Raw genomic sequence first — 132,825 nt, 5'->3', positions numbered from 1 at the left:
GTTATTTCTAGAGATCTACCTTGAAAACCTTTAAATGCCTATTATTTGAGGGGAAAGTAAGTGCGCAGGCTATATCTTTCCATTGCAACTGTAAGACTTAAGTGCCATGCAGAACCACTTCCTATAAGAACCTCTGCCTCGGCCAATTTATGCTGAAATGCAATCTTGAAGCAGAAGACTAAAAACTTGAGAGAATTTTCAATTATCCTGCTTTTGTTGCGGATGTCTAAGAAGTAGAGGCTCCTTTCTCCCCTGAGCTGGAAATGTTTTATTGTAATAGAAAAATGCTGGTTGAGCAGAAGAGTTAAATTTTCTATACTGTCTAAACTTTTTGAACAAAAAAAAAAAAAAATCTCACTGACTTTCCTGCCAGATCTGATTAGGGAGGCAAATTAACATAATCTAAACTTAAAAGCCCTTCAGTTCTTGTGTCAAAAAAACAAAATAGACTGATCGAGACCCTTTGTTTCATTACACATACATTTCCACTATTTGATGCAATGTGGAAAATTAGTCAAAGATTTTTTTCCTGAGTAATAGAAAATAAGCCCTCTTTAGGCGGAAGAAAACTGCCCCCCAACACCCCCCTTCCCCCCATAAAATTGAAAGTTATTTTTGAATTGACAAGTGTTCTACTGCCGCCGATCACCGTAGTCCAACCATCATATGGTCCCATTCGTCATCCTTCACCTCTGGCCAGTTGTTGATGTCCTCCCACCAGCAACATCTGGGATGTTGCTAGTGAACTTTGCCAGTTCTTGGTTGACCTGCATGTGTCGCCAGCACCCTTTCTCATTATTGAAAACCTTATCCGGTAGTCAGCTAACACTTCAGCTGTTGTTGGTTGACCCCCATCTGTCACTAGCCACCCTGTTTGCTGGGAGTTGTAAACAATTTTCATTGGACGTCATACTGTTGTGGAATTGGAATTTTCAGTTTGTGCTATAGACAAGAAAATTACATGAAAACAAAACATTTTCCTGATTTTTCGTTTGTCAAATCTCCATGGATGTTAGGATTGTATATAGGATTGGAAAATAGTTTTTAGGATTCAAAATTTTACTGAGTTCAAATCCAAAAGTTTTAATGAGACCTTTAAAAGTAAAAATAAAGGATAAGAACCATATATGTGCGTGTATCTGCAAAAAGTGAAATACACATGTTTGAGGAAAACTTAGAGGACTTGTAATAAAAATAGAAGTTAAGCAACTTCCATAGAATGAGTGAGATGAAAGAAATGAAGGATTTTAAAGGGCTATAATTAAATAGAAGTAGGAATTTTCTTAGTTCAGTGTCCTGCAGGAGTCAAAAGGAATCTATTGATGGGAGTAGGTATAAACGTCTGGTAGAGGATTAGGTTTGTAGGATACTAAAATCTGGTAGGGGGTTATTTTTATGTTGTATCCTTGCTTTTTTATTTATTTAATTTTTTTTATTGACATGGTGTATCCTTGGTTAAATATAAAAAAAATTTGCAACTCCTCTGTGTTATCCTCCACCAAATAAGAAATTTTAAATCCATCAAGTTACGAGTCTTTCTTAATGATTCTTCCAAGATTCACTCCTGTCCCCCAATCTTAACCAAAGGTAAGCCAACAAACTGGCTTTAGCCTAATCAATTGCCTGAGAATTCACTTTATGATTCTTGTGTTTTGGTCTTGTAGGAGATTGTTTATTATGATTGATCTGTAGTTCAAGGGCTTTGTCATTTTAGTCTTCTGTAAGCATTTACTTCACTGTAATGATTCTTTTATGTTGCAAATTTATGTCTGGATACAATTCAACTGAACCCTTGATGAGTAAAGCTTTTGGTCTGATGCCAAGGCCTAATATTGATATCATCGATTCAAGTTGCTTAAAAGCTCGTTGTTGGAGATTATGTTGGAATGATCAATAAAGCTTTTGGTATGATATGAGTTAGGCTGTTCATTGTTGAAACTCTTGATCGAATACAATTTATTTAGTATTAACATTCACCAAAATCTTTTTCACAAATTGCTGCAGTTCTTCTACAATGTAGAAATTTTATCCTGAGCAGTCATAAATGAGTTTTATCTTCTATAATTCATTTTCAAACGTTGTTAAAATAAATATTGATGATACCTCAGTTAATTCTTTATTCCTTGGGTTCCTTATTGCTTATGTAGATACTGCTAATATCCGGATTTCTGCAGATAATTCGTAGGGCGAATGAACTTGGGGAGGATCCATTAAGTTTAAGTAACCGTTATTGCCAAGAATATATTGTTGACATGTCTGATCTCCAGTGCCTTCTTCCCACCCATCAGCCACGTGTTTCGGATCACATGGAACAGATAAAGGATATGATAACTCAGGTATTTTTTCTTTCCTGCTATGGTGCTGCCTTATCTGAGAAATGTTGGGAAATGCTACTTAAAACAAAATGTTGAGAAATGCTGATCTCTCTCAGACACAGACACGCACACAAACTTTTGATCTCTTTCTCAAAATTTATGGTGTTTTTGAAGGGAAATAAATGACAGATGTTTTGAGAACCGTGAGAGGACTTTGAAGAAGATTAAGTCCTTTTTTTTTTTTTTCCTTCAAAATTTTATATCTTCGGACAACTGCTTAAATTTCTCCTTTAACTATTATTTATAGTGATTTTCTTGTTTTTTACTCCTTCTAGTTAGGGGCTTCCTCTAGTATACTGTGTACTTGGGGCGTCTTTACGCATTTAATGATATTTGCCGGTTACTTAAAATAAAAAAAATGCACACACACGCCCAAACTCATACCAAACACTGATGTAGAACCAGCAATAATCACAAAAATCACACTGAGAAAGTAGGAAAAAGAGAGGAGAAAGAAGCTGAAAAAAGTGGGGAGAGAAAGAAGCTAAAAGGGGAGAAAGAAGAAGAAGCTAAGGGGAGAGAAAGAGAGAAATAACGAGAATCAATTCCACATACTTTTTATTTCATCAAAGTATACCTCCATTGGAGTATATAACACACTTAAATAGACTATGACAAAACCCTAATCTTATTGACTTTGGGCAAAGCCTATTTATTGAATTACAAAAACACTTTTGACTCTTGAAAATAAAATAAAACATAAAACTAAATACTAATAATCCAATTATCTAATATGATCTAAATAAAACTGCAAGGACCAATATTTCTAGAAAATAAAAAATAAAAATAGAATTGATCTCTAAAATTAAATAAGACTAAATTAAAGTAAAATACGTGTCTCGTCCCTTGCATTATTGTCCACTGGTTAGAGAAAACTTGGCCTTGAGTTTTGAAATGTTGAAAATATATGCTCAGAAAATTTTGGGACCAAGCCCAACCGTGCAAGCCTTGAAAAAGGGTCCAATCAACATTTTTTCTATTCAAATGACGAAGCTTGGAGAAACATTGACAAATAATGCATTGTTGCCCCTATCTCCACTCACTTAAGAATCTAGTGGCATTCGTGTAAACAAAGGCTAAAGCAAGTTGCTAAAGGGGCAGGGAGGCAAACGAGGGTGTGGGTCTCTTGGCAATGTGAACTTGACAACTGTAGTGCAAGCTCTCCAGCACTCTAAGGAATTTGAAGTTCGTGCAAAGGGCAGCAGCTACTGATGTGGGGTTGAGCTGCGGGTCCCAATGACTGACGGCAGAACAGTAACACGAAGGGGATGGGGTTCCTGGTAGAGTTGATGGTGCTATAGAGATTGGCGGAGGTATCCAAGATGGTGCGGCGGCGGGTGGGCTGAACCTTGCATGGGTGGCAGTGACTAGTGGACAGGTAGCCTAGATTAGTTATGGCGTGGGTTTGTCGGGACTTTAGCTTGGGGTTTTGGTGAATGGCGATGGTGATGGGTTCTTGACTTTGTGATGGGGATTTTCTGAGTTTTTCTTTTCTTTGTTTGGATTGGTGGTGGATCGGCTTTGTGTGGTGGTTATCAGTTGGGTGTTTAGGGTGGCAAGAATAATGGGATGCTAATGTGGGTTGTTTGAGACCAACGGCAAGTGCTGGTTTTTTTTTGTTGTGTTGGGTTTCGGTGGTGCTAGGGTTTGAGAGCAGGGGAACGACAAAACTTTTCTTGCATTAATGGCAGCAACACAGGACCAAAGTTTGCTCTAATCCTAACTGATGTAGAACCAACAATAATCACAAAAATCACATGATGAAAGTTGGGAAAAGAGAGGAGAAAGAACCTAGAAAAGGGGCAGAAAGAAAGAATAAGCTAAGGGGGAGAGAGAGAAATAATGAGAATCAATTCAACATATTTTTTTATTTTCTCAAAGTCTGCCTCTATCGAAGTACAAAACACATGTAAATAGTCTAACGATGAAACCCTAATCTAATTGACTTTGGGCAAGCCTATTTATTGAGTTACAAAAACACCCTTGACTCTTGAAAATGAAATAAAACATAAAGCTAAATACCAATAACCAGTTTAACTAATAGGACCTAAATAAAATTACATGGACCAATATTACCAGGAAAAAAGAATTGATATCTAAAATTAAATTAGACTAAGTTAAAGTAAAATTTGTGTCTTGTCCCTTGCATCAATCAATATTCACACGAACAGAGACAGAGAGACCAAAATTTTTGGAAAATGGAGCTGTTGTGTTGAATATGCAGCACAAAGTGGTTTTTTGGGGGAGTCTAGTATAACAGGAATTATATTTTTGTTATTTTTCCTTTTCTGGATTCTCCTTTTCTTTTTCTTTTTTTATTTTTTTGCACGTAAGACATTTGGTGTTGGTCAAAATGAACGATATGTCCATGGTTATGTGTCATGCAGTTTATGTATATGATGCTATCAGATAATTTCTTTTTTTTCCAATGGGATATGTGAATTTCTATAATATAGGAAACTTATTTCACTATGTTGAATTGCAGCACAAAGTGGTTTTTTGGGGGAGTCTAGTATAACAGGAATTATATTTTTGTTATTTTTCCCTTTCTGGATTCTCTTTTTCTTTTTCTTTTTTCTTTTTTTATTTTTTGCACGTAAGACATTTGGTGTTGGTCAAAATGAACTATATGTCCATGGTTATGTGTCGTGCTGTTTATGTATATGATGCTTTCAGATAATTTCTTTTTTTTCCGATGGGATATGTGAATTTCTATAATATAGGAAGCTTATGTCACTATGTTTGGTTACACTTTTCAAAAAGTGTTTGCACTGTACAAGCGCTGAAAACACTTTTCAGACATAGATATCCAAATAATTTTCCAGATGTGGCTCCCATAGATAATAATTTTCAGTTTTCGTTTTCAAAAACACTTTTCAAAGCACAAATACTTTTTAAGGATACAAAGCACTTAACACTTTTAGAAAACTTCCCCCTCCTTGATATGAGAATGTTTTGAGAACACATGCTCAGTTTTTAAAAACAAATGAAAACTGAGGAACTTTTTGCTTTGACTTCAAAAAGTTGGAAACTGCCTTTTGCTTTGGTATAGTGGCTATTTAAACTTTTTAATTTTAATTCTTTTAATAAAAGGCTGGCATATTTTGTAGATTATCAATAATGACTGTGCATACACGGTGGATGGAGATGTCTTCTTTGCTGTTGATAAATTCCCAAACTACGGCCAGTTATCTGGGCAGAAACTAGAAAACAACAGGGCTGGTGAACGAGTTGCTGTTGACTCAAGAAAGCGTAATCCTGCTGACTTTGCATTGTGGAAGGTGTAGAAACCTTTGCAAATTACATTATATCTATAGTTTTGTCGATGTCATTCAATATCTGATATTCTCTAAAATAATCACAGGCTGCAAAGCCTGGTGAGCCAAGTTGGGAGAGCCCGTGGGGTCCTGGAAGACCAGGGTGGCACATAGAATGCAGTGCGATGAGTGCACATTATCTATCTTTCAAATTTGATATTCATGGTGGTGGAATTGATTTGATCTTTCCACATCATGAAAATGAGATTGCCCAGAGCTGTGCCGCTTGCCAAGAGAGCCGTGTGAGTTACTGGATGCATAATGGGCATGTCACTAATAATAATGAGAAAATGTCCAAGTCGTTGGGTAATTTTTTTACAATCCGTGAGGTAAAGTGGGTTTAAACATTTGTTTAACGCTTCTAAGAACGTTTTATGTTTGCAATCTTGTTTGTGTTTAAAATAATCTTTTATATTCTTGTAGATTACTCAACGGTATCATCCTCTGGCTTTGAGACATTTCTTGATAAGTGCACACTATCGATCTCCTCTCAATTACACAGTCTTACAGCTGGAAAGTTCATCAGATGCTGTTTATTACATATATCAGGTTTGAAGCTTATTTTAAATTTCAATAATTTTTATTGGGAAGTCTGCCACCTCGATCCCTAGCAAATCAATGGGCATACGCGCCTATCAGGGTTGGATTGTCTTCAATTGATTGATTTATCCATTCAGGGTTGCTCCCGTGTGCACATGCATGTGAATGGGCACGTGTGTTATTTGCAACTGTGGTGGTCAGGTGGATAGAATAGTAGTAGTGTCCATCCAGCTAGAGATACTCCTACTGCATGATGAATTTCTAGAATCATTCTGCTCAGATGCTTTTAATAATTCTTATTTTTCCTTTTCTTCTCTCTTTTTTTGGGCTGGGGTAAATTTGACTGTCTGGTCAAATTTGACAGGAATGATGACCAAGCAGTCAAACCCTGGTTTTTTCGGCCAATATAGTTTGTTCATTTTGTAAAGAGGTTAAGACTATGGCATTAAAAGACAACTGAGAAGAATGTAGAACCAAAATAGTTTCTGGTTAATGAGAAGCATAGAACTAAATACTAATCTATTTGCAATGTGATTGTATTGGTTAGAATTTTATGGTAGCGTTATGTGAATTGAATCTGATGCCTCTTTTTCATAAGTTGATATGCTGCAAGAATATCTCATTTTCTTTGAGTTTACTGACACAATTTGCGGAGAAACTGTAAGACACAACACACATACACGTGAATCGGTCCCATTTTCTGTTTATTCACAAAATCATGATCCGCTATCTTGTGATTGTTAGACTTTGCAAGATTGTGAAGATGCTTTATCCCCATCTCAAGAAGGAAGCCTGGGGCCAGAACAAAAAGGCAAAACAGCTCGGGTCACGGCCGCTGCCCAAGAGTGCATCAGTAGGCTACGTAGCGACTTCCAGAGTAAAATGTCAGATGACCTGAACACTGCACAGATATTGACTGTCGCTTTTCAAGAAGCCTTAAAGTTCATAAACAGTTCTTTGAACACACTCAAGGTACATATTTAGAAACAGTTCTAACAGGTCTATAATGCACTCTCTCTCTCTTTCTGCCTTTCTTTCTGTTTGTTTGCTTGTGTGAAATCCACAGACGATTTTTTTTAATATGTTCCAGAAAAAGCAACAGAAGCAACAACAATTATCGGTGGTTCAGTCTCTTATTGAAGTAGAGAAAGAAGTTAAAGAAGTTCTGAATATTCTGGGATTGCTATCCTCTTCCACTTACTTGGAGGTGATTTAATTTCTGGCCTTTGTTAAACAAATTTAAAGATGCAGTCTTTTGGATGTAATATATTTATTTAGAAGTTACTTTCCATTGCATAGGTTTTGCAGCAATTGAAAGACAAGGCTTTGAAGAGAGCAGGGTTGGTGGAAAATGATGTGTTGCATCTGATTGAAGAAAGAACATTAGCAAGGAAAAAGAAGGATTTCCCAAAGAGTGATCAGATCAGGGCTGATTTAACTGTGAAGGGCATTGCACTAATGGATGTGGGCAAGGACACTATTTGGAGGCCATGTATCCCAGTTGAGCTAGAGCAGCCAGCAGCACCAGTTGAACTAGAGCAGCCAGCACCACCAGTTGAACAGGTCCAACAGGAACATAACACCCTGCCAGTCGAACAGAAAACAGCTAGTACCACTGATTGAACAAGAAAAAAAGCGAGATGCTTTTAAACATTAAACAGAAGACATCACCAATTGAACAAGAACAATAGGGAAAACCTGTCGGGCATGATGGTGGAAAGCCTTGTTCCTGCCCCGACCGTCAGCATGACTGATGACTGATACAGTTTTAATTATATACCGGGATGTTTGTAACTTTTTTATTCTATTTATTGACGATTAATGTTGTAAAATTCGGGGACTTTAAAATCCCCTGAGGCTGTGACCTAGCGCCACGGGTCATAAATATAAAGCAATGTGCCCTTATTCTAGCTCTATTGATGCATAAACAGCTGTTGAGGGTCTTGAGTTTTTGGACTACATACTTTTTACAGGTGTTTGAAGTTGATGAATTTTCCCTGTTCCATATAGTTCTTTGGGTCTGTTCTTGGGATGAATTTGCGTCATATTGTAATAATATAGCTTTACTGCCCAAGCTGTCAAGGCGCATGCAAGCCCAGTGGCTGTCTTTGTCAGTTATATACTGGAAATTGACCTCACGAGTTCCAAGTGCGCCCTGTTGTATTTGCCGGAGTAAAATCTGGGGTGTACTTTAACTAGGAAAATCATTGATAGATGCAATGGACTGGTTGGAGCTAGTGTTGACATACTTAAGTGCTCCCTTGTACTGTCACTGGTGTGCCAATACGTGTATACTTATTGGATTTGAGTCGACTTGAGGCATTGATATAAAACTAAATATATTTATTCTAATTTGATTTATTTAATTAAACTGAGTAGACTTTTTAACCTAATTTAATTTGGTATTGAGTTCGTGGGGTGTGTAAAAAATTGTCAACCTTAAAAATTATTTGTCGGATTCAGATCTTGTATCAGTCAAGGTATGGATATAAAGCTATGTAACATGTTAATTTCTCATCAAAGTTACATGTCAATCTTACTTGTACCGATATTATACTTCTGTTTATGAAGAATTGTCGATGGAGCATCATAGTTAGTCTAATAAACGAGAAAGGCCGAGGAGGTTGGGTTGGGTCTAGATGGGCAAGGAGTTTCTCTAAAGCCCTAAACCCATAAAGCAAGCAATTGTCAGGCTAGAGACAACTTTGGTGCTTTACTGACCAAGCTATTATTGTGCCTTTGAACAGAGTGGGTGTGTCCAATGCATCAGGTAAATGTGAACAGCCTTTTTCAACACTAAAGTCCAATTTTTTTATGACTTACACACGTGGTGAGTAGAAACCTACTTGGATTCCATGAATTCCCATATCAATGTAGCATTCACATGAACTCCATGAAAAGCTCAGAAAAAAAAAAACAAAACTCCATGAAAGAGTACTATGTTCCTTCACATCTTTGATGCATAAGTGATTGGTTAAAGTACCTAGGCCAATCAGTCCCAGAATAAATGCCAACCAATATCGTACCAATGATGCCTATAAAATAATAGTAGGAGGGCATGGGATTATCAAAAGTATTCAGGATTCAGGACCATCAAAACACATATAGTTCTACTTGTCTCCTTTGTTAAAGTTGTGCCTATGAAATAGGGATAAAGCACAAAGAGGCCCACAGGGTAAAACAAATGCTCTCGTGGGGACTTCCCACTTTTACTCAAAAGGAGCTTGCTTGGAGGTTATCCATTTAAAAGGGTCACAGCTAGTTGCCACACAGTGTCTCTGAAGGGTCTCAAGTGATGGAAACTTGGCACAATAAAGCTCATGTGGTAGTTTCGTACAATATTGGCGGTTGTGTGTTTGTTAATATGTCTGGACTTTGTGTTCTGTTCATCTTGTTTGCCAGACCAAAATTTTGGGCCTCTCTTTTAGAGATAAGGTTAGTACCAATCTCAAGTACAGGTTAATATAGAGGTAAGTTTTTGTTGCAACTACTTCAATGTTCATTCAATTTTCTCATAATCAAGGTCGGAGAAAAGTCACTCATTGTTATGTGTCTCGTAACATGTGAGAAATACTTGTCTTTCGTTTCACTGCACTGAATAAATTATATGGTCGAGAGTAAAACTGATTAAAGAAACTTTTTCTGACCTAGTTTTTAATTAATAAGAAGAAATAAGATATTTTGCTTTGTTTATAAGCGAAGATTTTGTAACATAAAGTTGTCTCAACCAGTCGCGGAGAAATTTATACAATCTCTTTAATAATAATGATAAGATTGTTGGATCTTGACACTCAACTACTCAAGATAACCACGAATTATGCCAACCAAAATGTTATTAATTTTGCTTGAAATGAGAATGGCAATCATCCAATAGCCAGGTTTGCTCAAACCAAATGGACTTAATTGAGGCTCTTACAAGTCAAACAAGCCTGCTTGAGCACCAATCCGAGCCCGACACGTATACATCCCCACGCTGCAATAAAAGAAAATTTTGTTTTTAAGCATTTTGGTTGACAAGGCACGCTACCTTGACTTCCAATATTCACGCGTTATTTTAGCCTTTGGATCCCTTTGATAGCTCTTGCCTCTTGGATTCATTAGGGTTTCCCAAAGTCCAGTCAAAAAATCAAAGCCTTACATATTAGAGATTGACGAATGGAAGTAGGAATTGGGAAGGAAACATCAAAGAAATTGCCATAACACATGCATATATACCTTAATATGCGTAAAAGTCGTATCATCTACTTTAGAATATTTTAAACATATCATCATATTGAAAATGCAAGTTTTGTTTACTTTGATCCTAAGGAGTTGTGAGTGTGACAATGGAAAGTGAGAGACTCAGTCCTTTGGGACCCATTTTTGCTCCTAGAAGCCGAGCTCTCTTTTCAGGAATTAAAGTGTTAGTATAGAAATAGCAAACAGGAAATTAAATGCTCCGCGTTATTGGGTCGTTTTCCTTACGAAGTAGGGTTATTACATTAAATACTTCTCCAAGATATAATCTTAACACGATTGCACTTTACGGGTGGGATCCGATGAAGCCACTCGGTGCACCCGTATTGACATGGGATCCTATGAAATCCCCATTGCATGTAGGGACCATAGCAAGTGAGTGAAGCTTGGCGCGCGATAGCAGAGGAAAACAAAGCCTAGGATGGCATAAGAACAAAAGCAGAAGCATGCCTGTGTGGGTACTTTCCCAACTCCTACAAAAGGCATTGGGACATGGAGAAATGTCCTGGTTGATGTCCAGGTTGAGTCTATTATAAAAAAAAAAAAGACATGAAAGAGCCTAAGATGTGATGTTGAAAGCACTTCCACTTTTTGGTACTCTTATAACCCTAATTAAAGGCTTACTTAGATCATATATGTATTCCACAGCCTGTTTGCAAGGTAAAAGAATTCACTAACCTATGAAACTAGCTAGGCCACAAGATAAACAGAATTAAATTCATGTTTGCACGTCGAATTCGAATAAAAGATTAATTTTGAATGGTCTAAATATAAGAATCTATATATATAATTTTGTGTAGGTCCACCCCCGATGCTAAAGACAACTGATTATTTTGTGCAAATTTTGTGAAACCGATGCTCGAACTATGCTCACAAATTTATTAGCAAACAAATATGCCACTCTCTTCTTTCAAAGCTCTTTATACGTTTCATTTAAAACATTTCCAAATCACAAAGTATATATATATACTAATTTTGAAATTTCTTTAACAATCACTTAATCCAAAATTTTAAATTAATGAATTTAGACTCAATTATATTACAGTATATAAGTAGTACTAATTATCTTATTATATATATCTTTCCAACATGAGACTTAATTATTATATTTTTTTTCATAACATACTTACATTAATGAATATTAATCTATAATTTGCAATTAACTTCAGAGAAACATAGAGAATATGATACGTCGTGAATGGGAATGGATAACATTTACTTTAATCACCACACAGATCGACAATAGAATTAGTTCATTTGGTTTTACTAGATTCCTAGTTTTGCTCTTTTTAGCTTTGTCCCTTTAACATACAAAGCATCAAATGTTTGCAATGGCAAGATTCCCTCGCATATATATATATACATGACATGTTATATACATATACATGCACATACGTACCCACAAACTCCCAGAGATTTGCAGCGACAGGGAAACATAGCAAATTGGATTATTGTTCAAGAAAGTGACTGCCACAAAAAAATAAAAATTAAGTGACTGCCACAACCAATAATTATATGGCGTTTTAGGCTAGCTTCCAAAAAATTTAGGAGAAATTTTATAAAATCTTTCTGAAGTTCACGCGTTTTGAAATTACTTTCAAAAGTTCAAAACCCCTCAATTTAGGATATCAAACTTTCAATTTTTTTACAATATTTCCATATGTTAGGATTTTCTGTTAACTCTTGTCAAACTTTCCAAAATACCCCATTTTTAAAAAATAAAAAATAAAGAAAATTGCAAAGATTCAGGTGTAATATTTTTGAAAATTTCGTTAAATCCTGACCAACGCCTAAATCTTTGTAATTTTTTATAATAAAAAAAGGTATTTCGAGAATTTTGATAGGATTTACAGGAAAATCTTAACGGATTGGTGATATTACAAAAAAATTGGAAGTTCGATTCACTAAATTGAGAGTTTTTGAACTTTGAGAGACTAATTGCAAAAGTGATAAAAGTTTAGGGCCATGGTTAAGTGAAGCTTTCCAATTACACCACTTGCATCTATCTAAATTCCAATACTAAATACTAGTAGTCCTCTATGTGGTTTCAGTAAGTTCAAACTATTCCTTTCAACACAAAATGTATCACTAATTGCAATTTCAAGATTTGGTTATCTTTAAATAGAAACAATTTGTAGGGTAAGGATCGGGACCCGTTGCTATTCTTTATTCAAATTGCAGCTTGTCTGATTGCAATTGTGAAAGATTCTCGATAGAATTCATTTGCTAAAGTAAGTGTTCGGATAGTCTGAAACTTGCTCGATCGAGCATGCAAGCTTTATTGAAAGCATGTCTCAATTATAACTAATGTATGTTTCTACATACACAACATGATGTATAATAGTATAATACAAGTATATATATATACACGAGTTAAAATTCCTAGAGAAGTTGATGATGCGTGTCCCACGTTAGATGTAACACCCATAAAGCCGGTTGTTTAAAAGAGTTACGGAACTCGACCACCAACCAAAACACAAGGAATTTATAAAAAGTAATAAGTATGAACATGAAAAAGGCAATGGCAGATCCAAAACTTTATGACAAACCATTTACACTGGAAGCATGTTAGCTTTGAAAGGACAAGAAAATAGGTACAACTTATAAAAGAAAGCAACTCTTTTCCAAAAAACAAGAACTACAGCGTAATATTGCGACATGATGATGACTCAAACGGTGTTCAACAATTTCACCTTCTATATATCTGACATATATATATATATATATATATATATATATATATATATATATATGTACATGCACTTAGAGTTTGTCGTTTAATGTAACATGATGTCATAATCTTGTCGGTCGGTGGTGAAAAATATTCTGAGCATAATTTTACTGCTGTAAATAGTATCCACATCAGTAAACAGTTTGGGTGCCTTACAATCAATAATTTTGCTTCAGTTGTAACATCAACTATATCCCTTTCATCGATCGCAAAGTCGTAGAGTGCAAAATGGTGGGCAAAGCCTATGTAGTTTAATTAGAGGGGAGACTTTATTAGTTTTCTTTTAAAGTAATTTTCTAACAGGCAATTGCAAATCCCATGGCAAACCTTTTGCTTCTTAAGGCCAAGCTGATGTAGCCAATGGGAAGAGATAGAAAAGAAAAAGCAAAAGAAAGATTATATATGTTTGATCACGCGAAGTACTACAAGACTAAGACGACTAAAATTTGATTGGATTTGGGGCACTAAGTAAATCAAAGTATGGGCTAGGGTTTGATTGGATCATGGTGACTAAGAAATGAAAAGATAGTTGAACCCTCACTTTGGCTTTATATATGTATTTTTACATGTAGATATGATTAAGGGTGATTCCGACTAGAAACCAAGTTTGAGATATATATATATACATATTGTATGGAGATTTGATTGGTTTTGGGAAGTGGATGTCCATATCAGTCAATAAAATTGATGGGTCCAACCTAGTCCTGCCCACAGCTACTATTGTTATTTAAGGAAAAGTGGTGGGAAGGAGTTTGATTTTTCTCACTTCTGCCTTACCAACCACCAAGAGTTACACCTTTCTAATGTACTCATATGTCAAATTAAAGCCCTAAAGAAGAAAAACTTTTTCAAGTGCACAAGATTTCAAATCTATGATTATGCCTCCACACCCTTCTTTTGATCTCTCCCTAAAGCAAACCATATTCACCAAATCTTCAATAAATTATTAAGAAGATAAAACAAAAATTACAAGAAGTTGAGTATTCATATATATCCTCCTTAATTTTTCCTTGATTTTTCCCTCTTAGATAAAACCACATGTTATAATTGTGTTAGGCCCGAATGAGATCTTTGTTAAAATGTTAATTAAATGATCAAATCTTTCTATTCAGGTTCTAGTGGAGATGCATGGCTGAGAATATGCTGCTTCGGTTGATTAGGCGGATCATAACCCTCATGATCTTCCTTCAGATATTTTTTGCCAATTTAATCTTTTAGACTGAATAAGTGGTGATTTAACATGATATCAAAAGAACTGAGCATGCCATGATTTCGCCGAAGAAAGAGGCAATGCTTCAACCACTTATGGTTTCCATGATCACATAATTAAGTTGGTGTGCTTAAAGCACCGACCTTGTGTTATATTAGACTTGTAAACTCAACTTTGCACCGAAAGAAGGAACCATTTTTTTGGAGTACCACCACCACCACCACCTGCCCTTTTGACCCTTTTGATCTCTTCTTGTATAAAATTCGATGGGGGGAATAATTCTATAAATATGCATTTTGGGTGCTTGCTTGGCATGCATTATGTCTTGTTTTCATGCTCACACGTAAGCTTTGTTTCACCCACAAGACTCCCCTTTTAGTTGCTTCTTTAAGAACCACATTTCTAAGAAGCCATTGCTCTCCCTCAACAAAATCTCTCTCAAATGATTCGTGTTTGGACAGCAACCAACCCATTAAACAACAAGATTTTTAACCTCTTAATTATAGGAGACAATGAAAGATTTAGGTGTTTGACTCAACACTAGGGTTGTGTCAGCTCATCCAATCAAACTGCTGATTTCAAACTGTTGGGCAAGACTGCTCTGCATGTGATCGGCCCCACTTCCATCACCTCCAAGTCAATACGCTACGGGTGAAAAGAAGGCACCAACAAACTATCAAGGGGTTAGTTGGAGTTATTGGAGACTAGAAACCCTTTGCAATGATATCTCACCTTCCTACAATGGAAAAGAGAATATTTATTATTTCATCTGCAAATGTTGTTTCTTTTCTTTCTCTTTTCAATCCTAAGCAAATCATCATATGAAGAGAATAAGGCTCCGTTGGTAAATACTTTTTTACTTTTCCATATAACTTTTTTACTTTTTTTTTTTTTTTTTATGCTAAACATTCGTACTTTTTTCTATATCAATTCACTCAGCTACAGTATATAGGGACAAGGACTTTACCAAACAAAGCCTGAAGAAGGCTTCCGGTCCATTTGGTTTCATAGTGCGATTTCACCAAACGTCTAACTATAATTTGAAAACGTATATTTTTTTTTTTCCTTCGTTTTTTTTTAAAACACTCTCAAACAAGATACTTTTGAAATTGTAAATACGAAACGGACTCTTAAAAAGAAAAATAAAAAAAAAATAAAAATTATTCCTTAGTAAATGGTTAAAGTTTAATTTATTCCAAAAAAACAAAAAAAAAAAACTATCTTGAAGTTGAAGAAGCCAAACCAAAGGGTCAAGTCGCGCGCGGATGTCACGGCCAACTAGCTATTGGTACTCTGATAACATTTTGTCAAATTCATCATTAACAATTTTTATTATTTATTTATTTATTTATTATCATATTGGATCCATTTCACATTCGTTTGTAATGATAATTGAGAATCAATAATCAGTGCATTCAAATCTTCTTGGATCGTGTCTCTAAGGGGTACCTCAATCGACTGTGTACCATACCTCATAAAGCGAATGTCATTAATTCGAATCGTCCTCTCTCTTTAAAAAACAAAAAAGAAAAAAAAGAATCTTCTTCAATCGTAATTGTTTTCATTATCGAGATTAAGGAAGAAAAGCAAAAAGGAATTTACATAAATCACATCATCAGGGGGAGCTAAAATTTACATATTTTTAGGTACCCACAGACAGGTAGAATATTAATGACTTTGTAGCTAGGAGCCTAGAGTGGGCGCAGAAATATATTAGTCATGGTGAAAGGACATTTGGATAACTTTTGGGGTGGTGCAAACAATTTTCTTAACGTCACAAACAAGAAGTTAACATATATGGATTTAACAAAATTATAATATACATATATAAATACGTTGCATGAAAAATTAATATATAATAAGATTTAACGTGTGTCACGTCAACATTATAAGACATATGTTATAGAAATATATTTCGCCAATCATGACTTATGGTGAAAAGAATATTATTAAGATTTTCAGATTATTTGAACGTTTAAGACGGGAATTATATCTTATTTACATAATTTAAAAATCAATCATATTTTGATTAAAAAAAATTTCCATGCTTATCATCCAACTTGTTAATTTCCTAATCGCTTATGAAAAATGATTCCCTAACCATATACCACCCGTTCCGGCCAATTTCATCCGTGCATCGTCGTGTTATAATTAATAGTAATTTAGGCCAAGAAAAAAAGAAAACAACAAAGGCCAAAGGGTACTTCTCATCAAATTGAAATGGAATCTTCATCGCCGAAAGTGTTCGGAACCATGTAAAGATTCTAACAAAGAAAGGTTTTATTTTTCAATGCTGAAAAATATTTTAATATTTAATTCCAATTCAACAGCTTAAATTCACAAGAAAATGTTATGTTCTTTGGTGGAATTGGTCTCTTGACTAAGACCTTTTCGTGTGACCAACTTTAATTTAATTTTTGTTTGATTATGTCATAGCAATAATTCATTGGCATGAATTTTTAGTAATATTGGAGAAGAGCCAAACCCCGTATTTCCGACTAGTCGGGAAGGAGATCGAGTGCAATGAACCGTTCATAATTCCATATATATATATATATATATATATATATAAAGACATTTTGTGGAGATATCTACGTTGTTTTAGCAACAAATCTATATATTGTCGCAAAAGTTCCTTTTTGACATGTCGTGAGATATTATAAATTTAATTTGGAGGTAATTAAATGGGATTCTGTAGTTTTAAGTTCCATTATATGTTTCCCAAAAAAACGTACAAATTCTACAAAATGATCACGTCCATGCATATTATTCTTCTAACATTCACAAAGCCAATAGAAAAATTTCTGGTAATCCATGAAGAAATGAAATGGTAATTCATGTAACGAGGTTTAGTAGTTTCAAAATGTATGGTTTGTAATTAATGGAAATACGATTATAAAAAACGTTATAATTTTTTTTGGAAAAATCGTGATTTAGCCTTGCATTTTTTTAAAATTCACACCTTCCCTTATATTCCGAAAACAAAAATTTTTCTACATTTTTTTTTTTTTTAAAAAAAAAAAAACACTTTCAAATGAAAGACTTTTTGTTATATTTTTTTAAACACGTTTGACTTGCGAAATTGCAGGCGAAACACACTCTTATTAGGTAAAGAAATGCTTTTAATATGTGGCTTAAACTTCCAGTTTTCGACGAGTAATATAAGACTGATAACCTCAACAAATATAAATTAGTTTGTTGATCTCCACAAATTTCCTAAATCTAAGAAACCAATTAGGGGGGGGGAGTAATAAGATTTCACATCTACTTTAGTTTTGGAGTGATCCAAAAGGAAGGTAAGATTTCACATGTAAAAATGTCCTTTCTTTTTTCCTTCTTTAATTTCCATGCGTCTCTCTCTTTTCTTTTCTTTTTACTTTATTTTATTTTTTCAGAGCAACCAAACAGAGCATTAGGTTGCAACAAATGTGGGAGACATTTGGATATCTCCAACTCCAAGGCTAAAACTCTGAGCTCTCACTTTCTAATGCGCATGATATTTTTTTAATAAAATAAATTAAAAAAATGAAAAAGAAAAAAGGTTAATGAGCGATATTGTGGTATCCAAATCACTTCCTTTAAGAAAAAATAAATAAATGTGGGAATGTACAAGATCCAACTTGGGATGAGAAACATGAGCTATTCTGAATTCTCAGCTAAGTGAGCCGAGTCCCAAACCCAACCCATTGGTGCTTAAGCTTAATTAAGTCTTAAGTCTCTTAACCATCCAAGCAAAGCCAAGCCGAACGAACTCATGGCGCAGCCGGCGCAAGGCTAAGATGCAAGTCCAAGCCGAATGCATCGTCGAAATTGGGCCCGCTATCCCCTTTGGAGAACCGACTCAACGACGGCCCATCACCACTCCTTCCATGGGCCCGGCTCTGTACTACCTGCGAGCCCATCGTCAATGCCGACGAATCCCCTACAGAGCCAGCACACGATAACATCGCTGCACCTCTCCCGCCCGTTCCAGGACTAGAACCGGTACCACTGCTCGTAGAAAACACACTCCCATGCGACACGTGGAACGGGGGCGCGGCGCGTGGCACGTAGAAATAAGAAGGGTGACCCGTCGGCGACCCAGCCGGGACCACCACTGTGCCAGCCGGAGCCAGGAGGTGCGGCGGAGGCGCAAAAGCCGATATGATTGGGTTGCGAACGTACGCGACGGCGGCGTTTCTGGTGGCTTGGAGCTGGGCCCGCTTGAGCTGTTGTCGCTCTTTCTTGTGAGCGTTTTGGTGTCCACCGAGGGCTTGCGAGTTTGCGAACTCTCGGCAGCAGTACTGGCACTCGTATTTCCGGTCACCGGAGGGCGGGAAAGAGCCCGAGTCCGGTGACCCAGATGGCGTCTTGGCCGAATCTACTGGTTCTTCATCTTCTTGGACGTTGAAGCCAAAGAGCTTTAAGCGTGTGGTGGTAGTATTATTGCTTGGTTTAGTATTTTGGTAGTCTAGCTCTGCCATGTGTGTGTTTGTAGCTAGAGAGAGAGAGAGAGAGAAAGAGAGAAAGAGAGAGATGGGGCAATGACTGAAATGAGGATGTATAGGAGTGTTGCATGTGTGGGGGTATATATACAGGGTAAAAAGGGTTTGATAATGTGTACTGAGTAAAGAAAGAGAGAGAGAGAGAGAGAGAGATGGTTGCGGACATCCCAAGGAGAAGAAAGTGTGTAATTTTGGGAACACGACCCGAGAACAATCCGGGACCCCAATGAATAGTCTACTTGTCTCGCCGATTCGTTCTTTCCATTTTCTCTTTTTGTTATATAGTTAAATTGCCAGATTACCCTCTGCTTCATTTAAAATAATCCCCCATTTCCTCGTTTTTCTTTTTTTTTTTTGTTTTTGTTTAAAAAAAAATTGATTCACATCCCATTTGATGCTCATAATTATACATCGGTAAACGTATTGTTTAATGAAGTGGTGATGGAGATGGATGGAATGTGATGCGAGTATGGTACGGGTCGAAGTATAAATGATTGGGTTTGTCTACTGTTCAAGTCAAACTCCCCAGCTTCTTCCTCGTCTCTGCTTCTCACTTGGTTCAAAATTTACTCAACAGTTTGGCGGCAACATAAATTCATATCATCGATCTGTTGAATTAGTTCATCCCTCTAATGCCACCTTTACGTATCATCCAATCCTAAACCCTACCATTTTTCCTGCACTTGACTAGACTCTCTAGCTAGTCTGTAGAGAGAGAGAGGTTCATTGAAGCTTTCTTTCGGTTCCGTGTCCACTAAGTTCGGGAACTTAATGCAATTAGGTCAGAAAACAATGGCTCTCATGGACCACTTGCTTTTTTTTTTTTTGGCTTTTCTTTTTTTCTTTACCCTCTTTTTGGATGAATAAGTCAGTTGCTTCACTCGCTGATTTTGTAAGTTTTGGTAAGATGGTCGATCAGTCCAAGCATATATATATATAGATTTTGTTGGATCAAATAAAAAAATTGCAGCTTAGAGAATCTGCACTACTCAAACTCGGTTTATTTTCGCTGAAAAAACACGCAGCAGGAAACGCACCCTTTATAATATTTGCTCTTGCCAGGCTTCTCTACAACATTGATTCAGAATCAATCCTTCCTTATATTAATTAGAGACACTTTCAAAGGTGGGATGCTTTTATAATCTCAAATTGGTAACCCCACACACCTTCCGTTTATTAAATGACCCGACAGTAAAAATTAATTTTTAACTAGGTAAAACTTGTAAAAGAGAGAATCAAGAACTAATTTCACATTTGATTTTCCATTTTTTCTCCTCTCTCTCTCTCTACATTCTTATATACACACACTCAGAGAAAGTCAAAACATCCATGCATGCAGCACTAATCGGAGGATCTGGGGTCCTAAAAAAAGACACAGGAAAATTTGAGATCTAATACCGTCGGTCCCAATAATCACATCTGGATGGCCCACGTGTCACAATCTCATTTACCTTGCATATCTATTATTAGATACGCATGTTTCACATTCCAACCCTTTCTCTCTCACTTTCTTTGCAGTATGATGGCAGTTTTGTGAATAAAGTCAACAAGGGAAGCTCTCGGCCATAAAAGACATAGAGTTAGCTTGTTTGAAAGGGTATCATGTGAATGAGAAAAGGTATGATATGAATGGATGAATGAATGAATGTTCAGGTGTGTTTACAACTTAGAGTTTTGGACCCCACCATTACGTGTTCATAATGATGAATTATTGTTTAGGATGTTTGCGTGATTGACGTTGAAATCTATTTCTATATTGGTTTTCTTTCTTTGTGAGAGATCTCTCCGAATCTTACTAACTACAAGAGAGAGAGAGAGAGAGAGAGAGAGAGAGAGAGAGAGAGAGAGAGCTTTGGCTTTGTAATCTCCCACTTAAAGAGCATAATAATATGGATTGTTGTTATTTCAAAAGCTCCTTCCAAAGTCTTCATCACAACTCCAAACATGACCCACCTTGTCTCCTCTTTCTCATGTGTGTTCTATTCAAAACCCTCTCACTTAGTCAAATTTTCCCATATAAGAAAAATCCCATCATCTGGATCAACCTTGGAGATAGCTCAAACCTTTTATATATTCTTTTCGACCGTTGGATTGGATAATCAATCATGAATACCACGATGAACGTACAGGTGCTGTTTCTTATATATAAATAAATTGACAAGGGTAATTAGTCAGATCATGTCAAGCTAGCTTGTTGATCATGGCGGCCAGCGGTTGATATCAGTTTCTAGATTCTGCAATATTTCTAATTTTAACAGAAATTATTCATGTCAATTTGTTGAAGTAGGTAAGAAATCAGATGGTTGTGATGACCCATTCACGTATAATTAACGTGGGACCCGAATTTGAAGCCCCTAACATGGGATTATTGGTGGCATGAAATTATAATGCACATAGATTTAGGATCTCTCCATTAATTATAAGTATTGGAAAACGTTTTACTAAAAACCCTAACCACCTTTTCGCTTTATGTTCCGGATCCAATGATTTCGCTCTTTGGCTCTTTCTTCACTCCTGGGAAGGATAGAAAAAACCAGGGTTGCATGGGGCCACTCTCCCGCCACTATGGGGCTCAAGGAGTTGGTCTCAGCCCGGGGAATTTTTTTTTTTTTTTTTTTAAAAAAAAAAAACCCAATTGCACTGAAGTGACCTCACATATATATATATATAAATGTGTGTAGTCATATTCATAAAGGTTAAAGAGTAGCTATATATATAGATTGTTGGGACCAGAGGTAGTTCTATCTCTTGGCTTCATATCATACATATGAATTGTCTTACATCTCAAGATTTCACTAATAAAGATTCATTTGAGATGTCGGTATTTGAATTTATAACCTATTTTTTCATATATATATATATATAGAGGACCAAATTAAAACTAATATAAAAGCAATTAAGAACATGAGGTACCAAAGTAGAGTTTAGGGTTTTTAACTATTAATGCTTAGTTGGAGGAGTTAAAAACCCTTGAATATTTAACCCTAAGGGGTTTGCCAAGTGCATGGTAATTAAAGGGCGCATATATTGAGTTTAAGGTTTGAATTCTTTGTTGACGAGAGCGCCTTGCACGGATCTGGAGTGGGTATATAGTCCCTACCTTAAAAGGGATTCCGATCATTGATTTTTTTTTTTAAAAAAAAAACCCTGATTTGGAAGCTGATAATTCTTACAGTTATGCCTAACTAGATTAGGCCAAACACAGTGTATATATATACATAATCAAGTTGATAGATAGATGGTATACAGACAGAAGAGTGGGAAGGGTTGAGCAATGCCTGATGAGGAGGCAGGAGTTGTTTGAGAGTGGATGGACACATTAGATATAGAGCACAGGGTTTTCTCCCCACTGATGTAGGATAACGCATGTGATTGGTCCGTTCCTATTTGAACAAATTAAACTCTGGTAGGACCCGCGCACATTGGGGCACGTGGGGGCCACATGTGCCAGTTTTGAGGCAAAAAAGGGCCCGGATGAACACCTATCTCTCACTGTCACTTGGAAGAATTGAATTGAAGTAGCTAGCTAGGGTGGTGAGAGTTGAGAGCATTGTCCAATCACGCTTTCCCAATCTTGTCTGATTAAATAAACAACTGTCTTCTTAATTGACAAAATATATAATTAATTAATTAATTAATATTTGCTTCTCGTAAGCTCTCTAGCTTGTAAGGTGTAATGGTTTGGTTTCCACCATGAAATATAAAAACACTTTTGAGGGGGGAGCTGGGGCTGGCTGCCTCATCATGCTTTCCTTTGGTGTTGATTGAGGTGATGCGGATATTATCGTTTTAAGATCGCCCGAATCGTGATTATGGCCCACCAAGTTGTGCTAATCAAGGAAATTGAACCAATGAAACAAAATAAATTATATTTAAGTAGGGATTATTTGAGACATGATCCTATCAGATTACAACTCCATTAACTTTCTAAGCACCTTTGTTTCTTTTTGCAACCATTACTTTGGAAGGATCCAAAAAGGATAAAAAGATAACCCCCCATTGTGACTTCATTTTCAAATTGAAAATCCCTTTTATGGATATGTTCAAAGCTTTAATAAACAATCCCTAAATTGTGCCTCTGACTCAATTAGCCCCTCCATGTATTCCAAGTGCCATTACCTAATTCTTTTTAAATAATTAAAAAAGGTGGAGGTTGGGTGGAGTTAGCTTTAAGTCATGTGTAAGTGACTCCCTCTCTCCCTCTCTCCCTCTCTAAATATATATATATTAATTAATTAATTAATTATATCACCCAATAATAATCCAACATAGAGCTAAGTACCTTAGATCACAGTCTAGAATGTGTGCATATAAACAAAGCAATATATAGCTAAGAAGTCCATGAGGGTAGCTTTTGAAAGTTTAAAAAATATACAGAAATGGGTGAATGTGAGTTTGGAGAGGGGACTGGCTGGTCAATCAATGAGACAAACTAAATGTGCTTGGCTTTGCTAATAAAGTGAGAGACACTGGGATGGTTACATAAACACCCACATTGCCACATTACATCTCATCCAAACCCATAAATAGTTGGGGAACACCTGCACATGACATGACAAAAACATATTCAATACATATAAAATCCTTTCTTTCTTTTTTTGTATGCTACTACACTTAATTACAGTGGGGTTCCCACTGCGACAAAGTCTAGTGCCACATAGCTAATACCCACTATATTGATTTCCTTTCTAAATTTCCTTAATTCTTATACATTTTTTTTTCTTTAATTAGTTCTTCGTGTAACTTACATATTTTCTTTATTCATTTTATTCAAAGTCTTCTAGTAAGGAAAAAGGTATCATTTTTGCTCTCAAGAACAAAATGAAAACCAAATAGCACCCAAAAAAAAAATACACCTACCAATTGGGTTGGGAAGGGGGTTGCCTGCAAAGTCAGCTTCCACATGTAGAAACAGTGACATAGTAGACCCAAACCCATAGGAACTGAGGAATCTACCTTAATGAAATATATATAAAAAGAAACAATATTTATATGCATGTGGGACTTGGTCTTATAAGGAAACCTAATCTTCATGATGTGCTTATTTTAACAAAGAACCTTAGATAAACAAATCCCAGAATTCTGGAAGAAGTTGTCCCTTGGAAAAGTCCAAGTAGATGCAAATATGGTCTCAACCATAATAAAAAAAAAAACACAGCAGGTTTAGATTCAACACAGGTCAAGACAAGGTAATCTGATTTAAAATGTAGTTCAAGTAAGCTGTGTGTGTCCCTCAAGCTATCCCTTATGTTTTCTAATAGTTTGCTGGAGGTGGCTAAATAAGTCCCCCAACAGATAACCTAAGACTGTTTTCCTGTCTATTAGAAGAACCCATTATTAATGTAACTTTAATCTATTCCTTTGTACCATTTATAAGCAACAATATTGTCTTCTATCAATGTTTAAGCAATTGGGAGATAAAGGCAACCAAACTAACCCACCAAGGAAGACCTTATGTTGGTCTACCATACACAACTGGTGCATGCATTTATGGTAATTAAAATCTGGCCCCTTGAAATGTAGAATATGCAAAGTCAATAGATATAAACTAGGACCTAGGCCCTAGTGAACCCTGCAATGCATTACAAAATGAGTCTGGCTTGTCTCCAAAAATTACCAGAAATTTTTATGTACAAATTCAAACGATACTAGAGATTGTTTTCAGTGGAAAAAATAATTGAAATTCTCTCCCAATATTGCAATCTCTACCGTTTATTTTTGTTCTAAGAGATTTTTAGTAAAATTTTCACAGAATTTTTTTTTTAAAAAAAATGCTAGTAACAATATAAGTAATTGGATATTATGAAGGAGGTTAATAAAAAATCCCACATGAACATGCAAACCATGTTAATTTCTTCTATTAAAAAACCATGTTAACAGTGCTCCTTTTGGAGTGACCAAGTACATATTGAAAAAAGAGTACTCTTGACCCTTGGATTCTGTCAAATTCTTCATCAACCTCCTAGCATAAGGACCCACTTCAAATGGTGGGACCCAAATTTCATTCTTATTTTCAATTTCTTAATTGAAATCACATTGCAATTACTATTATTATATTGAGAAATTAATTATATAATACCTAATTCAAATCACATTGGAATTATTATTATTATATTGAGGGAGAAACTAATTATACGAGGCATTGTATAATATTTTACACTTCAACATGATTGAGGTAGTTGAAGATCGAGTCAGTGATCATTATAATTTAAATTCTTAGATAAAGACAAATTGTTTAGTACATATGCCAAAAATCGATTGGGATTACATGGAGTTCCATGTGCATGAATTCCACTTGCCCTGAAGAAAGGAAATTGAGATCCCTCCTGATGGAAAATTGTTTTCCCTGATTTTGAAAGGAAATAATTTAGTTGAGAACCAGAAAATCATATTGCAAAGTCCTTATTTAGTTTTTATATATATATATATATAATTTTATAGGTAAAATAAATATACAAGCAGAAACAGAAAATCAAGGGTGAATAAAAGAAAATGCCAGTAGCAAAGTCAAAAATCCTCTACAACAGACCTAAAACAAAGAGAGAGCAACAATAGGGTAGGCATAGTTGACATAAAATTCGAGTCCTTTTTACCATCTCTCTTTATTTTATTTCCAGCTCCTTAATACAATATTTTTAGCATTAAAAATACACATATTCCTCAAGCTTCCTTAATGTAAACAACTTAGACAATCATACAAAGAAGTGACAACACATTTATAGGTACACATTATCATCAGCAGAAGCTGCTTAAAATAAGTGAATCCGTTTTTACAACAAAAAAAACAAGGGAATGAATCTATCATTTCAGTTTTAAAACTAATATGTGTATCCCTTAATGGAATCATGGGTACAAAGACATTAATTCACATACCTTTAAAATTGCACATGTTTTTACAACCAAATTTTAAACCTGGAAAATAAATAACCACGGCGGAAGCTAGAAGAGAGAAAAAATGAACATGGGATACAATTCAAGCAGTAACCTAAAGGTCCAAACATTTGAATGCAACGAATGGATTTTCAAACACTTGAAATAATACAAAATAACCCAAGCACCTTCTCAACCATGCTTTTTATCAGATCCTTTGAGGTTAAGATTGAACCATTTCTTTTTGGCTGATTTATCCTTGCCATCTGAGCTTCCATCTTCCACAGGGCTCTCAGCCTTTGAATCTTCACCATCGATTTTGCTACTACTGCCATTACTTAAACTACTGCCACTCCCACTACTATTGCCTACTCTGGCTACAGTGAATGAAGAATGAATATTGTCACGCTGTTTCAGTAGCTCATCCACCTGAGTTGTGAAAGTTGAGGTCAAGTGAACAAGCAAGAGAAACTTAATATGATTGGTTTGAATAACAATGGTACCAAAGGTAATTAACAGGAAAGATGTGAGGGCCAAAATGTAGATATAAGACGATGACTCAGTTTATTCAATTATTTAGAAAGTAACATTAAACTTGAAACATGCAAAGAAATAAAAGTTTGATATGCATCGGAATGTTCCAACAGTTTTTATAGAAAAGAAGAATGGCATACTAAATGGCCTGCCTCATTAACCTCCAGAAAGATAAAGAAGGGCTGTGTGTGTGTGTGTGTGGTGCAGTCACCATACCAGTTGGGAAAGAAACCAAGGAAGAAGAAGAAGAAGAAGAAGAATGGCATACTAAATGGCCTGACTCATTAACCTCGAGAAAGATAAAGAAGGTCTTATTAGCTTCCTAACATACTGAAGCTTGCATGTGTGTGTGTGTGTGTGTGTGGTGCAGTCACCATACCAGTTGGGAAAGAAACCAGGGATGATAGTTTAAATCAAAATGAAGTTATGAAGATAATCAACACATAAAACTTACAGACTGCTTTTCCTGACTGTATCTGTTCGTCACCTCTTGAAAGCGTGCTAATGCCTATAAAATATTACAAGAAAATTGTAAGAATAAACTGCATCACCATGTGCCTTACAAACCATAACTATAAGGCAAAATCTCTACCCTTCTGTATTCTGTCTCAAACTGGCGTAGCTCATTCCTCTTTCTCAAAATCTGAGCCTCGATCTCTTTCAGCTTCTCTGTAGTGTCCTCATATGACTTCACACAAAGCGCCTCAATCGTATAGGTAGCAGTCTTAAAAAAATTGTCTCCTGAACAAATCTCAGTGAATGTCAGTATAACAAATTAGACCAACAAATTCTGTTGGAAAAATAGAACACAAAGAAAAAGGATGAAGGAACAAAACTGATAGTTCACACCATATACAGCGAATATATGAGTTCCAGCTTTTAGTTCTGAGACCTCACAAGGCTGAAGACCTTCCAACCTTTTAAAGAAACCAGCTTCAGGGTCCTTAGCCATTGCTAGCTGCACCAGCAGACAATCAATCATCAATTCTTCAGCAATGGAAAGATGGAAACTTCTTATTCACATCCTAACCCTGCCCAATATGATGATGAGGAGGAGGATGATAAAGAGAGCTTGCATACCGCATTCACAGTTGAATCCATTCTGTAAACTTGAAAATGTAAGAAATACATCCCTGCAGATGTCACCCTACCCGCCTTCTCGCTATCTTCCTGGGAAGTAAAGCATTGCATTAGTCTCGAAAGAACAAAAGCTGAAACTAAAAAAATACTTGAACACAAACCTGGGGAGTTTAATGAAATAAATCATCAAAATAGCTCAATATTCAGTAGATTTTCAAGCTTGGGGAGCATAAGTACAATAATTAAATAAAAATCAACTTGAAAGCCTGAAAGCATGTAATGGGAAAATCTTTCACTAGAAAATTTTCAAATGCAGAAAAAATCAAAATGCAATTTAAGGAAGTGTTGTTCTTCACAAAAAGGAAAAAAAAAAAAAAAAAAAAAAAAGGCTTCCCATACTTGAAAATCTATTTTATGGGGTGCAGTTTTTCGATGAAATGGACTGAGAACAAAGCACATGCCCTAGGAGACTCTAGAATTAAGAGGCATTGGGAACAGTCAAGCTACATGTGCATGCATTTGTCTGTGTCATCAGCACCCTACTAACTATACACATGCAGAATAATAATATGATCTCATAGACTACTCTCTAGCATGTTGTATGATTGGGGAAAGGCTTACTTAGATAAATTCCCTTGCTCATTTTACTCAAATATGTGACAGATTGGGGGTAAACTTGTTTAAATCCCTTAATGGGAGATCAATTTTCTTTATGATCAACCTCGAATGTTTATAAAAATATATCTTTAAATTTATAAATTCTATATTAACTCCCAAACCAGTTTGATATTAATTACCATATATGAGAGATCACAATTTTTTACATTAAGTCATTAATGTATAATTGCCTTCTAGCTTCTCTTCCAGAAAATCAACAACGAAAATCTCATCCAACATTTAAAAGCAAAAGTAGGTGTGCAAGTGTGAGAGTAAGATTGAAACCAAGGAGGCTGCAGAGAGAAGCTTTTGGATGAAATGACTTAAAGATTTAGGTCACTAGTGAAGGACAACATTGCCAGAGGAAGAACAAGAACAGAAACACAGTAAACCTCAGTACTCCGGAGCGAGGCATGCTAAGCTTATTTAAAAGTGTTCTGGATCTGTAGAAACGATCTCTCTAACTACCTAACCAATGAGCAATTCACTGATATTCCTTAGGTCTTTACCAAGTGTGCTGCTCCCCCTTGTGTGGGGTCCTTAGAGGAGTAACGTGGATATGGATGGTCTTAAACTCGAAGCATTTTTTGCGAGTTAACTGATATTACTTAGAGAGAGAGAGAGAGAGAGCAACTTCAAATTCTTGATTTCTATTTGAACCCAAAATTAGAATGTGAGAACTTTAATCAACACGATTATATGTATGTTTCTTCAAAATTCACTTTCAATACCAACCCTCAACTTATTCCATTGCAGTCCACCATCCATCTAGCTAAAAAAGCAGCATGGTTACCTGCCTATAAAACCAAGAATCCTTGGCTTATATACTGATCTCCAAAAACTCAGCCCTCAGTCTCTCAAACACCACCTCAGTTACAGTTTTGTAAAGACAACCCACCAAGTCAATATATCTATACTCCTTAAGGTGAATGAAAACTTTAACTATTTTCTTCATAAAGGCTATAAAGAAGAAAGTCAGATCTTGGAGACTTAATAAATTCCCATGTAACCAAAAAGCCCTGACATCACTTTTTCCTGACTTGTTTCACTTGACTTCTCTGAAGTCAGAAATTTAATATGTACCTTAAAAACCAAAAAACATATTAATGTCAGATTCTATGCCTAAGTACCAAAAACACAAGCACTCTGTAAGCGTATAAGATATGACATCCTAATCCACCAGAATTCACAGATATACCAAAAGTTAGATTCTGTTTGATATTTTGACACACACAAAGGAAGAAGTGGAATGAGGAGCAAAAGAGAAACCAAAAAAGGGGAGTAGAGATCATGTATTTTGTCGAAAGCATTTACTTTTCTGCATTTAGTATAATCTGTAACATGAGTTAAATGCAAGCATATGCCTGTCAAAAACACCTTAAGGCATTTAAAATAATATCAGTGAACTCAAGTTCCTGGAAACTCGGAAGTGTTGGAAGTGCCACAACCAAACATGTAACATCAAGTGAGTACTGAGAATGTCTCTATACTATAAACTAACGGATTAAACTAGTGTGTCAGCAAATGTTGCCATAGCAGCAGAAATCAAAACACTACAACAACAAAAGAAAATTTGTAAGCATTCCTTCTTCCACAATTTTCCAAACAAATAACGCATATAAGTCATAATATACAAAGTGAATGGAACAAGTAATGGGATTAATAATAGAAAACTGGAGTGAAAAAACACCAGATGAGAATGTATGGTACCTGTAATGCCAAACCATAACCAGCATTCGCATCTTGTTCAAAATAGAGTAACTGAAAATAAAGATCTACTGTTACAATTTGAAAGATAATGCACACACACACTACAAGGACAGGTGGGGGCCGGAAGGGAAAGAGAGAGAGAGAGAGAAAAAGATGCCCCACATTCATCCAAAGATCAACACAAAATCTTATTGATAAATTATTTCATACCTTGAATTTGCTTTGTGCATTTGAGGTAACTCTTACTACAATCCCTGCCTCGGCTTGTTGCTCATTGATCGTTACGCCAAAGAAGTGGGCGCATTGCTTGTCTACCTGCAATAGCATGCTAATCAGCAAAAGAACAACACCTGAAAGTATGGCTCCATCATGGCACAAACCAAGTAAGCACCTTTCCACTAACTGATGTTCCAAGCGGAAGTGGTCTGACTGTAACAGTTCCATTTAGAGCTTCTTCAAGAACATTAGCGGAAATTGTAGTTTTGATAGGGACACCCAGCTTGCTATAGACAAATTTAATGACAGGTTATGAAATCTCAAAGACCCCCTCAGCTCCTAATCTACCAAGTAAATATTACCTGAATAAAGCCGCAAACATTGTATTGACAGTACCAAGATTAGATAAGTCAATTTCCATGTCCATGCCATCAGCATCAAGAGCCTGAAAATTTTATTATAAAATTCCAGAATAATTAAAATGTGCTCAAATGTCAAAAAGGGATTTTAGTGGGAAAAAGACACAAGGAATCAAAGAACAAATTTCAAGAACAGAGCCCCCTGTTCATATGCATCATTAGACACATACGTGTCTATAAACATATATATTGTGCAATCATATAGTCAAATGAGAAAGATATTCATACTTACTGAACCCTAATAAAATGTTGGCAACATACATGCGCTGAAATACTCGAAGAAGATGGATAAAATTGAAGACATTACTTATGTCAGCAAAGGTGATAATCCAACATACAAAGAAGCATCTTAGTGATCAGCAGCGTTTTGAAATTTGTCATTTTCCAACAAAAAAGCATACAAGTGATCAGCAGCATTTCAACTTCTTCCTAAAGAACTCAAACAGTACATAAACACATTTATAATTTAAAATTTGTTCATGAAGGTTGAAAACCCTGCGTTTGTGTCAAAATACGACACCCATGTTGTATCCACAAATAATAGTCCTTTTCAAATAATTCTTTTTGGGTCTGGCTATTTGCTATGGATACCCACAAAACCTTCAAGACCATAATTCATAAGACAATAGCTGTAATCATTCCAGATTAGTGTGAGTGATATTCTAACCAACTCTTCTCTTTCGTGATCAATGGTTGAATATCAATTATTAAAGACATTCTCACTACTTGGCCACTGTCACTTTGCACGCTTCAAAGCACGCATTGACAATGTTCAATCTGTATTCATAACTTTACCTTGGTAGCTTTACAATACTATGTTATAAATGATTGTTTCCTTCAAACTAAGTACATCATTACCATCCATTTAGCAAACAGAAAGTTTGAATGATATAAGGAGTCATCAAAGGGAATGAAATTTATAATTATTCCTGAATTTATTATAATTAAAGTTACTCCTTCCTGCCAACATTGTCACACACACACAAGCACAGACACCACAAAACGTCGCAGAAAAAAGTATAGAATAAAGGGAGAAAAGCACCTCAAACCCAGCACTGTCATATTGCCTTTTCTTCTCCGGGTCGGATAAGATGCTATAAGAATACGCAACTTCCTTGAAAAGTTCAGAAGCCTCAGGATTGGTGGCATTCTTGTCAGGATGATACCTGCCCAATATTGGGATTCACATTCACATCGTATGGATAAGTATTATCAATATCAGTGAACGATTGAAGCAATACACCACATTTACATCAGAGAAAAGCATTGAAAAAGATTCCTGTTAATATATTTATAATTAGGGTTTTTTAATATATTCAAGAACAAAATAAGAAGGGAGCATTTGCTCTTGGCATGAAATTGTCAATAACTCCATTGCATATCTCAAGCATTTTCAAACTATGAATCCCTCATCTTGACTGAAAACTTTTTTTTTTTTTTAATGAATAAAATATCAACAGCTAGCAGCAAAACTGATGGTGTATAATTAGTTTTAGGATTCTATAAAAATGCTGCAATTTCAAAATTTTAACTAAGACTCTCATTGATGACATAGCATACAAGATTACATATAAAACGAAAATGCAGTTCAATCCCAAAGGATAACTAGTTGTTCCTAATAGTTTAGAGACAAGAAGCTACTTATCAAAAAAAAAAAAACAGTTCAGATACAAGAAGCTAGAATGGTCAAACAATGAAATTCCATCTCAAACCCATGCCACCACAACCAACCTTCAAGAATCACATAGACCACTTCTAATCAACTCCAGGTTCCTGAAACTAATGTCTAGGTAAAAATTGCATTCATAAAACCACCCACAACACTACAACAGTACATTAGATGACATCTGCCACGAACCTCCCAAAACCCATTTCATAATTCACATTACTAATCGTGTTGTTCAGAATAATAACCTCATTGAGCTAGAAATTAGGCTTGTAACCAATGTAATAACGCATATGTCCCAGTCATAAGGTCCTAAACAATACCGTGCTGGGCCAACCAGAATCTACGACACCCATCAGCAAGAAATTTAAGTAAAAGCAACAAAAATTAACTTAACAGAAAGGATTTTTGTTTTAAAAAAAAGTACAATTTATAAAAAGTTGTGGAAGAAGCGAAGTTTACTTGAGAGCGAGCTTCCGATACGCCGTTTTGATTTCCTGATCGGTGGAATCCCTCGAAACGGACAGTACCTCATAGGGGTCTCGCCGAAGAGCTGGGGCCGAAGGTCCTTCCATCTTCGAACCCATGCCCACTCCCTCACTCATTCACTCTCTCTTTCTCACTCGGTTTAATCTGAAAATTCTATCTTGTCGATCTCAGTTGCTCCAATCATGGAATATCTAACACCAAAACCACAAAAAATTACGAATTTACAACCGGGCAAAAGAAGTCATTATCTAAACAAGATACACGCAATTCAAAGCACTATTGGATCGCTATATTTCTCGGGATTTTGAAAGTGACAGGAATTGGTAGTATCCAATAGCAAGTAACAACGATCTAATCGGAGCAATGAGTAATTACAGAGAAAAGAAATAAGAGAGCTCTAGGGTTTAGGAATTTACAGAAATATTTAAATGGAGGTGATGTGAAACGCTTCTTCTTTTTCCCTTTCTTCTATTTTTCCTTTTTTTTTTTTTTTCCTTTTTCTCTGCTCTCTCTCTGCCTTCTTCGTAAGTCGTCTTCACTGTTTTCCTTTTCGGTTCAAAACCCTCAGTGACAGTACGTAATTTCAGCTAACTGAATTTAGTCTAAAAACAATATTGCCGTCCTGACTTCTATTTCTTTTTTTACCTTCTTTCCTCTCTTCTTCTTTTTTTTTTTTTTTTTTTTTTTTTTTTTCAAATGTAGCTTCCCTCATTTTTAGGAGTGAAATTTAAAACCATCTAATCGCTATAACCATTAACCGTTAACCGCCTAATCACTTTGAAAGTGGCTAGTAAAAACCGCTAACTGCACAGACAATTGCGGTTAGTAGTTAGTAAGTTTTAGAAATCCGCTAACCGTTTTTTTTTAAATATAATATATATTTATATTATATATACATATATTTCATATAATAAATAACAATAAGTTGTGAGTTTATGAACTTTTTTTGGTTGATTGAAATGGGGCTCAAGCTTCAAGTTCAACCATGTTAGTTTTTTTTGTTACTTGTGAGTTTATGAACTTGTTTGTGTTATATTTTATTTCTCTGTGTGAGTTTATGAACTTGCTTGTGAGTTTATGAACTTGTTTGAATTTATGTATAAGACTACAAGTGAAGTGATGATTTTGTTGTAATTTTATTAGTATATTATATGATGTGTAGATTTGTAGAAGGTGACCAACAAGATTTTGATATATAGCAATTTTTAATGCTAAAATGGCCATGAAAATGGGAAAAAAAACCGTTTAAAATGAGCAAAAAAAATGTTTAAAGTGAGCCAAAAATCAGTCCAAAACTGGCCCAAAATCCATCTAAAAAAAAAAGCCCAAAAAAAGGCCAAAAAAATATGTTAGAAAAAAGCGGTTATTCCAAAGCGGTTAACCGCTATCCGAGCGATTAACTGCCTAGGTGGTTGGCGGAGGCGGTTAGTAAAAATTACTAACCGCATAGGTGGTTGCAGTTAGCGGTTTTAGCCACTAACCGCTAACCGCAATCGCTATTTCACCCCTACTCATTTTTCCAAGAGTAAAGGTTTTGAATCATGTTCTTCTTTTAGATAAAAATAAAAAATAATAAAAAATAAAGAAGAAGAGTGTAAATGATTGGGTGTACATGAGAGTGTTGGTGAGTGTACATGAGTGGCGCATCCACAAGGCGGAGTTGGTGGAAGAGCGAGAGGACATGGAGGACCATCGGGACAAATGGAGAGGCGGAGAGGGATGACTAGGAAGAGGTCTCATTGCACGAGGGAAAAGACGATGTAACTAAAGTTTGGGATGATGTTACCACAAAAAAAAAAAAAAGTTTGAGACGGTTGAACTGCTTTCTTTTGCTATTAGAGTGGTTCGGTCATTCCCCAAGTTGGTCATGTATTAGTAGTAACAACATAACAATGACAATGGATAAGGGTTGGCGGCTAGGAAGAGAGATTCAGTTTAACTTGATTTTTTATAACATAACATATTTAGAGTCATTTATTTAAAATAAATTGCTCATATTAGAGCGATTGCACCACGTGCAATATCCTAAATATTGCAATGTATTTCAATCAAATATAATGAAACGTAGAAGTGATCGATTATTGGGCTCAATAAATTTCAAGCCGAAGCCATTGGACTAAATTGTGTGTTAGTACGTTGATTGTTATGCGTGTTTTCCTTGTTGAACATGGATTGCACTTAGGGCAAGACATAATGTTATGCATATCCATTATAATTGGCCGGATCCCTCATTTTGATGATTTTGACCAGTTTTATATAGCTTGGTGGCATTTCATCCAAATTTCCTCCAAAGGTTGTTGGAAAGTTGCACTCTGCCAAAAGATGAGTTGTCATGTTTTCTTTTCTTCAAATATGCAGCATGTGCCATGACGGGATACTATGCAATATTATCTTCAAATCGTCAATCAAATTATCATACCTGCTCTAAGATTGGTCCCTTCTGTAACACATACAATTGCTAAAGCATTACCCTCCAAGATAATGTTTTAACACATACAATTGCTAAAGCATTACCCTCCAAGATAATGTTTTGTAGTACCAAATCTCCACCAAATTCCACACCCTTCTATACCGCAAAAGCATCCACAACAGTTAGATCAATTATGTTATAGTGACCAAATTTTAACACTAGTTTATTTATAAATTTACTATTAACTAATTCTCCAGTAAACTATTATAGTTAGATTGATGTTTTAAATTAATTGTTGATCAATAATAATACATTTTAATATTTTTAATCTTGTCCGCAAACCAAAGTCCTAACTTCGCCACTGCATCCAAGTAACATCATGCACTTAAAGTCTTTATAGTGAATTAAGTTGCCTTCACAAGTCTCCCAAATATTTTCGCACCATCTTCCTTGATTGATAACATGTCAAAAATTTGGTTGTTAGGACGATATATCCTGTGAACGTGAAGGAGGTCGACTCAATAAACCGTTTACCAACGATTTTGCAAAGAAAGCATTATGGAATGTTGCAAATCGGGCAATCCTAGCTGTTTTATGGCCATGATGAAGCAGTAATTCTCCGAATTATTTTACTTTTAAAGACAACATCCTTAAAGTAATGCCTCTATACATATTAATAATATACAAGCATTTTTTTTATTTCCAAAAAATAAAAAAAATAAATAAAGTCATATTTTATTATGAAAACTTAGCATAACATGTCACGTTTTCATTTTCAAAAACGTTCCCTTAGTTTTCAGATAATAGTTCGAACTCTCCATGAGATTATCACCCCACTCATATCACATTGACAAATACTGGCAGTCCAATCTATCCAATACAACCGGAACTGCATTTTCTCTCATCAATATTCTGTGGCCAAAAAGATATCTTAATGCTCCAGAAATTCGTACATTACTAAGGTTGACAAAGAAAACTCACAGGGCTTGGAAATTAGCAAGAGATTTAAGCAATAGCAGGAGACTTTCTCTTGATAAATTTCCTCCTCAAGGCAATATATTTGAAAAATCCACAAGGAACAAAAATGCACCAACCTTGTAATGTTGGGGGTAGAAAAGGATGATCACTGGTTTTTGGGGTATAACACTAGAAATTTCACTATTTTTATGGCATGTTACTTTACAAAGCCATGTATAACTGGTGCTGCCGCGAAAGGTATTTAAAACAACCAAATAAGACCAAGGAAAAGCCAGATGCCCTCACATATTTGATGTTGAACAATAGGAACTAGAATTAACCTTAATTACTCTAGTATTATAGGATCCACAAAACCCACATTTATGGTACAGCCAGTGGAAGGGTGCATTCCCCTTCTTATCACAGTCATTGCACAGTATATCCTGAAATACCAAACTTAGTCACTTTAATATTCAACAAATAATGAGCTTGATAAGAATTTGAAGATAAAATGACGTTTAGGTGTTTTACCTGACAGCGGTCCCTGTATTCTTCTGGGAGTTCCTCAGAAGCCAATAGAGCATCAAGCATGCCGAAGTAAACCTGATGAGCGAGGCAAAGCAAAAATTTAAACATACGCATGGGCGCGCACTAATGTAAATTGGAAGGAAATAACCAACTATATCTTCTTCTTTTTTCTTTTTTTTTTGATGATCTTCCAACTGTAAATGATATCGTCATGGACAGATAGACCACTTACCAGGAGAAAAAAGAAGGGAATTCCTTGCTCTAATAGTAAAGTAGAAATGAAAGTAGATGGTCCTAGGTGTCTTAAAAGAAAGCATATTTTAAAGCATTCAAATTAAACATTTTAGTGGCCTGTAAACTCGCTCCCTTTTTGTTGGCCCACACTAAACCTTCAGTTTTGGACTCACTAACATACTCGCATTGAACTCAGACAGATGGGCGCCGACCTGAACTAATGTTCATGGACACCTAGGGGAAGATGATCGTACTCATAACAGATGGGCAATGGCCGACTTTCAAGCCGGCAGATGATTGCACTGCACGACACCATCTAGCTTGATCTATGAGAGTTGTTTGAGGCAGTGACTTGAAGACCAGAGCGAAAAGTTGGGGATATCGTCTACAGGGGAGAAGACATTGGCAATGATTGGGGGAGGGGGCCAGGCTCACAAAAAATGGTTTATGTTTTGAAATAACGTAAACCATTTTTTTGAAAATGTTATGCTTTATGGTTAACCAAAAAAACATTTTCAGTTGACAGAGTCTTCTTGTTCCAGACAAACACCTAAAAATGCTAAAAGCGTTATACAAAAACCATTTTATGTCGAAATTAAACAGAACCTGTGTATGTATAAGTTTTCAATTATTAGCCTAATGCCGTGTTAAACCTAGGATAATGAAAAGAAAACACAAAGATATACAACCTACTACTTCTAACCATGTACAAATATCGATTGTAATTGCTAACCAATCAGCTTCACTCTTTTAAGTCTATTAGATCTATATCATCTATAGATTAGCTTATCAAGTTGAACTCCAAGGGGTAACACAATCGGTCAGGGACCACACCTCATAAAGCAGAGGTTATTAGTTCAAAATTTCCTCATCTCCTTGGGGCCAATTAAGGGGAGATTAGCTTATCAAGTCCATATGCATCCATTATAAGCTTTTGTTCATTATAGTGAGGTCCATTTAGGAGGCATTTGAAATCCAGATGGAAGCTAGCTAATAAGCAAAATCACACAATTAAGAGACATAAAATTGTAAAATAACAATAATATAGAGATTTTTATTTAAATTATATATATATATATATATATATATATATATATATATATGAAAACTTCTCTCCTGTATGTCAGCAAGAACAAATTATTCTAATCCAAGTGTTACAAAAATTTTAAAATAAAAAAGACGGCAATATATGAAAACTTCTCTCCTGTATGTCAGCAAGAACAAATTATTCTAATCCAAGTGTTACAAAAATTTTAAAATAAAAAAGACGGCAAGTTGAATAAACTTATTTCAATGTGGTTCCCAAAGGCCTCATCAATGGATCTTCATAATAGTGTAACAATGGCTGAAGTAGTGTTAAAAAATAGTTCACTTACCGCCATATCTCCCAAAGATTTGCTGCAAATTGGGCAAACATAGTGACTGCAAGTGTATGCCTGAGATCATGAATGAGGAAGTGGAATATAACATCAAGCGCCGACAAAAATCAATCTCCTTGTATATATATTTTTTTAGATTGATAATAATTGGAACAGAAATTCAGTACAGAAACCAAAGCAAGAAGGGAATAAAATATAGACCTGGAAGCAAGCTGAATGCATAAAATGGCCACATGGAAGAGCCCGGACAGTCGCACTTGATGTGAACAAAAAATCACAGCATATGGGACAGTTTATTTCCAGACTTTTCTCGCAGCACTTGTGATCCACTAAGGTTATCCCAAGGCAATAATTGCATGTCATACAATGAAAGAAATCAATGCCAAGTCCCTTCCCAACACGGCATAAATTGCAGAAAGGACAATGATAAACTGTCCTGAAATAACAATATAGAGGAAAAATAAGAAATCCACTTCAGCAAACCTCAACCACAAAAGGAACTAAACCTAAGTTTTAAAGTGAACAGACCATTCAGCATATTCATATGGCTTAAATAGCAAGAAATGATATGGACACGTACAGTACCAGTCTACCACCATAAAACCAAAAATTGTCAAGGGGGGGAGGATAATGAGTAACACGTATCTCTTAACTTATTTTTGGATAATTATATTGTCCAAGGCACCCACCATAAAATTGACTTCACATGCTGCATTTCTACACAACTTACCAAAAAGAAAAGCTCAAATCTGTGACCAATCAAAATTCTAGATACCTAAACAGATAAACAAGTAATGCACTGTAAATGTGTAGCATATGATCTTTAACTCAAAGCTTGCATTTCTGGACCCAAAAAAAAAAAAAATCAAAGCCTTCAGTTCCACTCCAACAAATCTATTATGCTGTCAAATATAAATCTTGTAATTTTGCACTCTAAACTCTGAAAAAAAAAACACTAATGTCATCAATAAATGATTGGGGAGGAAAAAGTTATAACAAAAGTATGTACCTTTCATCATCGAAAAATTTGCAAATACTGCAATAGTACTTTGCCATTGATAGTCCACCACAGGAAGGAGTTGAGCAAACTGGCCCAACAGGCTGAATTTTCAAGCAGCGCATGCACATCATTTCAGCTGTAGCCTTCCTGTAAATAAAATGATATGAAAAGAAACTATACATAGAAGTCCAGTGACAATCAAGCAAACTATGCAAAGCGCAAACTTACCTATCCATTGAATGGTCACTGACTTTATCATGGCAGAACCTGCATGTAAATAACTTGCCACAGCAAGCAGCACGGAGTTTGCAGTTTCTTTTGTAGTGCTCACACCCAAATACCTGTTTCTCTGAATCATGAAATGACGGAGAACATTCAAGTAAATCTTCACAATTTGAACTTTCACCAACTGTCGCCTGAAGTTGCTTCTGCTGAGACGCTATCCACCGACTAACACAACCATTTATATATCAGTATATATGTACAAAATCATATTAATCCAAATGGTTGGACTAAGTTTCATAAAAGGGCCACAACATAAACTGACCTGGTCATAAGGTTTTGAATAAGATATGCTTTTCTTCTCGGATCAAGAGTTGAATCTCGAGAAACTCTTCTTATTTCAGATTCAAGCTCATTTTGATTCATCCTAAAGATATCTTTCCATCCAGGCTTGAAAGTTTGATCACTGTGATCCAAGCTTTCGTAGGCATCAGTACCTAATATTGTAAATTTGTAACATATTAGAAATAAATCTTAACAATGTGAATCTTCAACATACCTGAATTTTATAAAAGCCAATTTAGATATAAAAGAGAACCATAAACATAAATTGAAAAGAATGTATGCAAAGGCAGCAATAACAAAAACAAAAACACTGAACGAACCTAGTGAAATGCTACTCCCTGATGTTGTTGTATTTGGAAATGCAGCATAAGTTCCTTCCCACCATTCATTAAGCCACTCACTGAACATTGTATTTTTAGTTGCATGCTTCCACGTGTCCATCATTTTGTTTTGTTCCTCTTGAGTAAGAGCAGAAGTAACCCATGGCAACATTGATTGAAGGACCTCTGCACCTGTAGTACCAATTATTCTACCAACAATTTTGTCCTGTTCTTCCACAGAAAAATGTCTGTCAAACAATGGCCACAATTCATGTTCTTCCCGGAAAACATGTTGATCCAATGTAACTCTAATGGATTTGCACATGCCTTGAAGCTTAGTGGACAGCTCATCATACTTTCTCTTTGTATCATTATGGTCAGAAGGATCAAAGTAACTTCCAGTTAAATGATCAGCTAAATTTTTACTGTTCAAGCGCTCATGCAGTTGTGTAAGCTCAGAAAGTGAAGAAGAAATATCCTCAAATAGTTTCTCTTCCTGCTTGTGGTCCAAAGTATAAGAGTGGCTCACATTATGAAGAGTCTCTTTAGATTCTAATGCTGGAAACACTATATCATCCTCTGCATTACTATGAGCTCTATACAAACCCCATAACAAACGAAATCTGCCAGTAAATTGCCTAAGAAAGGTCTCGTTACAATCATTAAGTTTTCCGGATTCAACATCCAAATATTCCAAATCTTTGCGAATGGCTTTATGAAATTTAAATATGTTATCAATAGGCCTTGTTGCAGATCCAGTGTCAGCAAAGGCTATATCTATTTCCCAGTTAAAAAGACTTGAGTTGAGGGAAGGAGCAGAAGGACTAAAAGATAGGGAACGTAGAGATTTTGCTGCTGATAAAGAGCTTACTCCTAGATTATTGTCATTCACTCCTAAACAAGGGACACAGCATGACTGATTACTGAAAGATAATTTAACAGAATTTACAGTTCCTGTAGAGTGACGAGCATCACTATCTTCCCGTGGTATTGCACTTCCATGTTTGACTGGCCTTCTATGGTCATCTGCTTGACTGAATGGAGATTTTTCCTCAGCAGCACACGGTAAGGCACATGCACATAGTGGTTGGCTAACCTGATCTTCTGTTCCAGTCAGCACCCTTGCAGCACAACAACCAATTGCATTTGAAGACAAGCAAACATTCCTTGAACGACCTTTACAGGCCCAGCCAGCAAAAAGTGTGACCAGTGCAGAATCTGAATCAGGAGCTGCATCAGATAACTCCACAAGTTAGGAACAGATAGCAAGCATACCACACACATTGCAAACTATTAATATAAAGTAACAAGAACTGATATTGAACCTGCCATATACATATTCTGAAGAAAAGACCTTGCTTCTTCATCGCTAACTGATCCTACCAACCATGGTAAGATGCATTCAATCAATTTCAAGGGCATCACACATAAGCTTTGATACAGAAGTTCTCGCTGTCTTTTGGGGCTAAAATGCTTTCTAGCAAGTGGAAGAACCTGCACATGCAAAGTACTTGTTAAATGGCTTTTAAGGACAGCTAGGATGCTATCATGTCTTTCAAGTTCTAAATGCTGATAAAAAAAAAAGTGTTCACCAAATTGTAGGCGGAATGTAACATAAAAATGCAGAATACGGTTTAACTGAATGTCCCCTTTCCACAGGCTCAGCTCATTGTCATTCTTGCAAAAGTACTCACCTGAACTTCCTCATCACGGAAGTGCTTCTGTATAGTGTCCATTATTTGATCAGCCTGAAAGCACAACTTCGTACAAAATTCAGCTGAAGTAGAGTTGGCCTCAGCACTTTGAATGCTTTCTATCAGGCACCTAAGCTTGTCAAATTGAATTTCTTCTTCTGCATGCTCCTGAGCAAAAGAGAGTTCTGCATCTACAGCAGGGAATATTACTTTGTCCTCAGCAATGCTGCAGACAGAGAGACATGATGAGAAGTTCATTTCACGAAATGTAGGCAGTCATAAGATATCCAACAAAAAAGTGTATGTAAAGCTACACACCCCTCTTTCAGTACTAGTTACTATCGGTTTCTTGGTCCAAGGTTAGAAGAAAACAAAAGTTTAAAAATAAATCCAAAGAACTCATGAAGGCAGACTAAAAGTAAAAAACCCATCAAATTCAAAAATTCTTAAAAAACGAAACCATGCACTTCTAGTGAACTTTACAGCTTGAAGGCTGCCATACTTCATGAATAGAACTTCTAAGTATAACAACGGGTTCAGGATTCAAAGGTAGTATCGTCCTTGTCCACAAGACAAATCATTTTAAGTATGCCATAATTGAAGAATTACATTCAAAGACTTCATATTTGCCAGTAAAGGAAATCAAAATCGGAAATACAGCTGAAAGCCACACCTGTGAAAGATGCAGACTTCTGCAATGAATTGCAGCCTCTTGTTGAATGCAAGCAAATCAGAAAAATCTCCAGAAAGTTGTATCTTTCTAGCTGCCTCAGCTATATCGTTCAACTCTCTTTTTATAGCCTTATGCCAAAGTAATATTTCATCTATAGGGCAAGACAGAATGGATTTGGTATGATCAAAATTTAGCTCCATGTGCTTCCTTTTACCGGTTTTGGAAGATTCACATGCACAGTATGCCTGGTCAGTCTGAGTAGTAGAGGCGCTAGACCCGGAATCTTGACATCTAACCTTCAGATTATCTTTGCCAGCCTTGCGCATTTCAGACACACTCTCCCCTTCAAGCCAGGCAAATACAACCTTCATTCCAGACAAGATAAAGTTAGTCTACTTTTCTCACGAAAAACATCCAAAATGATATGCCAACCAAAGGAGCACTCGCCTGCTGAAGAAGCTTCTCTTCTGGTATTATCTTGCACAAACACTTGCGCATATCCTGACGTTCATCAGATGATATAGAGGAAGAAAGCCACGGAAGAAATTCTGCCATCATATTGACAGGAATACTGCAAAGAAACTGCCATACCAAAGTGGCCTGCTCTTTAAATGAAAATTTCTCAATAAGCAAGGGAAAGACCTGCCATTTAAAAAAAGAAAAGAAAAAGTGAGGTTGAAACTTACTTCTAACTCAGCATACTAAGCTCTATATGCTAACTGGCAAAGTATGAAGGGTAGTCTAAGAACAAACACAGTTGCACGTATTCTACAATAAAGAGCAACTCATATATCCTAAATACAATTGATTAATATGCAGAGACCTCACCATCAACTGTCAACTCCCTCTAGAAGAATATATATTTTTCACATGCACAGAAGTTTGAAGGAGTTCAACAACCACTAGTTTTAGATATTCTACAACTTATCCGGCATTTGGTCAGGAATGAAGCAGGAAGGAGAGGGAAGGGAGGATTTTTACTGCCAGTGGTTTGGATGTAAGTGGAACGAGATAAGGAAAAGGGAAGGGGTCCCTTCCCTACCCCGCCAAATCCTTCCACGAAAAACTTTTTTTTTTTTTTTTTGATAGGTAATCAAAGAAGTATTATAAAAAAGCATAGACGCCCCTAAGCATACATGAAGTATACAAAAAGGACACCAAAACAGAAAGGGGAAAAAAAAAATCCATAAAAACCCAAAGACAGAACCCAAAGCCCCACAACAGGAACCCAAAACCCCTGGGCTACATTAAGACACATCAACAGCCCTCTTGCCTTTGCCCTGGTTAGAACCAACTCTCCTAGCATCAAAGTTGATCGAGCATTCTAAATTCTTAAGCTAGATGCAAACTGAATGGAAAAAATGGCAGTCAAAAAAAGAGTAATGCTCTTTTTCGAGGACTCGTCTAGGAGCATTGAGGACCTTATCCACCTCTCCTTGTACACCCTTTTCACTTGGATTGCAGGCTGGCTAGCGCCCTAGTGATCAGCTTCCCTGATTTTCTTTTTATGTTCTCTTCTTCTTTTTCTTCTTCTTAGTCGCTCTCTTGTATACTCCTTGTGTACTAGGGTTGCGCCCCTCTGCGCTTTTAATTTATACACCTTTACTTATCAAAAAAAGAAAAAGAGTAATCAGCTACATATTTTTTATTCCACTCAGGACACAATTTTTGCTTTCTCTTCTCGCCTTTCTTCTATGATCAACTAAACACATGAAGGCAAAGGTAGTTAGCCATCCTCCGCTCCCCCTTCATTCCATCCTACCATGTTCTTGCATCTAAAAGAGTGTTAATTCTGTGTCTTAGCATGCAAGTGGTCACACACACTCAACCTTGGACAAGAAACCTTAAGGGAAAAGTATACATTAGATTAATAGCTTATGGTTAGGTTCATAATCATTCAAATTTTGCAAGATAAACATTGTGGCTGGTGTCTGCCCTTGGAAAACCACCAATCCCTGATATTCAACTGTTCAGGACATTCTTCAGAAAATATATACCGCTTTTACCTTTTCCTTATGACAAGAAAACAGAACCAGAGAGAGAGAGAGAGAGAGCAGCTAAAACAAGTAAAGAAGCCTCCCTCTTGATAAATTTGGTTACATATTAGAGGACCCCCCATCAGGCCCCTTCATATATTGTGTCTGTACACTTGCTAGTTCACAAACATTATATAGCCAGGATGCATAACTTTTTTCTCCAATCAAATATATAAATTTTTTTACTTATCAAAATATATATATATATATATATATATATATATATAAGTAATCGCAAATTCATTAAAAAGCGCAAAGACGGAACCCAAGTACACAAGGAGTATACAGAAGAGAAGCCCAAATAGTAGCGGAGAAGAGATCTAAGAAAGCATGAAAGTTCGAAATACTACAATCAGAGGCAGCAACCCACAACCCAAAGAAAGAGTGTCTTAAAGAATCGAGCCTTTAATTCCCCTAAGGTCCTCTCATAGGGCCTAGACAATGCCTAACCCCAAATTTCATATTCTTGAAGGCCCATTGAAATTTCTTAAAAAAATAAATATTATTTTTCTACATGGCCAAAAGGAGGGAAGGGTCCTCCGAGGAAACCTGGACAACTGAAGCATCTTCCTGAAAAATGACTTGATCATAGCTTCCCTGAACCGACCACTGAGTACTAGAACAATAGATGTGTGCTTAAGCAAAAGCAATGACCAAGGAGAATCCTAAATATATCAAGACATCCTGAGGGACACATATAGCCCATTTTGAACCAAAATAAATATGATTGCTGTTTTGCAAAGCACTTGAGAGAGAGAGAGAGAGAGAGAGAGGAATGCAGTACACATGATTGATTATAAATATTTAAATTTATAGTTCAATATTCATCCAATCCAATGATTATATACTAGACTATGATGAAAATAAGTAAAGTTATCATCATATAAAAGCAACAAATAAATACCTGTTCCTCTTCCTTGAACATATGCTGGCTAATTGATGTCAGAAGGACTCCAGTACAAGAGGCTAACTCTCTTCTATAGCTTTCTCCATTTTGCATATTTGACTTTAGCAGCTCAAACAACTGATCAAAAATAACACTTTCTGCCTCATGTTCTAGGGAGTAAGTTCTAGCAACATTCTTCACACGTATATCTAGAGCTGGAAAGATGACCTACAATTTAGAAAGTACACATGTAGTAATAATCATAAATGACACAAGACAGATGAAAAGGACATCAATGAAAAAGTGAACCAAGAGCTTTGCATTACAACCATGACAAAAAAGTGAGGGCATGCCTCTACAACCATACAACTAAACAGGTAATCCAATTGCAAAGCCTTAAACAATGTGAACAAATAATTGATTGAAGTGACTACAATTCTAAAATTTTGTAATTCCACGCCAAACTGCCAGGACAAAGTGTGGAAAAATTCAACTACAGATGTTTATGGAGAGAATAGTGGCAAAGAATTACATAACAGACTAAAATAAATTAAGACCAGAAACAGCGGGGCCAATATAGAATTCCAATACTTGGGTTTGGTATCCACCTACTTGAACTGGCCCTCAAAACGTTTAATATAATTGGTAGAAATATAATATTTACTGGAAGAGAAAAAAATTAAGAGTCCTGTGAACCCAGGTGAGAAGAGACAGGGTGAAGATATTGGGAGAAGAAAAAAGGGGTTAAATACAGAAATAGGTGGGACCCAATGGAGTCTACCATATATATAGCAACATCAGATAGCTCTAACAAGCATATACCGAGCAAAAACAATTAGGAAATCTACAATTAGGAAATCTACGTATGGCAGCACCACCATTGTTATAAGAAAATGATTATTTATTGTTATAAGAAATTATATAAAATGTTGAAAAGGCAACCTGTTTATTCACTTGTTCTAGCAATGTCATCATAAAGGGCAATAATGGACCAACAAACTTCGGTAGACATGTTCACAATTAGAAATGAGTGGCATTTGATAGTCCCAAGCCACATATTCAAGCAATTCCTGATAGTAACATACTTTTAAATCCAGTGGAATTTGAAGCACATAGCTCTATACCAGTACCTACTCTTGAAGCCATCCAGTGAGTTAGAAGTGAGGAATTGCACATTTTTTATTCCAATACAACAAGCGAGTCAAATTGTCATGTGATTATTATGTGACTAAACGAGAGAAATATGACCCAAAATATTTTCTTACTTCCTTAAGTCTAGAATACAAAAGCAATTCCTCCTCACTAAAAAGCTCACTGAGCAAACTCATTACACTGACAACTTCTGTATAGCAAATCTTAATTAATATTAAACAAAGTCAAACCATTTTGACATTATTACAAAAGTGGCAAGGCAAAATTTTCTAATCCAAAAGATTGCATATTGAGACGGACAGGCAACAATTAGGTATTAATTACTGAAACCCTGTTTGAAAATCTTAACTTATGTTCCAAATAATATGGCAATGTAAGGGCCTAACAAACCGCAAATTTGAGCCATGTGGCATTTGGTCTCCACCTCACTAGACTGCCTTTAGAGGCAAGTACATACCAAGGCAAGACATTATACGGTTAGGTCACACAATAACTTGCAATTTGAAGCAACCAAATATAAACCCAAGTCTGTAATCAAAATATCACTAGGTCAATATATCAGGCTTCCACATAAAAACAAGCATGAAGTCTAATGTTTCTGCAAGACTGAACCAACAATGTCCTGTTGCCAAAGTAGTTTGCAATTTTTAAAAGTATTTCAAGTTATCATATAATAATGTATTTATCGTATTATTATCTAACATCCTTTCACTTTGTCAAGAGGAAGCTATACATCTCCAAATTTAATTCAACATGTCCACGAATACACATGAGCAACATTTGATACTTGCAACCCGTTTACAAGCAGCTCGCATCACAAGTAAACCAAGTAAAAAATCAGAAGAAAAATTGAACTAGCAACATCATCAATCAAAGCCTTCAGTTCGAATAATAATCATATGAAAATTTTACAACTAAAAAAGAAGGAAAAGAATTGAAGAACATAGCCATAATACTCATCAAATCCGTACATTATCAGATAAAGTACGCACGGAGACAGCCAAAAATGAAAATCAAATCGAATAATGTTAGCATCAAAATTGAACAACCGTATGATACTAAAAACCAGCAAAAACAAATTAAACAAACACTGAGGAGAATTGTATAGTGAAAGAGTTCCAAATCTGAAATAATAATCAGACACACGCGCACTCACGCACGCGCACACACCTCGTCCTCCGCATTGCAGTGGTGCTTGTAAATAGCTCGGAGAAAGTGGTAGCGCTCCAACAAGGGTTTGATATCTCCAGCGCCGGTGGCGAAAGCCATGGCGTCACGGTGGAGCCCCTCGAGCTCCGAGCGGATGGCCTTGTGGAAGAACAAGAAGATTAGTATCGGGGGCTTGAGAGTCGGATTGTTCTTCACGCAGGCCTTCGACGGTGAGGGGTCGATGGCGTTCACTGGGCCCGCCATTACGGCCACGCCCCCACCTCCGTCTCGGTGCTGGAGACCCGGAAATGGCGTCGCCATTTCGGTTTTACTTCGGATTTCGGAATCAGGGCTTCGAAAACCTAGCAGTTCTCTCCGATTTCGCTTGGTTTTTCGTCTCTTTTTCTCTCTATTGCAATGCTCTCTCTCTCTCTCTCTTTTTCTCCCTCTTTTGTTCTTTGTTGTGTGCTCTTCAACGAGAACGGTGAGACGACAAAAAGGCGTGGGAGGTTTGAGGGTAGAGAAAGAGAGAACTTATCATTGTTGGCCCACGTGGCGGCAGTTGGCCACGCTGTACCACCTATAAAAAAAAACACAAAGACGCACTTGTTTTAATCGGTTTTTTCTTTTTCTTTTTTCTTTTTTTATAGCTAAGCACTTCTTCAATGGTTGATTTCATGATTTGTTCCCTTTATTATTCCGATGATCATTTGGCCCACTGATTCTAAGAGCATCTCCACTAATAGTGACTACTTTAACTATTTAAAATACACTTTTTTTAATTTTAATTACTAATTCTTCATTTAAACTCTAACAAATTATCTATTTAAACGTTTTATTTTTTAAAAATATTATTTTTCAATATATTTTTTATTGTGAAAGTTGAAGGAGAGAGAAGGTAAATTTTTTTTTTTTTAAAATGCTTAAATGTGCGAGCAAATTGGATAAAACTACTTTATTTTAAAGTGTCTGTTTAAGAAGTAAAATGACTCATAATAGCTATATTGAGTCATACAAAGGATTTGTTAGAAATGTTCTAATCAATCTTGAGTTTAACCATATCTCGTAACTTTTTTTTTTCCCTTCTATTTTTAGAGCTGTGATTTGGTATGCATTTGATTATAACATATTTGTGTATGTAAAAAGAATAACTAAAAGTTATAAGCGTTTAAGGTTTGACTAAAAGTTGAATGGAGTCATGATGAATGAATTGAGTGTGAATTAATAAATATTTGTGACATATTTGATTATAACATATTTGTGAATGAATTAATAAATAAATTTATCAGTAAGATACAGAGTGTGAATTGAATCATATACTTGGAAAAAGCTTGATAAATCTTCAAGAAGGATCTAACTTAACTTGTTTATTAGAATAAACATTCTTTGTTCCCCGTAAAAGATATTATTATTCGTTAATTGATTTTATTAAATTGACATATGTTTAAAGTTATGTATATAATTTTTATATGCGTTTTTAATAAAACATTCAATTCTCATATATATATATATATATATATTAAAATGTTCTTTAAACACGTATAAATTTAATATACGTAATGAATTTTTTAAAAAAAATCTCTATCCAATGAACCTGAGTCGAACTTTTGACGTAATTCAGAACACATGACATGTGCCAACGACGACACGTGACGACACAGGGCGAGACGTGCTAGGTGTGATCGAAGGAACGTTGAAGCAGTCGCAAAAGCGTGACACGTGTGCATGGAACGTGAGCATCATCCTCCAACACGAACGTTTTGGGAGCTTCTAGATTGTCGCTTGTCCACGTAAGCGTACACCCAATTCGGAGAGATTCAGGGTGATGAGATGCACTTGCAGTCGGACAAAAATGAAAGCGACAACGTTAGGTGGCCCTTTTGGTCATTTCATTTGTTGTCGAGCACAAAAGTCATTGATTAGGATTCTGATTCTTGATCCATATAAAATAATAATTGAAGAACAAAGTGGGATTAAGACAAAATTGTCATAATTAAGTATGACATCAATTTGGTCAATCTTTCTAAATGGGTTGGTGGATATACCATAATTCATTTTTTCAGTCTACATTTATCTTTGTCACTTTGAGACGCACACAATTGGCTTGGAAAATAAGTGGAAAAGTTAAAAATAAAAAATAAAAAAAATAAAAATTACATAATGTGATTTATTTGATTTACAATTAGCTTTTTATAGTATCAAAATAAACTCATAGATGCTTAAGGTATGCCAATAGATTTCGAAGTGTGATACTTACTTAAATAGAACAAGTGTCACAATTTTATTGGTTATAACATTTAACGTTATCAGAATCTATTAAATTAGTTGATGAAATTTGGTTATAAGAATTAAATTATTTTTTTGCATATTTCATAAAAGGCTTTTGAGTTCATTTTGATACTATAGGAGTTAATTGCAAATCAAGTAAACCACAAATGATTGATTTTGCATTTGTTCAAAGTTAAAAAAAAAAAAAAAAAAAAAAAAAAAAACACTAAATTAATTTGCTAAAAATTACTTCACTGTATAGCAGACATAGACCCAAACTTTAAGTAACTATTTTTCAAATTATGAAAATAATTTTAAAATATCAACATAAAAAAATTACTTAAGAGTTTTTTTTTTTTTTTGGGAAAATACTCTAAAAATAATAACACATTGAATTTGGCCTCAAAAGGTAACTCAATTGGTTGAGACCACGCTTAATGAAGCGGAGGTCACTAGTTCGAATCCTCATCCATTTTTTATAAGGATATATAAAAAAATAATAATAATAAATAACACATTGGATTTCGTAAAAGAATTAATAATACTGACATATATACACCAGACAAAACATATAATTAAAGTGATTAAACAAACTCCAACGCCCCAATTTAGACCAAAAAAAAAAAAAAATTCCCGCACCCTATTATTCTTTCATTTCTTAATTGATTTGTGTACGTGGTCATTATATAATATTGCTGACATTGTTCTTGAGGTACCATGATTCTGGGCTGAATTGCAGGAGATGGTCAATCTCACAAAAATGGAACTCGTGAAAGGATAATGCTCTTGATTTATAATTATTTTTGTAATATTATTATATTTTCTTTTAATTTTAAAGATTCCCGAAGTCTTTTGAATTTATTTTCAATTATACTATTATAGTATGAAAGAAGAAAAAAAAAAAAAGAACAGAAATCAATCAGTGGCCTTTAAAGAGGAAAAAGGGTACGAAAAGAAAGGGGACATAAAGAGAGCACTAGATTAAGTTGACAAATTCTATCATTTCAAAGCTGGAAGGGCCTGAAGGCTGAAACGGACGTGCACCCGTGGCAATCTTTGGGTGGCATGCGAGATGCCCGTGCCAGCACAATTATTGTGGTCACTCTCCTTCGCCCTTGGAGAAAAAGTAGAAAGAAAGATCACCCAGGGCTGCATTTACTGCCGACGCCTACGCCCGCATGGGACCATGCCTCATTGAATCGTGATCTTGACGGGTTGTTCCAATGGCTGGTCGCTTAATTATCACCACATATGCAGCGTCACTAATTATGGAATTCACGAGCGGAGAATGACGCGTAGAAACATTAAGAATAGCTGACACAGTCACGCTTCTCGTATGGTTTTTATTGGGTCGTCAGATACGTTGTCGTTCCACGCATGCAGCCACGTACCTTAGTGAAGTATACGTAAGTACAAAACGCCTGATACCTCGGCAAGGTTTTAATTTTGTTTTATTTTATTTATCAGTGTATGTGTTGTCACGTCGACACAGTTTTTAACTTCAGAAAATAATTTTTAATTTCATATATCCTATATTTTGGAATATAAGTCAAACCAAAAAGTTATTTTAAATGAGAAGATAAATATTTTTAGATTATAAGATCGTTTATATTTTTAATTTTAAAATAATTATTTATTATTTACAAATGTTGACAACATCCTTCCATAATTCCATTTAACACCACCTTACGTTGAGACTGGACACGTAGGGACGAGGGAAGGGTGTACGTAATAATTAAGTAACAAAATATTTCGTAGAACCGAAAATAATCGTAGATCCAAATATTTCGGAATAGGTCAACACTTCATGTTGAGCAAAACAAATCAAATACTCATCCAAATATAATCTGTAATTATTTCAATAATACACTTTGTTCACACAATTCGCCCGCCACTTATTCGGATCACACCGGAAAATCACACAAGACTCACCAAGGAATTCATGAAAAATTCTCTTCTATTTCTTATTTTTTTCTCCTTTTTTGGGTTACAGTTGTTCTCTCTCTCTCTCTCCCATTTACAAATTTTTCCTACATATACCTCTCTTTCTTGCGATATGCGCTAGGATAGCACCGAAGCACGACACGTGTTATCTGGGGATCAAAGGTTGGGGGAACAAGTAAGGTCCACCTAACTCCCGTACGGTCACAATGACCCTTTTGAGTACGGTGGGGTTTCGACTGGACACGAATGTGATGGAATTCGCTTGCCATGACAGTTCCTTTATTTTGATTAGACATTTATTTTCTCTTTTATCGAGGCCAATTGAACCTCGCTTGACGACCCCGTCTTACAACGATGGTGTTGGACTTGGGTCTTAGGTGAGGACCTCAAGCCTCGCCCAAGCGGTGATCGCATGATATGTGAACCCGAACCTTGATGTGGGCCCCGAATGTCAATATTCCACTGTTCAAGGCGGGTATGAGCGTGTGTCGCAATGGACCGTCTAGCCTCGCGTATTTGGACTGTTGGGCCTATCTGCGTTGCGGACAGGACTTTCGGGCTGCGGGTTGCGAATGATTTGGGCTTTTTGTGGTTCGAGCTGTTTCTGGTTTGGCGATTCTTCTGGTGGGCCGGACCTTGGTCTAACACAATTTAATCATATTTATTTCAATTGATTTGTTGTCTTAAAACTGTCAATTAAACCCAACATTTATGAATTTTTCATGCAAAGTTAGGACAATGGGGGATTTTCTAATAGAGGGATGCGGTGGTTTTTCTTGTGTTATGATGTTTTCTTATCCTAAGTGGATATTTAAAAAAAAAAAAAAAAAAAAAAAAATCTTAACTCATTGGTCTCTTATATTTTTTTTAGAAAAAATATTTACGTGGGATAAAAAAAAACACGAGGAGAATATATACTATGAGAAACCATAGCATCGCAAATGAAAAAGTATGTTTGTGGAGTAACTACAACCATGTGAAAGGAATCTTACTATGGTTGTGCCATTTTGCTCTAAACATATTAATTAAAGTACAATAATTTTCAGGGATCAACTACAACCGATTCGTTACAATGAAAAAAACTCTTAACAAATCAGAAAAAAAAAATGATATATATATATATTTTGTTAGGTACAAGTATTATAAAACAAAAAACAAAAAAAAAACACAAACACAAACACACAGAAAACTGTATTGCAGTATTGTGTGGTGGATGAGTCATCAGTCAATCATGATAACACATTTTCACATCATCATCTGTTATTTGCTCATCTCATAGTGGTTGAGAGACAAGGTGGCCGAAATGAAAAAGATGATGGTAAATCAATCGATCGACAAAGGTCCTATCACGGGGCCTTGTTGGAGTAATGTTTGTTCTTGTTCTTTTTTTTGTTTGGTTTGGCTTGGTTGGGTAATGTTTGTCTTATTTATTTTTCTCCACAATGCATAAATTAGGCGGCTGTTTTGGGGTTTGTTTTGTTGAGACGCGTGATAGGTAGGAGTAAGCACTTAGAATTCAAAATAAAGCTTAATTATTTAATAATTAATTAGTATGTACATTGGAGTTCAAATTTATTGGTAAAAAAAAAAATAATAATAATAATAAAATATGACCACACTACTGTCCATAGGCTATGATCTATGATTTATTTTTTGAAAAATAAAATAAGACAACTATAGTATTTTATAGGCTTCATTTATGTGGTGACGGGTTCATATATGGATAAGCTACTTATAGAAATATTACTATCCTTTTTTTTTTTTTTTGATACGGATTCGCATAATTAGGGATCTTTGTTTTTATCCGTGCTCCCTCCTATTTGGATAGAGATATATGAAAAGAGCTTTCTTGCTCGAGCAAGAGGCCTACTTGAGAGAGAGGCCCTTTGCACAGGTAGGGAAGCTCCTCTCTCACTCCCCTGTTATTATTCAGTGCTCCATATATTTTTTGAACAAATAATAATAAGAGACCCGAATTCCTTGTCTTTATATCATTGCTATTGGTTTTGTGGAACCAATGGACCAAAAACACACCCACGATTAGAAACCCAAACAAACAAACAAACAAAGATTGATAAGCATGAGAGTTCTCCCAAGAGATCCTTCAATGGGAGAGGTTCGAGTTGTTTTACTTGCTATCAACATATGTCGCGGTAGAAGTTCTTAACAATGTTATTTTAGTCAGAGTCACATGCAAGTGGCTGTGTTCGCCTTCTTCAATTAGGACTTATCTTTCGAGTGTCAATTAGAGCCTTTCATCTCTGAAGTTCACTTACTTTTAAACTTATCCAAATTTGACCTACCTCTAAAGTTTAATTACCACAATGTAAATTGAATTTGCACGTAACCTAATTAGATAGTCCACCTCCACTAACATTAATGGATTCTCATTTCCTCTATGTCCCATCATTGCTCTCCTCACAAGTGAGATCAATCCCCTTTAGATAGCCTTGCCCGTTATCCTTGTTTTTTTGTCGTGTTTATCATTTGCCCATAAAAAACTAAAAAGAAAGAGAAAAAAAAAAAATCAGATATGCTCCAATAGGAGGCCACGTTTCTTCAAGTGGGTGTGTGCGTAAGACCAAATTGAATAAACTGGCCGGTGGAGTGTGTAAAGCTTATGGCAGCCAGACATTTCGGAATTATAATAAATATGATACCAATAATGGATGATCCACCAGAGTTGCCACTAACTCTGCCCAAATTAGGTCCTCTAATTTTTTATTAATCATCCTTTGGGCTAGCTAACCACCGTTTTCTAACCTTAGTCCTTTTTGGCCTATGAATAAGTTATCTGGGTCTCCAAATTGATAAGTTACTGAGCCTATATTGTGTGCAGATCGAAGATCTAACCTGGGACTGCCTTTATTTTAAGACATGGATTAAGAAAAAACAAAATCTGTAGAAAAATCCAAGCAACTTATGAAAACAATCCACTGGCATCCACATGTAGCTTTGGTGATGATTAGTGGCAGTTGCTTCTAATCATATGTTATATATAATATATATGAGCATCCAAATTCCTTTTTGCTGCTCCCCTGATCTCCCCAGAAAAGCCTGCTCCAGTAGCGTTCAATTATAAAGATACGGTCAACTGCGCGCAGCACCATTAAGAGGAGCACGATTCACCATCAACATTGATTATTTACATTAATACCCTATAAAATACGACAAGACATAAAAAAAGAAGACAAAAATGCTAGACTGATCAGTCATGTTTCCATTTTTCTTTTCCATCATACTCATCTGGCAGAATACTTAACGCATTAGCTATAATACTGCACGAGTCATTGTTTACGGTCAGGATTACAGAGCATCTAGCCCATTTGCTCCTAGATTGAGCTTTATAAAGTCGTTGCGTGTTAGAACAAGCAAAGAATAGAGCTGCGCGAAAGCCATGGATTGTGCTAACGAACAGGCAAGGAATTGAGCTAGTGCGAACGCGCACCTTTTTTTGTTTGTTTTTGCAGCCGTTTTCTACACACAAAGAAATAGCACAGAGCCTTGGCCCGACCTATAGGTCCACTAACGTAAAGCGAGGAGTTGAGCCTGAACTAGCGCACCGAAATCACTTTCGTTGAGAGGATGAATTATATTTAACCTTTGGCTTGCATACTCCTTTATTTTTTATTTTTTACTTGAAATGGCGATGTTATATTTCATAGTCTATAATAAATTTCACAGATCTAATGATGTATATTGTCACATGATAAATATATTATTAAAATAATACTATAAGTTTTTCTTGTGTCACTCTAAGAATAATGTGGCTCTTAAAATCATCATTGAGCTTGTGATTAATCATTATTTAATTTTGATTAAATGGTAATTATAAGAACCACGTCATTCTTGGAATGACACAAAATGAACTTTTAGATTTACGCTATATTACTATGCCTTTTAAAAATGTTTAAAATGATGTGACACAAGGTAGAAGGGTACGTGGAAATGTGGAATGCTTACTATATTTCCAGCATATTACCATTGTTGCTTGTTTTGTGGCCGGGCAAAAGGAAAATTGTGACATAAACGACGCGTGCCCAGTCCGGTATGGGCGTGCAACTTTAGAGCACTGAAAGGGCAGTGACTTTTGGCAATGGAGGCCTAATGGGGGGGTACCCCGAATTGGTTTAAGCAACTTTTTATGGATACATGTATGTGGCATGCATCAACGGTCACTTTTCCTCTAGCACGTTTTCCTCGCTACATTTTCATTGATTCGGAAAAAAAGTTTCTTCTGGATAGGCATGACCAATGTTTCCTACTCGATAATGTTTCTTTAAATTCAATTTATTAAATTGTTCTGTTTAAATGCATATACATATAAAAGTTATGTATATTAAACACATGTCAATTTAATATACTCGGGAGCGGAGAATTGTGTCCTAACCAATTTTTTGTTGTCTCGTTGGTGCAAAGAGTCATACCAGTATATCACCACTCTCTATCCGTATGGAGCCCAGCCCAAAGCGACTCCAAACAAGGTGAAAGTTATATGCGAAAGACACCCATGGTGAAGCCCAGTCTTTGTTTTGCCTGTGAGGATAATGGGCCTGTTCTAGAAGATAGAAATTACATTTTGAGTTTCATAAGAGTCCAATTACTGTTTTAGACAGGCCACTGAGTATAATGGGCCTGCCTACTCTATTTTTTTTTTTTTTTTTGAAAAAAATGTGAATAACCTCAATTTTTATTAAATTGTCCAGGGTTTAAATTTTACCAACTTGCTTTCTAATAAAGTTAGAATTGTTATAAAATAGATTATTTTGTCTACATAGTCTCACCAAATTTTACGAGCCAAAACCGTATTTCTCTACTTTAGTTATCAGTTTTTTAAAAGCATCCTCACCATTTTAAATATCCACTTTCACTATTCTACTTAAATATTAATTTTTAAATATATCTTTATTCTTTCTCTAAACATCTATATTTTTGAATACTTGACTTATTTTAACATTCATATTTAAAAAAAAATTGTATTTTCCAAATTGTCGTATTTTTAAAATATTTTATCTTAACGGCCATATTTTTAAATATTTGTCTTATCTTAACGATTATATTTTTGAAAATTTGTCTATTATTCATATTTTAAAAAATTGTATTTTCCTAATGGTCCTATTTTTTAAAATTTGTTTTATCTTGACAGCTATATTTTTAAATATTTGTCTTATCTTAACGATTATATTTTAAAAAATTTGTCTGTTATTAACAGTCATATTTTTAAAATTTTGTATTTTCCTAACTATCAAGTTTTTAAATATTTTTTTTTCTTCTAACAGTCATATTTTTGAAAAAAGTGGCATATGCTCAATATAAATAAGATAATTTCCTCTTCAATTATCATTCACCTCAATAAAAGGGAAGTGGGAAAAATAATTATTTATTATTTTGGTAAGTAAACAGTGCTCAGCATCTCCACATTTTAGCTACTCAAAATTTACCTTTTTTGTATTTTAGTTGCTAGTTTTTTAATACAAACTCCAACAAATTATTTATTCAACTATCTACTTTTTTTAAATATTATTTTTTAACACTATTTTTATTGGGAATAAAAAGTAATCCTTGACACTAAAAATTAAACAATAAAAAGTAGTCATTGAGAAATAATAAAATAATCATCTAGTGTGCTCTAGTGAATAGCACAACTGTAGCAAATGTCCCCTTTAACTACTATGAAGCTAAGAGTAATTCTTGAGACTATCTTTTTATCTTCTTTAAAGTTGATGTGGCTTTCAAAATCATCATTGAATCAAACTTCAAGGATGATTCATCTAAAATTTAATAGTGATTTTGAAAGCCACATCAGCTTTAAGAAGATAAAAAGATGGTTCCTAACATGACTCTTTACAAAAAAAATGATAAGAAATGTTTGGTGAGTGAACACTAAACAGTACTCACGAGCATCTCTAGCAGATTAATTAAAGGGCTCATAATAGTTACATTTAGTTATTTTGAGCTATTTTTTGTCTCGGGCAATTAGCTCCATGAAATGCTAGGGATCATATTTTTATTCTCCTAAAGCTGATATAACTTTTAAAATCACCATTAAATTTTAGATAAATTATACTTAAATTTTGATTTAATGATGATTTTAAAAGTCACGTCAACTTTAAATACTGCTTAGTGGTCCCCTAATTACTCTATTTTTAATTGCTGACGACACTTTTTTCTGAACTGAGATAAGTGGTTGTAGTTAAATGACGTAATAAATTATTCCCAAAGTAGTTGGGCATGTAGCAGGTGAGATTACACGAGCCAAAGTAGTAAACCCCAGCTCCCGGTTCCCGCTCCTTCATCTTCTTCTTCCAACCTCTTCAAGCCTCTCTCCAATGGCAGCAATCCACAATCTCGCGGTGATCCTCAAGAACCCGCAAAACGACGCCGAGTTCCTCCTCGTGAAACAGACGCGACCGCCGAGATTCGGCGACGATGAGTACGATTCCTACGTGGATTCCGATCTCTGGGACCTGCCTTCGACGCAGCTGAACCTTCTGGAGGCAGAGTCTGAGTCCCAGATTGTTGTGGAAGGCGCAGAACGGTGTTCTGAGAAGATCAATTTGGGGAAATTCGATATCAGTTGTGCTCTCCAGCGGGTATCTTTTGTATTTGCGATGCGTTTTGGATATGGGTTGCATTGCATTCTATGGTATTGCTGAAATGGGGTTTGAAAGTTGATGGTTTTGTAGGTTTTGGATCAAGTTGGGCTTGTGGGCACTGGTGGGGGAGAGTGGAAGTTCTGGAAGTATGTGGAGGAAGTTGAGTTTGGACCGGGTTTGCCGGTTCATACTGTGTTCATTACGGGACAATTGGTGGCTGGGGATCAAAATCTACAAGGTTTTCTTATGTCTGTTTTGATACATTTATTGAATTGGTAATCTTTTTTGTTACTTTTATAGGGTTGCTATGCTGAATATTAATATCTTTCTTGGGTCTTGCTTTTAAACACATTGAAAACCCATTGTTTTAAATTAGTGCTTGTGCACTTGAGCTCTTAGTGCTTCTTACGTGTGCTTTGATAAATTTGTTGAATTGGTAAGATGTGGTATGTTTATAAATTTGTAGACTTCAAATGAGAAAAGGGTATTGCTTTCCTGACAAAAATCGTATTGTTTACCTAGAGAGGAGTTAAGTTAGTTTATATTTTAGTGGTCACGGCCTCAGCATTTCTGATAAATTATTTCCCTTCTTCCTTGGTGTGGATGTTTGGATCTCATTTAAGCATTTTGCAACTTGTATTGCTCATACTATACCTTGTATAGGATATGGAACTGATATTGAATATACATAACCAGAGCAGTGCAAGTGGATGTCAGTCCAAACATGTCTAAGCTGGCTTCTGGAAGTGAAACCAGGTAGTGATCGTGTGGGACCTCTAGCAGTTGTTGGTCTTATAAATGACTCAATGCAACCGGCAGATCAAAAACTCCCACCCATCTTACCACATCAGGTTTGCCTTCTTTTCGATTTAGTTTCATTCCTAGATGGAGCAAGCATATGGCATTTAGCAGCAGCAAAAGACGTGCTGTCACATAAGTAGGTATTATTAAGTTCAGGGATGATCTGGAAGCAGTGATAAGACCTTGTCTTTTGAGGGTCATTAGAATGATTTTGAATTGCCTATAAAGTTGTTTTTTTCCCTAATTTTTTTAAGCAGAGAATGTAAAAATGAAAATTCAGTGCTTAGACATGTGCTTCTGTTTTTGCCTAATCTAATCCTGCCTTTAAACTCTGATGGTAATTGTGAAGAAACAGATTCTGAATCAGATGCACACCATGTTAAAATACTGATTCTGTAATCATTTTTTAACATTTAGACTGCCATTCAAGGGGATTTTTCTGTATAGTTGCTTCAATGCATCATTCCAATTTAGCTTTTTTGTACTCATCCTCTTTTTCAGGAGTACCCTCCTGGTGTTAAAATTGTACCTATGGGAAGTAGGACAGCAAAGCCTTTTGGTACAACAAACTTGGTTATATTTGCACCTGAAAATGTTTCAAATGAAAGTGAGAAAAATAGTTTTGTTGCTTATGGGGATGCATTGATAGTGGATCCAGGATGTCGGTCTGAATTCCATGAAGAGGTATGAATTATCATTTTGTTATGCTGAGACAGTGCTCTGCCTTGTGACAGATGCTTTTGAGCATTTTAATGTTCTTGACATTCACATTCTCAAATATTATCTGCTAGTTCAGTGAACTTTAATGTTTGAAATGGCAACTCCACTTCCGGTTTAAACATGGTTAGTGATTGGTTACAACTTTGTTTTAAAGATCACTGCTCAGAATAAAACTGGGCCTGTTCAATACTTGTGAAGCACCTGCTTGTACACATTTATACAGTAAAACTAAGAAGGAGAGGAACATACTTTTCTTACTTTTAAACTTATAAAAAGTAAAAAAGTAAACTCGAGGCTAGTACCTATCGTTTTCCATTTAATAGGAAACCAAGAATGCTGTTTTCTTTCTCATTTTGCTTTGGGAGAGATCCACCATTTTCCCTGTCCTTGGAGGCTATCTTTGCTCTCTTTCTTGAGTGATGGTGCTCTTTTTTGAATTTCGAGCTCTGAAGAATAGGAGTGGCTGTTTGGTAAGTGGTCCCACCTTTGAGCCAAAATCGCAGCTCTCTGTCTGGCACACTTTTGATGTGTCCCCTTGAAAATGGAAATACAGAGCATCAAAGAAAAGGAGTGGCTTTTTGATAAGTTGTCCCACCTCTGGGCCAAAATTGCAGCTCTCTGTCTGGCACATTTTTTATGTATGGAAATGCCTAAGAAAATGATGGGTCTCTGATAAATTCTGCCTATATTTGATCCAATACAGCTCTTCTTGTTGGGCTGCCAATAAGCTTGTTCCTTTCTAGAGCTCCATCCTATAGAGCATTCTTTTTAATATGAATATGATCCATTTGTTTGATGGGATCATTAGCCCATTCTGATAATTAGAATATCCTTTCCTCGTCTCTATGGAGAGAATACATTTCCTCTTTCAACCGGTAGACATTTTGTGTATGGAAATCAGTGATGTTACAGCACAACTCTGTTTGATGTTGCCTAAGGCTCTTTTTTTGTGGATTTGAGGCCATTGAGGTGGTTTTGGGCTCACTTCCACTGGATGCCATCTGGTTTCATGCTCAACCTTTTGGGATTCTTGGGACCTCCAATGGCAAGACCGCGTTACCCATCAACAGAATCTTTTTGTCCTATTCCAGAGGTCATGTGGCTTTCCCTGGAGTTCTTTAACGATCCTTCTGCATAGTTTGATTGGCTTGTAATCATAAACTTGGGCTTTGGGACTCTCCTGTGAAGGATCCTATGTAAGCATCTCAACTATCAAGGCTGTGAGCTATAAGAGATCAGGAATCAACTCCTTTGTCTCAACTATCTCCTGTGAATGCTTGTCTTTTCATTTTTAGTTTTATACAACATAATCAAGGATCTAACTTAACAAAAATGCTGGTTCTCTGGTTATTTACTCAAACCTTTTAATATGGATAATCATTTTATTGCATGCAGTATTGATGATGTATGGCATTGATTAATTCACATTTATTGCCTTTAATTTATATTCATCAGTCCAGCATTCTTAGAAATACATATATAAAAAAAAATTCAGTAGTCTTGGAGATGTGTTTTGTACTTGCCTATGGAATGATATACATTCACCCCTAGTACATATAGTGCTTAAATTAGAGTTATTTTGATTTTTCTATGAGTTTTTGTCGAACTTGATAAAATTGTCATTTAAATGCTCAGCTCCAAAAAATAGTTGCTGCTTTGCCACGAAAGTTGGTTGTATTTGTTACCCATCACCATCGGGATCATGTAGATGGTAAGTTTTGATAACAAGTAACTTACCTGATTGTAAAAGTCAAGTTTGTTGTTTAATTCTTGTAGTTGTCTGAATTGGATGTTTTTGTATGTCATTACAATAGTAGATCACACATAAATAAGAAGATAGATCAGGCACATATAAAAGCCGTGAGTAGTTTAGTATGTATAGTGTTGAAATCGGGAAACGACGAGCAGAATTTGTTTCATAATAGCTAACATATAAAATGCTAGAAATATGATAAAGAATAAAACTTACAATTGGTAAATCACTAGTTATTCCAAAAGTTTACTCTAATAGAAAATAGTTAATTAATATTTTAACAGTTTTCCTCACGTGTGGGCTCAAACCCCCGAGGTGAATTTCGCAGACAAGGTTTGAACTTAGGACTTTTGCTTTGGTATCATATTAACTTACCAGTTATCCAAAAAGTTTAAGCTAATATGAACTAGTAAATTTAATTATTTAATTAATATTCTAACAATAATTCCAATCTTGCTAATCTATGAAGGTGTGGATCAGAAGTAGTTAATATTTATTTTGTTAGGGGTAGGGGTTGGTCCAATGGGTTGGCAGGTGAAGATACACTTAATAATTGGGCATAGGAAAACGAGAAAATGGGTTATGAGTTGTATTTATCGATCAAAAGAAATGAAAGAAATAATCTTTCCCTTGATCACTTACCCTATCCAAAAGACAAAAATGATCACTTATAGTCACTTCCATTCCATAAACATTCTTCTTTCCCTCTGGTGCTCTCTCATTGAGACTATTACTCACAACCAATTTACAATTTTATTGATCTTTTTTCTTTTTTCTTGTTAGGTGTTTCTCTTATATAATTCCTATGTATTTGGGTTGTGCCCTTTGGCTTTTCAATATAATTCGATTACTTATAAATAAAATTTCTCACAACCAATTTACTTTAGCTGGGCACCTGCATTCTGAAGTTCTGATTAATGTACTTTATTTCAACTAGGTGTATAGTGGCTGTTAATTCTCTGTTTTATGGCTTGTTTCAGGTCTTTCAATTGTCCAAAAGTCCAATCCTGATGCTACTTTATTAGCACATGAAAATACAATGCGGCGCATTGGAAAAGGTTATGACTGTTGAGCTCATGGTTGAGATGAGATTACTGATTGATCAAGATATAATGTTAATTCTTGATGCAGGGGGGTGTGGGGGTGGGGCCTGGACTAATAAAATAATATTGTAAACAAGCCATGAATCTCTATGCTCAATTATGTAAACAAGAAAATCTTCTTAGGATATTACACAAAAGTCAAAATGAGAAGTTTAACTATGAAATGAGAAGCTTAACTATGAAAGAAAGGTTCCTGTAAAATTTTGGCTTGTTAGTAATGCAAGTAGCAAGAAGCTTATGAAAAAGCAAGCTAAAAAACCAACAGTATATATTATTGTATAGTCTATATTCGATATGGGCGTGATTGGGATCTTGCTAGGCTACGTTACTAGTTATTAAGTCTTACTTAAGTGTTTCTTCATGATAGTATGTTGCTGATTTTGTTTTATTTGCGATTTCTTAAGTTTTTGATGTTGAGGGTATTTCATAAATTTGAGAATTTCTGGACATGAGCTGTATTGTGGCCCATGGGTCTTATTTTGGGTTGTGTGATTTGTTCCTTTAATGTGGTAATTACTGGTTTACGACTTTGTTCATCTACTACTATGAACTCTATCCCCTATTAGAATTTAGATTTATTAGATGTCTATAGATATTGATGAAACTAGTTTAATTCAAGAAAGAATAAGTTTTGGAGCATATTTTCTGAAGCTACAGAGCTTTCTTTTGAGGGTCGAGTGATGTGAGTTTAAACTTGGGCGTGTAGCAAAGGAATCTTGATAGAGTGCCTACCAATTTATCTTCTTTTTATTATTATTATTTTTATTTAAAAATTTATTTAATTTTTTTTTTTTTATCAGTCTTAAACCCTTGACCCCAAATGTTGGTTTACAGTGGAGACTCTTGACCCCGAATGTTGGTTTACAGTGGAGACTCTTGTGTCATACAATGAATGTGTAGTTCACTTTTGTGGATGGTCAATATGAAAAAAGAATGCTTATTTTGGGGGACAAACCTCTTTATCATTCTTTGGATTATATATTACATAGAGCTCCTCCAATGGAAGAGGAAGGCATCCAGATTGGCATGGACAATGAATTAAACATATTCATCAATGGCCACATTGCTCCTGAAAAACAGAATTTAGGAAAGTGGTTCAGGTAGCTCAGCTGGTTGGAGTATCTTTAGCCTTTAGGGAGCCGAAGATTGACATATGAAAACCAAGTAAATGATTCTTAAGTTGAGAACCTAGTGCTTGTAAGCCTGTTTCCTAGCTCTTGATATCCTTGGACCTTGGTGTTACTATTGCCTCTTACGAAACACTTGACTTAATTAGTAGTGTGATGGTTTGGTTTTATGATTATATATTAAGTAGTATAAAAATGCTATATTTTAACCAACTTAGCCTCCTGTTGAGTTTGGATTACTACCTCAACATATTTATATGGCTTAGAACAATTGCATCTTTGAATGCCAACACAATATTGATGTTTCTATTAATTTTTAGAAATGTAGATACAATTTGGTATCTTATTACGTTGAGTATAAAATAAATGCTGCAGTCTGTGTTTCCTTCTTGTTAAGGCCCTTGTGTAAGCTTAATTTATTTTTCCCTAATTATAGAAGAAACACCCTAATTCCCTCTAATCCCCACTCAAGGGTTTAAAGCCCAGACCCCCACCCAGAAGAAGTGCCACTTGGCTACAAAGGCTGGCAAATTTTTACTTAATGAAGTCTTGGTTGCCTAGAACTTTTAACTCATTCAACCATTATAATTTAAGATTGATTTCATCAATTATATGAAACGTTAATATGTGTTAGATGATGACAGGTGATTGGTCTCTTGGCTATACCTCAGTTTCTGGGGCAGAAGATATTTGCATTGGTGGTCAGCGACTAAGTGTCATTTTTGCACCGGTATTTCTCATTTACACAATTTTTTGTTTCAACAACTACAAATGAAAATTCTCTTTTTGTTGGAAGTTTAAGTATCATTGGGGGTAAGCCATTACAAACTCACTTGTTCTGTTGTTCATACTCCAGATGTTCTCAGGCTAGTTAGCCTTCCATCTCTATTGATGAAGTTGATTAATTTTTTAATATTTCCCTGCATGAAAAGTTTTTAATTTTCTGCGGGGATCCTGTGATACGCTTTTCTCAAATAAACCTAATTGAACTCCTTTTAGTATGAGAAGTCTTGATGTACTTTGGTGCACAACTTCTCAAGTTAAAATGTAGAAGAAATAGGGAGGCACAATTAAGTCCATTTGGGTGGTTGTACTAATCAAAAAAAAAGTCCATTTGGGTGGTTGTAGAACAGACATCCATATCTTACATTAAGTCTTCCATATTATAATGCACCTTTCAAGCTATTGGTCATAGGTCCTGTAAGTTTGAGATTGTGACTTTAAACATGAAAGACCTTGAGGTTCCCAATAAACATTATCATCCTTGTTTGGTTGCATTGTTCAAAAACTGTTTTTGCTTTTTAAACATTGAAAACACTTTTTAGACAGTTATCCAAACAAGTTTTCAGGTGTGGTCCCCACAGAAAACGCTTCAGTTTTTGTTTTCGAAAATATTTTTCAAAACACAAAACACTGATTAAGAAAAAAAGAAAAATTAGACAACTTTCCTCACCTTGATACCATCACCTATATTGTATTATTATACAAGAATAATGAGGTGAAGGGCAAAAATTTAAGGAACAGTTGCCTATTAGGTTTGTTTAGTTATATAGTGTGAAAAACTGGCGATCCAATGTCATAGAAGGAGGCTATTATCATATACGACCTGCACTTATATTGTATCTGAATATAAAATGTTCTTCTTAATACAGGGACATACAGATGGCCACATGGCACTGCTTCATGAGAGTACTCAGTCATTGATTGTTGGTGACCATTGTGTTGGGTAAGATTCTGTAGATAACTACCCTCTGCCTCTCATTCTCTAATCTGGCGAGGGTGATAGGTGCTTCACAGTATAGTATTATTGGCATCTTTACATGTAATTTGATTGGCAATTTTTTGTTAATATATTTAGGTTCTATTATCATTCAGATTTCTTAACTATATTTAAGAAGAATGCCCAGACTGAGGTGTGTATTTACCAACATGTTTACCCCTTCAATTCCTAGATTTTATATGAAGGTAAATTAATTAATTGGCATTTTTCAATATTGCATTCTGACCTCCTATTTAGATGAGGAAATTAAATGTGCCTTGTAATGTAGATTTCCTTCAAATTCCTGTTGGCATATACCTGATGAAGTGATCTTGCCATTAATTTACAATTTTGTTTGATTTAGTGCAAGGTGAATATTATACAAGGTTTTATCACATCCAAATGCATGCAATGTAAATTCTATAATACATATATACTAAGGATCCAACCATTACCATAATACAAGTGCGTGTTTAAGATGATGAGAAAAACTTCTTGCATGTTTTTGTGTGGGTGGGTGGGTAGCGTGAAGAAAGAATAGATGCTTGAGTAGTTAGTGTTATATCCCAATGCACTGTTTCAAATAAGTCAAGTTGAACTCCATTTCAATTCAGTGAGCCTCAACACACTATGATGTTCACTAGGAAATGGTTGATAGGAGCCTCAACAGTCTCTCTCTCTCTCTCTCTCTCTCTCTCTCTCTCTCTCTCTATATATATATATATATATATATATTGCAGATTTTGTTTTGGATTGTGAATGGGGCACTTGATTTTGTTCTTGGTCTATTTTTTTTTTTTTTTTTTTTTTTCCAACCAAAAACTCTGCTAATTTAATTTGTGCTCTGTTTCAGTCAAGGAAGTGCTCTTTTGGACGTTACTTCTGGTGGAAATATGGCTGTAAGTTCACGTGAAAGCCCTAGTTGCAGAGATCCATAATTGTCCTTGTCCATAAAGCTTTCACGTTATGTATCTAAAATCTCAAAAATATTCTTGTATGCAGCAATACTTCCGTACAACATACAAATTTATGGAGCTTTCCCCACATGCTTTGATTCCCATGCATGGGAGAGTTAACCTGTGGCCAAAACACATGCTTTGTGGATATCTCAAGTATGAACATAAACCATTTTCTTTATTTCTCCGTTTCCTACGTTAGGCTAAATTGTCTACAAAATTTTACCTATCATGGGATCTTAAAAAATGAGTCCTTCCAGGTACTTCCCCCCTCCCTTCTTTGCATTACCCTTTCATCATGGATTTTTTTTCCTTGTCTTTTTGTTTTGTTGGGGAGGTTTAAAATCACCTTTGCTGTTTTTAGAAAAGAAATTTTCCTCTGACGTGGGTTGTTTGTTAATTAAAAGTTTATGCTCATATGAAAAGATTCTTTCAATATTCACTTTTTTATCACGAATTTTATCAATGGGGCCAAGAGCTTGTCTTTCTGTCAGTTTGGTCTTCTTGGATCTCAGAACTACACTAAATGTAGCAACGATATCTACCAAATCTTGACATAGGATCATTGCAATATTCAGGAACCGCAGAAGTAGAGAAGCTTCTGTCTTGAAGGCAATAGAAAATGGAGCAGAAACATTGTTTGACATAGTTGCATATGTATACTCTGAGGTTGATCGCAGATTATGGATTCCTGCTGCATCCAATGTGAGACTTCATGTGGATCACCTGGCCCAGGAAGATAGGTTACCAAAGGTAAATTTTTTCCTGTTTCAACATCAGCATTTTCCATGGTTATACATCTTCTTCACATATTAGCTTGCATATGCATTTGGTTGAGTAGTTCTCACATTTTACACATCAGAGGGATAACGTACATTTGCTTTGGTTCATTCTTGTTAAATTTTTTTAAGCATAAGAACAAATACAATTGTTACAATAGGATATAACTGTATGTTAGATCTGTTTAAAGTAACTTCTTTATTATGATTCTTCTTATTCTGTTTTTTTTTTTTTTTTTTTTTTTTTTTTTTTCTGAAGCCAACTTTCAATGTAATTAGTCAACTGTTGCCATGGAATGTCCTGCCTCTAAGTGTTCAAGTTTTCACTTGATAGGATGATAGAATCAAGTTTTCCCTCACGTTTTAAAGACCTCAACAAATAAGGGTGTGCTGGAAGCCAATGAGCTCTACCCCAAGTAACACTTCCCCTTGTAAGAACAATATGAATGTGGGGGTGGGTTCAAAACTTACTAGGTGCGTGCTTGCACCAATAAAAAAGAAAAAAATCTTAGGGAATGAAGCATGTATGATTTCCTCACTTGTATTCTCTTTCCTTCGTCTTTGGGCAAGCTGGGCATAGCATGGACTTCAGTGATTGAAACCTTATTCACTGCCATGCATACTTGCATTGGCTTCATCTTTGATTTTTCTCTATAGTTTGTTATTTTTCTTCTTTTTGATCCATATATTATTTTGAAATAATATATGTCCTATAGTGGAATAATTTGAAGGGTATTTGGATACCTCACTATCCATGTTTGAAATGATTACAAATTTTTCTGCCAGCTTACGTATTTTAGTCACATTCCTTATTTGAATGAATTTCCAAAATTCACCTGAGTGTGTGCAGGGCTTCTCTTTAGAAACTTTCAATCGCAGTTTGACTGTATTTGCCGACACAGTGGGTAAATTGTAACCCAAGTGAGGAAGGCTTCTTCTTGTTCCCTGCACATCAACTGTCTTTATTAGGTTTGGACCCACTTACCTTGCAATTTCCCTGGATTTAAAAGCTCTATTCTATATATAATTTTATTGAACCACTGAACTATCCCTTGTCAAAATGGAAGGGAAAATAATCATCCAACCACATAGACCCCATGAAATAAAACTTTAATGCTATTATAATGTAACATTGTAGATGCGGGTATACTTCATTATCTGGGAACAAATAGTTGTTGGTGATAGTGCTTCTTCATTTCTAGTAGTGTTGATAAGAGCCTGCTGCATTGCTCTGTGTAGGCATTTTCGATTCAGAAATTCCGAAAAACTTGTCGGCTGCGTTTCTTTTCCCGGTGGATTTGGGCATACATTAGTTGTGGTCTGCAGTTAAATTATCAGAAGGTAAGGACATCTACAACATTTATTGTTGGTACAGTGGCTAGCATTGCCGTGTTGTACTTGGTTAATAGGTTGAGTTCCAAATGAGACCCATTAGGGCGTACATTCTGGAAACCCATGACAATCCATATGTATAAGATATATATATCAGTGATCGGTCCTTTTACTTTCATTCTGTATTGGAAGGAGAAATTTCCAGAAGTTGGTGGAACAGGGTGTAAATGGTTTATATGATGCTATTAAAGGTCATTAGTAACTACAATGTTAGACGGGAGCATATAAGAAGAGAGAGTTTGTAGATGATGTGCAAAAGAATGTGAAGTTTTTAATGTAATTGGATTTAATGGTCTCATAATGGAGCAGCTTTTTTTTTTTTTGATGAATCAATTAAGGAACTGTTGGTTATTGACAATAAGACGAGATTATAGTGAAAAGTAGAGAAGAGAGAGACCCAAAGAAACTGCTATGTTTTTTCTTTAACTCTATATTATATTCACAGCGGGTTCCAAGCTTGATATGGAACATGATATTTGTGATCTCTCCCCCATACTCTCGTGAATCCTAATGCCTATCATCCATCCATAACGTTATTCACACAACTCCTGGCACTTCCCATGTGCTCTTGCTTCACCTTGCTCGAATCAAACGGTTTTAGACCCTGCCAACTCTCTTTGGTTTCATAGCTTAAAATCAAGTCTCCAGGACTTCATTTGCATAAATGAAGATAAAGATCTGCGAGCTTTGCTTGATTACAGTGTAAGCTAGAAAGAGATAAAAGAGATGAAGCAGAGTAAGGTGACTGTGTTTGTAAAAGAACTCTCCATCCGTATTAGAAGAGTCAAAGGAAGAAATTTGCATGTCACAACCACCATTTTCTTCGGTTTGTCAGTAGCATTTTTCGTAATGGTACTAGGATGTTTCATCAACAATCGTGCTAGAAAATTCCTATCCTCTAATGAGTTTTACTTCCCGCAACTCGCAACATTTTATACAATGTCACCTTCACCTTCATGTTCTTCTTCATCTGCTCATTCCTTGAGAGATTGGATAGCTCCCATGGAGCTATCACATTCGATGAGCGACGAGGAGCTAGTGTGGAGAGCATCAATGGTGCCACATATGGTAAATTACCCCTACAATTGGACGCCAAAGGTGGCATTCATGTTCTTAACCAGGGGGAGATTGCCGTTAGCACTGCTCTGGGAAAAGTTCTTCAAGGGACATGCTGGGTTCTACTCAATATACATCCATACTTCCTTAGAACTCAATAACGAACCACCAGAATCCTCAGTGTTTTACAAGCGGAGAATACCAAGCAAGGTTAGAAATTTATAGTGTTCTCTCCCATTCCAAAATATGCTTTGCTACAAAAAATTTCCTTCCCATACTTTGACCAATTGGTTAAGTTTTATTGGATTGGAATTATTTGCAATTGGCTGTCTGAATTGCAAGCAATTTAGGCAGTCTCACAAAAGAAAATTATGCACTCCAGGCTGTCTAAGACAGGTGGGCTCTGTAGCCTCTATCTTTGTGAGGTTGCCCAAATTACGTGCAATTCAAGCAGTCTAATTGTAGAGATCTTTATCCATTTTCTCCACGCTAATAATTGTATTTTGCAGCCAGCAGAATGGGGACGAGCCACCATGATGGATGCGGAGAGGCGCCTATTAGCCAATGCCCTACTTGATTTCTCGAATGAGAGATTTGTGTTACTTTCTGAAACATGTATTCCTCTATTCAACTTCACAACAATTTACAACTATCTCATCAACTCCAACCAAAGTTTTGTAGGCTCATTCGACGACCCACGGAAAATGGGTCGTGGTCGTTACAATAAACGAATGTGGCCAACCATATCATTGTCCGATTGGCGTAAAGGCAACCAGTGGTTTGAAGTTCGCCGGAGGTTGGCGGTAGAGATAGTATCAGATGTGAAGTACTACCACATTTTTGTGAACCATTGCAAGCCTCCATGTTACATGGATGAGCACTACTTGGCAACCCTTGTGACAAAAACTCACCCGGACATGAACTCAAACAGGAGCATCACTTGGGTTGATTGGTCCAGAGGTGGGTCGCACCCTACAAGGTTTGTGGGGAAGGATGTGTCCGAAACGTTTCTGAATCGGGTGAGACATGGGTTTAATTGCAGTTATAATAATGGTAAAACCACCACAATTTGCTTCCTTTTTGCGAGGAAGTTTGAAGCAAACACTCTAGAGCCTTTGTTAAGGATAGCTCCAACACTGCTTGGGTTTAATCCTTAGGAGACTTGTATGGCCCAAACATAACATTCTCGTTTGAGTATGTAATTTTTTTTTTGGGTATTCTTTTTGAATTGTTTTTAAAATTGGCAACCCCAGTATGAATATGTTTATCTCCTTTATTTAGAACAAATAAGTTTTTTTTTTTTTTAAAAAAAAAAATTCTCTATTTCGAGCAAGGCCTTCAGAAACTTCTGCTTCATGTGCAACCTTATAAATTCATGATGGAAGTATCATGATTCACCACAGATATCATTCCATAGTTTAGGCAATCAAAGTTAGTTTAAGTCTTTAACTGTAATGCACTTCGATCCACAAGCTAATAGTCGATGAAATTCACAAAAGATGCTACTTACTACTTAACATTAAAATTTCCTTATAAAGAAAAGATGCATCCACCTAATAATTCAAGCAATTTACAAAAGATGCTAGTTACTGCTCAATATTAGAATTTCCTTCTAAAGAAAATATGCATTTTAGGGCATTACATAATCATATTGTAGTGATTCCGTTGTTGTTGAAGAATCTTCTAGCGAAGACAAGAAAAGCTTGGGTGGTACTTGCAAGGATTCGAGACTTCCTTCTAACATATTCACAACTCTACTCATCGGTGGCCGGCTTGAAGGGTCCGTCTGTATGCACTACAAACTCACTATTATCATCTTCTTTACTCTTTCGTGATCCTCTTCATTCATAAGACCCTGGAATCCCAGATCATTATCTTGTTCAAGACTTTTGTAAATCCAATGCGGATAAAATATTTCATTGGTACTATTAATCTCGACATCTATATTCCTTCTTTCCCCAACTATTTCAAAAACCATCATTTCGTAACTATAAACATCTGACTTGTGAGAAATCCCTCCAAAATTTTTACAAAATACTTCCAGAACTATATATCTTGCTGTCCCTTTCGCACCCAACATTGATATGATACTATTTTCTTTAGGACATATTTTTGCAAGGCCAAAATCAGAAATTTTTGAACAAAAGTCCTCATCCAAAAGAATGTTGTGAGGCTTTATGTCAAAATGCACGATTCTTGTGTCGCAATCCTTATGGAAATATTCTAATCCTCGAGCAATGCCAAGTGTAATCTCGTGTAATGTTGTCCATTCTAATCGGCGATCAATCATTGGGGGATTTTTTTTATATATGAACTTCTCGAGAGATCCTTAGGCATAAATTCATATATGAGAGTTCTTTTAGAACCTTCAAAGCAAAAGCCCATAAGAGAGACAATATTAATATGTGAGGTCCTACTAATACTTACAATCTCGTTAATGAATTCCTCTTCGTTATACCTTTTGATTCTTTGAGAACCTTAACTGCCACAAGACAACCATTTTGTAACTTTCCCTTGTAGACGCCACCATAGCCCCCTTCACCTAATTTATCTTTAAAAAAGTTGGTCATTTTCTTGATATCTGAATAGTTGTATCTTCTAATAGCAAGAGGTCCATGGTTCCTTAAAAAAGCTTGGACAGTCTGGTGGGTTAGACTTTCCTTCTTCCAAAAATAAATAATTTTATTAGATGAGAACTTTTTCCTCAAGCAGTAGCAGCAGATTACAACCATTACAACTCCAATTCCAGCAAATAAAATGGCTGTAATCAAGGAATAGAGATTACGAAGTTATGTGGTGCATAAACGAGAATAACTCCAACTACCCATTGAGAGTGTGATCCTAAACATTTTCTTGTAGTGACACCATACAAGAAACGAAGAAGTTTTGATTGCCAAGATGGAGCCTAGGAGGAAAATCATGAACTAAGAAAAATGGTCTATTATAGGTCCAAAAGAGAAAAAAGAAATGCAACACAGAAGTTTGAACACTTGACAACAACTTTAGAAGTCTTCCAATGGATTTCATATAGAGCACATCATTAGAACGATAAAAATGGAGAAAGTCGAGCCATGGAACCTCATTTTCATGAAATAATTAGCCAGGTAAACCATCGGAGGGAGCAAAAAAGGATTTGCAATATATGTTTTGAAGATACAATAGATCACCACCAGATGGAATGATATAAACATGAAATTTGATTAAAGATGTATATGTTACCTGATGCTAGTATCATCGCTTTCAATCTCTGACTCCCTGCATCAAAAGTTGCGAAAAATATTAGTTTTGGTTGAAATGATAATAAAACATGTATTTGGAATAAATAAAACGTTAAAGGATAAAGAAATTTGCTCATAAATATTATCACAGATTCCTTCCTCTTCACAGCAATCTTAGTCCCATGCAATTCTCTTCTCCGTACACAACTCCAAATCATGTCAAACCCAAAATATTTTTGGTTATCAAGAAAAATATTCTTAATTTTTTGTAAAATATATATTTTTTCAATCGTAAATCATTTTTTATGTTTGAACTTATTATTATTATTATTATTTTTTATTTTTTTCGCAGTTCATTATCCACTGGCACGTGGTAATTATAATCTACCACCGGCCACCGACTCGCCAGTCGAGTCGCTACCATTGGAGATTGTTCGAATTCATTATTGAAATTTTCTGTACAAGTCAAACGCTAAAATATATTTTAAGGAGTACGTCTGGCAAAGCTTTTTTTCTATTTTATTTTTCTTGGTGTAGTTGTAATAAGAATTGATTGGTACAATATAAAAGTGAAATGAGTTTTAAATATTTTATGAGAAAAAAATAAAAAATAAAAAATCGTTTATACAAAGAAAAGTGTTTGAATTTTTTTGTTTTTGTTTTTTGTTTTGTTGAGAGAAGTGCTTGCAGATAGAACACACTTTATTTTTTAGAAAGTGATTTCGTTAAATGACTATACCAGCAATCATAACGGGGGAGACGAAAGTACCTCCACCATTTCCAGAGCTCGGAGTAGTCGTCCCAAGCAACGGATTGCCGGTTGCATTGAACTTCACCGTCGATGTGAATTTCGGTATCGACCCAGTAAGGTTATTGTTCGAGACGTCAAGAAGCTGCAGGTCCGGCAAGGTGGCCAAACTATCCGGTATGGAACCGGTCAAATTATTATCATTCAGACACAAATTTCTCAACGATATCAGATTCGCAATGGCCGGCGAGATCGTACCCACAAAACCCTGTTTCCCGAAATCCACTTTGATAATCTTCCTCTGCGAATCGCAGGTAATGAAACTCCAACCACTGCACGCGTCGTTACCTTGCCAAGGAACTGGCTATGTTGGAATTAGCTATCTTGATCGGGTACCTCAACTCCTCTGCGACCTCGAGCAATGCCGTCACCTGTGAATCATAACAAATGAAATGTTCTTCCTTTTCCAATCGGAAACCACGAAGTGTATGTTTGGTCACAGTAGACGGGAACTCTGGGAGAACCAAAGAAAAGTACAACTGGGTCATCGAATACATCTGCAGGCCGGTGTTTTTCCACTCACTGGCCTGTGCTGGCGGACGAGCCGCTCGGGGCGGGGCTGAGCGCTGAGGGCGGCGGTGGTGAAGGATGAAAGAGCGAGGAGATAGATAGAGAGACAAAGAAGGGTTCTCGGGTAACCCATTTCCAGATAGAGAGATGGAGAGAGAGGCAGAGAGGGAGGGGTGGGATCTTTTGTCAAGACGGGAGGGTATTGGCTTTGGGAGGGGGATTTTTCGATGTGGGACAAACTACAACCAACATCCAATTTTATGAAGCCTCGTAAGAGTGTCTTTGCTCTTGTCTGTGTGGGACACTAGAAATTTGAGAACTCTAATTTTTCAATCTTCTCCATCTTTTCCTTGTTATTTGAGAGGATAGAGACGTTAGTGCTATGATAGTGGGGAGAGTTGGGGTAGGCAGATCGGCAGCCACCACCACCCGTCTCTTAACTGTCATCAAGACGCTACCACCAACGAAGAATTGTGTACTCTAAATTACTTGTTTCAATATTTTAAGGACGAAAATTGTGATTATTGATTACTTTTCATTAGGCACAATGTAGAGATCATCACCATGAAATGGCTTCTAAAACCTGTAGTAACACTATTCTTTGTCTTTGCAAAAGATTAAAGTTCCTTATCATGATTATGGTTATCGTTGAGATACAACAATATAATGTCGTGAACGGCTCTTAGAACATGTCTTGTGAAGTGTGATTTCGAATGCCATAAAAGACTTTGGCTTCTTTCACTAGACATCAATTAGTTTTCAGATAAGATGATCAAAGACCCTTGATCTAATAATTATGAGTTAAGTTACCAGAAATTGGCATAATTATATGAGATTTTTACCATCATACAAAGAATTATCAAGATTTGGATCGAGTGCAATGAATTGCTTATATTGCATGCACGATAAACGGCTAAGAGTGGAAGAGGCTTCAGTCCCCCAAGACTCAAAATGTTCTCCAATTTTTTTTTTTTTAAAAATATTTCTATAATTCTTTTAAAAGCAAATTTTTACAGCCCCCTTTTTTTTTTGTTCCCCCGACATTTAAAATCCTAATTCTACCCCTATAGACATTTCATTGTACCTAATTTTCATGTGGACTAGTAATATTGGGTTTGGCTTTTCTCCATTACTAAAAATACACGCCTTTGAATTATTGCTTTGTCAGCATCAAATATCAATTATTGCTAGACATTTCATTGTACTTAATCTACATATGGACTAGGAACATTCTCAGCAGTTTCTTTGTCATTTTTCCTACATTTAAAAGATCAAAACTACTTTTTACTTAGTTCCCTATCTACATATACTCTACAAATAGCTTCCCTATACTAATTAAATATTATTTCTTTACTCTTCTTTATTTTTTTTAGTTCTTTATTTCTCTACTTTTTTAATAATTCAGGAGAGAGAATGATTTTTTTTTTTTTAATTTTTTTTTTATTATTATTTTTTTAAGCACAAGGATTGCTACAGTGCAACCATATATATTGGGTTGTACTGTAACAATCCTAATATCTAAGGGAAATATAAAGAGACTGTTGTGAGTAAGCTTTTGTGATTTTTTTGACATTTTTCTTAAACTTAAAAAAGGAAACTACATATAAATACTTTATGTGGTTTGCATGGCTCTCTCCATTTCTAGAAATACACGCCTAGCTTTGAATTATTGCTATGTCAGCGTCAAACATCAATTAAAATTGATCACACGATATATTTATATCTTAGTCAAGATCGAGACCAATTGCACCAAAGAACGTCGCGATTCTTTTGAATTTAAGCCGTTGAATTGAAATTAAATATTAAAATATTTTTCAGCATTGAAAAATCCTTTCTTTGTTCGAATATTTATGGTTCCGAACAATTTCGGCGATGACATGAAGTCCTCTGAAAAATTGATAAATCAATTTGATAACAAATTTGATGAGCTTTCCTAACCCTTCGTTTTCGTGGGTATATATGGTTAGCCAGTTAATTAGGGAATCATTTTTCATCATAAATTACGAAACAAATTGGATAATAAGCTTGGAATTTTTTTTTAATCAAAATATGATTGGATCGATAAGCTGACGTACATAATCCTAAGCAAAACATAATCAACTTGAATTCTGGACAGCTATTCGAAATCTTAATTAGTGAAAGACCGGGAGTCGCATGAACACTTGAAATCTTTCCTTGACTCCTATAATTAAGAGGTTAAATCTTATTAGTGTTTAATGGGTTGGTTACCCCTATAATCATCGGACGCATTCATCTTCTTAATTAGGGGGAGACTGCCGGGAAAAGTTCTTCAAGGGGCATATATGCAGGTTTCTACTCAATTTACATCCATACTTCCTCGGTACTCAAAATAACCAATTAACCACCAGAATCCTCAGTGTTTTACAAGTGGCCAGGAGAATACCAAGCCAAGTTAGAAATTTATTGTATTCTCTCCCATTCATAATTAAATATGCTTCGCTACAAAAAAAAATTCCTTCCCATGCATTAATTAACTAGTTGGTCAAGTTTTGTTGGATTGGAATTATCTACCATTAGTTATTTGAATTGTACTAATTACGTAATTTGATAGAAATCTTTATCCAGTTTCTCTACGCAAATTTCAACGTTAATTTGCAACTATATTTTGCAGCCAATGAAAGGAGATGACCCACAATGATTAATACGAATCACTGGAGAAGCACCTATTAGCTAATGCCCTACTTGATTTAATTTCAACGTTACTAGCTCCCTGAAACATGCATCCCTCTATTCAACTTCCACAAACAATAACTCCAACCAAATTTTTGTTGCCTCAATCAACAACCCACCTGGAGCGGAACCAGAAGTTTGAGTGAGGGGACCAAAAAAAAAAAAACTAATTTTTAAGGGTCTATGTCATAAAAAAAAAAAAAAAAAAATTTAGTTGAATGTTTAAATTTTTAAGCCCCTAATTTTGTGCTAAATTTGCTTCTGAACTAAATTTAGTTCATAACAAAAAGATAAAATATAAAGGTTTTTTTTTTATTATTATTTTTTTATTTTTATTTTAATTATAAAACTTTTAAGGCATGAAAAATAAGTTTTTCCCTCTTAACTAACCATTTTATTATTATTGGTAGAAAAATAAAATAAACAAGAAGGCAGAAGAAGCCTTTTAAGTTACAAATTTTCAGAGTCTTTTCACACTGTTTGTCATATTCAAATATAATAAGCAAAAAACAACTAATTTTCACACAGCACAAGAAGTGCAGCCTTTCCCTAGTAGATAAATATCATATAATCAACAAAGAAGTGCAGCCTTGTCCCTAATATAATAAACAAAAAATAACTGAGGGGACGAAATAGTAATTCGGAGGGACAAAAAGTGAAATTTGAAGGGTAATAGTAGAGTTTCAAAAAAGTTTGGAGGGACACTCGTCCCCCTAATAGTGTATGTAGGTCCGCCATTGCGACCCATGGCACATAGGTCATGGTCATTACAATAAACGAATGTGGCCAACCATATTATTGTCCAATTGGCATAAAGCCATAAAGGCAACCAGTGGTTCGAAGTTTGGTAGAGGATGGCGGTAGAGATAGTATCGGATGTGAAATACTACCCCATTTTTAAGAACCATTGCAAGCCTCCATGTTACATGGATGAGCACTAGTTAGTTGGGAACCCTTGTGACGAAAACTCACCCGGACATGAACTCAAACTGGAGCAATATTACTTGGGTTGATTGGTCCAGAGGTGGGTCGCACCGTACAAGGTTTGAGGGGAAGGATATGTGACATATGTCCGAAACGTTTCTGAATCGGGTGAGAGATGGCTTTAATTGTATTTAATATTTATAATGGTAGCACCGCCACAATTTGCTTCGTTTTCGCGAGGAAGTTTGAAGCAAACACTCTAGAGCCTTTGCTAAGGATAGCTCCAACACTGTATGGCCGAAATACATGTCGCACATTGGGAGAAAATGATGAATATCACCACAATTTGCTTCCTTTTACCATGCATGGCACATTCGCGCGCACTGAGGGCATGTGGAGATAGTGGAGCACTTTCCCACTTGGTCTGCCTCTTATATATAAATCCTTTTTTTTCTTTTTTTTGATGAATCCTCTTTTAAATCATTTAGCCACAATAATAAATCATTTGTATGTACCACGATCACACTGTAAGGTCCTGAAAATAATTAATTAATTAATTTTTTTTTTCAGCTCTAATACTACATTAAATAACTACTTATTCTTTTTGTTTTTGTTTTTTTTTTTAGAAAAATATAACATTTCATTCAATAATACCACGAGCATAAAACTCTTACATCACAGAGCAAAGCTCTGAAGCAACCATAGCATAAAGTTATAAGATTACCAGGTTTAGTACAAGATTTGACATCAATCCGCTAACTCATGACTAAAATCAGATTTAATATTAGATCTGTGACAGACAGACTCAACAAAATGCATGGATAGCAATTATTCCTCGACCCTGAGAGCGGAAAGACTCTCATGCCGAAACTTTTCCTCCTCGACCCGAAGGCCAGGATAAAGATCACATCCACAATCCAAAGGCCTGGACCAAAACTAATTAATCCAAAGGCGACAGATCAAGTGAGAGGGGAAAGAGCCTTATTACAAACCGAATAAAACATGGAAATTAAACAATACAAGGAAAAAACACACGCCAAAACACAAATACATCTTAAAGAAGCAACAAAATAGGGAAATAAAACAAGAAAAAAAAAAAGCACACTCCGATCATGCACACGCCGGGAATTGAAAACCGAAGGAGCGTTGGAAGCTCATCGTGGCGGGGACGCGTCAAAAGGCCCAATAGTGGATGGTGGGCAGCGAACAGGCGCAGAAGACCTGCAAAGCAGGACCTGAAAACAACCACAAACAAGAAAAAAAGAAAAAAACAACAAGGAGCCACCAAAACAGGAAAAAAACAGGGAAAATGAGCACAAATTGGGAAGACGGTAGCCGGAAGGGAGTTGGACCCGTGCAGACCGAAAACCGCCGCGTAAGGGGCGTGGGAGCTCAATGCGGTGGGGACGCATGAAAGAAAACCCTAATAGCGGGTAGCGAAGCGGTGACATAGGTTGGCGGCGACCACAGACAAAATCCGAACCCACAAAGAGCCAAAACAAGGCCAAGGAGCCCGCTGCAGAAAATGAAGGCGGGGGAAGAAAAGCGGCAGGGAATGGGCAAAAAGGGAGAAAAACGGAGGGGGAAAGGAGCGGCAAGGAAGGGGAAGAGAGGAGGCACCGGGGCTAGGGCATCAGGTAAATAGCTAGCACCGGAGTGAGGAGGACGAGGGGAGGAGGGAGGCTGCCAAACGGCCAACCCTCCTCCCCTATGTGGCTGAAGGGTTTCGCTTTTCTTTCTGGCGGCTAGAGAGAAAAGAGACGGCTAGAAATAACTACTTATTCTAAAAGCTTAATATAAGCAATGATAAATTAAATAATTAAATAAATATTTTAACACCCTCTTATTTAAGGGGTTAAACTCTCTTTTAATAAGAATATTTAATTGAAATAGGAGGTGAATTATGAAGATATGATTCAAACTTAAGACAATCATTGTTTATTTTAAAAGTTTGAGCCAATAAAAAATAATGAATTTAATTATTTAAATTAAGAATTTAACATTTCCAAACAAGGGTGGAGAAAACCCAAGAGATTATCCAATTTTTTTTTTTTTTTTTTTGACATGTCCATACAATGAAAGAGGAAGGGGGGATTCAAACTTCTGACCATCGCTTCATGATGTGTGACATACAGTCGATTGAGCTATCCCTTAGGGACAAGTAATCATCCAATTGGTTGCAATATATGTCTAATCTCAAACCGGCCGCCTTAAGTGTGGGGGAAGAAAATTAAATACCACTTCATTATAGTGGACAGTCCTGACTGTGTGATTGGGGAGTAAAAAGCATTATAATATTTTAAAACTAAAATAATGGGGAGCATAAGGAAAAATATTTGACATTTAATTGAGCACAATCCTATGATTTACTTGGACATTAATGATGTTAAATGGGTCCATCAGGCACAGTGTGAGATTACAAGCCCCATTCCATGCATCCGCAGCCTCCTTTATTTGAAAAAGCATTAATCTCAAATGGAACATGTGATATCAAGTTAATGACGGCTCCTCCACTTTAGAATGGGAGAATATTCTTATCACACCAGGATACCTATTATGTCATATTCATGATAATCTTTTTCTTTTTAGTAAAATTATAATCCTCATTTTAATGTTGAATTTTGAAAAGAAAGAATAAATAAATAAATTGAGGAATTAAGGTAGATAATCTACTATATACTTTGATTTATTATGTTTTTTTTGGTTGAGCTAGAAGTGGATCTCGTAAAATGCTATCCAAATTCATCGAACCCCTCCGAATTCAAACGAAATAAACAGATACTCATGAGCTACTTTTCTCCCCGAAAATTAAGGTACATGTGTCAATTTAATTGGTTTGTTAACTTTGTTGGGATCCACTTGACATGACTAGCTAATTGACCTGAGTTTTTTTTTTTTTTTTGAGCGTTTTGTTTTATTATTTACGGTACCAATCTATAAAGTCTTTTCGTATTGACTAGAAAAAAAAAAAAAAAACACAAGTCTTTAAGTTTTATTTATTTATTATAATGTTTTAGTAATATTTTATTAGTTATAATAATCACTTAAATCAAATGACACCATCTGTTTAATAATTATTTATTATTTATAGTATGATCAATATAAGTCTTTAGATTTTATCTATTTATCTGTGCATTATTTTATTACTAATTTAAATGAAATGACACCGTATGATATACTTCAAAACCGCCCCTAGTTCCATCCTTGATTATTGCTATCATAAATTATTACAAGAAAAATGTTAAAAATAAATAAAATCAACGGGTCAAAACCCTCGCCGTCTTGGCCCAAATATCACGTTCGTCAATCGTCGTGCATGCCTTTTCGTTTTGTTTTGTTTTTTTTTTTTCTATGTGAATAATCATGTCGACAAACGCGGGAGATTGAACCTGAAAAGTATTATTTGTTGACTGAAGTGAAAAGAAACAAAAGAAGGTTCAAAAAGAGAAAGAAAGCAAAGAGACGGGTGCGAAATTGGTAGTGATTTTCAAATACCGTTAAGGCGAGGGATCAATCAGTTAATTCTCTTTCCATGCATAGAAAGTGTAGACATCAAAACGGCAGCTGCAGCAATCCCATGCAAAATTCTCGTTTGCACGGTCAAACTTGTCTTCTAAGGAATGGGGAGCCTAGTGGGTTCTCAACACGTGGGTGTTTCATGTTTGCCGTTTGATTATCCACAGCATTTGAATGTCATAAAATCAATATGAGAAAGTTAGGAGCCATGGACACGGAAACTACGTAACGTTTCTTTTCTTATAATGAGGAGGATTAATAACTGGCGGCCAAGGTTAACTGAGACTTTTTGTTTCCTACATAACACAAAAATGTCAAAGTCCACAAGAAACGCCTAACGTCGTTTGGTCCCAAAGAGACGCCAACACGGCACCAAAATTAAAGCCGGGTGCTTTTTAGTAAAGAATTGCTTCTTCCAACAATCTTGCTATTACTAATGTGTTGGCAAATGAATTAGATTTAAGAGTCTCTTTGGAAAGCAAGGATAGTATTGGAACCAGCAAAAAGATTGTCAAAAGTGGCAGGCAAGTGATATGGTTATCATGGAGAAAGGGAAACAGGAGTGAAACTGCCGGGGAAGGGTGGAAGAGTCTTAATCGACGGTCTAGAAGGCCACCAGCTAGCAACATCTATCTAGATAGCTCTTGTCGTATTCGCACTGATTTAAGACAGACGCATAGGCTTGACCCAGCCATTCTTCTTTCTCTCTATCTCCTCTCTCTCTCTCTCAATCTCTCTCTCCACAATTTCAGCTTCCATATTTCTGGATTTTTTTCTTCTTTAAGTTGTTTGTATTTCAGATTTCTGTTTTTGTTATAATCACTGCATATTCTTTTATTTTATTGTAGTTTATGATCAGAAAATTTAATTTATCACTACTTTTCTGCTAATATCTACAGAAAAGCTGATAGAGATATACCTAACAAACTCATTATTTTTTTCTATATTTCTTCTCTTAAAAGAAAAGAACCCTCTGCATAAAAAAAGGAGTTGAACTTCTTCCAATTGAGCAATTGAGCTTTCTAGAAAATAATACTTTCTCTTCCAACATGAAGGCTCCAACCCAGAACAGAGTACCCTCTGTTTCAAAGTTCTTTAATGTCCAGTTACACCTACACAACATCCTTTCTTATTTCCTCCTCTTTGCATGCGGTTTAACCTTTGGGGTAATACTTAGTTTCTACCTCAAAGACTTCTCCTTTAATTTGCAACTCACCCACTTCTCGTTTTCTGCTAATTCACGATCATCACCATCATCGCAATTGCTAGAGCCAAATTTGAAGGCCGAACATGTTCGCATAGGATTGACAGAGTACCTAAAGCCGCCTAAAGCTATGCATGACATGAATGAAGAGGAACTGCTATGGAGAGCTTCAACGGTTTCCCGGATTCCCAAGTATCCATTTGATCGAGTTCCCAAGGTTGCTTTCTTGTTCTTGACAAAGGGACCTGTGTTTATGGCTCCTCTGTGGGAGAAATTCTTCAAGGGCCATGAAGGGTTGTACTCAATTTACGTGCACTCAAATCCATCCTACAACGGATCAGATCCTGAAAGTCCAGTATTTCACGGCCGAAGAATTCCTAGTCGGGTTAGTTGTTCTAGCTCATTAGCAAATTGCCTAAAACAATGTAGTCTAGCCCTATTTATTCTCTATGTCATTATTTACTTGAATTCAAATTTTGATAAAAGTTAAAAATATCTTATTTCTTCTGCCCTTGAAGCTGAAAATATCTAAAAAGTCAGCTATAAGGTTGATGTGTATAAAGGGGCCGCATCCTCTGTTTTAACAAACTTTTTAACTAATCATCGATCTTTTTTTTGTAATTATATGATGCAGGAAGTTGAATGGGGTAAGGTGAACATGATTGAGGCTGAGCGCCGCCTGCTAGCCAATGCCCTTCTCGATCTCTCCAACCAGCGTTTTGTTCTTCTCTCTGAGTCCTGTATTCCTCTGTTCAACTTCTCCACCATATATTCTTACCTCATCAACTCCACCCAAAATTTTGTAATGGCTTTCGATGAGCCCAGCTCTGTCGGACGTGGGCGATACAATTCCCACATGTACCCGGCGATCAAGATTCAGCAATGGAGGAAGGGGTCCCAATGGTTCGAGATGGATCGAGAGCTTGCCGTTGAAGTCGTCTCCGATCAGAAGTATTTCCCGATTTTTCAAAAGCATTGCCGCGGCTCGTGTTATGCCGACGAACATTACTTGCCGACATTTGTGAGCATCAAGTTCTGGGAGACGAATTCAAACAGGAGTTTGACTTGGGTTGACTGGTCAAAGGGTGGGGCGCACCCGGCTAAGTTTTTGAGAACAGATGTTACCGTTGAGGCCTTGAGGAGGTTGAGGAGTGGGAGCAAGTGCAAGTACAGAGGAAATACCACAAACATTTGCTTCTTGTTTGCCCGGAAGTTCTCCCCTGGTGCTTTGGATAGGCTTTTGAGGTTTGCACCAAAGCTCATGGAATTCAACAGGTAGCTTTAGAAACACTTGATATATATATATATATATATATATATATATATATATAACCATTCGTTATTCAACTGTAATAATTTTGTTTATTTCCTTTTAAAATTTCTCATCTTCTTGAGGCCCACTTGCTGGTTCTAAACGCTTGCGTTTTAGATGGGACTGTAAAAAGTTGTACGACGCCCATCCGGCATGTTTCTTCCACCTATTGAAACAAACTTTGTCCAACAATGATATGATCATCACTGGCAGCTTTCACATCCTCATTCAAATAATCGAAATTTCATAATTTCCTATAAGCAAATTAATAAACACTTGTGATATCTTCTAATCCAAGTAAGGGTTTAAAGAAACTTGCAAGAAACTGTTGAAAAATTGAACATATATATAGTGTATCATCCACAAATGATGGCTTAGCTTTACCATATAGAAAGTAGGCTATCAAATCCAAATTCAATTTTGTGTAATGGGTCCTCATCAATCATTCAAGAATTAGCTAATTATACGTCTCTCATTGGAGCCATATCATGCATGCTAGACATCATAATGAAACAAATTGCATTAAACCTTGGAAACCACAAACCCAAAATTAGCTAATTTCTATTACGGAGCCTAAGCGCTCACAAACTCAGTATTAGATCATTCCCAATTCCTTTAATTAGAAAACCAAAAAAATAAAAGAGGGAAAAAAATTTAGAATGCCGATAAACAATACAAAACCCATGATTTACAGAGACAGCCCAATAGTTGTAGTTTATCACATATAAACTCCTCTCCAAAAAATTACTACTGGCTCGCTTCGCACGTGTCCTCGGACAAGGAAGGTGACTCGGAGACGGAGTCCAAGCTGTCATGACACGGCGACGTCTCGACCCCACGTAGCTCCTCGATCATCTTGACTACGTGGCACATCTTGGGCCGCTGATCAGGGGAGGCCGCAGTACAAGACATGGCAACCTGCAACAGCCCCACCATCTCCTCCTCAATATCCTTGTACCTCATCAGCTCCAAATCGAAGACCTCAGCCGTCCATTCCTCTCTCACCACGGACTGGACCCACCTTGGAAGGTCCACGACCCCACCACCGTAACCGCCCCCGGTCCCAGCGCTGTCCACCACGGAAGGGCATTTCCCCGTGAGCAGCTCCAGGAGAAGGACACCAAATGAGTACACGTCGGATTTCTGGGTGAGTTTCCGACCGTCCACTGATTCGGGAGCACGGTAGCCGTTGGCTCGTGGGGCCGTCAAGGCGGGGGCGGCGAAGACGGAGAGTCCGAAGTCGGAGACGCGTGCGTTCCCTGTTCTGTCGAGGAGGATGTTGGTGGATTTGATGTTAGCGTGAGTGAGCCTAAGAGACTTGCATGAGCTGTGAATAAAGGCTAGCCCTCGAGCCGCTCCGGCTGCAATTTTTAACCTCGTGGTCCAGTCCAATGGGGTTCGCCCAGGTCCTCGATTGCCTGTCACCAATATGAACAGCCCCTTAATTTCAATGGAATTACGGATTAGACACTATAAAGAAATATTTAATCGGACCTAGGTCGTGGGGAATGATGTGGTCAAATGCTAACATGGTTTAGGCTACATAGCTCTCACGCACTGGCAGGAAAAGAACAAAAAGGAAAAGGGAACCAACCAAACCAAACAAAGCACAAAAAGTTTCACTCACTATCCCCAGGTACGACAGCCTGGCGGACCTCGCATTTCTGCAAGCTCCATTCAAACGGTCCAAGTTCATCCAAATAACTGCACCTAAAACCCTATTGGGGCCAACGACTACCTTATCTTTGATTCACATGCCCCCACGTGTACCATTCTGATCACCAACCCGAACTAATCCTAACCATAGCGCCACCACCAACGGGTTCACAATTGAATGCTTGTTCTAAAATCAGAGGTATTTGATAAAATACTAAATTAGAATAACGGCTGGTTGCATAGAAATGGCAGGAAAATTGATGCAAAGCGAAACTCTTGGAAATCAATGAACACAAATATCTAACTTAACTAGCGGAATGACTAATCTGCCTACTTTCTTGGCAAACAAACAGAATTAAACAAGGGAAGAAAAAAGAGAATGCAAATGCAAAAAACGGAAACATACCGTGAAGAAGCCAAAACAAGCTGGCGTTGGGCATGTAATCGTAGACCAACAGCTTCTCCTCCCTGGCGAAGTAGTAAGCCCTAAGACTGACCACATTAGGATGCCTGAGCCGACCCAACAACTCCATGTGCTGCTCAAACTCTCTCTTCCCTCCCACGCTCGCGTCCTTCAGCCTCTTCACCGCCACCACATTCCCGTCATCCAGCACCGCCTTGTACGCCGTCCCGAACCCACCTTTTCCCAGCATCTCCGCCGAGGCCCGAAGCAGGTCCTCCAGCTCGAACCGCTTCACCCCCTCGAAGAACACCATTCGGCCCCTCTCGAACCCGGGCTGCGCCGTGTACGGGCTCGACGAATACACGATCTTCTCGCTCTCCAGGAGCTTCGACCGCTTGCCGTCCCGCATTTTGGTCGCGTAGCTTCGCCAGAAGTAACAGTAGAGGACGAGGGAGACCACGGCCAGGACAAACACATCGCCGAGGATTATGGCGATTAGAGCTACTGGGCTTAACTTGGACGTTCGAGCGTGGTGATTGTTGGCCGATTTGGACGGTATAGAGCTTGAAGGGAGTGAGCTCGGTGACGATGCTACTATGGTGGTTGGGTTAGTAGCCGGCATTAACGGAGAGGCAATGGCTCCGTCGGATCCGGGTCTGGTTGGGTCGGTCGAAATATTATTGCATTTTTGCATCGGCGACCCACAGAGAGCATGGTTCTGAGCAAAAGCGGACTCGGGGAAACCCGATAGGGATCTGGGTACTTCACCGGAGAGCTGGTTGCCGGAAACGTTGAAATCCTGCAGATTCAGGAGGTTTAGGCCGGAAATCGATCCGGAAAACCGGTTCTCCTCGAGCCGAAGGGTGAGGAGGCGGGTCAAACCATTAATCTTCACCGGAATCTCGCCGGACAAGTTGTTATGCGACAGATCAAGGCGGTAAAGCCGGGAGAGAGTAGGTACTGACGGCGGGAACTCGCCGGAGAAGTCGTTGCCGGAGAGGAAGAGAAGCTTGAGACCCGTGAGGTTGGAGAGGTCGGGAATAGGACCGGAGAGGCGGTTACGCTTGAGGCTGAGAACTCGGAGCTGAGTCAGAGCGGTTAAGGGCTCGAACGAGCCGCGGAGATCCAGGTCTTCGAGGACGAGCCGCGAGACTCGGTTGTGGAGACAGGAGACGCCGGACCAGCCGCATGAGTTGGAGGTTGAGTTCCAGGACGTAAGCTTGTTGGCTGTGTCCGAGGCGGCTTTGAAAGCCGATAGAGCTTCCAAATCTGAGTTTGCATAAGCTTTAGAGTGAAACAAGTGAAGGATGAAGAGGCAGGTAGTGAAATGTGCAACAATGATAATGGGTTTCACCATTGTTGTCTGTCTGCAAGTTGAGAGAGAGAAAGGCGAAGGGTTCGCTGGAGTGAGACTGAGGAGGGTGTAGTGTATTCAGCGTTGTAGGAGTGGAGAGAGTGTTAAATGGGTAATTAATGGGAAGTTGAGGGGATTTATTTTAATAAAGACTGGTCTGAAAAGCAAGTAACGTTTGGTACTCTGTTTTACTGTGAGATGATTTTACCTAAATGACTATCGTGCCCTTGGCTTTCAGAACGGTTAATTGCAGAAGTTTTTCTCTATCCTCTGATGAATTCTGGTCTGTCTATGTTGACCGTCGATTTGGTGGGGACCAGGTAATGCGGTTATATTATTAGGTGATGGCTTACGAACGGATAGGATTGAGAGATATGGGAGAGCGTAGAGCCGGATATGATGACGGGTAGTACTTTAGCATAATGGAAGGAATAGGCGAGTGACACGTGGGAAGGTTGGCTAGTGAAGACAAAGTGCTCCCCCCATCATGTCCAATGCAAAGGCCTGACTTGTCTCATAATCGGATGATCTTCCGTACTTTCTGACACGCGTGCCCTACCACTCATGCTTCAATAAACGGGCAACCGAGTAATGCTATTTAATTATTTATATTATTTTTTTATAACCTTCTCCAATAATTACCTCAATAATAATTTATTTCTAAATTATCAATTGTGGCAATTTATTTTTTAAATAATTAAAATAATAATAATATATTCTTAATTTTTAAAAAATAAAACAAATTATTCTTACTAAAATAAAAATAAAATATTAAATTTTAATTCTTTTTTCAAAATTTTAAAGGTATTTTTGTCTTATAAAAATTATATAGGGATAATTTCGTCATTTTTTTAGCATTGGGGGTACATTATCATTGTTTTGGTAGTTTGAAAGGTAAATTGTCGTAATTAATAGTTTGAGAATAAATTATTATCGGAGTAATAGTTTCAGGGGTTAAGTGAACTTCTATTTTCTTTTATAAATACATCAAAAAAGTTAGATAATTCAACAGTAAACCTAAATGCAAACAAGAAAAATATTAATAAAAAATAAAAGCATCAAATAAATGATACCACCTTACATATTTTTGGTAAAAGTATCAGAAATAATAGCGCTAATAAAGATAATTAAATTAGAGTAAATAAGAGCATGACCCTCACGAGATGAGTCTAATACAATTGACATGACAACTTTTAAATTAAAAAATATATAAAAATAAATATAATTAATAATTAATTTTTTTTGCCACGTTATTATTATTATTTTAAAGTCATTTACATTTTTCTTTCTAATGAACCCAATTTACATTGTGTTGACTAAAGCATACATGCTGCTAATATTGACTAAATTCTCAAAAATTGTGGGTCCGTCTAAAAAAAGGAAGGAAAGAAATTGGCAAGGTAAAGATAAAGAGAAGTTGATGGGATAGGGTGGGAATCGGGGTGTTTGGTAATTTGGGTGCAAAAGGAGTTGCCTGCCTGCGGGCAGGAATAAAAAAAAGAAAGGTGAGTTGTATCTTTTGCTTCTCGAAGTTCGGCATGATATATAGCTTTTGCTTTGGCTTTCATAATTTCGGGAAAACAATTCCTTTCTTGCTGCCTACTTGGATTCCGAATTCCTTGGCATCTATCCAAAACACGAATGCCCATTCAATCATGCTCTTTCAAAATCAAGTGCATCACCCTCCCAATCCCATCCGTGATATAATAATCATCACATCCATGTGATCCGCGGATGATAAATGAACTCCTCATCATCATCATCATAGCCATGAAATTGAGGTTCCACCTACACCCATTATTCTTCAACCTTTCACATTTTGTATGTGACAAAATACGCTCCTATTCAGACCGTTAAAATATGTTGATTGGAATGGACGGCCCCGATTAGTCAAGTTATAGTCTCCTACAAAAATAGCATAAAATAGAAGATTATCATCGAAATTCCGAACAGGTCTTCTCTGTTTAAAAAATAATTATCAATCATTCGGTCTAAAGCTGTTATTAATAAATTAATTGAATGTTGAAAACAGGAAGAAGAGTCAGTGGACGACTTTTTAATATATATATATTTGGTCTTGAATGAAGGGCAGTAGTGAATTAAATTAATTAATAAGATAGATTCCTGAACGTTTCCCCATGCAAAGTATGATAAGAGAACTTTCAGTGGGGAGAGTAGGGTAGGACCCTAGGGAGCCTTGTGGTCGAACTTGCGCGGGACTTTTGCAGTGGGCCAAAAGGCCCAAAGCCTTAAGGTATCATTCTTCTTTTTAAAATTAAATATTTTAATAAATTAATAAAATTATGTGTAATACTAATGTCATTTCAAAATAGATAATATTTAGATCATCCCGAAATAGAAACAAGGGCAATAATATGAGAGGGAGGGATAGTATTTTTATGTGTAATGAAGAACGTTAGATTGATATTTAAATAACTCAACATTATTATACCATCATTAGAAAGATATAAGGATTTTTATTTTTTTATTTTTTTCATTTTCTTTTAGTTGAGCAATAATAATAATATAAGCTTGTTTGCACCGAGTAATCTTAGAGACCATCTTTTTATTCTCTTAAAGTTGATGTGGCTTTCAAAATTACCATTGGGTCAAAATTCAAGTATGATTCTTCTCAAATTTAATGATGATTTTAAAAGCCACATCAGCTTTAGGATGATAAAAAAAATGGTCCGTAGCATTAGTCATTTGCAAGGGTAAGATTTAAGATTAATTTTTTATGAGGCAAAGTAGGAATGATGGTGCAGCATGATAGCGGAAAAAGGACAAATACAAGATTATGTCCTAATCACATTTTAAATTCACAAGTTTTGATATCTGACCCACCAAATGAAGCAAACAATAAAACTATAGAATCAGTCGAAGACCATATATGTGTAGGGCATATAAATCTATATAAATCATAATCTTAACAGTAAAAATAAATAGAGATAAGAAAATAAATGAAAATTAAAAATGCTTAGGGTGCTAGAAGTTCCTTAGAGACTAACATGATAGACCATGTGGCACTTACCACGTTACTCACAATTAAATAAGTGTTGCTAAGAATACTACAACTTTAACTACAAGTATTTGACAAAATGTATGTGACTGTCTATAATTGATAAAATGATTAAGCATTTTTACTAACACATCATGTTTGTCAGGATATTTGTAGTAAAATTAGTACGATACCAAAATTTTCCTAATAAAATTTTAATTATTTCGTATTATGAACTTTAACTACTAACTTTTTCAAATCACTGGCATCTGGTTTAGCAATTTACCTATTTACTTTTACTATTCAATTTTAAAATATTATTTCCTAATCTATTTTGGGTTTTTATTTTTTTGTTGTTGCTATTTTTTACTAAGGGGCTGACCAAAATAACCTTTTGCTATTTTCACTAGTCCAATATTGTAAAGAACCATCTATTACAGTAAAAAATATAATTACCAATCAACACTAACAAAAATTACATATAAGCTATCCCTATTAAGTATAACTGACATTTATAGCCTAGAAAAGGATAACTGGATTGGACACCATTCATCTTTTCCACCCTTTGACTGGAAAACTTGGCAACCTAACCTTCCTCTTTGGAAATATTAATCATCAAAAAAGGCAGCAAGCCTGACGCTTTGCCTATAATTTCTTGAGGCTCTGTAATGAGCTGCTAGTAGTACAACTAAGCTTCAAAAGTCACTTCTGGTGTTGGTCTCACCAAGTAAGATTTTGGTTATTTTGAAGTGCCTCTGATCATTGTGTACAGGGGCTTTCCTATTAGTTTTAAATTGTTATACAAACATAATTTACAATTAATGGGTAATTACATAAAGACTTGGTGACATATTTACCAGGACTCACAACATTATTGATTGATAATGAAATCTATCAAGGCAGATATCATCTCGTAGTTTAGGTAATCAAAGGTGTTAAAAGTCTTTTAACTGTAATATGCATCCACAAGCTAATCATTGATACAATTTACAAATGATGTTAGTTGCTACTAAACATTAGAATATCTTTTTATAGGAAATATACATTTTAGGGCATTATAGAATCATACTCTAGTTCTGACCTCATTGTTGTCGAAGAATCTTCAGGTGATCTTGATGGCGAATGCAAGAAAGGCATGGGTGGTATTTGCAAGGATTCGAGACTCCCTTCCAACATACTCACAACTCTATTCATTGATGGCCGGCTCGAAGGGTTTGTTTGTATACACCATAAACTCACTATTATCATCTTCCTTACATGTTCATGATCTTCTTCATTCATAAGACCATGCAGTCCTAAATCTTCATCTTGTTCAAGACGCTTGTAAATCCAATGAGGAAAAAATATTTCACTGGTACGATCAATCTCGACATCTATATTCCTTCTTCCTCCAACCATTTCAAAAACCATCATTCCATAGCTATAAACATCTGACTTGTGAGAAACTCCTCCAAAATTTCTACAAAATACTTCGGGAGCTATATATCCTACAGTCCCTCTCGCACCCAACATTGATACAATACTCTTTTCTCTAGGACATATTTTTGCAAGGCCAAAATCAGAAATTTTTGGGCAGAAGTTCTCATTCAAGAGAATATTGTGAGGTTTTATGTCAAAATGCAAGATTCGTGTGTTGCAACCCCTATATAAGTATTCTAATCCTCGAGCAATGCCAACTGCAATTTTGTATAATGTCACCCATTCCAATCGTCGATCAACCTCAAAGGGATTTTTTTTATATATGAACTTTTCGAGAGATCCGTTAGGCATAAACTCATAGACGAGAGCTCTTTTAGAACCCTCAAAGCAGAAGCCCATAAGAGAGACAATGTTGACATGGGAGGTCCTACTAATGCTTGCAACCTCGTTAATGAATTCCTCTCCATTACCTCTTGATTCTTTCAGAACTTTCACTGCCACAAGACATTTATCTTGTAACATCCCTTTATAGACACCACCATAGCCCCCTTCGCCTAATTTATGTCTAAAAGAGTTGGTCATTTTCTTGATATCTGAATAACGGTATCTTCTAATAACAAGAGGCCCATGGTTCCTTATAAAGGCCTCGACAGTCTGATGGTTTAAACTTTCCTTCTTCCAGAAACAAGTAATTTTATTTCTCTTAAAGCAATAGATTACAACCATCACAATTAGTGCTCTAGTTCCAGCAGTTATGGCTGTAATCAAAGAATAGATATTACGAAGTTATATGATGCACAATCGAGATTAACTCGAACTTGAACTACCCATTGAGAGTGTGATCCTAAGCATTTTCTTGTAGTGACACCAGAGAAAACATGAAGAAGTATTGATTGCCAGAGAGGGAGACTCGGAGGAAAATCATGAGGTATGAAAAATTGTCAATTATAGGTACTCTAAAATTTAAAAAATGCAACACGGAAGTTTGAATACTTGAGAACAAGTTTAGAAGTCTTCCAATGGATTCCAAATATAACACATCCTTAGAACGATTAAAATGGAGAAAGTGGAGTCATTACCAAACTTGTTTGGGGAACCTTATATCATTACACCCTCGGAATGAGTAAACGAGGAGTTACAATTTATGTGTAGAAGATATATATAGTAGATCACCACCAGATGGAATAATAGCAACAAGAAGAGAAATGTTATACAAATTCACACTCTCACACTCCAAAGTAGTACATGCTCCCTGATGTAACATATTTTATTACAACTAGATTTTATATGGAACATTTTTGAATTTTAGATTTAATAGTAATTTCACTGCTACGTTAAGGAGTGCGTACTTGAGAGTGAGAATGTGTGTAACATTTATCCAACAAGAGATTTGATTGAAGAGGTATCTCACCTAATGTTATCGCCAGTTGCTTTGTGTCACTCCCTGCAATAGAAGATAGAAACATAGCAGATATTTGTTAAACAATGAAGATTGAAGTACGCAGCTAAATTGGCAGCCTTTGATCAATCCCTTTAAGGATGAGTAAGAAAGAAATGTCAAAACCAGCTCATATGTATCTGATATGGGTTTCATTGCAACAAAGATATTACTATTACTCATAATCTAAATTCGACACTAATCCAAATCAGCTCTATCGCTTTATAGGAGTGGATTAGGGCATGGAACAGAAATAATAGCAGCAAATGTATTAGGAATAAATACAACGTAAAAAGACAGATTTTATATGCATTTTCATGAATGTAAGCGTGTATCCCCAAATATTTTGTGTTATTCCTAGGTCTATACCTTTCTCTGCATCGTCACAATACAGTTTTCCGTTGTGGCCTCGCTTACATTGACCTTCTCTGCATCCTTTACATCCTTGGTCACAAGAAAGTATCCCCTTGTCGTCGGGCTCACAATGACCTCCTCTAGTATAACATCCGTAACATTCATCAGACACATACGGTTTAAGGTCGAACTCAGCGGTTAGCAGTTGAAACAGCTCATCTTCAACTGGCAACCGCTTCGGATTCTTTGGGAGCTGAAGAATTGAACATCCAGAGAGAGAACTAGGAACACTCTCGTTTGAACTACTATAGTAGATACTGTAGTCATTGCAGCTCTTATTTTTAAAATTTGTCGGCGTAGAAATGTTGCTATTGTTTTTGCATTTAAAAAGGGTCTGATTGGGCTGGGCGAGTTCAAAAGAGATGAACGAAGAGTTGGGAAAAATCAAATTGGTTAAGGATTCGCATATATCGGGTGTCCTGAAAAGCTCTGCGTCAAAGATACGTATGGTGGTTTTATCCCGACAGATGTTTAGAAATTGGGAAAATTACAGTTTACTCCTTTAAAGTTGACAGCGTTTTTCGATTCGAACATCAAAGTTTCAATTTTTGCAATCTACCCCTACAAAATTTCAATTTTTTTTTTTTCAATTCGACCAATATTATTTTAAAATTCTCATATTGCCCCTGATTTTTTTTTTTTTTTTTTTTTAATGAAAAAAATAAATTTGAAGTTGCAAAAATAGCCAGATGGCCAAAGGAGTGGCTGATGGCTACGGCCACCCAGAATTTTTTTTTTAATTTTTTTTTTTATAAAAAATAAAAAAATAAAAATTATGGGCAGTATGAGAAGTTTTGAATATAATTGGTCAAATTGCAAAAATTTGAAACTTTGGCAGGGTGAATTGTAAAAATTGAAACTTTGGTGTTCGAATTGAAAAACGCTGTCAACTTTAAGGGGGTAAACTGTAATTTTTCCTTAGAAATTTATATGGTTTTCCACCGTCCTTCAGATGGATCTTCAAAAAATCCGGAACGTGACAATCTTCTGTGAAAACACCGCATTTTGGGTTTTCCTCCTTGGTGAATGGAAAGCCAATCGAGCCCAGATGTCCACAGGGAAAGGGTGGACATTTTTGGGTGTATGTCTTTTCTCCTTCAGCAGAGTGAAGCAGCAGGAAATTTAAGAGAACAAAGAAAACGAACAGAAAGACAGAAGCCATACCAAGATTCCCAATTCAGTACCGGAGAAGACAAAGAACACGACCAACAACTAGTTGCTCTAAATTGAAATAACTTCTTTCCTTGTTTCTTGACTATATAACATTTAGTTTCTGAGTTTAACACGGTTGTTGACTTGGAAAATGGATATGGAAGATTTGTTTGTAATACAAGGCTGAGAATAGAGCAAGTGATAATTGGTCTGTGCTTTCGGAAATTTCTTAATACCATCTTCCACATTGATTGTATTGGAAATAAAGAAGCTTCACAACAACTCAATTTAGAATTCAAACTTAAATCTTTTAAAGATAAGATATTGGAAGATTCAAATTCAAATATTTCTGAAGATTCAAATTTAAATATCTTATTTTCAAAAGATTTAAGTTAGAATTCTGGATTGAATTGTTGTTAAGTTTCTTTATTTCCAATAGATTGTACTGAGGTGAGTGATTTTGCAAACCATCTTCCCCATTGACGCGCATTACAAAGACTTGACTTGACTTCCCTGACTTTTCAAAACCTCTCAACATTTAACAAAGTGAGGATTACTCTTGATAATGACTAGAACCAGAATGAAAAAGATCTCTCCTCACACATGTAAAACAGATTTTCTTTAAGGATTAAATACATAATACCCGCTTAGAGTTTTATTTCTTTATATTTTTTTTTCTTAGGGTTTGATTTTTATCACAGGAGGTATTTGTGATTTTGATAAAAACCAAATTGGTCATTTCGTCCATTGACCGTTAGTTAACTTAACGGAAGTCTACGTCACTGACACGTGGACCAATTAAAATTTGACACCTGGCATAAGTGGCCTCGTCATCAATGATGAATGTATATTAACATGCCACCTAATTTTTTATTTTTTTATTTTTTATTTAAAAAAAAAAACAGAAAACAAATTTAAAATGCTGGGTTTTATTTTATTTTTAAATAGGTATTAAAACAATTAAAACAAACAAATGGATTTAAGATTTAAAATATAAAAACCATTGAATTAAAACATACCGATCGAAAATCAATTCTAAGGAGAGGATGAAGCTGCTAACGACGAACAACTGCTTTTCACTCAAACCCTAGGCTCCGGCTTCCTCCTCAACCCAACCCCAGTCTTCGGTGTCCTTCCCAATCTTCCGCGACTTTGCTTCCTGCCCAAGCCATTGTTCGGCAACGAACCCCACTCTCCGGCGACATACCCAACGCCCATATCTTCTCTGACAGACCCAAATCCAACATAAAACCTATGAAATTACGTAATTACGCTCATCAAAACTTATGAAATTTAGGATAATTACGTAAGTTCATAGGTTTTAATGAGAGCAAAATTGGAATAGAGGGCATTAAAATTCCACGCAAGACGCACGTGAGATGATTTTCGTCCAATTAGACAGAAGTTAGTAACAAAGGGTCTGAATTGAAAATTTTTGAAACATTAGGGGGTACATTGCCAATTTTTAAACATTGAGGTTCGAATTAAAAAACTCCTGAAACTTTAAGGGGTAAAGTGAATTTAACCCAATTTTTTTTTTTAAAAAAAAATTTTCTTTTTCATAATCTTTTAGTAGATTAGACTCTTAACACAAATGATACTTTATCAAAAAGGGACAGTTCAGATTAAAAACATTACTTTTTATTAGATTAAACTCTTAACACAATGTCCTTGCCATGTTCCTTCGAAAGCTATAACTCCTTGGTCCTATGGGTAGTACTGCAAATACTCGGGCTCTTCCGGCCTCTATAGCTGTAAAATTAAACAATATTACTAGTGGCGTATGAGTTCACGGCTCAGTAAGTAAAACCCCGAACAATCAGTATATGATGCCAGCCCTCTTTGCTTTATTATAACTTTATCTTAAAATTCATTAAAGAGTTTACTTTCACCGAAACTGTTGTGAAAACTGCTTTTCTTGAAAACAAGTTGAGAGAGAATTTTTCTACTTAGTAGAACAATCTTACTTGAGTTTGAGGAAAGTCAAAATAGGAAATAAACAAAATAGAGAAATAAAGAGAGAAATTGAGACAAGATCGGGTAATTCAGTGTTACAAACATACGTCTACCATTAGGAAAGACTCCAAATGTCTATATTTTTCTCTCATTTCTTAATATTTTTAAAATACAAAAGTCTCATATTTATAGTATAATTGAGATAAATAAATATGGTAATAAAATCTATTTGAAGCCCTAGAGACGAGAAATTATTCCACGTCCAGTAGCTTTTATTTGTTTCTTTACGCAGTAGAAAAAAAAAAAAAAATTAAGATTTAGGGCTCTACACGATTTGAATTTAATCCTTACTAACTTTTTTTTTTTTTCGTCAATTAGCTGTACGAGAATACAATAGATACCTGAACTTTCCCCATGTAAATTTGATGAGAAAAGAGTAATAGAACTTTCAGTGGGGAATAGAGATCGAGCCTTGTGGACCTACTGAAATGCAGCCTTTCTTCTTTTGAAAATAATATCTATTAAATAAAATTTATAGCTTTTAAAAGTTTTTTTTTTTTCCTTAATTCAATTAAATAATATTGAATTTATAGTAAATTAAAATATAAATTAATAAAATTAAGTGTAATGACTTTTCAAAATAGATAATATTTACATCATCTCGAAATAAAAACAAGATAAATAATATTTTCACTGCCACATCAAGTTTATCAAGTTTGTCAGGGCTTATAGTCAAATTGTACTATCCAAATACTTTCTAATAAAAATTAATTGTTTAGTAATATTAACTGTCTGTGTTCCTAAGATGGTTATGTAAAAACTATAGTTACCAAATCAACACTAATAAGAACGACACATAAGATCCCTGTAAGTGAAACTGACACTAAAAGCCTAAATAAGGACAAGACAACACCCATCTTGTCCACCCTTTGACTCTGAAATACATGGCAACCTAACCTCGCTCTTTGGAAATATTGATCATAAAAAATGGCGGTTCTTGGAAATATTGATGCTAATAGAGCAGCGAGTCCTCAGGCTTTGCCTATAATTTCTTGAGATCGACTAGCTCTGTAATGAGCTCCTAGTAGTTCAACTAAGCTTCAACTAAGCCTGAGTGGTGATTGTTCTGATTAATTTTGAAGTGCCTCTGAAATTGTGTAGAGGGGCTTTCCTCTCAGTTTTAAATTATTAAACAAACATAACTCACAATTAATGGGTAATTACATAAAAACTCTGTTACATATTTACCATGACTCACAACATTATAGATTCATCATTCTTGATGGAAGTCACCACGGGAGATATCATCCCATAGTTTAGGCAATTAAAGTAGGTAAAGTCTTTAACTGTGATACGCATCCACAAGCTAATTATTGATGGAGTTCACAAAAGATAGCTTACCACTCAAGATTAAAATTTCCTTTAAAAGAAAAGGATGCATTTTAGTGCATTATAGAATCATACTGTAGTGACACTGTTGTTGAAGAATCTTTTGGCGATCTCGTTGGCGAAGACAAGAAAGGCTTGGGTGGTACTTGCAAAGATTCGAGACTCCCTTCCAATAGATTCACAACTCTACTTATCGGTGGCCGGCTTGATGGGTCAGTCTGTATGCACCACAAACCTGCTATTATCATCTTCCTTGCAATTTTGTGATCCTCTTCTTTCATAAGGCCTCGTAGTCCTAGATCTTCATCTTGTTCAAGAAGTTTGTAAATCCAATGTGGAAAAAATATTTCACTAGTACAATCAATCTCAGCATCTATATTTCTTCTTCCTCCAACCATTTCAAAGACTGTCATTCCGTAGCTATAAACATCTGATTTGTGAGAGACCCCTCCAAAACTTCTACAAAATACGTCAATAGCTATATATCCTGCAGTCCCTCTCATACCCAACATTAAAATAATACTCTCTTCTCTTGCACATATTTTTGCAATGCCAAAATCAAAAATCTTTGGACAAAAGTTCTCATCCTAAAGAATATTATGAGGCTTTATGTCGAAATGCAAGATTCGTGTGTTGCAACTTTTATGTAAGTACTCTAATCCTCGAGCAACGCCAAGTGCAATCCTGTATAATGTTTTCCATTCCAATCGTTGATTAGCCTTTGTATGACTTTTTTAATATATGAACTTCTCGAGAGATCCGTTGGACATAAACTCATAGATGAGAGCTCTTTTAGAGCCTTCAAAGCAAAAGCCCATAAAAGAGACAATGTTGACATGGGAGGTCCTACTAATGCTTGCAACCTCGTTAATCAATTCCTCTCCGTTACCTCTAAATTCCTTCAAAACCTTCACTGCCACAAGACATCCATCTTCTAACTTCCCCTTGTAGACACCACCAAAGCCCCCTTCGCCTAATTTATCTCTAAAGAAATTGGTCATTTTCTTGATATTTGAATGACTGTATCTTCTAATAGCAAGAGGTCCTTGGTTCCTTAGAAAGGCTTGGATAGTTTGATTGGTTAAACTTTCCTTCTTCAAAGAATAAATGAAGCGTATTACAACCATCACGAGTCCAATTCCAGCAAATAAAGTGGTTGTATTAATCAAGGAATAGATATTACGAAAAGTTATGTGGTGAGTAAACAAGTCTAAAGGTCCGTTTGAGTTCGCAATTTGAAAAAGTGCGATTTAAAAATGTGATTTTAAAAACACAGTTAAGCATTTAGCCCTTAAAATCGCAATTTAGGCTTTAAAATCGTGCGTTTTCAAATCGCAATTTTTTAAAATGTAATTTCAAACAATTCATTTTCTACGATACCAAATTACACTTTTTGTTGATGAAATTGCAATGTGCACCCTAAATCGAACTAATTGAAAGTGTGATCCTAAACATTTTCTTGTAGTGACAGTACCAAACAAGAAATGAACAAGTTTTGATTGCCGAGAAGGAAAATAATGAACCATGAAAAATTGTCTATTATAGGTCCACAAGAAATTTGCTTAAAGATGTAAATATTACCTATTATTGCTACTATCATCAATTTGAATCTCCGATTCCCTGCATCAAAAGTCGCAAAAAATAGGAAAAAATATAAAATAGCCCCTCAAACTATTAGTCATTTGCGATTTAGCCCCTCAATGTTTAAAAAGTAATAAAGTAGCTTTCCAAACTACCAACTAGTTGCAATTTGGCTACACCGCTAGTCATCAACGTCAAATAGGATGAAAAGTTTAATAAATCTATTGGAAAAAAAAAAATCAATTTAAAAAAGCCCCCAAAACGACGTCATTTTGTTTGGGAAAAAAAAAAATCCTTTACACTTAGCAAAACGACGCTGTTTTGGTAAGTATTTAATACCCTTAAAACAACAGCCCACGCATGTCTTCTTCTCCACTTCCCTTCTCAACGTAGCAGCCCAACCTCCATAGCTTGCATTGTCAGACCCCAATGAACTCTGATCCAAATCAATCTAGAACGAGTTGTCAGATGATTCATCTTCACTGAAGATCGGGCTCTTCATCACCTCCTTCACGTGAGCATATGTAAATGCACAAGAAAAACTAGGCAACTAAGTTCCCTAGCGAGTTTTAGAGGTTTTATCACCATTCCCAACAACTTCATCATCTTCAATTCCATCCAACCTGTCTAGACTGTCCATAGAATCACTCAAACACAAAGGAAATTTGGGGGTAATCTTCACCATTCCAACCCCAGTAGACCCAGACTGACTTTGAAGGCTTCCCATCACTGATTTCTTGTTCATAAGGCATCCAAAACCAGTCGGGTCATACCCGAATACCCTCTAAAATGATGTGATAATGAAATCTAGTCGGAATAGGGACAACCCAAGTGAATCCATGTCCTTGTGTGTTGTAATTTCTTAAAAATGCAAACCGAACCCCTCAATTCAAAGGAAAAAGAACAAGACACTAATAAAAGACCTACAGGGGAGAACCCTTGTTTAACACCATGTTTTCATCTATCCAATCTGCAGCTCGCTCATGGTGCTTACATATGAAAAATGGCTTATACACATGCATACAACCATATATGCACAAATTGCGAGATCACAAGGAGCCATTGTCCATAGTGGTAGTAAAAGCCCTCAGCTGCCTCACGCAACTGCACAGATTCGATTCATGAGATTGAGCTTTCGCATGGAGGTTGGGCTGCTGCGTGGAGAAGAAAACCTGCGTGGGTTGCTGTTTTTAGGGTATTAAACACTTACCAAAATGACGTCGTTTTGGTAAGTGTAAGGTTTTCTTTTTTTTTTTTTTTTTTTTTCAAGAAAAAAGACATCGTTTTAGGGGCTTTTTTTAAAGTTATTATTTTTTTTCTAAAAGGGCATTTTAATAATTTAACCTAAACAAAATGATGACGTATTGAATTTTTCATCCTATTTGACGGTTATAACTAACGGCGTGGCCAAATTGTAACTGGTTGGTAGTTTTGGGAAACGGATTCTCTCCATTTCAAAATTCTTCAATTTTTTCTATTTAGTGCATTTTGAAGGGTAGTATTGTCTAAAAGTTTTAATGATGGTAGTGCATTCAATGCAATATCCTTCAAAATACACTAAATTGAGGAAATAGAAAGATTTTAAAATGGAGATATTCATTTTCCGTAGTTTAGAGAGTTACTTTATTACTTTTTGAACATTGAGGGGCTAAATCGTAAATGACTAGTAATTTGTAAGGCTAAATTATATTTTTTCCCAAATATATTAGTTTTGGTTGAAATAATAAAACATGTACTAGTTAATATATATATATATATATATTGGTGAATGACTAAACAGACCCACATCGAGTCCCCCTATAACTGTTGAAGCCCCACTGGCAGGAGCAGGGGTGCAGGAGCAGGGGTGGTAGCCGTAGCCTCTTGGCTGACCAACTGCAGGGTCCCTTTGGCCATCAGATTCTCGTCCTGAAAGTAGTGTAGCACCGGGTAGCCTTGTGTGCTCACTGCCCAACCCACCTGCCAAACCTGGTTCACCTTCTCCGTGTTCGCCGGCAGCTTCCATTTCCCGAAGATCTTGATGGTCCCGTTGGAGTCCTCGGTGCTAATGTCCCACACCTCGTAAACCAGCTTCGCACTCGACTCGCTTAAAATGTAGGAGCGGATGTTGTAGGTCTGGATGGTCATGAGGCCGTTGGATTGGAAGGCCAGCAGCGCTTGGGACCCACTCATGCCGGTCCCACTGGGGTTGATGGCCCACGCCACCCAGCCATGGGGCTTGGCCGGCGGAGCCACGAAGGCCATCGACAGAGACGAATTGGACGCGTCGTTGTAGCTCCAGTGAAGGCACGCGCTCAGATGCGGAAGATCGGCGCAGTTGGGGTAAGCCTCCACCTCCTTGTTTGTGAACTAGTGCCAATTACAGTTCAGAGACTCACCCGGTGCGACCAGCTGAGCCACTGCTAAGATCCCCACCACCCCTCCACATGTACAACAACGCTTACCCATTGTGTTCAATGTAACAGAAAGATTTTAAATAAAATCTATAGTCTTCAAAACTTCTTTTTTTCCCTTAATTCATTTAAATAATATAAGATTTTAATATTCAGTAATATGAACTTGTAATAAAAATTATAATATTCAAGTATTTTTTTAATTAAATTTAATTATCTAGTATAACGAACTTTCAGATCAATTTGCAAAATGGTTACAAATTATAATGAGCTCCTATTAGTTCAACTAATTAGTTTCAAAAGTCAATTGCGGTGTTTGTCTCACCAACTAAGAAGATTATGGTTACTTTGAAGTGCCTCTGAGATTGTGTAGTGGGCCTTTCCTCTTAGTTTTAAATTATTACACAAACATAATTTATAATGGGTATGTTGTTACGTATTTACCATGACTCACAATATTATAGATTCATGAAGGAAGCTATCACGACAGATATCATCTCATAGTTAAGGCAATCTAAAATGGTAATGTCTTTAATTATCATTTGCATCGAAAAGCTAATCATTGATGCAGTTCACAAAAGATGCTAATTACTACTCTTAACATTAAAATTTCCTTTTAAAGAAAAGATGCATTTGAAGGCATTATAGAATCACACTGTGTTGACACCATTGTTGAAGAATCTTCCGGTGATCGTGATGGTGAAGACAAGTAAGGTTTGGGTGGTACTTGTAAGGATTCAAGACTCCCTTCTAACATATTCACAACTGTGCTCATTGGTGGCCGACATAAAGGGTTAGTCTGTATGCACCACAAACTGACTATTATCATCTTCCTTGCACTTTTGTAATCGTCTTCATTCATAAGGCCCTGCAGTCCTAGATCTTCATTTTGTTCAAGACGCTTGTAAATCCAATGCGGAAAAAATATTTCACTAGTACGATCAATTTCAACATCTATATTCCTTCTTCCTCCAACAATTTCAAAAACCATCATTCCGTAGCTATAAACATCTGCCTTGTGAGAAACCCCTCCAATATTTCTACAAAATACTTCTGGAGCTATATATCCCGCAGTTCCTCTTGCACCCAACATTGATATAATACTCTCTTCTCTTGTGCATATTTTTGCAAGGCCAAAATCAGAAATCTTTGGGCTGAAGTTCTCATCCAAAAGAATATTGTGAGGCTTTATATCGAAATGTAAGATCCTTGTGCTGCAACCTCTATGTAAGTACTCTAATCCTCGAGCAATGCCAATTGCAATGTTGTGTAATGTCTCCCATTCCAATCGTCGAGCAACCTTTGAAGGACTTTTGTTATATATGAACTTCTCTAGAGATCCGTTGGGCATAAACTCATAGATGAGGGCTCTTTTAAAACCCTCAAAGCAAAAGCCCTTAAGACAGACAATGTTGACATGGGATGTCCTACTAATGCTTGCAACCTCATTAATGAATTCCTCTCCATTACCTCTAGATTCCTTCAAAACCTTAACTGCCACAAGACATCCATCTTTTAACTTTCCCTTATAGACACCACCAAAGCCCCCTTCGCCTAATTTATCTCTAAAGAAGTTGGTCATTTTCTTGATATCTGAATAACTGTATCTTTTAATAGCAAGATGTCCATGATTTCTTAGAAAGTCTTGGACAGTCTTATGGTTTAGACTTTTCTTTTTCCAAAAATAAATTATTTGATTGGATGAGAAGTTTCTCTTGATCAAGCAGCAGATTAGAACCATCACAACTCCAATTCCAGGAAACAAAATGGCTGTAATCAAAGAATACACATTATGAAGTTATGTGGTGCATAAACAAGACTAATTAACTCAAACTACCCATTAAGAGTGTGATGTAAACATTTTCATGTAGTGGCAGCAGACAAGAAATGAAGAAGTTTAGATTGCCTAACTCGGAGGAAAATCATGAACTATGAAAAATTGTGTACTATATGTCCAAAAGAAAAGAAAAAAATGCAACACGGAAGTTTGAATACTTGACAACTCTTGAAGTCTTCCAATGGATTCCATATGTACTACATCCTTAATTACAACGATTAAAATGGAGAAAGTGGAGTCATTACCAAAACTGTTTGGAGAACCTTATATCATTAATTACATGCAATAATACTTCAAAGATTTCATAATTAGCCATACCCTCGAAGGAGTAATTATGTGTTGAAGATACAATAGATCACCACCAGACCAGATGAATAATATCGACAAAGAATATGAACATGGCAACAAATACCAACAAGAAGAGAAATGCTACACAAATTCCAACTCTTACACTATAAATTAAGTGCATGCTCCCTGACGTAACATATTTTATTACCACTAGATTTTATATGGGTCATTATTGAATTTTAGATCTAATAATAATTTCACTGTCACATTAAAGAGTGCGTACTTGAGAGTGTATAACATTTTTTCAACAAGAAATTTGATTGAAGAGATGTCTCACCTAATCCTATCGCCAATTGCTTTGTGTGGTTCTCTGCAACAGAAGAGATCGACAAACATAAAAGATGTTAGTTTAAACAATGAGGAATGAACTGAAGCAGCTAAATTGGCAGCCTTTGAATCCCTTAACAAGGTTAGTAAGAAAGAAATGTCAAAACCAGATCATATGTATCTGATATGGCTTTCATTGCAACAGAGTTATTACTTTTACTCATAATCTAAATTTGACACTCATCCAAATCAGCTCTATCCCTTTATAGGAGGGGATTATGTCATGGAACAGAAATAGAGCAGCACATGTGTTAGGAATAAATACAACGTAAAAGGAAAAAGAAATTTGTATGCATTTTCATGAATGAATGTATATGTGTATCCCAAAATATTGTTGTTATTCTTATGTTTATACCTTTCTCCGCACCCAGACAATCAAGTTTCCCCTTGTCGTCCGGCTTATAATGACCTCCTCTAGTATAACATCCGTAACATTCATCAGACACATACTGTTTAAGGTCGAACACAGCGGTTACCAGTTGAAACAGCTCGTCTTCACCTGGCAACCGCTTCGGATTCTTTGGGAGCTGAATAATTGAACATCCAGAGAGAGAAGTGGGAAAACTATCGCTTGAACCATTATAGTAGACATTATGGTCAATGCAACTAATCTTTTTAAAATTTGTTGGGGGAGAATTATTGAGAGTGCGATTGCATTTAAAAAAAGGTATTCATGGGCGCCCTGTTAAGAAAACAAGAATCATATCCATTAATCAACATTAGTCATAATTTGACAAGTCAACTATGTCCTTACAACAAGGGATTTGGATCCCTTACAATCCCATGTCCAAGGAGGAGAGTTTGGAAAAATTGTACTAAAATTACAGTAATGATATAAGGAGGACTATAGTCCTTTTAGAGTCCTTCCAAATGTGAAGTGTCCTTTAAAATTATCAATAGATTGAAATTCAATAATGACCATAGCAAATTCAATAATAATTTTAAAAATCATATCACAATTTGAAGGATTTTAAGAGGACTTTATATCATTACTTCTAAAACTATGCTCAAGCAAGTTGTTAGGACAAGGGGCCCCACTCACAACGTTATTTGAAGAAAAGTGGTAATGCTAGATACTCAATTTTCATCCTACTTACATACAATTGGTTTGATGTCGCAATGTCCACAAGCCATTAGGTCAACTTTTATTAAAAATGAAAAAAGTTTAAGGGTTGATGGGCACTGCCACATCAGCCCAATTATTTAAAGACTTATCTTCAAAAAATTTTACTTGATATATAATTTAGTAAGATACAATAACTTAGTTAAAAAAAAAAATTAAATCCCATATTAGTTATAAATGTTGATATGATAAAATCTAGATTATTTAATTAAATAATAGTAAGGATTTAAAAAAAAAAATAAAATCACTATGGAATTAGCCTAAGATATCTAAAGGAGCTTATGTAAATAGCATTACACAATTTTGAATAATTTAATTAACTTTAAGAACTCCTTCAAAGAGTTGCATTAGAAAATTTAAAAGATTTCAATCCTATATTGTCTCCTACTTATTAGACAAACAAAAACATCAATTAAAAAACAAAATAAATCAACGTGAAGGTGAAAGACAGAAATTTATAGGAGTGGATTAGGGGGGCATGGAACAGAAATATAATAGCATGCAGCACATGTATTAGCTACGAATAAATACAACCTAAAAAGCCAGAAATTTATATGCATGTTCAAGAATGTAAGCGTGTAAATTAGGAAGAAATAAAAAATGTATGAGTGTATCCCCAAATATTTATTGTGTTATTCCTAGGTCTATACCTTTATCTGCACCGTCACAATAAAATTTTCCCTTGTCGCGTGTCTTACATTGACCTCCTCTGCTATAACATCTGTAACATTCATCGGAGACACGCACTCGAAGTTCGAAATCACCGCTTACATTCCTTGGGAGCTGAATAATTGAACATCCAGAGAGAGAACTGGGAATACTATGGTTTGAAATACTATAGTAGATATTATGGTTATTGCAGCTCATATTTTTAAAATCTGTAGGGGGAGAAATATCGAGGGTGCGGTTGCATTTGAAAAAGGTCTGATTGGGTGTGGCTATTTCAAAAGAGATGAAGGAAGAGCTGGGAAAAGTCAAATTGGAAAAGGCTTCGCATCCCTCCCCAAGCTGTGTGTCATTGATATATATGGTGTTATCCTGAGAGATGCTTATAACTTCATATTCTCTTCCACCGTCCTCCAGTTGGATCGTTGAAAGCTTATCTTGACAATCTACTTTGAAAACACCGCATTCTGGCTTTGACTGAATGGTAAATGGGAAGTGAATCTCGCCCAGAAGTCCACAGCGTAAGGGTGGACATTTTTTGGTGTATCTCACTTCTTCTTCAGCGGAGTTAAGCAGCAGAAGATATGAGAGAAGAAAGAAAACGAACAGAAAGACAGAAGCCATACCAGAATTCCTAATTCACCAGCAAAAACAAAGAACGCCACCAATGACTTGCGCTCTAAATTGAAATAATGTGTTTGAATAAACTCTTTCCTTATTTCTTCACTATATAACACTTAGTTTCTCAGTTTAACACGGTAGTTGACTTGGAAATTGAATATGGAAGACTTGCAATAATACAGGCTGAGAATTAATAGAGCAAGTCCGGGGTACCCATATGATAATAATTGGCCTTAATGCCACACCCGAAGATGGTACTGAGGCGAGGGATTTTCCTACCCATCTTCCCCATTGACCCGCATTACAAAGACTTGACTCCTTGCCTCTTCAAAACCTCTGTACATTCGACAAAATTATTACTCATGATAATGACTAGAACCAGATTGAAAAAGATCTCTCCTCACCCATGTCTTTCCTCTCTAATTCTCGTTTAAACATTCAATTATATTTCTATTCCAGATTTTCCTTAATAGATTGACATGTAAAAAATACTTCATGTCAAGACTGGGGGATTATATTTCGGGAATGACCCATTGAATTAATGTCTGTTTTCCAGGTTAATTAGGCCCATCTCTCCTGGGATGAGTCTATTCCGAGAGTCTCGTTATCTTAATATTACAGCCGAAGATGGTTATTAAAGTATTTGATTAAATTATTATTATTTTTTTATTAACTTAAGCTTTTGAAAAAAGTGATTATTTAATGTTAAAGTATAAATTAAATGATTAAATTTACTTATTCCTATTAACTTAATATTTTAGAATAAATAGTGATTTAACAAGGTATTAGAACTAAAGGTCCTGAAATCAAATCTTGACTCCGTCAAATCACCCATTATTTAAATTAAATATTTCACAACACGTGATGAAGAAAATTAAAGTGTTAATTAAATGATTAAATTTACCTCATCCTATTTGCGTGAGCGGAATTTTCTTACCTATCATCCCCATTGACCCAGTTAGAAACGCAAAAAGATGTCTTATCACCCATGTACTGCCTCCCTAATTATCGTGCGATCATTGAAAAAAGGTGAAGACGATTAGACCATGGCAGTGATAATTGTATAACGAGTCTCTCTAGTAATAAAACAAAAAAAAATTGATAAATGGTCCACAAATCTTCGGAAAAGTTTGGGGCGGCATGAAAGCCGTTTAAAGGCAAAAAGTAGGGGTGTCAAAAATAACCGGGAAACCGGAACCGGGACCGGAAAACCGGGAAACCGGGAAACCGAAAACCGGAAAACCGGGACCCGGTTCCGGTTCCGGTTCCAAAAAAAAAAAAAACCGGGACCCCGGTTCCGGTCCCGGTTTTTGGCACCCGGTCAAAACCGGGAAAACCGGAACCGGGTATTATTTTATTAAATTATATATATATATATATTTTAATTCTTTTACTCTCTTTTGAAGGTTTTCGCCTTTCGGTGTTTTAATATATATATATATATATATATATTATTTTAATTCTTTTATTTTTTTGGGTTTTGAATTGTTATAGTAAGGGGTATTTATTTCTTGTGCATGTTAGTTTGTTTACATACTTGTTTTTACTTTTTATTGTTTTAATGTTTTCTTTATGTATCTAATTTAAAATTATGTTTAGTGTATTTTAAAAAATTTGAATTTTTATTTCTAAGGCTCATATAGGCAAAAACATTGATTATTTAGGATTTTTATGCTTTTTTAGGTTTATTTTTTAATTATTTGAAACAATCACAATCAAGCCTCTTAGACAAAAAGATTAATAGTTTTTTTTTTTTTTTTTTTTTTTAATTTAGGCCCAATACCTAAAATAAGCCCCAAACACTAATTATTTTCAAAAACCGGGTACCGGACCGGGTAAAACCGGAACCGGCCGGGAACCGGGACCCCGGTTAACCGGGGTCCCGGTTCCGGTTCCGGTTTCCCAAAACCAAGAACCGGGGTACCCCGGTTCCGGTTCCGGTTTTGGCCAAAAACCGGGAAACCGGACCGGGTTGACACCCCTAGCAAAAAGCATTTGGCGTCTTTGAAAAATCTTTAACATGGTGGGTACCTTTATCAAAAAAAAAAAAAACATGGTGGGTACCAAGTTGATTTACGTTAATCACACTATAAATTAAGCTTTTCAGTAGCCAGTAGGAGATGGCCGGGTAAAAGAGAAATTATTGACAAGACAAGGGAAGATGTTATTTTCTAGTTCATGGCCTTTCTCCGTTCTGCTAGACTGCCATGTATTTGACGCAGAAGGGGACGGAAGAATCAAGGAATTAACATGGGTGGGTAGCCATTTTCCTGGCCTCTATATAAATGGTCAACACAAGCCTACTCATTGTTGAATGGGTTCTTTTCGATGTAAAGCCCAATTGAGTCGGATCCATTAGAAAGGGCTTGGTTTTGGGTTAAAGTTAATTTTTAGCCCCTGAACCCAGATTGACCCAAGCTGCACCTAACTTCACTTGCCAGTATGCCATCCTTGTCCACATTCTTCTTTTGTGTCATTTGAGATTGTATCACACTATATGTATCTCACAAACTTCAAAGAAACTTTTGATTTTAAAAAAATAAAAAAAAAGAAGGATTGAAAGTTATTGGACTTCAAATCTACGCTTCTTGGCGTTTTCTAGAACTTGGTTCCAAATGACTTTTATCCCTAGGAGACGTGGCTTTCAAAAGAGAAATGATTCCCGTCAATCCCTAACAGGGACAATAAAGAAGAAATATCAAAACTAGCTCACATGTGCCTGATATTACTATTACTCATAATCTAACTTTGACACTAATCCAAATCAGCTTGGCAAGGAACAGAAAAAGTAGCAGCACATGTATTAGGAATAAATACAACAAAAAAGGAAAAAGAAATTTGTGTGCATTTTCATGAATGTATATGTGTCCCTCCAAATATTGTTGTGTTATTCCTATGTTTACACCTTTCTTTGCAATGCCACAACGCCATAATTATTATACAAACATAATTTAAAATTAATGGGTAGTTACATAAAAACTCTGCTACATATTTACTAGAACTCACATCATTATAGATTCATCATTCATGATGGAAGCCATCACAGCAGATATCATCCCATAGTTTAGGCAATCAAAGTTGGTAAAGTCTTTAAGTGTAATACGCATCCACAAGCTAATCCTTGATGGAGTTCAAAAAAGATGCTAGTTACTACTCAACATTAAAATTTCCTTTAAAAGAAAATGATGCATTTTAGGGCATTATAGAATCATATCACAGTGACACCATTGTTGAAGAATCTTCTGGCGATCTCGTTGGCAAAGACAAGAAAGGCTTGGGCGGTACTTGCAAGGATTCGAGACTCCCTTCCAATAAATTCATAACTTTACTCATTGGTGGTTGGCTTGAAGAGTCAGTCTGTATGCACCACAAACTAACTATTATCTTCTTTCTTGCACTTTCATGATCATCTTCATTCAGAAGGTTCTGCAGTCTTAGATCTTCATCTTGTTCAAGACGAATGTAAATCTAATGTGGAAAAAATATTTCACTGGTACGATCAATCTCCGCATCTATATTCCTTCTTCCCTCAACCATTTCAAAAATCATCATTCCGTAACTATAAACATTTAACTTGTGAGAAACCCTTCCAAAACTTCTACAACATACTTCTGGAGCTATATATCATGCGGTCCTTCTCTCACCCAACATTGTTATGATACTCTTTTCTCTATGGCATATTTTTGCAAGACCAAAATTAGAAACCTTTGGGCAGAAAGTCTCATCCAAAACAATATTGTGAGGCTTTATATCAAAATGCAAGATTTTTGTGTTGCAACCTCTATGTAAGTACTCTAATCTTCTAGCAATGCAAAGTGCAATGTTGTATAATGTGTCCCATTTCAATCGATGATCAACATTGGAGGAACTTTTGTTATGTATGAACTTGTCGAGAGATCTGTTAGGCATAAACCCATAGACGAGTGCTCTTTTAGAACCCTCAAAGCAAAAGCCCATAAGAGAGACAATGTTGACATGGAATGTTCTACTAATGCTTGCAACCTCGTTAATGAATTCCTCTCCGTTACCCCTTGATTCTTTCAAAACCTTCACTGCCACAAGATGTCCATCTTTTAACTTTCCCTTATAGACACTTCCATAACCCCCTTCACCTAATTTATCTCTAAAGAAGTTGATTATTTTCTTGATATCTAAATAACTGTATCTTCTAAAAGTAAGAGATCCTTGGTTCCTTAAAAAGGCTTGGATAACTTGATGGGTTAAATTTTCCTTCTTTGAAGAATAAATGAAGCGTATTACAACCATCACGAGTCCAATTCCAGCAAATAAAGTGGCTGTATTAATCAAGGAATAGATATTACGAAGAGTTATGTGGTGAGTAAAGGTCCGTTTGAGTTTGTAATTTGAAAAAGTGTGATTTAAAAATGTGAGATTTAAAAATGTGATTTTTAAAAATACAACTAAGCGTTTAGCCCTTAAAATCGCAGTTTAGCATTTAAAATCTTGGATTTTCAAATCGCAATTTTTTAAAAACGTAGGCTCTGTTTACTTCGACATAAAATGGTTTCCTTCGTAAAATATTTTCAGGAAAGCCATTTTCCCTGAAAATATTTTCCGTCCAAAACATTTTATGGCGTTTACCTTGCACACGGAAAATAATTTTTTTTAATATCTTTTTTTTTTTTATTTTATATATATATTTTTTCCAATAAGGTCCCCGCAAGGAACAACATGGGACTTGTTCGAGACACCGTAGGGACCTGCCCGAGACCCAGCGGAACTTAACCAGGACCTCACCGGGACTTGACCGGGACCTGCCCAGGACTTGACTGGGACCCGCCCAGGACTTGACTGGGACCTGACCGGGACTTGCTCGGGACCTACCCAAGACTTGACCGAGACCTTACTGGGACTTGACCAGAACTCGCCCGGGACTTACCCGGGACCCTCTCGAGACTTGACCGGAACCCGCCTAGGACCCGCCAGGACTTGACCGGGACCCGCCCAGGACTTGCTCGGGACCTCGTCGGGACCTGCTCAGGACCCCCACGAGACTTGACCGGAACCCGCCCGGGACCCAACCAGGCAAGTCACGGGCAGGTCTTGGGCAGGTCCGGTCATGTCTCGGGCGTGTCCCGACAAGGTCCCAAACAAGTCCTGGGCGGGTCTCAGTCAAGTCCCGGGCAGGTTCGGTCAAGTCCCGGGAAGATCTCGGTCAAGTCCTGGGTGGGTCCCGGTCAGGTCCCGCTGGGGTCCGGGGCAAGTCTTGGGCGGGTCTCGGTCAAGTCCAGGGCGGGTTCTGGTCAAGTCTCGAGCAGGTCCCGAGCGGGTCCCGGTCAAATCTCAGGCAGGTCCCGGGCAAGTCCCTGGCAGGTCCCTCTGGGGTCCCGAACAAGTGTCAGGCGGGTCCTAGTCAAGTCTGGAGTAGGTCCTGGTCAAGTCTCGGGTAGGTCCCGGTCAAGTCCCGAGCGAGTCCCGGGCAAGTCCCAGTTAGGTCCCGGGCGGGTCCCGGTCAAGTTCAAGGAGGGTCCCGGTCAGGTCCCGAGCAAGTCCAGGGCAGGTCCCGATCAAGTCTCGAGGGGGTCCCAGGCAAGTCCCAGTTAGGTCCCGGTCAAGTCCCGAATGGGTCCCGGGCAGGTCCCGGGCGGGTGTTTGTCAAGTCCCGGGAGGGTCTTAGTTAGGTCTCGGTCAAGTATTGGGCAGGTCCCGGTCAAGTACCGAGCGGGTCCCGGGCATGTCCCGGGCGAGTCTCGGGCATGTCCCGGGCGGGTCCTGGTCAAGTCCCGGTCAGGTCCTGGGCAAGTCTTGGGCGAGTCCTGGGCGGGTCTCGGTCAAGTCCCGGTTAGGTCCCGAATGGGTCCAGGGCAAGTCCCGGTTAGGTCCCGGGCGGGTCCCGGTCGAGTCTTGGCAAGGTCCATCGATTTAAGAATAAGATGCTCATAGTCGGAAAATGGTTTACGGTTTTCAAAACCGTAAACCATTTTCCTAAAATTAAAGAAGAATTTTCGGTCAAAAGGAAAATATTTTCTGTTGACCACTATTTTACGTTGAAGTAAACACCGTAAAATATGGAAATCATTTTCTGAAAACCATTTTACGTCGAAGTAAACGGAGCCGTAATCTCAAACAATTCATTTTCTGCGATACGAAATTATACTTTTTGTTTATAAAATTGCAATGTCAAATGCACCCTAAATCGAACTAATTGAAAGTGTGATCCTAAACATTTTCTTGCAGTGACACCAGAGAAGAAATGAACAAGTTTTGATTGCCAGAGAAGGAAAATAATGAACCATGAAAAATTGTCTATTATAGGTCCACAAGAAATTTGCTTAAAGATGTAAATATTACCTGTTATTGCTACTATCATCACTTTGAATCTCTGACTCCCTGCATCAAAAGTAGCAAAAAATATTAGTTTTGGTAGAAATAATAAAACGTGTATTAGGAATATATATATTAATTTTTTGGTGAATCACTAAAGAGACCCACATCGAGTCCCCCTATAACTGTTGAAGCCCCACTGGCAGGTGAAATACTACTGAAATAGCAGAGCCAGAGGGTACAGAAGCAGGGGTGATAGCCGTAGCCTCTTGGGTGACCAACTGCGGGGTCCCTTTGGCCATCAAATTCTCTTCCTGAAAGTCGTGTAGCATCGGGTAGCCTTGTGTGCTCACTGCCCAACCCACCTGCCAAACCAGGTTTACCTTCTCCGTGTTCACCGGCAGCTTCCATTTCCCGAAGATCTTGATGGTCCCGTTGGAGTCCTCGGTGCAATGTCCCACACCTCGTAAACCAGCTTCGCACTCGACTCGCTTAAAATGTAGGAGCGGATGTTGTAGGTCTGGATGGTCATGAGGCCGTTGGATTGGAAGGCCAGCAGCGCTTGGGACCCACTCATGCCGGTCCCACTGGGGTTGATGGCCCACGCCACCCAGCCCTGGGGCTTGGCCGGCGGAGCCACGAAGGCCATCGACAGAGACGAATTGGACGCGTTGTAGCTCCAGTGAAGGCACGCGCTCAGATGCGGGAGATCGGCGCAGTTGGGGTACACTTCCACCTCCTTGTTTGTGAACTTCTGCCAATTGCAGTTCAGAGACTCACCCAGTGCGACCAGCAGAGCCACTGCTAAGATCCCCACAACTGCTCCACATGTACAACAACACCTACCCATTGTGTTCAATCTAACAGAAAGAGATCCAATTCCAGGAATTATTTTGGTTTTGGAGGTGGAGCATATATATATATAGTAAGGATCCTCATGCTTCCACGGTAAATCATGTAACTAATTACAGTAGCCATGCCCTTTGTTGTCTCGAAAATCGATAAGTTGAAGTTGATGTCTCCAAGGTATAGTCAATCGGTAATGAATCAAACTTTATAAAATAAGGGTTACTAGTTTAAATTTTCATTTATTTATGTGAACATATCAAAAATAAATAAATAAATAAATAAATTGAAGTTGATAGAAAGATTACATTTAATTATGGTAAAATGCCAAGAGAAGACTTCCATTTCTTTTTTTTTTTGGTTTGTGTTGTTCTTGCCCATTGAGGGCTCAAAATCATAGTTTATGATAAATTAATCAATTTATAATATAATTAAGATAATTAAATATAGTTATCAAATCAATTTCAACCCTAGAGATGAGAAATTATTCCACGTCCAGTAGCTTTTATTTGTATCTCTACGTAGCAGAAAAAAATAAAATTAAGATTTAGGGCTCCAAAAGTTATTTCAATTCGTCAATTAGCTAGTTGTACAAGAAACAAGAATACAATAGATTCCTGTGGACCTACTAATCTAAAATGCAGCACTGAGCGCCTGTTTTCTTTTGAAAGCAATATCTTTTTAAATAAAATCTATAGTCTTTAAAACTATTTTTTTTTCCCCTTAATTCATTTAAATAATATAAGATTTTAATATTCAGTAATATGAACTTGTAATAAAAATTATAATATTCAAGCATTTTTTTAATTAAATTTAATTATCTAGTATTACGAACTTTCAGATCAATTTGCAAAATGGTTACAAATTATAATGAACTCCTGTTAGTTCAACTAATTAGCTTCAAAAGTCAATTGCGGTGTTTGTCTCACCAAGTAAGAAGACTCTAGTTACTTTGAAGTGCCTCTGTCATTGTGTAGTAAGCATTTCCTCTTAATTTTAAATTATTATACAAACATAATTTATAATGGGTATGTGGTTATATATTTACTAGGACTCGCAGCATTATAGATTCATGAAAGAAGCTATCAGAAGATATCATCCCATAATTAAGGCAATCAAAAATGGTAATGTCTTTAATTCTAATTCGCATCAACAAACTAATCATTGATGCAATTCACAAAAGATGTTAGTTACTACTCTTAACATTAAAATTTCCTCTCTTCAAAAAAAGAAAAACATTAAAATTTCCTTTTAAGGAAAAGATGCATTTGAAGGCATTATAGAATCATACTGTGTTTTTTTTTTCATACTGTGTTGACACCATTGTTGAAGAATCTTCTGGTGATCGTGATGGTGAAGACAAGTAAGGTTTAGGTGGTACTTATAAGGATTCAAGACTCCCTTCTAACATATTCACAACTGTGCTTATTGGTGGTCGGCTTAAAGGGTCAGTCTGTATGCACCACAAACTAACTATTATCATCTTCCTTGCACTTTTGTAATCCTCTTCATTCATAAGGCCCTGCAGTCCTCGATTTTCATTTTGTTCAAGACGCTTGTAAATCCAATGCGGAAAAAATATTTCACTGGTACGATCAATCTCGACATCTATATTCCTTTTTCCTCCAACAATTTCAAAAACCATCATTCCGTAGCTATAAACATTTGCCTTGTGAGAAACCCCTCCAATATTTCTACAAAATACTTCTTGAGCTATATATCTCGCAGTTCCTCTCGCACCCAACATTGATATAATACTTTCTTCTCTTGAGCATATTTTTGCAAGGCCAAAATCAGAAATCTTTGGGTTGAAGTTCTCATCCAAAAGAATATTGTGAGCCTTGATATCGAAATGTAAGATCCTTGTGCTGCAACCTCTATGTAAGTACTCTAATCGTCGAGCAATGCCAATTGCAATGTTGTATAATGTCTCCCATTCCAGTCGTCGAGCAACCTTTGAAGGACTTTTGTTATATATGAACTTCTCTAGAGATCCGTTGGGCATAAACTCATAGATGAGGGCTCTTTTAGAACCCTCAAAGCAAAAGCCCATAAGAGAGACAATGTTGACATGGGAGGTCCTACTAATGCTAGCAACCTCATTAATGAATTCCTCTCCATTACCTCTAGATTCCTTCAAAACCTTCACTGCCACAAGACATCCATCTTTTAACTTTCCCTTATAGACACCCCCAAAGCCCCCTTCGCCTAATTTATCTCTAAAGAAATTGGTCATTTTCTTGATATCTGAATAACTGTATCTTTTAATAGTAAGATGTCCATGATTTCTTAGAAAGTCTTGGACAGTCTTATGGTTTAGACTTTTCTTTTTCTAAAAATAAATAATTTCATTGGATGAGAAGTTTCTCTTGATCAAGCAGCAGATTAGAGCCATCACAACTCCAATTCCAGGAAATAAAATAACTGTAATCAAAGAATACACATTATGAAGTTATGTGGTGCATAAACGAGACTAATTAACTCAAATTACCCATTAAGAGTGTGATGTAAACATTTTCAACTAGTGGCACCAGACAAGAAATATTGAAGAAGTTTAGATTGCCTAACTCGGAGGAAAATCATGAACTATGAAAAATTGTGTACTCTATGTCCAAAAGAAAAGAAAAAAATGCAACACGGAAGTTTGAATACTTGACAACAACTCTTGAAATCTTCCAATGGATTCCATATGTACTACATCCTTAATTACAACGATTAAAATAGAGAAAGTGGAGTCATTACCAAAACTGTTTGGAGAACCTTATATCATTAATTACATGCAATAATACTTCAAAGATTTCATAATTAAGGAGGTTAGTCATTTTCTTCATATCTAAATAACGGTATCTGCTAATAGCAATATGTCCATGGTTCTTAAGAAAGACCTCAACAGTCTGACGGTTTAGACTTTCTTTCTTCAAGAAATTAATAATTTTATTGGATGAGAACTTTCTCCTGAAGCAGTAGATTATAACCAGCACAACTCCAATTCCAGCAGATATAATGCCTGCAATCAAAGAGTAGAAATTACGAAATTCCAGTAGATTTGATAATTAGCGATACTCTTTGAAAGGAGTGAAAAAGGAGTTGCAATTTATGTGTTGTAGATACAATACATTACCCGAGAAGCAATAATTTGAGTTATGTCAGCTGACCAATTAGCGAACATTTGAATACTAATATCAACAAGAAATTTGATTGAAGTGGTATCTCACCTATTCCTATCGCCAGATTCTTTTTGTTACTCTCTGCATCTGAAGATAGAAACATAAAAGATGTCACTTAAACAATGAAGATTGAAGTGAGGCAGCTAAATTGGCAGCCTTTGAAACTTTGACAGGGTTAGCAAGAAAGAAATATCAAAACCTTAGCGAAGTTTGTAGAGTTTTAGTTGAGTGCCTTGAGGCTATTTTTTCTTCTAACTTCTTAAATCCATTTGATCAAAACCCTGTAATTCTTGTTAAAATGTTAACTAATTAATTAAATTATTTTATTTTATTAACTTAAAATTTTGAGATAAATAATGATTTAATATGATATTTAGGTAAATGTATTGAGTTTGAATCTTGTCTTCATCATTTAGTTTTCATTTAATTAAATATTCTACTTGATCCAGACATAAGTGTTAAAATATTACATGAGTGAAAGTATTAAAATATTAACTAAATCATCTACATAATTTATCATGGAATCTTAAAATATAGATTAAATGATTAAATTTATTTTAATTAAATATTTTGTATGTTGGGTCTCACTTATTAAGAGTGAGTTTGAGTCCACACATAAATATATCATTATATTCTTTCCAATCCACTTAAACTTATAGAACAAGTGGTGATTTAACATAAAACAATGGCCATTGCAACTTCACTAATAATTGGTTTCTAACCTATCATTCCATGAACAAGTAGACATCCTAAGTCGAATCAAGATATTAAGTAGACATTCTCGACATGTCAAAAAAATAAAAATTAAATTGAAGTTGAAAGAAAGAAGTACATTTAATTATGGTAAAATGCCAAGAGAAGACTTCCAATTCTGTTTGTTTCTTTTTTTTGGGGGGGGCGGGGGGGGGGGGGGGGGGGGGTGGGGTTGTGTTGTTCTTGCCCATTGAGATCTCAAAATCATAGTTTATGATAAATTAATCAATATAAACAGAAGAAATCGCATCAAGACAGCAATGCTAAGTGAAAATAAACCCTTCTATTTGAGAAAAGATTAATAATAATAATAAAAACCATTTACTTTTAGTTGTTACTCTTCGTGCATGGAAGAGGGAGGGGGGACATAAATGACAAAATCCCTCCTCCTTTATTGGGTACGTTAGCCCAATCTTCTTAATTTTCTCAACACATGCCTTCTTTTATGGACAAAGTTTTCCTCCAAACTAGGTTGGAGGAAATTCCTCCAACCTAGTCTCTAAAATTGACATGTGTCCTCAAACATGTGCTTCTCACATGTTTTTTTTAATACCCTAATTTCCCCAAACCATAGTTAACTCCACCCTTAGTTTCTCTCTCTCTCACGTTCTCTCTCTCTCTCTCTCTCTCTCACACGTTCTCTCTCTCTCTCTCTCTCTCCTTCCACTCCCGCACGAGACCAAGCTGTCTTTCCAACCCAAAAAATCTCTCCATGGAGAGTTTCAAAGCAACAGAAGAGCACGACACTCCTTCATCAACCCTCGCGTTGTCGAAGCCTTTGATGGTGAGAGTTTTCTAAGCTTTAGAATTTTTTTTCTATTTTCTGTTTTCTCTAATTTTTTGGGTTTGTAACGGTTAAATCAATTTTAAAACAAAAGTTTTTTTTTTTTTAGCTGCTTTGTCTGTAATTTCATCTTATGATATTTATGGCTTTAGAATCAATCCTGACCTCTATTTACTTGAGTTGGAACAGAGGAGTTTGTGTGGAACTCCTCTTTTGTTGAGATCAGTTCTTATGGAACTCTGTTGTTGAGGTGTTTGAGTTGTACAAGAAACAAGAATACAATAGATTCCTGTATTGAGCGCCTGTTTTCTTTTGAAAGTAATATCTTTTTAACTAAAATCTAGTCTTTAAAACTTCTTTTTTTTCCCTTAATTCATTTAAATAATATAAGATTTTAATATTCAGTAATATGTACTTGTAATAAAAATTATAATATTCAAGCATTTTTTAATTAAATTTAATTATCTAGTATTACGAACTTTCAGATCAATTTGCGAAATGGTTACAAATTATAATGAGCTTCTATTAGTTCAACTAATTAGCTTCAAATTAAAGTCAATTGCGGTGCTTGTCTCACCAAGTAATTAAGAAGAGTCTGGTTACTTTGAAGTGCCTCTGAGATTGTGTAGTGGGCCTTTCCTCTTAGTTTTAGATTATTATACAAACATATATAATTTATAAAGGGTATGTAATTACCTATTTACAATGACTTACAATATTATAAATTCATGGAGGAAGCTATCATGGCAGATATCATCTCATAGTTAAGGCAATCTAAAATGGTAATGTCTTTAATTATCATTTGTATCAAAAAGCTAATCATTGATGCAGTTCACAAAAGATGCTAGTTATTACTCTTAACATTAAAATTTCCTTCTAAAGAAAAGATGCATTTGAAGGCATTATAGAATCACACTGTGTTGACACCATTGTTGAAGAATCTTCCGGTGATCGTGATGGTGAAGACAAGTAAGGTTTGGGTGGTACTTGTAAGGATTCAAGACTCCCTTCTAACATATTCACAACTGTGCTCATTGGTGGCCGGCTTAAAGGGTCAGTCTGTATGCACCACAAACTGACTATTATCATCTTCCTTGCACTTTTGTAATCCTCTTCATTCATAAGGCCCTGTGGTTCTAGATCTTCTTTTTGCTCAAGACGCTTATAAATCCAATGCGGAAAAAATATTTCACTGGTACGATCAATTTCGACATCTATATTCCTTCTTCCTCCAACAATTTCAAAAACCATCATTCCGTAGCTATAAACATCTGCCTTATGAGAGACCCCTCCAATATTTCTACAAAATACTTCTGGAGCTATATATCCCGCAGTTCCTCTCGCACCCAACATTGATATAATACTCTCTTCTCTTGTGCATATTTTTGCAAGGCCAAAATCCGAAATTTTTGGGCTGAAGTTCTCATCCAAAAGAATATTGTGAGGCTTTATATCAAAATGTAAGATCCTTGTGCTGCAACCTCTATGTAAGTACTCTAATCCTCGAGCAATGCCAATTGCAATATTGTATAATGTCTCCCATTCCAATCGACGATCAGACTTTGAAGGACTTTTGTTATATATGAACTTCTCTAGAGATCCGTTGTGCATAAACTCATAGATGAGGGCTCTTTTAGAGCCCTCAAAGCAAAAGCCCATAAGAGAGACGATGTTGACATGAGAGGTCCTACTAATGCTTGCAACCTCGTTAATGAATTCCTCTCCATTACCTCTAGATTCCTTCAAAACCTTCACTGCCACAAGACATCCATCTTTTAATTTTCCCTTGTAGACACCACCAAAGCCCCCTTCACCTAATTTGTCTCTAAAGAAGTTGGTCATTTTCTTGATATCTGAATAACTGTATCTTTTAATAGTAAGAGGTCCGTGATTTCTTAGAAAGTCTTGGACAGTCTTATGGTTTAGACTTTTCTTTTTCCAAAAATAAATAATTTGATTGGATGAACACTTTCTTTTGATCAAGCAGTAGATTAGAACCATCACAAGTCCAATTCCAGCAAATAAAGTGGCTGTAATCAAAGAATAGACATTAATAAGTTATGTGGTGCATAAACGAGACTAATTAACTCAAACTACCCCTTGAGAGTGTGATCCCAAATATTTTCTTGTAGTGACACCAGAGAAGACATGAAGAAGTATTGATTGCCAGAGAAGGAGTCTAGGAGGAAAATCATGAGGTATGAAAAATTGTGTATTACAGGTCTAAAATTAAAAAAATGCAACACGGAAGTTTGAGTAGAACTTGAGAACAAGTTTAGAAGTCTTCCAATGGATATAATACATCCTTAGAACGATTAAAATGGAGAAAGTGGAGTCATTACGAAAAAACTGTTTGGAGAACCTTATATCATTTCGAAAGATTTCATAATTAACCACACCCTCGGAAGAAATTATGTGTTGAAGATACAATAGATCACCACCAGATGGAATAATATCGACAAAGAATATGAACGTGACAACTAATATCAACAAGAAGAGAAATGTTACACAAACTCTCACTCTCACAGTCCAAAGTGCATACTCCCTGGCATAACATATTTCATTACCAGTAAATTTTGGATGTATCATTATTGAATTTTGAATCTAATGGTAATTTCATTGTCACGTTAAGGAGAGTACTTAATAGAGTGAGAGTGAGAGTGTGTATAACATTTTTCCAACAAAAAAATTTGATCGAAAAGGTATCTCACCTAATCTTATCGCCAGTTGCTTTGTGTGATTCTCTGCAACAGAAGAGACAAACATAAAGATCGATGTTAGTTTAAACAATGAGGATTGAAGTGAAGCAGCTAAATTGGCAGCCTTTGAATCCCTAACAGGGTTAGTAAGAGAGAAATGGGTTTCATTGCAACAGAGTTAATTATTACTATTACTCATAATCTAAATTTGACACTCATCCAAATCAGCTAAAGCTATCGCTTTATAGGAATGGATTATGGCATGGAACAGACATACTAGCAGCACATGTATTAGGAATAAATAAAACGTAAAAAGAAAAAGAAAAAGAAATTTGTATGCATTTTTCATGATTAATGTATCCCCAAATATTACTGTGTTATTCCTATTTTTATACCTTTCTTTGCAACGGGGCAATAAAGTTTCCCCTCGTCGTTGGGCTTACATTCTTCAGAGACATGCACTCGGATGTCGATCTTAGCTGTTATAAGTTCAAACAGGGTATCATCAACTGGACTCGGATTCTTTGGGAGCTGAATAATTGAACATCTAGAAAGAGAACTGGGAACACCAACGCTTGAATCACTATAGTAGATATTATACTCATCACTGCAGCTCGTATTTTTAAACTTTGGAGGGGGAGGAATATAGGGATCGCTTTTGCATTTAAAAAAGGTCTGATTGGGTGTGATGATTTCAAAAGAGATGAACGAAGAATTGGGAAAACTCAAATTGGTTAAGGATTCGCATCTATGATCCCAAAGCTCTTTGTCGACCATACGTATGGTGGAGCTATTCGGAAAGGTGCCTAGAAATTCATATGGTCTTCCACCGTCCTTCAGTTTGATCATTGGATACGGACCCTGACAATCTACTATGTTAACACCGCATTCTGGGTTTGACATATTGGTGAATGGAAAGCCAGTCACGTTCGGATATCGACAGTGAAACTCTGGACATCTTTGGGCGAATCCCCCTTCTTCTTCTTCTTGAGCCGAAAGAAGCAGAACGAAGTGTGAGAGAACAAAGAAAACGAACAGAAAGACAGAAGCCATCCCGAAAATCTCAATTCAGTACCGGAGAAAACAAAGAACAACACACCAACAACTTGTTGCTCTAAATTGAAATAACGTCTTTCCTTGTTTCTTGACCATATAACATTTAGTTTCTGAGTTTAACACGGTAGTTGACTTGGAAATTGGATATGGAAGACTCGTTTGTAATACAGGCTGAGATTATAGCAAGTGATAATTGGTCTGTGCTTTCGGAAAACTATTAATTTTGATTAAATAATTAAATTTATTTATTTTATTAAGGGTTAAATACTCCATACCCCCTAGGGTTTTTTCAACTTTATTTTTTTTCCCTATGGTTTCATTTTTATCACAGGAGGTCCCTGTGGTTTTGATAAGTGACCAAATTAGTCCATCCGTTAGGACTGACACGTGGACCAATCAGACGTCGACACGTGGCACATATTTAATTTTTTTAAAAAAAAATTTAAAAAAATGTATATATTTTTTTTAAATTAAAAAAAAAAAAAATATATTTTTTTTTAAAAAAAAAAAGAAAAAAAAAAGGGAAAAAAATTGGGGGTGACCGAACGAGCCCAGGGGGTGGCCGAAACCACCCCCAGTACCCACTGGGGGTGGCCGAGCCACCCCCATGGAGCTTTGGGGGTGGCCGAAACCACCCCCAAATCCCAATGGTGATTGGGGGGTGGTTTCGGCCACCCCCCAAGGCCACCCCCAATTTTTTTCCCTTTTTTTTTTTTTTAAAAAAAAAAATTAAATATGTGCCACGTGTCGACGTCTGATTGGTCCACGTGTCAGACCTAACGGTCAACTAACGGATAGACTAATTTGGTCACTTATCAAAACCACAGGGACCTCCTGTGATAAAAATGAAATCACGGGGGGAAAAAAATAAAGTTAGAAAATCCAGGAGGATATGGAGTATTTAACCCTTTTATTAATTTAAACTTTATAAAAAAGTGATAATTTAACCATGTAATGTTTACTTACGAGAGATTTTCCTACCCATCTTCCCCATTGACCCGCATTAGAAACGAAAAAGATGTCTCATCACCATGTATTTGCCTCTCTAATTCTCGTGTTGAAGGAAAGCAGAAATCTTTGGAAAAGTTTGGGGCGGAGCGGAAAGGAAAGCAGAAAGCTGTGGCGTCTTTGAAAGATCTTTAACGTGGTGGGTACCAAGTTGATTTACGTTAATCACACTATAAATTAAGCTTTTCAGCAGCCAGTAGGAGATGGCCGGGTAAAAGAGAAATTATTGACAAGACAAGGGAAGATGTTTCATTGCGTTTCTCCGTTCTGCTAGACTCCATTGGATTTGAATCAAAAGGGGAAGGAAGATTCAAGGAATTATCATGGGTTGGGTAGCATTTTACGGGCCTCTATATAAATGGTCAACACAAGCCCACTCATTTGTGAATGGGTTCTTTTTAGAGGTAAAGCCCAATTGAGACCGATCGATTAGAAAGGGCTTGGTTTTGGGTTAAGGTTTTTAGCCCCTGAACCCAGATTGACCCAAGCTTAACCTAACTTGACTTGCCCGCACTTGCCATCCTTGACCACATTTTCATTTTCTGTCATTTGAGATTGTATCACACTATATGCATCTCACAAACTTCAAAGAAACTTTTTGATTTAGAAATAATTTAATAATAAAAAAAAAGGATTGAAAGTTATTGGACTTAAAATCAGGTTTCCTAAAAATCCTATTTATAACTTTACACCTATTAGACTGTTGTTGGAGCTAAAGCAATAAAAATAAATAAAAAAGAGCTTATAGCAAAGCGACTCTAACAACCTTACTGTCATGGCGGATGGAGATCCGATGGTAATTTGAGTGCAATACATCTAATGTGAAATATTTATTTTAAATGAATGAGGCTGCCGGCATCATTAAAAACTTAAATTCTTCTTTCTTTTCAACTGCTGTTGACCTATTCTCACCAAGCTAATTATCGCATCACTACTACCAATCTCTCACTACTAGAGTTGGCTGACCACTCCTTTTGACTATTTTGAAAATAGTCAAATCACCCATTGGTCATATGAGTGGTGAAGTCATCCCTAATCACTTCCAACTAGCCTTTGAGGACGAGCTTGGAGTCATATGGTCTTCCACCTTCCTTGAGTTGGATTGTCGAATTATGTTCTGGACAATCTACCGTGTAAACACTGCATTCTGGGTTTTATTTTTGCAAGGGTAAGTTTAGACATTATTTTTGTTTGAATGATGGTGCGGCATCAACCTTCAGGCATGGTAGTGCATGGAAAAAGGACAAATACAAGAGTAGGTCCTATTGAAACAAAATAACTTGAGTGAAGTTTCATCCACAATAAAACTATAGAAAGAGTCGAATATCATATATTTGTAGGGGGATGGAAATCTTAATCCTAATATTAAAAAGAAGCAAAAGTTCACGTATTCCTCTCAAAGTACTACCATAAAATTGACAATGTTCTCCTAAGTTCGGTAAAATGACAAAAATGACCTAAAATTTTTTTTAATAAGACAAAAATACTCAAATAAATTCGAAAAAAAAAAAAAAAAAAAAATCTTTAAGGAAAAAAAGAAATTTTTTTAAATTTTTTTTACACCTTGGTTTTTTTAATTTTTTTTTTATTAATGGTATTTTCGTCATTGGAGTACATTGTCAATTTTATGGTATTTTTGTGGGGACATTGTCAATTGAGAGGTAGTTTAAATGGTGTATGTGGACTTTCCTCTAAAAAGAATTATAGAGACCCGCAAATAAATGAAAATTCAAAATATTTAGGGTACAATAGTTTTTCCTACAAATTTATTACAAACTAATGCGGCAGTCTATGTAATACTTACCACAGCAGTCACAATTAAATAAGTGTTGCTAGGTGTATTACAGTTTTTACTATAAATCCCTTACAAACCTGATGTTGATGAAATGATCAAGAATTTTTCCTTGCGACATCAGGTTTGTGAGAGGATTTATTATGCATGCACTTGTAAGGTTCATGTCCCATATTGAGAAAATATAAAGAATAAGAGTGATTAATATACTTAAGTGGACACATGCCCATTAACTTAAGCTTTTGGGCTAGAAGTGGTGTCCTAACAAGTTTGTATACAATTTTCTCCCCTACAAGTTTGTATACAAATTGTAGTATCCAAACATTTTTATAATCAAATTTAATTGTTTAATAATGTGAATAGCCATGTCAATTTGTAAGATAGATATAGTAAAAATTAATACTAATAGAGCAGTAAGCGTTCAGAATTTGCCAATAATTACTAGAGACTCCGTAATGAGCTCCTAATAGTTCAACTAAGCTTCAAAAGTCACTAGTGCCTCAGAGATTTTGTAGTGGGGAAGTTTTAAATGATTATACAAATATAATTTAGAATGGTCGTGGTCACGTAAAGATTCAGAGCATTATAGATTCATGATGGAAACCATCATGGCAAATGTCGTCCCATAGTTTAGGCAATCAAATGTGTTAAAGTCTTTAACTGTGATACACATCCACACGCTAATCATTGATGCAATTCACAAATGGTGCTTAACATTAGAATTTCTTTTTAAAGAAAAGATGCATTTTAGGAAATTACAGAATCATACTAAAGTGACCCCATTGTTGTTGAAGAATCTTCTGGCAATTTTGATGGCGAAGACAAGAAAGACTTGAGCGGTACTTGCAAGGATTCAAGACTTTCTTCCAACAGATTCACAACTATATAAACTCATCGGTGGCCGATTTGAAGGATCAGTTTGTATACACCACAAACTCATTATTATTATCTTCTTTGCACTTTCACTATCCTCTTCATTGATAAGGCCTTATAGTCCTTGAGATCATTTTGTTCAAATTTGTACCCTCTATATGTGAGGGAAAAAAAAAAAAATGCAACGTAGAAAATAGTATACTTAACAACATAGAATTATAAAAATGGAGAAAGTGGCCACACCATCAGAAGGAGTGCTAAGAAAGGATTTGCAATTTATGTTTTGAAGATACAATAGATCACCACACCGGATGGAATAATATCAACAAGAAATGAAGAAATTAATATGTGACTCCTAATTAATATCCACAATAAATTTGATTAAAGATGTATATCTTACCTAAGACTATTGCCACACCTAGTATGATCGCTTTCACTATCTGACTGATCCCTGCATCAAAAGTTAATTGCGAAAAATATTAGTTTTGGTTGAAATAATAAAACATGTATTTGGAGAAATAAATTTATTTATATGCATTTTCAAATATTGTTGTGTTATTCCCAGGTGTATACCTTTCTCTGCCTCGTCAGTGTCGTCACAATAAAGTTCTCCGTTGTCGCCTGCCTAACATTAACCTCCCTGATAATAACATCTGTAACATTCATGAGAGAATAATTGAGCAGTTAAAACTCAGCAGTTAACTGCAAACAGGTCATCCTCAGAATAGACATAATCTACACTCAGATTCGTTGGGAGCTGAATAATTGAGCATCCAGAAAGAGAATTGGAAAAAAATATAGCTTGACTTGGAAATTGGACATGGAAGTCTTGTTTGTATTTGTAATACAGGAAGTCCGGGGTACCCATGTGAATATCATCATTGGTCTCTGCTTTCGGAAATTTCTCAATACCACAGCCGATAGCATTAGGTGAGATGTCACTTCAATTAACTTATATATTGGGTTAGAATGCTGTTCAAATATGTATAATAATGTATTATCGGTAAAAACTTTCAAATTGTTTATCTCCCTAACATGTATTTAATTTATATATTTTTTTTTCAAAGATAGTTGATTGTAACTAGATTTTAATTAATTGTGTGCTAAAATCAATGGTACGCATGGCGATGATAAGCGATTGGAACTTATAACAATGATCAATTAAAATCAACGACATACGATAATAAGTATAAAATATAAAAAGTCAAATAAATAAATAATGATAGAACTAAGAAAGAAAAGATTAGAAGTTATGAATGAAAATAAGAAGAAAAAAAATACAATTAATTAGACTTGTAATTTATGTGTTAACAATACAATAGTTCACCTCCAGATAGAATAAGTTGAGTTCTATCAGCTGACCAATTACCCAACATGAGAACACTACTAATCTCAACAAGAAATTTGATTGAAGTGATATCTCGTAAAATACTATCGCCACTTTTTTTCTTTTTTTTTTTTTGATCTTTCTCTTTTTTGTACACTAATTTCTTTATATCGGTAAGTAATTTTTAAAATTACTATTAAATTTAAGATTAATTTTTATTAAATTTTAATTAAATAATAATTTTAAAAGCTATCCATACATATTAAAAATTTATTATAAAGATTAGAATTACTCTACATTCTCTCCTTTTTGTTACTCCCACTACAAAAAAAACAAGGTTTAGTAACGCTTGGAATAGAGGCGCTTTAATAAAACATCCCCTTATTGGGACGTTTTATTGTGTAAGCAACACAAAATAAAATTAGCAACGCCTGCGCAGAAAAACGTCCCCTTAATTCGGGACATTTCAATAGGACATGCCTCAATTTAGTTAATAAAGTGCGCTTGGCTGGCAAGCGCCCTTAATTCGGGACGCCTGCTATCTAGGCGCCCTTAATTAGGGGCGCCTAGCTGGTAGGCGCCCCTAATTAAGTGCGTCTGGCTGGCAAGCGCCCCTAATTAAGTGCGTCTGGCTGGCAAGCGCCCCTAATTAAGGGCGCCTGGCTGACAAGCGCCCTTAATTCGAGACGCTTGCTATCTAGGCGCCCTTAATTAGGGGCGACTGCTAGCTAGGCGCCCTTAATTAAGTGCGTCTAGCTGGGAAACGCCCCTAATTAAGGGCGCCTGGCTGGGAAGCGCCCTTAATTCGGGACTCCTACTATCCAGGCGCCCTTAATTAGGAGCGCCTGCCAGCTAGGCGCCCTTAATTAAGTATGCCTGGCTGGCAAGCACCCTTAATTCGGGACGCCTACTATCCAGGCGCCCTTAATTTAGGGCACCTGCCAGCTAGACGAACTTAATTAAGTGCGTTTGGCTGGCAAGCGCCCTTAATTAAGTACGCTTGGCTGGCAAGCGCCCCTAATTATGGGGGCCTGGCTTGCAAGCGCTCTTAATTCGAGACGCCTGCTATCCAAGCGCCCTTAATTAGGGGCGCCTGCCAGCTAGGCGCCCTTAATTAAGTGCATCTGGCTGGCAAGCGCCCTTAATCCCTTAATTAAGTGCACCTGGCTGGCAAGCACTCTTAATTAGGGGAGTTTGCCATCTAGGCGCCCTTAATTAGAGGCGCCTGCCAAGGCGCCCTTTGTTAAGGGTGCCTAGCTGGCAGGCGCCCCTAATTAGGGATGCTTGCCAGCCCGCGCACTTAAATAAGGGCGCCTGGATAGTAGGCGCACCAAAATTATTTTTGTTAGTGCGCGAGCTTAATTTTCCCTTCAATATTTTCCCTCTCCCCGTACAGTATCTTTAATTCAAATAAATCTTATGAAATTTTTCGTTAATTCTAACCTAACGCCCACCCACTCACCACCGAATCCCTACCTATGAACTAGTCGCACGTACGTGATGGCCAGTTTATCCCGTCCGACTAAACAACCTTGACCGATGGAATGTGGGTTTTAGTAGCGAAAGGATATAGTTTAATTTGATGGTCGGGGTTGTAATGTAAAGTTGATAGTTGATAGGGGTATATGGTAATCGAGTGGTCGTAGTTCATTGGGGGGAAATGATAATTAATACCCATAAAATTTACAAATTATTTTTTATTTATTTATTTTTATTTTTTAAATATGGGTTGGTAGCCACATGGGTGGCCAAGGAGCCATCCTGGTGGCTCGCCGCCACCCTCGACCCATTGGGGTGGTGCGCAGCCACCCTTGGCCACCCTGGGGTGCCTTGCGTGCCACTCCGCAGGTGGGGTGGCCGTCGAGCCACTCCTAGATTTTGCTGGGGGTGGCCGTGCACCACCCCCAGGCCCCAACCAAATTAATCAACGATGGCCCAAAGGCCACCCCCACCTAAGGGGTGGGACGCGGGCCACCCCATGGTGGCTAGGGGTGGCCACACGCCACTCCCGGCCTTTTCTGGGGGTGGCTCGTTGGCCACCCCCTCCGATCCTTGCCCTCATTTTTTTTTTAATATTAAAATTAATTTATATATTTAATATATTTATTTACTTTTAAATAAGAATGACATGTATCTATTGGTAATGATGTGATACACTAATGTAATCCGTTAACTACTTTGACAGAATTTAATTGATTACAGGAATTAAATTATTATTGTGGCCTATCCCGATAATTTCTGAATTAGTATTATTTTTGTTTTTATATCACATAGATGAATTTTTAATCTAGACAACCACATTAACTGATTTTGCATTTATATATTTTTTAGTTTATGTCTCTTTTAAATGTATTTTAATTTTGTATTTACTTTTTATTTTTATAAATAAATTTATAAGTGTTTTTTAATTTTAATATATTTATATTTTTTGTTTTTGCGAGCGGGAACTTAATTTTCCTTTTGATTCCTCAGCTCCCACTCTAAGACTTAATTTCTCCCTCAATATATATTTTCCCTAACCTCTCCCCGCGCGGCCCGCCAGTCCCCCCTCTCTGCATCAGGAGATATATATATATATATATATATATATATATATATATATATATATATATCCTGATATATATTTTTGATCCCTAGCCTCTCCCCTCTCCCTCAATATATATCGATCCATATCTCTCTCTACAGCGCCAATTGCCCCTCTCTCAATCTCGATTTTCCTATCTCTCTCTCCGGCGCCTAGTGACCCACACGGTTGGCCAACCCACCGGCCATCTTCTCCAGTCGAAACCGGCCTGCCTCTCTCTACGTTCCTGTACTAGTGAGTCTCTCTCTGTCTCTATTTTTCTTTGTATCTGCTGTCTCTTTAAGTTGTCGATTTAGGATTCTAATAGTCAGATTTTTGATGTATTATGATTTTTAGGAGAATTAGAGATTTTAAATTCAGCAAATTTTTCTCTGCTTTTAGGGTGTAGTTGATTTGTTGAATGCAGCAATCACAATTTTGAAGAATCTCCGTGGTTGTCTTGTAGTGTTCTTTCAGATTTAATTCAGTTTTGATTTCACTATGCAGTTCGTTCATAATACCTTCTTCTTCTTTTCTTTTTTTTTTTTATTTTTTTTATTTTTTTTATTTTATTGTTTTTTCTTATCCTTTATTAGCATGTTCCTTTGTTTTTCCTCTTCATTGGTAGTGCCAGAATAGTCTGCTTTACTATCCAAAATTTCTCGTCGAGATTGGTGCCATTTTTTGAATTTTAATTGTCTTATCCACCAGATAGATCTTATCTTTGCCATAAAACTTATCTTATCATCAGGAAATTATTAATCAATCATCTGATTTTCGAAAAAAATAAGTTTTAAAGTATTTTTCTCATGATAATTAAGGTGCCACTTTCAACTAATAAAAATCTTTTCACACATACTAGCTAGAAATTTGAGATCAAATAATATTTTCATTAGGAGAAAATACTTTGCACGGATGTGTTGAAAGGGTAGAAAAATATATAGCATCATCAATACTGATCTACTCCATTGAAGTCCCTTTCTACTGCTAAATTTTGACTATTGTATCATTTTGAAATTTGTTTATGGGCACTAGGTAAAACAGCAAAGAAAATTGATTTTAGAGTCAAAACCAAATAAGGCAAATCTAAACTCTTAGCTAATCATCAATCTTGCAATCTAAGGAAAAGGTGTCTCAAATAATAATTAGTAAGAGTAAGACATGCCTCCCAAAAAGTTATCTGCTCCAAAAAATTAAATTCTAAGCATTTCACCATGTAACATAGCAGTTTCCTCAATACAGACATTGAAGACAAAGTTGTATGTGATTAACTTGTATATTTAATTTGTGTATGCATGTGTTTATTTTTTCAAAAACACTATAATATTGTAAGTCTTTATGAGTCGATTAGTTGGTGCGTAACACTTTTCCATATTCTATATAAATATAGGAGAAGATGAGGGCTCTGAGTTCACAAGACACTGCAGCAAGCTCAAGCTTGACACATGGATCAATAAATTGGGCAACTGACGACGCTTATGCCAAGGTCATGGAGAATGCAGAATACACTGGCCGTTTACAAGCAATATATAATTTTTGTGAACTCTTTTAAGAGGTGGTACACTTTGTGTTTATGATATCGTTTTGGTTATTTTATTTCATATGTATGGTACAATTTTTGTTAACTCTTTAAGATGTGGTACACTTTGTGTTTTTGACATCATCATTTTGGATTTAGATGTCTTATGAGATATGAGATTGTATATATGGATTAGATATGTATTGTGAGATATATATATATATATATATATATATATATATATATAAGATTGTATGAGATTGATGAATGGAGAAAATATTTATGGATTAATTCAATATTTATGGAGAAAATACGCAATACAATATTGTATTGCGTATTGTATATCATGAGAATATAAAAAATATATATGGATTGCATGGGAAAATATTTTCTCTATATATTAATTATTGAAGGCGCTTTGCGGCGTGGAAGTGCTCCCATATAGAAATATGGGCCCTTTACACGTAAGCGCCCCCTTTCTTGCCCACCTGAGCGCTCCATTTTTATAATGAGGGCGCTTCCTAGGCAAGCGTACCCATTTAAAAAAGGGGCGCTTCCTAGGCAAGCGACCCCTTTTAAAAAAGGGGGCGCTTGCCTAGGAAGCGCCCTCATTCTAAAATTGGGGCGCTTGATTAGGATGCGCCCACTTTTTTAAATGGGGGCGTTTGCCTAGGAAGCGCCCCCATTTAAAAACAGGGGCGCTTGCCTAGAAAGCGCCCCCATTTAAAAAAGGAGGCGCTTGCCTAGGAAGTGTCCCCATTAAAAAAAGGAGCGCTTGCCTAGGAAGCGCCCCCATTTAAAAAAGGGTGCGCTTGCCTAGGAAGCGTCCCCATTTAAAAAAGGGGGCGTTTTTCACAACTAAGCGCCCCCTTTTAAAAAAGGGGGCGCTTTGTTCCAAACGTCCCCTTTTTGAGGCGCTCTTTAGTAAAAAAACGTCTCAATCTTAAATTCTAGTCGCCATAAAAACCGACGTGTCCCAAGTACCCCTAATCAAACGTTGCGAAATCAATAGGGACATTTTTTTGGCCAAAAATGCCCCAAATAACCATGTCGCTAAACCTTGTTTTTTTTGTGGTGTCCCTACAACAACTGAAGATACAAACATAAAAGATTATATTTAGT

At 36.3% G+C, this 132,825-nt stretch overlaps 10 protein-coding genes and 7 pseudogenes across 13 annotated transcripts in view; 4 read left to right on the top strand and 13 right to left on the bottom strand.

The window, feature by feature from the left end:
- Positions 1–8,179, top strand: part of LOC132183366 (Cysteinyl-tRNA synthetase, class Ia family protein) — a 9,761-nt gene extending 1,582 nt beyond the window's left edge. Inside the window, exons 3-9 of the mRNA XM_059596799.2 lie at positions 2,175–2,336; positions 5,486–5,656; positions 5,740–6,021; positions 6,116–6,241; positions 6,977–7,204; positions 7,323–7,439; positions 7,532–8,179. Coding sequence (XP_059452782.2) covers positions 2,175–2,336; positions 5,486–5,656; positions 5,740–6,021; positions 6,116–6,241; positions 6,977–7,204; positions 7,323–7,439; positions 7,532–7,855 — 1,410 coding nt within the window. The 3' untranslated portion in view covers positions 7,856–8,179. The remainder of the gene's footprint in view (positions 1–2,174; positions 2,337–5,485; positions 5,657–5,739; positions 6,022–6,115; positions 6,242–6,976; positions 7,205–7,322; positions 7,440–7,531) is intronic.
- Positions 8,180–17,972: 9,793 nt separating this feature from the next.
- On the bottom strand, positions 17,973–18,923 carry LOC132167059 (C2H2 and C2HC zinc fingers superfamily protein). Its single transcript, XM_059577953.2, has one exon. The coding sequence runs from the start codon at positions 18,870–18,872 to the stop codon at positions 18,162–18,164; it is 711 nt and encodes a 236-aa protein (XP_059433936.1). The 5' UTR covers positions 18,873–18,923; the 3' UTR covers positions 17,973–18,161.
- A 6,064-nt stretch (positions 18,924–24,987) lies between these two features.
- Positions 24,988–33,107, bottom strand: ARG1 (Chaperone DnaJ-domain superfamily protein). Of its 2 annotated transcripts, XM_059597725.2 has the most exons (13): positions 32,951–33,107; positions 32,508–32,725; positions 31,422–31,545; positions 30,323–30,405; positions 30,136–30,247; positions 29,955–30,059; positions 29,745–29,795; positions 27,378–27,467; positions 27,147–27,255; positions 26,890–27,038; positions 26,752–26,805; positions 25,952–26,192; positions 24,988–25,239 (listed from the first exon to the last, which is right to left on the bottom strand). In XM_059597725.2, exons 2-12 carry the CDS (start codon positions 32,648–32,650, stop codon positions 25,956–25,958), a joined length of 1,257 nt encoding a protein of 418 aa, XP_059453708.1. In that variant the 5' UTR covers positions 32,651–32,725; positions 32,951–33,107; the 3' UTR covers positions 24,988–25,239; positions 25,952–25,955. The 2 variants fall into 2 exon arrangements, with proteins under 2 accessions (XP_059453708.1, XP_059453691.1); XM_059597708.2 differs by lacking the exon at positions 24,988–25,239 and having other exon boundaries at positions 25,681–26,192; positions 32,951–33,106.
- Positions 33,108–35,847: 2,740 nt separating this feature from the next.
- On the bottom strand, positions 35,848–47,957 carry LOC132161657 (zinc finger protein BRUTUS). 2 transcript variants are annotated; one of them, XM_059571823.2, is made up of 14 exons: positions 47,541–47,957; positions 45,237–45,446; positions 42,744–42,938; positions 42,297–42,661; positions 41,624–41,849; positions 41,255–41,423; positions 39,930–41,159; positions 39,590–39,761; positions 39,271–39,492; positions 39,052–39,189; positions 38,244–38,478; positions 38,040–38,099; positions 36,433–36,504; positions 35,848–36,344 (listed from the first exon to the last, which is right to left on the bottom strand). In XM_059571823.2, exons 1-14 carry the CDS (start codon positions 47,838–47,840, stop codon positions 36,204–36,206), a joined length of 3,735 nt encoding a protein of 1,244 aa, XP_059427806.2. In that variant the 5' UTR covers positions 47,841–47,957; the 3' UTR covers positions 35,848–36,203. The 2 variants fall into 2 exon arrangements, with proteins under 2 accessions (XP_059427806.2, XP_059427813.2); XM_059571830.2 differs by having other exon boundaries at positions 35,849–36,344; positions 45,237–45,433; positions 47,541–47,604.
- Positions 47,958–57,970: 10,013 nt separating this feature from the next.
- LOC132177952 (Metallo-hydrolase/oxidoreductase superfamily protein) lies at positions 57,971–68,835 on the top strand. 2 transcript variants are annotated; one of them, XR_009439803.2, is made up of 13 exons: positions 57,971–58,324; positions 58,418–58,565; positions 59,024–59,178; positions 59,630–59,812; positions 61,484–61,559; positions 62,582–62,659; positions 64,476–64,561; positions 65,484–65,557; positions 66,444–66,489; positions 66,593–66,702; positions 67,125–67,299; positions 68,176–68,294; positions 68,565–68,652. XR_009439803.2 is itself a non-coding variant. In XM_059590426.2 (12 exons), the coding sequence occupies exons 1-12, from the start codon at positions 58,061–58,063 to the stop codon at positions 68,748–68,750; spliced, it is 1,581 nt and encodes a 526-aa protein (XP_059446409.2). In that variant the 5' UTR covers positions 57,971–58,060; the 3' UTR covers positions 68,751–68,835. The 2 variants fall into 2 exon arrangements, 1 of the variants encoding a protein (XP_059446409.2); XM_059590426.2 differs by lacking the exon at positions 68,176–68,294 and having other exon boundaries at positions 68,565–68,835.
- Positions 68,836–69,077: 242 nt separating this feature from the next.
- Positions 69,078–71,065, top strand: LOC132177962 (glycosyltransferase BC10-like). The gene is made up of 2 exons (XM_059590433.2): positions 69,078–69,983; positions 70,283–71,065. Exons 1-2 carry the CDS (start codon positions 69,444–69,446, stop codon positions 70,928–70,930), a joined length of 1,188 nt encoding a protein of 395 aa, XP_059446416.2. The 5' UTR covers positions 69,078–69,443; the 3' UTR covers positions 70,931–71,065.
- A 338-nt stretch (positions 71,066–71,403) lies between these two features.
- Positions 71,404–72,541, bottom strand: LOC132172584 (PR5-like receptor kinase pseudogene; annotated as a pseudogene).
- Positions 72,542–82,206: 9,665 nt separating this feature from the next.
- LOC132181632 (glycosyltransferase BC10) lies at positions 82,207–83,949 on the top strand. Its single transcript, XM_059594885.2, has 2 exons — positions 82,207–83,029; positions 83,279–83,949. Exons 1-2 carry the CDS (start codon positions 82,490–82,492, stop codon positions 83,921–83,923), a joined length of 1,185 nt encoding a protein of 394 aa, XP_059450868.2. The 5' UTR covers positions 82,207–82,489; the 3' UTR covers positions 83,924–83,949.
- A 544-nt stretch (positions 83,950–84,493) lies between these two features.
- LOC132181625 (leucine-rich repeat transmembrane protein kinase family protein) lies at positions 84,494–87,465 on the bottom strand. Its single transcript, XM_059594880.2, has 2 exons — positions 86,019–87,465; positions 84,494–85,374 (listed from the first exon to the last, which is right to left on the bottom strand). Exons 1-2 carry the CDS (start codon positions 87,370–87,372, stop codon positions 84,704–84,706), a joined length of 2,025 nt encoding a protein of 674 aa, XP_059450863.2. The 5' UTR covers positions 87,373–87,465; the 3' UTR covers positions 84,494–84,703.
- Positions 87,466–91,414: 3,949 nt separating this feature from the next.
- On the bottom strand, positions 91,415–92,551 carry LOC132167656 (PR5-like receptor kinase pseudogene; annotated as a pseudogene).
- A 5,637-nt stretch (positions 92,552–98,188) lies between these two features.
- On the bottom strand, positions 98,189–99,136 carry LOC148587752 (PR5-like receptor kinase pseudogene; annotated as a pseudogene).
- A 2,377-nt stretch (positions 99,137–101,513) lies between these two features.
- LOC132172753 (cytochrome b561 and DOMON domain-containing protein At4g12980 pseudogene) lies at positions 101,514–102,173 on the bottom strand (annotated as a pseudogene).
- A 429-nt stretch (positions 102,174–102,602) lies between these two features.
- On the bottom strand, positions 102,603–107,359 carry LOC132167659 (LEAF RUST 10 DISEASE-RESISTANCE LOCUS RECEPTOR-LIKE PROTEIN KINASE-like 2.5). The gene is made up of 4 exons (XM_059578672.2): positions 106,598–107,359; positions 104,969–105,221; positions 104,572–104,599; positions 102,603–103,879 (listed from the first exon to the last, which is right to left on the bottom strand). The coding sequence occupies exons 1-4, from the start codon at positions 107,032–107,034 to the stop codon at positions 102,726–102,728; spliced, it is 1,872 nt and encodes a 623-aa protein (XP_059434655.2). The 5' UTR covers positions 107,035–107,359; the 3' UTR covers positions 102,603–102,725.
- A 2,885-nt stretch (positions 107,360–110,244) lies between these two features.
- Positions 110,245–111,297, bottom strand: LOC132173363 (rust resistance kinase Lr10 pseudogene; annotated as a pseudogene).
- Positions 111,298–113,495: 2,198 nt separating this feature from the next.
- Positions 113,496–114,166, bottom strand: LOC132173439 (cytochrome b561 and DOMON domain-containing protein At4g12980-like; annotated as a pseudogene).
- A 1,281-nt stretch (positions 114,167–115,447) lies between these two features.
- Positions 115,448–117,173, bottom strand: LOC148587751 (PR5-like receptor kinase pseudogene; annotated as a pseudogene).
- Positions 117,174–119,742: 2,569 nt separating this feature from the next.
- On the bottom strand, positions 119,743–122,618 carry LOC148587750 (LEAF RUST 10 DISEASE-RESISTANCE LOCUS RECEPTOR-LIKE PROTEIN KINASE-like 2.4). The gene is made up of 3 exons (XM_088512797.1): positions 121,953–122,618; positions 121,578–121,602; positions 119,743–120,896 (listed from the first exon to the last, which is right to left on the bottom strand). Exons 1-3 carry the CDS (start codon positions 122,616–122,618, stop codon positions 119,743–119,745), a joined length of 1,845 nt encoding a protein of 614 aa, XP_088368923.1.
- Positions 122,619–132,825: the final 10,207 nt, after the last annotated feature.

The sequence above is a fragment of the Corylus avellana genome, chromosome 2, assembly GCF_965113065.1.
Source record: "Corylus avellana chromosome 2, dhCorAvel1.hap1.2, whole genome shotgun sequence".
Lineage (NCBI taxonomy): Eukaryota > Viridiplantae > Streptophyta > Magnoliopsida > Fagales > Betulaceae > Corylus > Corylus avellana.
This window is presented reverse-complemented; position numbering and strand designations above follow the sequence as displayed.

Coding starts and splice junctions, on each gene's coding strand:
- LOC132177952 (XM_059590426.2), top strand. CDS start 58,061: ATGGCAGCAATCCACAATCTCGCGGTGATCCTCAAGAACCCGCAAAAC. Junction 62,660..64,475: donor AATGCGGCGCATTGGAAAAG/GTTATGACTGTT, acceptor AGATGATGACAG/GTGATTGGTCTCTTGGCTAT. Junction 66,703..67,124: donor ATGCTTTGTGGATATCTCAA/GTATGAACATAA, acceptor TGCAATATTCAG/GAACCGCAGAAGTAGAGAAG.
- LOC132167059 (XM_059577953.2), bottom strand. CDS start 18,872: ATGGCAGAGCTAGACTACCAAAATACTAAACCAAGCAATAATACTACC.
- LOC132161657 (XM_059571823.2), bottom strand. CDS start 47,840: ATGGCGACGCCATTTCCGGGTCTCCAGCACCGAGACGGAGGTGGGGGC. Junction 38,100..38,243: donor TGCATTCAGCTTGCTTCCAG/GTCTATATTTTA, acceptor TCATGATCTCAG/GCATACACTTGCAGTCACTA. Junction 36,345..36,432: donor AATACAGGGACCGCTGTCAG/GTAAAACACCTA, acceptor TTGGTATTTCAG/GATATACTGTGCAATGACTG.
- LOC148587750 (XM_088512797.1), bottom strand. CDS start 122,618: ATGGCTTCTGTCTTTCTGTTCGTTTTCTTTGTTCTCTCACACTTCGTT. Junction 121,603..121,952: donor TTGCAAAGAAAGGTATAAAA/ATAGGAATAACA, acceptor GCAGAGAATCAC/ACAAAGCAACTGGCGATAAG. Junction 120,897..121,577: donor GCAACTGGCGATAAGATTAG/GTGAGATACCTT, acceptor CTTTGATTACAG/CCACTTTATTTGCTGGAATT.
- LOC132181632 (XM_059594885.2), top strand. CDS start 82,490: ATGAAGGCTCCAACCCAGAACAGAGTACCCTCTGTTTCAAAGTTCTTT. Junction 83,030..83,278: donor GCCGAAGAATTCCTAGTCGG/GTTAGTTGTTCT, acceptor TATATGATGCAG/GAAGTTGAATGGGGTAAGGT.
- LOC132181625 (XM_059594880.2), bottom strand. CDS start 87,372: ATGGTGAAACCCATTATCATTGTTGCACATTTCACTACCTGCCTCTTC. Junction 85,375..86,018: donor CTTGTTTTGGCTTCTTCACG/GTATGTTTCCGT, acceptor TATTGGTGACAG/GCAATCGAGGACCTGGGCGA.
- ARG1 (XM_059597725.2), bottom strand. CDS start 32,650: ATGAGTGAGGGAGTGGGCATGGGTTCGAAGATGGAAGGACCTTCGGCC. Junction 31,546..32,507: donor TATCGGAAGCTCGCTCTCAA/GTAAACTTCGCT, acceptor AATATTGGGCAG/GTATCATCCTGACAAGAATG. Junction 27,468..29,744: donor GTTATGGTTTGGCATTACAG/GTACCATACATT, acceptor TTTACTTCCCAG/GAAGATAGCGAGAAGGCGGG.
- LOC132167659 (XM_059578672.2), bottom strand. CDS start 107,034: ATGGCTTCTGTCTTTCTGTTCGTTTTCTTTCTTCTCTCATATCTTCTG. Junction 104,600..104,968: donor GTGCGGAGAAAGGTATAAAC/ATAAGAATAACA, acceptor GTTGCAGAGAAC/CACACAAAGCAATTGGCGAT. Junction 103,880..104,571: donor GCAATTGGCGATAGGATTAG/GTGAGACATCTC, acceptor CTTTGATTACAG/CCATTTTGTTTCCTGGAATT.
- LOC132177962 (XM_059590433.2), top strand. CDS start 69,444: ATGAAGCAGAGTAAGGTGACTGTGTTTGTAAAAGAACTCTCCATCCGT. Junction 69,984..70,282: donor AGCGGAGAATACCAAGCAAG/GTTAGAAATTTA, acceptor TGTATTTTGCAG/CCAGCAGAATGGGGACGAGC.